Raw genomic sequence first — 119,928 nt, forward strand, 5'->3', positions numbered from 1 at the left:
GATGGAGTGAAAAGAAGGGCCATCTGTACCCCAATGTTTATAGCAGCAATGGCCACGGTTGCCAAACTGTGGAAAGAACCAAGATGCCCTTCAACAGATGAATGCATAAGGAAGATGTGGTCTGTATACACTATGGAGTATTATGCCTCCATCAGAAAGGATGAATACCCAACTTTTGTATCAACATGGACAGGACTGGAAGAGATTATGCTGAGTGAAATAAGTCAAGCAGAGAGAGTCAGTTATCATATGGTTTCACTTATTTGTGGAGCATAACAAATAACATGGAGGACATGGGGAGATGGAGAGGAGAAGGGAGTTGAGGGAAATTGGAAGGGGAGATGAACCATGAGAGACTATGGACTTATGAAAAACAATCTGAGGGTTTTGAAGGGGTGGGGGGTGGGAGGTGGGGGGAGCCAGGTGGTGGGTTTTATGGAGGGCACGTATTGCATGGACCACTGAGTGTGGTGCATAAACAATGAATTCTGTTACACTGAAAAGAAATTAAAAAAAAAAAAAAGAGTGTTCCTTCTTTTCTGAACTTGGCAATAGTGTAGGCAGGCTTGCTCAAAGCAATAACTATTATATAGAATAACCACAACTTCATTGTTCAGCTAAGAAATATTTATCCTAGGAATGCAAATTGAGTTAGAAAAGACTTAATAATAATAATAAATAGTGGCAGAAGAACAGCTCAGGTGAAGCGCTTTGCAAATATCATCTCATTTATGAGTTCTCACTTTGTGAGACAGACAGGACAATGTTATATTGTCCCCAAGGTAACGCTGCTTCCTGTCATCATTTGAGGCTCAGAAAGGGTAAGTGACTTCCTTAAACTGTGGGGCCCCACATGGGATGCCTGGGTGGCTCAGTCAGTTAAGCATCCAGCTTTGACTCACATCATGATCCCAGGGTCCTGGATCAAGTCCTGCATCGGGCTTCTTGCTTAGCAGGGAGACTGTTTCTCCCTCTGCCTTCTGCTCTCCCTGCTTGTACTCTCTCTCTCTCTCTTTCTGACAAATAGTCTTAAATAGAAAATACTTTATATATTAAAAAAACACACACACACAACAGACAAGGGGGGATCTGAGTTTTAACCTAATGAGTGAACTCTATACCAGGAGCTGCCCTAAGTCATCAGAAGGGCTGAGCTCAGGAGATAGCTTTGAGGTGTGAAATAAGGTCACTTCTGTGAAGACTCACAGATTAAGACCTCAGTATCAGCTTCTGGAAAAGACGTATTCATTCTTTCAGACTCTCAGCCTGGGAATCTTTATTAGCCAGGATAACCAGAAGAAAGTAGATACAACAAATGGGAGGATTGTCTAGGGGGACCTAGACTGAGGGACAGAGAGAGGTAGGTAGAGGCAGGAGGAAGAAAAGTAGGAAGTGAAAGTGATGTCCTCCTCTCACTGATGGTATGTACATATTTATTCATTTATTTATTTTTTAGAATGCAACTTTTTAAATTATTATTATGTTCAGTTAGCCACTGTATAATACATCATTAGTTTTTGATGTAGGGTTCAATGATTCATTGGTTGCATATAAAACCCAGTGCTCATCACAACATGCATATTGAAAAATAAGTAGTCTATAAATATTATGCAGTCATCAGAAAGGATGAATACCCAACTTTTGTATCAACATGGACAGAACTGGAGGAGATTGTGCTGAGTGAAATAAATCAAGCAGAGAAAGTCAATTATCATATGGTTTCACTTACTTGTGGACCATAAGGAATAACATGGAGGACATTAGAAGGAGAGGAAAAGTGAATTGGGGTAAATCAAAGGGGGAGATGAAGCATGAGAGACTGTGGACTCTGAGAAACAAACAGGGTTTTGGAGAGGATGGTGGTGGGGAGATGGGTGAGCCTGGTGGTGGGTATTAAGGACGGAAGGAGCACTGGGTGTGGTGCATAAACAATGAATCTTGGAATACTGAAAAAATAAAATAAATTTAAAAAAAAGAAAGAGCTGGGTTGACCCATTAAATAGTATTTCCAACGTATTTAAATAGTATTTCCAATGTATTTAAATGTAGAGTTCTGTTTTACAAAGGCTTTGTATTTAATTTGCATACAATGTTTAACTTGGGAGTCTTTTGTGTGACTGGTTAAAATATTTGATCAATTCCACTATTAAAAGTAATAATGAGGGGATGCCTTGGTGACTCAGTGGGTTAAAGCCTCTGCCTTCAGCTCAGTTCATGATTCCAGGGTCCTGGAATCAAGTCCCACATTGGGCTCTCTGCTCAGCAGGGAGCCTGCTTCCTCCTCTCTCTCTCTCTCTCTCTGCCTGCCTCTCTGCCTACTTGTGATCTCTATCAAATAAATAAATAAAATACTTTTTTAAAAAAGTAATAATGAGAAAAAATAAAAATAAATAGTCCATAAATGTCCTCTCCTTTCAAAGTATCTGATGTTTGTTGCTTGGAATATTGGGGAGCTGTGTCCTATTAGCACTTTATGTGCCTTTTCAATGTATCCGTAGGTTGTTTCCAAATCCTTTCTCAGAAATTCATGATTATCAAGACAATCTCATTCTTATGTTCTCTACCCTTTTCCATAGTAAACCCAGATCAGCCTCAGAGGTCTTGGGGTCTCTTCCAAAACCATGATATGTGAACACAAATGTTGATCAGTGAAAAGAAATATTTTCCCATTCAAAAAAGAGAGGGAAAAAAAGGGAAAGTGAAAAGATTTGGGAGACTTCCTCTGGTGAGTTGATTTCCCTCCATCTGTTGTGCTCTCTCTCTCTAGACATTTTTCATTTTTTCCATTTTTTTCAGACATCACAGAACAGAAAAGAAACTTATCTCATCTAGAACAAGGCACCCACCCACACACTGAAGACTGTAAGAGGGAGTGTGGTTAATCATTTCACAGAGAGAGAAACATTTCTCTGGAGAAAGCAAAGAGAGAAGAGGTTGAACTCTTTGCAGATTTACAAAATAAAATTAGAGAAATAGTATTCACCCATAAGTCCAAGCGAGAAAGAGAAGTATTGAAAGAACAGCTACACAGAGTATCCTACAAGTCTGGGTCTTTCATGATCCCATTGCCCTTCTCCATTTTTCTGGAAACCCAGATTTTGAGGGAACTTTTTAAGGAATGGTTATGGGGAAGAGAGGATCTAGAAAAAACTATTAGAATCAAGTAGGAGTTTTGCATTTCTGACCTTAAACCTGTGTGGACAACAAATAGAACTTTCCTTCTATAACTAGAATCGATTTTTCTTTGTGTCTATTTCACTGGTTGGCAAAAACTTATTTTCAGCCAAGCCAGGCCTCTAACCCCTCCCCACCTACAGGCCTCTGCTTTAGCGTGAAAGCCAAGCTTTCTTCTTATGGGCCTGTACAACTCTGGACCACACTCAGGTATACAGAAAAATCCCTCTTTTGGTGGCTGTTGGTGCCTTGGCTGGAACACCATGAGCAGCATACGGTCATCTTTCCCGACACACCGTTTTTATTTTGGCTTTATTGGTAATTCTCTTTCATCCTGTGGCCATCTCTCACTCCATATTGCCACTGTACTAGGAGTCATCTAGAGCTTCAGAGGAAAGTTATGCACAACATAAAAGGCAGTGAGAACTCTATGCCTGTGTTGCTATTTGATCCTACAAGGAGAAGAAAAGTTCTTAAGTTGCTGCCAGCCTATTGGATTATTTTTTTGATATTTTTTATAATGGTATGTTAGTCACCATACAGTACACTGTTAGATTTTTATGTAATGTTCCATGATTCATTGTTTGTGTATAATACGGTGTTCCATGCCCTCCTTAATATCCATCACTGGGCTGACCCAACCTCCACTCCCCTCCTCTCTAAAACCCTCAGCTTGTTTTCCAGTGTCCATAGTCTCTCATGGTTCACCTCCCCTTCTAATTCCCACCCCCTTCATTTTCCCTCCCTTCTCCTAATTGTCCTCCATGCTATTCCTTATGTTCCACACATAAGTAAAACCATATGATAATTGTCTTTCTCTACTTGACTTATTTCACTTAGCATAATCTCCTCCAGTCCCATCCATGTTGATGCCAAAGTTGGGTATTCAGCCTTTCTGATGGCTGAGTAATATTCCATTGTATATATGTACCACATCTTCTTTATCCATTTGTCTGTTGAAGGGCATCTCAGCCCTTTCCACAATTTGGTGATTGTGGCCATTGCTGCTATGAACATTGGGGTACAAATGGCCCTTATTTTCACTACATCTGTATCTTTGGGGTAAATACTCAGAACTGCAATTGCTCTAGGGTAGCTCTATTTAGGGTAGCTCTATTCTATCTAGGGCAGCTCATAGGGTAGCTCTATTTTCAACTTTTTGAGGAACCTCCACACTGTTTCCCAAAGTGGCTGTACCAACTTACATTCCCACCAACAGTGTAAGAGGATTCCCCTTTCTCCACAACCTCTCCAACATTTGCTGTTTCTTGACTTGTCAATTTTTGCCATTCTAACTGGTAGAATGTGGTATCTCAATGTGGTTTTGATTCCCATTTCCCTGATGGCTAATGATGTGGAACATTTTTTTCATGTGTCTGTTAGCCATTTGTATGTCTTCTTTGGAGAAGTGTCCGTTCATGTCTTCTGCCCATTTCTTCACTGGGTTATTTGTTTTTTAGACATTCAGTTTGAGAAAGTCTTTATAGGTCTTGAATACCAGCCCTTTATCAGAAATGCCATTTGCAAAGATCTTCTCCCATTCTGTGGGTTGTCTCTTAGTTTTGTCGACTGTTTTCTTTGTTGTGCAGAACATTTTGATATTGAGGAACTTCCAAAAGTTCATTTTCACTTTTGTTTTCCTTGCCACTGGAAATGTGTCTTGAAAGAAGTTGCTGTGGTTGATGTAAAAGAAATTAAGGAGTCAATCCCATTTACAATTGCACCCAAAACCATAAGATACCTAAGAATAAACCTAACCAAAGAGGCAAAGAATCTATACTCAGAAAACTGTAAAGTACTCATGAAGGAAATTGAGGAAGACACAAAGAAATGGGAAAATGTTCCATGCTCATGGATTAGAAGAACAAATATTGTGAAAATGTCTATGCTACCTAAAGCAATCTACACATTTAATGCAATCCCTATCAAGATCCCATCCTTTTTTTTTTTCCCAAAGAAATGGAACAAATAATCCTAAAATTCATATGGAACCAGAAAAGACCTCGAATATTGGAAAAGAAAACCAAAGTTGGTGGCATTACAATTCCAGACTTCAAGCTCTATTACAAAGCTGTCATCATCAAGACAGTATGGTATTAGCACAAAAACAGACACATAGATCAATGGAACAGAATAGAGAGCCCAGAAATAGACCCTCAACTCCAGGGTCAACTAATCTTTGACAAAGCAGGAAAGAATGTCCAATGGAAAAAAGTCTTTTCAATAAATGGTGTTGGGAAAATTGGACAGCCAGATGCAGAAAAATGAAACTGGACCATTTCCTTATACCACACACAAAAATAGACTCAAAATCGATGAAGGACCACAATATGAGAAAGGAATCCATCAAAATCCTTGAGGAGAACACAAGCAACAACCTCTTCGACCTCAGCCATAGCAACTTCTTTCTAGGAACATCGCCAAAGGCAAGAGAAGCAAGGGCAAAAATAACTATTGAGACTTCATCAAGATCAAAAGCTTTTGCACAGCAAAGGAAACAGTCAACAAAACCAAAGACAATTGACAGAATGGGAGAAGATATTTGCAAATGACATATCAGATAAAGGGCTAGTATCCAAAATCTATAAAGAACTTCTCAAACTCAACACCTGAAGAACAAATAATCCAATCAAGAAATGGGCAGAGGACATGAACAGACATTTCTGCAAAGAAGACATCCAGATGGCCAACAGACACATGAAAAAGTGCTCCACATCACTCAGCATCAGGGAAATACAAATCAAAACCACAATGAGATACCACCTCACACCAGTCAGAATGGCTAAAATTAACAAGTCAGGAAATGACAGATGCTGGCGAGGATGTGGAGAAAGGGGAACCCTCCTACACTGTTGGTGGGAATGCAAGCTGGGGCAACCACTCTGGAAAACAGTGTGGAGGTTCCTCAGAAAGTTGAAAAAAGAGCTACCCTATGACCCAGCAATTGCACTACTGGGTATTTACCCTAAAGATACAAATGTAGTGATCCAAAGGGGCATGTGCACCCAAATGTTTATAGCAGCAATGTCCACAACAGCCAAACTATGGAAAGAACCTGGATGTCCATCAACAGATGAGTGGATAAAGAAGATGTGAGATATATATATATATATTGCAGCCATCAAAAGAAATGAAATCTTGCCATTTGCAATGATGTGGATGGCACTAGAGGGTATTATTCTTAGCAAAATAAGTCAATCAGAGAAAGACAACTATCATATGCTCTCCCTGATATGAGGAAGTGGAGATGCAACGTGGGGGGCTTGGGGGGTAGGAAAAGAATAAATGAAACAAGATGGGATTGGGAGGGAGACAAACCATAAGAGACTCTTAATCTCAGAAAACAAACTGAGGGTTGCTGGGGGGAGGGGGGTAGGGAGAGGGTGGTGGGGTTATGGACATTGGGGAAGGTATGTGCTATGGTGAGTGCTGTGAAGTGTGTAAACCTGGTGATTCACAGACCTATACCCCTGGGGCTAATAATACATTATATGTTTATAAAAAATTTTTTTAAATTATTTTAAAAAACAGACAAAGACTCCACTAAAAAAGAGAACTACAGGCCAATATCCCTGATGAATATGGGTACAAAGATTCTTAATAAAATACTAACAGTATATTAAAAGAATCATTCACCAAGACCATGTGAGATTTATTCCTGGCTGCAAGGTGGTTCAAAATTCACAAATCAATTGACGTACTACGTTATATCAATAAACAAAAGGATAGGAATCATATGATCATTTCAAGAGATGCAGAAAAAGCATTTGACAAAGTATAATTTCCATTCATACTAAAAACCCTCAACAAAGTAGGGACAGAGGGAACACACCTCAACATAATAAAGGCCATATACAAAAATCTCACAGCTGATATCATTCTCAGTAGGGGAAAACTGACAGCTTCCTATATGGTCAGGAACAGACAGGGATGTCCACTCTTACCATTCTTATCATAGTACTGGAAGTCCTAGCCACAGCAATCAGACAACACAAAGAAATGAAAGACGTCCAAGGGAATGGGAAGAAGTCAAACTTCTTCCCAAGCAGGGAAGAAGTCAAACTTCCACTATTTGCAGATGACATGACACAACCCAGAAAATTCCACCAAGAAATTGCTGGAACTGGTGCAAGAATTCAGTAAAGTCACAGGATACAAAATCAACATACAGAAATCTGTTGTATTACTCTACAGCAACAATAATGAAGCAGCAGAAAGAGAAATCAAGGAATAGATCCCATTTATAATTGCACCCAAAAACCATAAAACCTAACCAAAGAGGTAAAAATCTTACTCTGAAAACTATAAGACACTGATGAAAGAAATTGAAGATGACACAAAGAAATGGAAAAATCTTCCATGCTCATGAAGTGCAAGAACAAACATTGTTAAAATGTTTATATTATCCAAAGCAATCTACACATTTGATGCAACCCCTACCAAAACACCCCCAGCATTTTTCACAGAGCTAGAACAAACATCCTAAAATTTGTTATGGAACTATAAAAGACTCTGAATAGCCAAAGCAATCTTGAGCTAAAAAAAAAAAAAAAAAAGGAAAGAAAAGCTGGAAGCATCACAATTCCAGATTTTGAGTTGCATTATAAACTTGTAATGATCAAGATAGTATGGTACTGGCACAAAAACAGACTCTTAGATCAATGGAACAGAAGAAAAATCCCCAGAAATCAACCCACATCTATATAGCCAATTAATCTTTGAAAAAGTAGGGGAAAATATCCGATGGATAAAAGATAGTCTGTTCCACCAATGGTGTTGGGAAAACTGGACAGCCGCATGCAGAAGAATGAAACTGGACCACTTTCTTACACCATACATAAAAATAAATTTAAAATGGATGAAAGACCTACATGTGAGATAGGAAACCATTAAAACTCTAGAGGAGAATACAGGTAGTAACCTCTTCAACATTGGCTATAACAACTTCTTACTAGATATGTCTCCTGAGGCAAGGGAAACAAAATAAAAAATGAACTATTGGGACTTCATAAAGACAAAACTGTTCTGCACGGTGAAGGAAACAAATGAAACAAAAAAGGCAACCAACTGAATTGGAGAATGTATTTGCAAATGACATGTCTGATAAAGGGTTAGAATCCAAAATATATAAAGGACTTATGAAAATCAATGCCCAAAAAACAAATAATCCAATTAAAAATGTGCAGAAGACATGAATAGACATCTTTCCAAAGAAGATATATAGTTAACAAACACATGAAAAGATGCTCAACATTACTCATCATCAGGGAAATACAAATCAAAACTACAATGAGCTATTACCTCACACCTGTCAAAATGGCTAAAACTAACAACACAGGAATTAACAAACTTTGGTGAGGATGTGGAGAAAGGAAAGCCCTCTTACACTGTTGGTGCTAATGCAACCTGGTGCAGCTACTCTGGAAATCAGTATAGAGGATCCTCAAAAAGTGAAAAGATTAAGTACCCTATGATCCAGCAGTTGCATTACTCAGTATTTACCCAAAGGATACAAAAATATTGATTTGAATTGATACATGTAGCCTGATGGAATACAGAATTATCAATAATAGCCAAATTACAGAAAAAGCCCAAATGTCCTTAAGTGATGAATGGATAAAGAAGATGTTGGTGTATACACTGTCTATATATACTGCATGCATATGTATGAATGGTAACTGAGTACATTTGCACACATATATGTATAGAAACATGTTATATACAAATACATATATGTTACACATATATTATATACATATATATTAAATAATGGTAACTCCACTAAGTTACTACTCACATATATATGTATCTGTGTGTGTGTACATATAAAGTATATATATGTGTGGTGTATATAGTGTATATACATATATAGTGTGTGTCTATATATATATACAGTGTATACATACACACACACACCGAGCCATGAAACAGAACTAAATCTTCAGATTTGCAACCAAGTGCATGGAGCTAGAGAGTATTATGCTAAGTGAAATAAGTCAGTCAGAGAAAGATAATACCATATGATTTCACTCATATGTGGGATTTAAGAAACAAAACAGATAAACATAAGTAGAAAAAAAAAGAGAAATCATAATAAAGACTCTTAACTATAGAGAAAAAATTGAAGGTTGGTGAAGGGGAGGTGGGTAGGAAGATGGGTTAAATGGGTGATGGCTATTGGTGAGGGCACTTGGGATGAGCACTGGATGTTGTATGTAAGTGGTGAATCACTAAATTCTACACCTGAAACTATAATTACACTCTATGTTAACTAATGGGGAATTTAAATAAAAACTTAAACAAGGAAAGTCTTTGTCTAATAAATCTCTCACTTGGTCTTTCTCAGTAATCATTTCTGTCAATTCATTTGTACCTCTGAATGAGTCAGACTTTCTTGGTTTTTACTTTTTTTTTTTTGTATGCCCTATAATTTTTGAAAACTGGACATTTGAATCTTATCATTGGGTTACTATGGAAATCAGAGCAGAAGAAAGAAAGGCAGACTAATTTCTTGAAATATTGAGTGCATTGGGGCACATGCCACACACTCTAATATTTTCATGTCACTTTTATTGCTGGAAGTTATTTATGAAATGGGATAAGACACTTACCTCATTTTTAAAATATGTAGTTGTATAATAGATTTTTGAAGTTCATGAGAATATTTTCTGAAACCTTTTCATTTCCCTAAACTTGCAAATATATTTGTATCATAGCAGTTGAATTTCTTTTGAGGCAATTTCATAAAGAACAAAACTTTGTATTTATGGTGATGAATACAGTATAATCAAACCCAAATTAAATTTGGATACTGATCATTGGGTAAATACATCGATCAACTAAGTGAGTTCATTCTATACATTATGAGATAGAAATGATTCAAATTTGCCTCAGCAAAATTACACATGCCATATGTCAAAAACCTTTAGTGTCCCTCATGTTGAATATTTAAATGTCGTGGTACTGCTTTAGACCATAAATGGTATTTGTATTGTTTATTTATTTTAGTTCTTTCTACTTCTCTCTCCTTCCCTTCATCTCTCCCTTCTTCTCTTCTCCTCCTCCTCCTTCTTTTTCCCCTTCTTCTTCTTCTTCCTCTTCTCCCCCTCCTCCCCCACCTCCTCCTCTTCCTCTACCTCCTCCTCCTCCTCTTCTTCCTCTTCCTCCTCCTCCTCCTTCTTCTTCTTCATCTTCTCTCTCTCTCTCTTTCTTAAAGCAAAATATCTAAACTTCTCACTTAGTTTTTGTCATTGTGTTTAATAAAAAAAGATATCACAGCCTTAATGAAAGATGATAGAAGTCCTATAAATTGTACCTAAGATTGTACATACATATCATGTCCTAAACATTGAGATATTTGCATGTCTCTTTATCCTGCCCATGCAGTATAATCACCCAGGGAGCTTTTCAAAACACAGATAACCAGATCCAAGCTCAGACCTGCTCAGCTGGTCACCGGTGGGGTCCTGTGTTTATAGCTACCTCATAAGCCACTTTTATACTATCACCTTATTCTCATCACAACACTAAGCCATAGTCTTCTCTGTGCTATACTTGAGGAGACTGGCTTACCTTAGTTACTTTCCAAGAGATACATGCCTTATTATTTAAACTCAAATCAATTTGATGCCATAGCCTATTTCATTTCCACTCTGCAGTAAATTAGCAATTTTTCCATTCCAAATTCCACAAAATTTAACCTTTGTAGGTTTTTTTTCTCTTTTTCACATGATTTCTTCCTGGTATCTTTTGATGCACTGTTTTGTTTAAATGGAAAAATATATCAAGAAATTCATTTTTGTGGCTGAATAATATTCTGGGGTGTGAGAGTGTGTGTGTGTGTGTGTGTGTGACACATCTTTATCCATTTATCTACTGATGTATACTTGGGCTGCTTCCATCACTTCATTATTGTAAATAATGCTGTTTTTAGATTTTTTTCAATTAGTGTTTTTACATTTTTTAGGTAAATATCCAGTAATGCAATTACTGGATCATACAGTAGTTATATTTTTAACTTTTTGAGGACTCTCCATACTGTTTTCCAGAGCGGCTGCACAGTTTGCATTCCCACCAACAGTGCAAGAAGATTCCTTTTCCTCCACATCCTCACCAACACTTGTTTCTTGTGATTTTGATTTTAGCCATTCTTACAGGTGTGAGGTAATGTCTTATTGTAGTTTTATTCAGCCATAAATAGAATGAAATCTTGCCATTTGCAATTATATGGGTGGAGCTAGAGAGTATAATGCTAAGTGAAATAAGTCAGTCAGAAAAAGATAAATACCATATGATTTCACTCATATGTGGAATTTTAGAAACAAAACAAATGACCAAAGAAAAAAAAGGGGTGGGGGACAAACCATGAAGTAAACTCTTATTTATAGAGAACAAACTGATGGTTACCAGAGGGGAGATTGAAGGGAGGGGGGGGAATGGTGAAATAGGTGACGGGGATTAAGGAGTGTACTTTTGGTGATGAGCACTGGATGATGTTTGGAATTGTTGAATCACTATTTTGTGCACCTAAATCTAACATAATACTGTATGCTAACTACACTGGAATTAAAATTAAATTTCATTTTTAAAAAAGAATTTCATCTTTGTAAACCTTCCTTATTTTTTTGTTTGCTCCACTTCCATTTCTGTAATACATTTTTTAGTTTTATTGAGATATGATTAACATACAAGATTGTATTAGTTTTAAGTGTACAAGATAATGAACTTATATATGTATACGTTGCAAAATGATCACCTTAAAAAGTTTAGTTAACATCTATCACCTCACATAGTTACAAATATTTTTTCTCGTGATGAAAATTTGTAGGATTTACTCTCCTGGCAACTTTAAAATATACAATACAGTATTGTTGAATATAGTCAACATGCTGTATATTATATCTTGAACTTATTTATCTCATAACTGGAAGTTTGTACCTTTGACCAACTTTATTTCCAGCAGCCCCACCAACTGCCTCTGGTACCCATCAATCTGTTTTCTGACTAAGTTCTATTTTTTGAGGGATTTTTTTAGATTCCACATATAAATGAAATCATACAGTAATTACATTTTTCTAACTTATTTCACTTAGCACTATGCCGTCAAGGTCTATCCAAATAACCACAAGTGGCAGGAGTTTTTTATAGCTAAATAGTAGTCTAGCACGTGTGTGTGTGTGTGTGTGTGTGTGTACATATGCATGTGTACACACATACATGTGTTCTTTATCATTCATGCATCAATGAACACCTAGGTTGTTTCTATGTCTTGGCTGTTTTTTTGTTTGTTTATTTGTTTGTTTATTTTTATTTTTTTTCTTTTCAGCGTAACAGAATTCATTGTTTTTGCACCACACCCAGTGCTCCATGCAATACGTGCCCTCCTTAATATCCACCACCTGGCTCACCCAACCTCCCACCCCCCACCCCTTCGAAACCCTCAGATTGTTTTTCAGAGTCCATAGTCTCTCATGGTTCACCTCCCCTTCCAATTTCCCTCAACTTCCTTCTCCTCTCCATCTCCCTATGTCCTCCATGTTATTTGTTATGCTCCACAAATAAGTGAAACCATATGATAATTGACTCTCTCTGCTTGACTTATTTCACTTTTGTAGCAACATGGACGGGACTGGAAGAGATTATGTTGAGTGAAATAAGTCAAGCAGAGAGAGTCAATGTCTTGGCTATTTTTTTAAAACTTTATTTTTTCAGTGTTCCAAGATTCATTGTTTATGTATCACACCCAGTACTCCATGCAATACGTGTATGTCTTGGCTATTTTAATACTACAATGAATATGGGGATGGAGCTATCTTTTTGAGACAGTGATTTCATTTTCTTCAGATAAATACCCTGAAATGGAATTGCTGAATTATATAATAGCTCTATTTTTAATGTTTTGATGAACCTCCATACTGTTTTCCACTGTCTGTAGCAATTTATATTCCCACCAATAGTGAACAAAGGTTCCTTTTCTTAACACCCTTTTCAGCATTTGTTATGTCTTGTCTTTTTTTTTAATGTCTTGTGTTTTTTTTTAAAGATTTTATTTATTTATTTGACAGAGATCACAAGTAGTCAGAGAGGCAGGCAGAAGTTTGCGGGGGGAGGGGGAGGGGGGGAGCAGGCTCCCTGCTGAGCAGAAAGCCCGATGTGGGGCTCGATTCCAGGACTCTGAGATCATGACCTGGGCCAAAGGCAGAGGCTTTAACCCACTGAGCCATCCAGGCGCCCCTATGTCTTGTCTTTTTGATGACACCCATGCTATCATGTATGAGATGATAGCTCATTGTGATTTTGATTTGCATTTCCCTCATGTTTAGTGATATTGAGCATCTTCTCATGTATCTGTTGGATATCTGTATGTCTTCTTTAAAAAATTGTCTGTTTTTTTATTCATTTTTTATTCAGATTTTTATGCTATTTAGTTTTAAGAGTTCAATACATGTTTTATAAGACTGACACGCTACCTACTGCACTAACAACTAACAAGGCACCTTATATTTTAGATATTAACTTCTTATCAGATATATGATTTACAAATGTTTTCTCCCATTCTGTAGTTGCCTTTTCATTCTGTTGATGGTTTCCTTTCCTATGCAGATGCTTTTTTAGTTTGACATACTCTTGTTTATTTTTGCTTTTGTTGCCTTTGCTTTTTGTGTAAAATTAAAAAATAATTATTATAAAAATGGATGTTAGGGATCTTATCCCCAATGTTTTCTTCTGGAAATTTTATGATTTTAGGTCTTATGTTCATTATTTAATACATTTTGAGTTTATTTTTGTAGATAGTGTAAGATAGGAATCTGGTGTAAGATAGGGATTTAAGATAGTTCTATTTCTGTGAAAAATGTCATAGAAATTTTGATAGAAATTGCATTATATCTATAGTTTGATGTGGGTAGTATAGACATTTTAAAAATATTAATTCTTCCAATTCACAAGCATAGTAAATCTTTCCATTTATTTGTGTCTTCTTCAATGTCTTTTACAAATGTCTTACAGTTTTCATATACAGGACTTTCACCTCTTTAGTGAAGTTTATTCATAGATGTTTTATTATTTTTGATGAAACTGTAAATAGAATTATTTTGTTAATTTCTATTTGTGATAGCTCACTGTTAGTATATAGAAATACAACTGGTTTTTGCATATTGATTTTGTATCCTGCAACTTTACTTAATTTATTCTAGATGTTTTTGGTGAAATTTGGATTTTCTATATGTAATATCATGTTATCTGCAAATAGATACCATTTTACTTCGTCCTTTCTAATTTAGATATATTTTCCTCCTTCCTATCTTCCTTCCTTTCTTCCTTCCTTTCTTTCTTTCTCTCTTTCTTCTTCTTTCCCTAATTGCGCTGGCTAGAACATCTAATACTATTTTGAGTAAGAGTGCAGAAACAGGCTTCCTTGTCTTGTTCCTGCCCTTAGAGGAAAACCTTTTAGCTTTTCTCCATAGAGTATGATGTTAACCATGACCTTGTTTATGGCTTTTATTATGTTGAGGGGTTATGCTTTTTAATTGTTGAAGGATGCCTTGTGCTGGGGATGAACCTACAGTGTAAACTTAAGGTCTTCTCAGGTCTTTTCTGAATCTGCTTCTTTCTCTGGGCATGTGGGGTAACTTTCTAAATTCTCCCCTATAAGCAGTTGCTTTTGAATATCTAATCCTTAAATGTCCGACAAGCCTTTCTCTGAAAGCTGCAAAACTTCAAATAGACTCCAGAGTTCCAAAATATTTTCGCCAGACAAGAATCTGCCAACAAAATTGTTGTCTAGGTAGATATATGACTTTCTGGAGCTTCCTACTCCATCATCTTTCCTGATGTCTCCCTATACTGAATTTGAGAAGAGCTCATAATCAAGAATGTTCTTTGAATTAGCACATTAACTTTAGTCCTTATTAAATGAGTTATATAAGATGGTAATATCAATTTAATTTAGTGATAATGCAATATTCCAATGTCATTTTGAAAAACTTCTGCTACTACATTGTGTTGGCCATTATTATCACATAATAAAATCATTACATAACCAACTAGTCAGAATTTTAATTTTTACACATCTTTCATCCATATTTACTTTGTAAATGTAACTGGAATCTCTTGCTTAAAGGCCCATCTCATAATTACCATTTCTAAGAACAGTCCCCAAACACAGACAGGCTTCCAGGGTTAGGACTTGTCTGCAGAAATGTCACTGACCTCAGAGCCATAGTGAATCAACCCAGGGGCAGGCATCTGACGTAACCTGAGCCAAACTGTTTCTTCTGGGGTTTAAAATCTGGAAGTAAGAATGCAGAGATGAGGAGTTTTTAGAGGAGAATCGCATTGCTATAGCATCCAGGGAGAGAAGCTTCACAAGTTCCTGATGATCAAATCCTTAGAGACATACTGGGTATTTCTCTTCTCTCAGTTGCTTTATTTTTCTTTTGATTCTGTAGATGGCCCATTGTTCACTGCCTACCCAAAAACCTCTTTTGTTCTTCTTTGCTTAAAAACCCCATATATTTCCCATGATGGTTTCATGAGGTGACTTTCCAGACAATATAATTTATCTGTGTCAGATACTATATTTTTCATCCTTTCTTGCAAAAGAAAAAAAAAATGTCCATACAACCCAATTCTAACCAAGATGCATAAGAGGAATTTGGAGGAGGGATTCTGAAATAGCTCTTCCTCTTCCTTCTGGCCTTCAATACAGACATAGTGCCTGGAACTGCAGCAGGAACAGCAGAAAGCTAACACATTAAAGATGGTAGAGAAGAAGTCTTCCTGTCAACACCTTGACTTCAGCCCAGTGAGACCCATGTCAGACCTCTAACTTACAGAACTGTAAACTAATAAATGTGTGTTGTTTTAAGCCACCAAGTTTGTGGTAATTTATTAAAGCAGGAATAGAAAACTGATACATATATAGTAACATCTTAGTAAATTCAGTTCATCTCTGCTAGAACTGAAAGAATCTTCAATAATTCAATAATACAGACTTGTAAAATTAAACCCACATATTCTCTGAATTAAAAATAAAATATGCTTTTCCCACATTCTCAGCTATGTGCCTGGATGTGCCCACTATTGTCTTTCCTTTGTTAGTCCTTACTCTAAAGAGACAAGGATACTTCTATATTGCTATGTGTTGTTCTTCAGAATTAGATCAAGAGTTATGTTTCCTCTTTATTGCTTCCTCCACCAACTTAGATGAACTCAGCCAAGCAAAGGCAAATATTTAGCAGATGTTGTCCTTTTAGCAGAATTAAAGTCACAGTAGATATCTAGAAATTTAAGTACATGAAATAAAAAAACAAAAAGTTCTAAGTCTGATTCTTTTAATCAGTTCAACATATAGGAACTTCATTAATATTACTAAACATTTAAAATAATTTTATTATTAAAATAGTTTTTAGTATTCCATGTGGGATTGTATGATTATCTATAATGAAATACAAAATAGCAAGTAAATATGCATAGTACAGAAAGAATTCACACTAGAGTAATGGCTGTTGTGTGAAGCCACTCTGCCTGGGTACAAATAACACTCCTTCCACTTACTCAGCACATGATGATGAGGATATACCTTCTCTTAACTTCTCTTAACTCTTAATTCCCAATTAAAACATAATTATAGTACCTGAATCATAGAACTGTAAGTATTAAACAAGTTAATATATTTAAGGCACTTAGAAGAGTTCTGGCCTACAGCAAATACTTGACAAATATTATTATTTATTACCATTCATTGAACATCTTATGAGGAAAATATTTTAAATAAATATTTCAAATATCTTTAATGAGCTTATCAAGACTCTTTCATTTTACATATGGACATCATTAAGAAATATTGTTGCCAAAACAGTTGCTTTCTTATTGGCTATGATGCTTTCAGCTGCAGCAACATAAAATTCAACTAAGTGTGCTTAAACTCTAAGGAAATTTATTGTTTATCCAATAATTCTAGATCCTTTAACTGTTCATATAAATTTTAGAACCAGCTTATTGGTTTCTATAAGGAATCAGGGAATATAAATGGGATTTATTATTGCACCTATAGAGCAAGTTGGGGGAGATTTTACATTTCAACAATATTGAGTTTTTAAATTCATGAACATGGTATACTTTCCCATTTAGATAGTCTTTAATTTCTCTCACTAGTATTTTGTTAATTTTAAACACATAGACCTTACACATATTAGATTTACATCCATGTATTTCATGTTTATTGATGTTATTATAAATGGCAGGTGGGTGAGGTTGGATTAAATTAGGTAATGGGGATTAAGTGTGCAGTAAGTGTGATGAATATTGGTTGTTGTATGTAAGTTTTGATCACTAATGGTGAGTATTGGCTGTTGTACATAAGTGTTCAATCACTAAATTATATGTTAACTAACTGGAATTTAAATAAATACAAAAAATATAAAAATAATATATGTTAAGAAAAAATGGCAATATTTGTTAAAATTTAAATATCCATTATTTCATTGCTGTTTTATTAAAAAAATGTTATTTTCATATTGATCTTGTAACCTGTGGATTTGTTAAATTCACTTACTAGTTCTAGTGATTTTTTTGTATATTAAGATTCTCTATATAAGTAATCATCTCATCTACAGAGATGGTTGTATTTCTTTCTTTTATTTCTTTATTTATAAATATTTTTAATATTTTATTTATTTATTTAACAGGCAGAGATCACAAGTAGGCAGGGAGAGGGGAGAAGCAGGCTCCCCGCTAAGCAGAGAGCCCAATGCGGGGCTCAATCCCAGGAGCCTGGGATCATGACCTGAGCGGAAGGCAGAGGCTGAAACACTGAGCCACCCAGATGCCCCTATTTCTATCTTTTCAATGTCTATTCCTTCTCCCCCTGCCATTCCTTGATACATTGACTAGAATCTCTAGTATGATTTTGAATAAGAGTGGTCAGAGTGGACATACTGGCCTTGTTCCTGATCTTAAAGAGATAGCATTTAGTTTTCACCATTAAGTATGAAATATAGCTATATACATACATACACACATATCTTTCGCAGGTTGAGAAAGTTCCCTTGTATTCCTAGTTTGCTGAGCATTTTATCAGCAATGGATGTTAGATTGTGTCAAATTTTTTTTCCTTGGATCTATCCAAATGGTAATTCTTTTTCTTTATTGTATTGATATAGTGAATTAGATTGTTTGACTTTCCAATATTGAACAACATTGCATTCAAGGAATAAATCTCACTTGGTCATAATCTATTGCATTTTTACATATCAGTAGATTTTATTTACTAACATTTTGTTCAGGATTTTCACAAATATATTCGTGATAAAATTGGTCTGTGGTTTTCTTTTCTCATATTGTCTTTGTCTGATTGTGATGCCAAGGCAATACTGGCTTCACAGGATGTGAATATCGATAAAAATTATATAAATATTTTGACTATTTTAGGTTATTGTGTGTTACCTCCCTTGACTAGAATTTAAATTCTTCAAGGATAACAGTTTTATTTTCTGGGTTTCAAGTCAAAGGTTTAGTTCCACAGGGCAGAAGGGTTTGGGTAGGACTCATGATTTTCCCAGTGGCATTGCTCCTCTCCTCTATGTCTGTACCACCACAAGAGGCTCTTTCCAATCTTCTGCCTGTCTTAGCTTCTAATCTCACCAGTGAGAATCTGGTGAAAGTCTGTGGGAAGAGCCTGTGAGTGGGTACAAATTTTCATATGATTTGGGTGGCACTCACACTAGTTTATACCTGGTTTCTAGCATCTGTCAAAAAATATTTACCTCTTACTTACTTCTATGGTATCTGACATCTTTTCCTGTCATATTCTACCATTGATTGGGCAAGTGCTTGTATCCAATTTATCCTGGAGAAGACCTGCCTTTCTTTGAATTTGGGGCTACTTAGTTAATCTAAGACCTCAAGTGTCTAAGAGGTTCAAGAAAAGTTACAAATATATAGTTTATCTAGCTCTTGCCTATTTGAGTGAGAACAATATTCCTTATTTTCTATATACCCAGAACTCTTCATCTTTGTACTTTCTTATATCTTTTTTTTAAATTTTTATTTATTTATTTATTTGACAGACAGAGATCACAAGTAGGCGGAGAGGCAAGCAGAGAGAGAGGAGGAAACAGGCTCCCTGCTGAGCAGAGAGCCCAGTGCAGGGCTTGATCCCAAGACCCTGGGATCATGACCTGAGCTGAAGGCAGAGGCTTAACCCACTGAGCCACCCAGGTACCCCTGTACTTTCTTATATCTTAATTGAAATCTCAATTAATACAAAATGAAATAGAATTTTAAATGTGTGTATTGAAGTCCTTTCTATTTGGCCTTACAAGTGCATAGGTTTTTCTACTGTAACAAAAAAAAGTGCATAGTACCTTATCTTTATTGTTATACAATCTACATTAGGAACATTATTTGAACAACAGTGTAACCACACAGTTTTCAGAAGGGATTTTTAGGAGGACTGAGAGCCATCTTTCAATGAGGTTTTCTCTCTTTTATATTACTGGAGGCTAAAAGTCCAAGACCAAGGTGGCAGCAGGGTTGGTCTTTTGTGAGGTCTCTCTACTTGGCTTATAGATGGCCACCTTCTCCCTGTGTCCTTACAAGGTCTTCTGTGTGTGTGTCCTAATCTTCTCTTCTTATAAGGACAGCACTCAGATTAGGGCCACCCACATGACCTTATTTTACCTTAATCACCTCTGTAAAGACCCAATTTCCAAATATAGTCACATTCTGAGGTACTGAGGGTTAGGGCATTAACATATGAAGTTTGGAGAGCACAATTCAGCTCATAACCCTCCTTAACTACAGCTCCAATCAGGTGGCCCACTGCCATGGCTCCAACTTCTAGTAGGCTCCAAGCAGTATAGTCTTCCTCTCCATGATCCAGACCTAGGGACAACAACAGCTTCCCACTATCTTAGTCTCCTGCTTCCTCAGCAGTTATCTTGGGTTCTGTTAACCTTGACACACCTTTCACTAAGAAATTCTTCACTTCAGTTACTTGAACAATTTGACTGTTCAATCTGATTGGATACTATTTCCTGCTGAGATAGTGCTCTAGCACCTTCTCTGTGGATACCCTTATCAACTTCTCTCTCCTGCTTCCAATGTGCCACACACTGTATGGCAACTCTCTGACTCCTTGTCCATGTACCCTATGGAACTGCAAATTCCTTTGAGGTAAAATCCAGGCCTTTTCATTTTTGTATGTTTAGGGCTTAGCCTGGTATCTGTTGTATAGTACATGCTAAAAATTTGTTGTACAATTAATTATTGACTAATGACTCACTTCCTCCCAATCCCGCCATCACTCTCTTTCCAGGATTATTTTATAGAACCCTAATACAACATCTCTAGGCTATGGAAACAGATTTCTAGTGGGTCTTACTGTTCCACCTTCAGTACTAATAACAGGTTAATCTTCCTAATAAAGGATTCTCAGAGGGAAGTAGCATTCAATACAACCACACTCAACCTTAACCTACCTTCAATTTCTTATTCTCCTACTATGCCAATAATCACCACCCACTTTCCAGCTGCCAGCCTTTGTGCTATTGCTCACATGTTTCCCTCCACATGATGCAGCTGTTACCTCCTTTGTTTTCAGCTGGAATCTTAACAAGCCTTTGAGGTATGGATGTTCACAATATCACTATATCATGGGTATTATAAAAATTATAAAAGCAGTTTGAATTAGGAGCAGGGTTTAAAGTCCTGAAGGATTTAAGTTGTGTCATGGATTTACCTAGTTTCCAGGTGGTGGGAAGGTAGGGAATCCCAGAAAATGGGCCTGGTTAATGAAAGGGAAACCTGAAACAGCAAATAATTTCTGCTATTGCTTATCTGTGTGGCCCTAGGAAAATCACTTAACGTTTTGGTGCCTTAGTAGCCAAATTCCTTAGACTAGAATATGATGCTATTCAAAGGTACTTTGAGTTCTATAATTTGATTTTCTTTAATATAAGCCAAATATGATTTGCTGATTAAGCTCACTACCAACCATCTATCTCTTGATGCCAGGTTTTCCTCAAGAAGTATAGAAGAACAGGTTTCACTTCACAAGGTTAAATATTTCATATATATATATATATATATATATATATACACATATATATAGGTATATATCTATATCTATATATCTTTTACATATTTGCAAATTCTCTGAAGTCCAGTCTTCCCTTGAAGATGATACCTGTGAGAATTTGAATCAGTTTTGACAACCAAGAATCAGTTTGACTTCTAAGCAAGAACATATTCTGGCACTGTCCTTATTATATCTAGACATAAGGCACATGCATCACTCCCTATATCACCACACTTTTAGAAATTACACTTTATGAACCAAGAGCTTCAGAATGTGGCATTAAGACAGGCAATCTTATATTCCTAGCTCTAAATAACCAAAATCATTGTGCTTGAAACACACGTGAGTGTATATGTTTATAAAGAACTTGCATTCTGTTGCACAATACACAAAGATAGACTCAAAATATATGAAATACCTCAATGTCACACAGTATTCCATCAAAATTCTAGAGGAGAACATAGGCGCTAACCACCTCTTCGACATCAGCCACAGCAACTTCTTTTAAGATACGTCTCCAAAGGCAAGGGAAATAATAGTGAAAATGAACTTCTGGGAGTTCATCAAGATAAAAAGCTCCTGTACTACAAAGGAAACAGTCAACAAAACTAAGAGACAACCCATGGAATAGGAGAAGATCTTTTCAAATGACATTTCTGATAAAGTGCTAGTATCCAAGACCTATAAAGACCTTCTCAAACTGAATGTCCAAAAAACAAATAATCCAGTCACAAAATGGGCAGAAAACATGAACAGACACCTCTCCAAAGAAAACATACAAATGGCTAACAGACACATGTAAAAATGTTCATCATCATTAGTCATCAGGGAAATTCAAATCAAAACCACCTTGAGATGTCACCTTACACAAGTTAGAATGGCAAAAACAGGCAAGGCAAGACGCTACAAATGTTGGAGAGGTTGTGGAGAAAGGGGAACCCTCTTACATTGTTGGTGGGAATGTAAGTTGGTATAGCCACTTTGGAAAACAGTGTGGAGGTTCCTCAAAAAAAGTTAAAAATAGAGCTACTCTATGACCCAGCAATTGCACTACTGGGTATTTACCCCAAAGATATAGATGTAGTGAAAAGAAGGGCCACATGCACCGCAATGTTCATAGCAGCAATGTCCACAATAGCCAAACTGTGGAAAGAGCAAAGATGCCCTTCAACAAATGGATAAAGAAGATGTGGTCCATATATATAATGAAATATTACTCAACCATCAGAAAGGATGAATACCCAACTTTTACATCAACATGTGTGGGACTGGAGATTACGGTGAGTGAAATAAGTCAAACAGAAGAAGATAATTATCATATGGTTTCACTTATTTGTGGAACATAAGGAATAGCATAGAGGACATTAGGAGAAGGAAGGGAAAAATTGAAGGGGAGGAGAGAATCAGAGGGGGAGATGAATCATGAGAGATTATGAACTCTGGGAAAGAAACTGAGGGTTTTAGAGGGGGTGGGTTTTGGGGGGATGGGTTAGCCCAGTGATGGCACATATTGCATAGAGCACTGGGTGTTATATGCAAACAATGAATCATGGAACACTACATCAAAAACTAATGATGTACTGTATGGTGACTAACATAACATAGTAAAAATTAAAAAAAAGAAGCAGAAGAAGTTGCATGCCAGAAATAAGGAAATAAGAGCCAATTAAGGCAGTTCCATGAGTACCTTTCTCTAAGTTCCCAAAACAAATTTTGCAAATTCAAAGTATACCACAGTACATGGAAATTATTTATGTATGAGACCTTTCCCAAAGACTTAATAAATAAATGTGAGTTTAGAATGGGCCAGTTTTTTTATATTTCTATATCCTTGGCTTCTGGCACAATGCCTAGAGTATAGGTTTTCAATAAATGTTGGCTGAATAAATAAATAAGATGCCTTGATGCTTGGAGATGGGGAACGTGTACAAGGACATCCAAGACCATGTCACCTGGAGATCAGTAACTGGACTAAGGGGTGATAGGCAATGAGGGGATTTAGGAAGTGGAAGAAGATGATTCATTTATGAGATAGTTTCTAGGAAAATATTCAAATAGAACCTAAGACAACTTTTGACTTGTTTTGGGAAAGATCAAAATGTATTTTTCTCTAGGGAGAAATACTGACATTGACTTTTCTTCAGTCAATATTTCCTTCTAGAAAGTATCAGTTGCCCATTACAATGCTTTAGGAGAGCCCAGTTCTTGCTTAGTGTGCAACTTTCAGAGCTGTGAACTGCCTGGCCCTGCCCAGTAATGGAAGGCAACTGTTCCTTTTTAACATTAAACACATAGATCTATTTTTAAATAAAGAAGAAGATGCTTAAATGAAAATTAAGTATTTGTTCTCATATCAAATGAATTCATATTTCCCCAAAATACAGCATAGCTGTAGGGTAACTAACTATCCTGGGTTGCTCAGGACTAAAGGGCTTCCTGGGACACAAGACTTTCAGTCATAAAACCAGGAAAATCCTGGGAAAACTGGGACAAGTTGGTCACCCCACATGATAGATGCTTATGCCTACTTAGAGAACCAAACTCTTCCCTCTTTAATGTGATAATTAAATATCTTAGAAACAAAGTTAAGAAGAACAGAAAGAGACTGATGCAAACAAAAACCATATATTTCTTTAGGAAATAGGTAAAGAGGGTTAAGAGATTGTTATCTTAACTCTGTGGAACTATTATACTTAATAACTGGAAGTGAACATGGTCTGTTTCAAAGTAGTTCTGCAACCACTTGATTAGATATTTCACCTCTGCAGTCCTAAAACAGACAGATATGTAAATCTGGCAATCAGATTCAACACTTATACTGATTATAAATCCCTAGATTTGCTATTACTCAAGAAAAGAAAAACCCACAAACCATACCTTTATACCAAAAAAAAAAAACAACAAACAAAAACTTCATACCATGGTTTGAATAAAATAATTACAATGCAGAGAGCTTCCTGCTCCATTTGTTTGGTTGTTGTGACTACAACAAAAATCGTGAGATTTTAAAAGCAAAGGTTCATGAGAGACTATGGACTCTGAAAAACAACCTGAGGGTTTTGAAGGGGCGAGGGGTGGGAGGTTGGGGGAACCAGGTGGTGGGTATTAGGGAGGGCACGGATTGCATGGAGCACTGGGTGTGGTGCAAAAACAATGAATACTGTTACGCTGAAAAGAAATAAAAAATTAAAAAAGAAAAAAAAAGAATAAATGGGTATATTGCTAGTTACTGGCAAAAAAAAAGGTTCATTTTAAATTGTACATATCTTAAAAAGCATTGCAGAGAGCATGCATTGAAAATAGCCACATATCACACTGCCTTATATATATCATTTATCTAATTATCTTGCTACCCATCTACTGTGCTTGCCCTCTGTTACTGCCCACAAAAACCTTGACAAGCAGGAAGAGGAACTGCCATTTAAAAATCACAAAGTTTTCTACCTGTAGAGATAGATTTTGTATCACTTTCAAGACAAACTATGCCTTTGATAGGGAAAAAGCACCTTCATGACCCTTTGATTACAAGAGAGATAGAGCACTCCCTTGTATTCTGGAGCAGAATAGAGGAGACACTGATGTCATTTTAAAGGCAAATATAAATGCTTTTAGATTGAGACACTGTTCTAGTCTGTTTGGTATGCAAGTTGTGTATCAGTGAAGTAGGGGAAGCTTTGCCTTAGACTATCTTGCCCTTTCTTAGGGCTTTGAAATTCCTTTGAACTGAATGTACCCCGTGCTGCAACGGCTTGAATTTCTCTACAGCTGTTATTCTTGCTTTAGTCATTTACACAGACCTGAAGTTGAAGCTCTGCATAGACAAGGCACACAGGTGTGAGCGAGATGGTGAAAAGTACAAGTCTACCAGTGCTTGAAGGGTGCTGGTCTTTGAATAACACGATGTGGCTGTAGCTGAGGTCTTGGCTGGGTTGGGGAGTGGGTGGAGTTTAGGGGGCAAAGGAGAAGGTAGTCTCCTGCAGAATAAGTTTTTATTGGGGAAATACAAGCACCTTGGTGTGGATAGGAAAGAAGATGCTGGTCTGTAGTCTAGCCCAAGCAGCTCTTTACGTATGATGGTTTTCTCATAATTCACAGGGTTTTAATGATGAGTGACTAATCAAAATAATGATAAATATTAACAAATGTAAAATCTAACAGAGTGTTAAATAATGACACCATTATGTCATATGAAGTGGACTTCCCCTCTCATGACAAGTGAAATTTCTCTTGGGACATTCCATTCTTTGAGGAAACCCCCTCCTCTCTCCAGCCCCCTACCCAGACTTTTTGAAGAATCTTCAGACCTAGTTCTATTTCTGTTTCACACAAAAAAAGGGTGAAACAAACAAACAAATAAAACTAACCAACACAAAGCTCTTTACTAGAGAAAAACCTTACAGTAACATTTAGCAGATAGATGTTATATTTGCTGAGGAGGGCTGCTCTTGACCAATCATTCTTCAGAGCTAGAGCTTCCCTTGACATCTTCCTTTCTATCTTCACTTCTGGGTGGCCCCAGGCCCTTGAAGGCATATGAAGAAGCAGAAGTGTGCCTTTAAGAGGGTGACTGGCCATGCAGGTGTCATAAATGCAGATAGATGTGATCCTCTGACCAGGGACACTTAGGGGCCATCCCATTTCCCACTAGATATAAGGCCATATGGTCACTTTGAATAGGGCTTTATGAAAATTTAGAGGCCAGCAATATAGTAACTGGTCAGGGCTCCCGGGTGTATCTCTTCATAACCAGTGAGTTAGGGTAAGAAAGCAAGGCCCAAGCCGTATCTTATATCAGTACTGTCAGGCAGATTAAAAAGACAATTATTGTAAGGCACCTGAGTGGCTCAGTCATTAAGTGTTTGCCTTCGGCTCAGGTCATGATCCCAGGGTCCCAGGATTGAGCCCCGCATCGGGCTCCCTGCTCGGCAGGAAGCCTGCTTCTCTCTCTCCCACTCCCCCTGCTTGTGTTCCTTCTCTCACTATGTCTCTCTCTGTCAAATAATAAATAAAATCTTTTTTAAAAAGACAATTATTCTACTGAATCTAAAAAGATATTAGTGGTTCAAATTTTAGTAGCTTTGGGCTGAGATCATCAACCTTGTAAAGTTGTGGGGTTTTTGTTATTGTTGTTGTTGTTGTTTGTTTTTTAAACAACGGAAAGTCTTTTTTTTTTTTAAAGATTTTATTTATTTATTTGACACAGAGAGAGAGAGAATAACAAGTAGGCAGAGAGGCAGGCAGAGAGAGAAGGGGAAGCAGGCTTCCCACCAAGCAGAGAGCCCAATGAGGGGCTCGATCCCAGTACCCTGAGATCACGACCCGAGCCGAAGGCAGAGGCTTAACCCACAGAGCCACCCAGGCCCCAACAGTGGAAAGTCTTTAAAGAACCTGTTTGTTGTCTCAGGTAGACCTTTCTTGACAGAGATAGGGAAGTACAGAGGTCAAGGAAAACCATTCCAGACAAGGAATGGTAACTAACCATAGCCAACCAGAAAAATGGATGTTCATAAACCAGGAATGGTTTCTTAACCAAAGCTCAAAGAACAACATGATATCAAGGGCAGAACTACAGACAGTACTGGGCTTTGCCAGCTACAGCTATGATAGCAACTCAAGTGGCAGAGTACAAGAGTACAGCAATGCATGAAAGCACTACGTGCAAGGACTCTCCCTGCCCACCACCATTACACCAGTGTGCACTACATCACTTTCAAAAACAAAGGACAATAGGACTTTGGTCATCGTTAGATTAAAGAGCCAATTCACATAGAAATTGCTCTACAAAAGGAAAAACAGGCAGGTGAGGTGATGATAGAGTAGTATATAAAAGAATGAATTATTAGTGAACCTCACATCTGGACAAATGCAACAACCTCCCAGCTATATTTTCTCTCTTTAATCAAAAAACATCAGAAAATTTCCCCATATACTGGGAACTATTGTAGGTGGTGGATATAAAGAGGGATAACAGCTGGTCTCTGTCCTCATGAAGCCTACAATTTTGGAAGCTAGGTATACTCAAAATAAACATGCATCCATGTTATAACCCATAGCCTGGCAACAGTGTCTCTTTCTACCTGATTTTTAGGAACAAGGGCTATTATTTCCCCTTTTGCCTAGGGGTCGCTCTGTAAACTTCTTGATAACCCCATTCCTCCAGCACTGGTCTTACCTCTGCCAACACTCCCAGAAGCTCTACATATAGCAGATTTTATTGACTCCTAACTACGTCTGCTAGTATCTCTCCATTTACCTACCCCCAGATTCTCTGACCCTCTTTCTCTGCCCTGCTTACCTACCTATGTAACCATTCCTCTTACTGCTCTTCTCTGACCTCACTAGATGGCTGTGCTCTGAGATCTGAGCTCTCCAAACCTCTTAAAGGGAAGGAGGACACCAAGGTCATAATCAGAAGACTGCTTGGAGGTCTGGAAACTGGTGGTTTTTGAAAGGCTGAGGTAATTGAGGAGCCCATTCTTATGATCAGGCTTATCTGCATGGCCTCAGTCAACCGGGTGACCTCTTTCTGGGCAGTTCTGAAAAAATAAAGAAAATGTTTTGTGCTTTTGTAGTTCTAGACTCCATCTTTCTTCTTCTTTCCATAATTCATTAGCTTCCTTTACTTTCAGTCATGCTTTAGTTATATTAACTCTTCATTTTAACTTCCTGTTCTTAGTTTGTTCTTATGACAGCATGGCCTAAAAATTCTGTGGAAGACTAACATTATCTATTAGTATAAATTTAACTTGTTATAAAGCAAGAGAAAGAAATAGGGAAAGAGTTACAGAAAGAAAGAGATTTCATGTCTGAAAGACGATATCTATGTGGCCCTATCATTCAGATGTTAATGGCAGGAAATGCGTTTTGCTCTCCAAAGACTGGAGATATTTCTGATTGTCATGACACTATAGGGATGCTAGTAACATATAGTAACAGAGACCAAGGATACTCCTAAATATCCTACAATGCACAGGACAGCCCCACAAGCAAAAAAGAAAAAAAAAAATCAGCCCCAAATATCAGCAATACTGAGGTTGAGAAACTCTGGATTACAGAATGTTCAAAAGGCCAAGGAAGATTATGTAGCTCCTTTTCATTCGGTCAGATGTTTATCTCAATTCTCTGAAATTATCAGTACTACCCCTCATAATATGGCTGACTTTAATTGTTGAGCTTCTGCTTGTGGGCTTTTGCACACTACTACCTTAAAGTTCAGTTATTGCTCACTAAATACAACATTAAGTGGTTATCCTTCACCACATGCCTATGAACTCAGCTTGTTAACAGAGTATTCTTCACCATGCACATGTGAAGGCTTTACTTATTTGGAGTCATTACCAAAATTCATGGTGTTAATTGTTTTGAGAGACACAAAAATGGAAGGAAAGAAAATGGAAGCAAAAATCTTATATGGCATGAGATTCCACTAGGCTTATGATGATTTAAAAAAATTTTATGAGCCAGAGAGAATGCAAAAGAATAGTTTCTACTTTAGATGTGAAACTTGCCAGCTTCTTCTAGGAGTGTCCTTCCTTTCCTTCTTTCTATAATCACGAGCTATCAGGAATAAAAGAAGTAAGACAGAAAGGCACTTGGAAATGGGCCGTTTGCCTGTTCAAGAGGAGAACTGAACCTAAAAATCTCAGAGGTGTTGCTGTGAAAATGAAAAGAAAGGAAACCAGGACTTGGTGCCCAAACTGGATCACACTTTTCCTTTTCTTTTTCTTTAGTCATAGACTTGCAAGATATGACAAACTGTTAACTGTTGTGTGATGATAGAGAGAGGTAGGATTAAGCTCTAGGATAGGATGAGGGGAGTGAAGGGAGACAGTCTCTTATGGAGAAACATCCACAGAATATATTTTTAAAATAACTCTTCTGACTTCTGATGTTAATGGTCTTCTCTTTTCTCATTTAACCAAAAATAAAAATTTGAGGATTTAAAATCAGTTCTGAGCATGTGGATCTTATAAGACCATACTGAATGAAGACCAGAGTACCCATTTTGACGGTTAAGAGATAACCATCACAAGTTATGAGCTTAGGAGAGGTTATAAGAAATGAGTAAGAGAACGGAAATGTTCCAAATGGATTACAGAAGAAAAAATTCATATGGGTCTGCCATTTATTGGAAAGTACCAACTTATGAACTGGTTATATTCTTGAAAGTTCATCTGACTACTGGAAACAACAATAGCAAAAGTGAAGTGAAGGGGGAAAAGTAGTTCATTGATTGCTGAATAGGATCTTCAAAAATTTGCAGTCCAATGCTCTCTAAAATGAGGAGGGAAAAAAAACAGGTTCAGAAAAGTTGATCATCTTGCCAAAGATCACTATGAGATTTAGGAACAAAGGTTGGTCTTGGGATTCCCCAGGCAGTCTACTAACCACCTTGTGTTATCTACAAGCAGGAAGGCAGTAAAAAAATAGTGATGCTGAGGAGCAGAGGGATAGGAGATATGCTGTCCAGGTGTCTGGAAGGTGAGGAAGAGAAGAGGAAGTGAAGGTGGTAGAGAAGAAACACTCCATAAGAAAGAGGGCAGGTCTGGATTCCAACCAACCTATGGGAGACAATTTGGGTGAACACTGAGTGGGGGCTTCCTACATGTGGGGTTCTGGTCCCTGCTACTGCCCAGAAAATATATGGAGTCCAAGGAGAGATATGACTCAGATGGAATCTGGAAGTTCTTTACAAAATGTCAGCATCCTTCAGAATCTAATTGATGGTATCAGTCCTCTAGAACTCATTAATTTATTCAACAAGTATATACTGAACCCCTATTTCATGCCAGGTACTATCCCAGACCATGTGGCTTTGGCAATGAATGAGATGGGTAAGGTTCTTTACATCAGAATGCTGCTTTTTAGTGAGACAGATAAAAATGTAAGCAAACATATATGACAATGTCCAATTAGGTTAAATACCATGAAGAAAAAATACAGGATAACTTAACTGTGACTTAAGAATCTGCTTTAGATTGGGTGGTAGGGAAAAGCCTCTTTGAGGAGGTGACATTTGGGCTGAGACCTCAAAGAAAGATCCAGCTTTGCAAAGGGCTAGGTCTGGATGGAGAGCACAGCCCATACAGAGTGCACGATCCTGCCTGGCAGGTTCAAGAGGCACAAAGAAAGTCAGTGTGGCTGTTAACTTGTTGAGCAAGAAGGAGCCGCTGAAATGAGGTCATCAGGGGTGAGCCCAGCCATATTAGATTGATAATATATGTTCATTTAACATTGGGCACCTATTTTGTGCAGAGCATTGCTAACGAAATAAAAATAAGACTGAGAAACCCCTACCTCAAGGATTCCGTCCCCAGGGAAGAAAGCTGCTTAGTAGAAGTGACAGAATTCTCAAAACAATTCTGCTATAGGTTGGAAAGTATTCTACTGTAGACACAATTATAATGCAGACATTATGCTGTTTAGCAAGGACAGGGGCTTTCCAGAAGCAACTCTATCAACACAGCTAAACCACCTACTACAGCAGTTTATAATCTGAAGATGGGCACATACTAGACGTCTCATGACACAGTATGAGGTCTGAGATCTGGCCATCTGCTCCCCGACAGTAGGGAGGTTAGGTCATCCCAGAGATGAGTCACTGAGTCCACCTTTCCCCACCGGGTGAGTCTTCTCGGTCTTCGTGGGTGGGGCAGGGCCATAGGAATCCCCCAACCCGGGCCTAAAACTGTCGCCCTCAGAAAACCCAAGAAGGGGAGCTGCTAAGACCAAGGCTCTGATTAGCACCTGATTCACCGAGGCAGTCAAGGAAGGGTGATGACTACTGGTAACAGGTCTCCCCAGTCGCCCCAGGGGAAAAGGTCTGCAGGAGTTTTGGTGACCCTAATCCCGGGGGAGGTTGCTGGGTGACGTGCTGAGGCCGGGTTGGGGAGGCGCCTGCGCGACCACCAGGCCCCGCCCCCGCTCGTAAGTCCTCCCCCACGGCTCTTGGCAGCGGCTCCGGGCGCTCGCGCTGCGCGTGCGCTTTGGGCTCCGGCTCCGGCAGCCGGGAAGCTGTGGGCTGCGCAGGGCGGGGCGAGCGGTAGCAGCGCCAGGGAGCCTGACTACAAGTCCCAGGGAGCCGGCCGGGGAGGGTTGATTGGGCGCTCACGCCGCGTGCGGTGGCAAAGCGAGACCATTTCCCGGCAAGAGCGCCCGGTCTCTGCTCTGCTCGGTCGGGAAGTCCGGGGCGGACGAGCGGAAAGCCCTTCCATCCAGGCCAGCTACCTGGAGCAAGCCGAGTGGCCTGGATGTCCCTGATTATTGTTGTTGTTGTTGTTTATACTGCGAGCACGAAATTACCCCCCAGGGCCTCCTCCCCCGCCCGCTCCACCTGCTCCTCCCTCCTGTTGTAACATGCCTTAGTGAGCCTGCGACCTCATTTCCAAGGGTGCTAGAGTTCGCATTCAGCCACCATGGGGAATGGGATGAACAAGGTAACGTGTCTTTCTTTCATTTGTGCTGGTTTTGCTTCCACTTTTCAGGCTTCCCCCCGGCTGGTGTTTGCAGGGCAAGGAGAGCCCTCAACGGGTGCCCCCTCTTCGCGAAGGAGGGGCGGCGCGCCTGCTTGTGATGTCTCTGTCTTTGGGGTGCCCCCCCCTCGCCGGCACGGGCGTCTTGAGGGCTTCCGGGTAAGCAGTCCCCCGCGCCTACCCTGCCAGCCGGTGTGCTATGCAACTGAGAACAAGCCGTGCCCTTTAAAAGCGTTGACACTTGTTCTGCGGAGACCTCAGCTGAGCTCAGAGGGATTGTGGTTTCTTTTTCTCTCCTCCCCTTAACTCCCAAGCTCGGCTTTTGAAGCGTCACCACCCACATTATTAGTAAACTGGAGTAGATAAGTGTCTTATATTATTTAATTTCCTCTTTCTCCCACATTTTTTTTTCTTCGTGTGGTCAGAGAAGTTGACAGAGACCTAAGTCCTGCGGTGTTACCTGGCAAGGGTGGGGGTTGTTGAGAAAACAGATTAAGAGCTGATTAATCCTGGACTATATGGCTTCTATAACAAGGGCAACCTGTTGGCTGGCTGCTTGTGCTGATTTTGCCTTACACAAAATCCATGTTACTGTCTTCTTTTTGTCTCTGTTCTGGCTCCCACCGTTGGCTCTTCAGTTTCTCTAGAACCCCCTTCCTAAGTTGTGAGATAGCCTGTGTCCTTCCTGACAGTGGAAGATACAAGAATTAGCTCTTGCAGTTTAGAGCTGCCTGGGATGTGCATTCATGTCCACCAGGGGTTAAGGATTTTGTGATATGGTACTGGGGGTTTAAATGAGATACAAAACTTAAAAAAGCCCTCAGCAAAGACAAGTACCTCTTCACAGGTCTTTAAGTGGTCCTGGATCAGAGCTTAGTTTCCGGCCTAGAGCTTGTCTGTCCCCATTCTAATTCGCTCACATACATCCATATAGAATCAGTTTTCATATTTGGTGGCTATAACCATGTGACTGGCTGGCTGGCAGGCTTGCTTTCTTCCTTCCTTTCCTCCCTGTTCTCTTTCTTTTCTTTTTTTTTTTTTTTTTCTTTTCTTTTCTCTTTCATCTCTGCACTAGGGTTGGCGGTGGTTTGGATCTTTCAGCTAGAGTGTGAAGTGCGATAGGGAGCGTTAGAAGTTAAAGCTGGGAAGAAAGTACCGTCCACAGGTAATCCTGGGTACCCAGTTAACTTTTTCACCTGCCCACATCATGTTTCTTGTGTTCTGCAGACCCAGTTTATGGAAGAACTGTGTGATTTGGGCCTGCATATCTGAGACTTTATGGTAACCAGAATTGTATTCCTTGTGTGGGGCTTTTTCTTAGGGAGGGGGGCAGTGACCAAGATTGGAAACACATTATTTCTCTTGGATAAATACTTGCATTCTGTCCCCATTAAAACTGAAATCCATCAGCACCATGAACCTTCTGCTTGTTAAATGAGAACAGAACAATAAAGGTGCTTCCACCAGTTTGTGGGCTTGTAGTCATACCTTGGTTTTCCTTTGTTTTTTTCTACGGTTTTTTTTTTTTTACTTGAGTTGTTCATTCTGCACCGCTTTTAGCATTTGATTTGTAGTATTTTTATATTATAATTCAAATAACATACTTAAGGATGTGAATGATTAAGGTTCAAAATTAAGGCTTTTCAGCAAAAGTCATATTCATATTCATATCATGATTTTTACCTTTCAAAGAAAGTAATGAATTTCTTGCTGCTATTATCATGATCATCTTATTTTGTAAATAAAGCCACTATATCTAATGCAGAGATGCAGAAACAGAATAGGTTTAGAGAGGTGATTAATTTAACAAATATTTATTGTGTCCCTACTATTAGCCAGCTGCTGTGCTAGTTGAAAGGGCCAAGGGTAAATGACAGAGTCTTGAGGTTGAACCAACTGAAGTATTTGCCTCCCACTGTCACAAGCTAGGTTTCCTTTGAAATCGAGGGACAGCTAGATTTTCACCAGGCAGGATGCCTTTTGGAGGACACAGAGCAGCAAGGAAAGAAGAAGCCATCAGCCTGGGCAGCTGAGTTCCAGATGAAGTGCACCAACCCTGGCAGTCAATGGGAGGTTAAGTTAATGGATCCAGAGGGTCCTCACATCCTGCCTAGAATGGTAATGCTTCCTTCAGCCCACAATTAGATCATTGATTCAGGTTGATCAAGATAAAAACATGCACATAGAGGGGGTGCCTGCGTGACTCAGTTGATTAAGCGTCAGCTCAGGCCCGGATCTCAGGATCCTGGGATAGAGTCCTGCATGGAGCTCCCAGCTTAGTGGGGAGTCTGCTTCTTCCTCTTAATCTCTCTCTCTCTCTCTGGCAAATAAATAAATAAAATCTTTTTAAAAATGCACATGGAGAAGGATTTGGGGCAGATTTCTCTAATAAAATGCTTGACTAGAGAGACTAGATTTTTGTTTCTCATGGGGTATTATAATTCTTAAGACTAATAAGATGACAATGAGGATAGGAGTTTCCGTGATAAGCCCTCACCCAAAAGAGTAGCAGGTTCAGACCCTTGAGAGAACTTTGAGTCAACTGGGAGTTTTCAAAGACTCCACAGTAACAGGACATTTGCATGCAACAGGCTGTTTAGTTTAAGTCTAATCCCACTAGAGACATTTACTAAGTTGATCTTTAGTAGCATAATGAGGCACTCTGCATTGTGTCTATGAGCCAGACCACCTGGCTTTGAGTCCAGGCTCTGCCACTTACCAGCTGGGTGACTTTGGGCAGGTCACTTAACCTCTGTGCGCCTCATCTGTAAAACGGGAATGAAAATAACAGCACCGACTTCATGGGGTTATGGTGAAGATCAGATGAGTTACTCTGTGTGGTGAAGTCTCAAAATAGGGCCTGACACACCATAAACTCATTAGTGATTACATTTTTGGCCAATTCAGAGGGTTTACTTGGGAATTGCACAAAAAATAATCAAAGATTATTTTAGTTGCCTGCCTTTCTCTCCTATCTGTGAATGTCAAACATGAAGGAAAAAAGAAGGTGGCTTTTTCTATTTTGCAATTAATTTAGAACTCTAGGAAGCTTTTTCGGGTTACTTTTCAAAGTCTTTAGAATTCATTTGGCATTCATTTGGCCATCCTAGCACAAAGGAAAGATTTCCACTTTCTTCACAATTCAATCACAATTTCAAACCTAGCATTAGGAATTCAGCCATGTTATTTAATTTCTCTGAGGGTCCATTTCCCAATCTGCACAAAGGGTAAGACACACTGACTTCCCATGGTTATAATGAGGCTTAGATTTTATAAGCTGTAGGCACATGGTATGAGGCTTAAAAAATAATAGATTACAACTGCTGTGTTCTCTTTTTCTACTTCCTCATCATCTTTGATAGTCTAGAACACAGAAGCCTCTCTTCTCTGGCCTTACGTTGCCTGTGTAACAAGCTGTGTCTGCCTCACTGAGGTAGACCTGACGTTTTGCCACACAGGAGACTGGAATGCATGGTGAGAACGTCCTCCATGAGGACGTGAAATGTACATAAAAACTGCTATACTTTAAACAGTCAGAAGAAAAATCTATGTTGTTTAGTTCCTAAGTTTTCTTTTGCTAAGGATGACCAGCTTCTGTGAGATGGGAAAGAAATCTTGTCCCAATAACCTTACGGCACAGATACTGCAGATCATGCTTTTGGTTCCAAGGGCATTGTATGTTTTTATTTGTAAATGGTCTTAGAAAAGCATTTCTATGGTTAGCATTGATTCTGTAAATCAACTTGCTTTTACAGATGGGGAAAATATGAAGCCTAGTTTAAGACATACATGAACAAATTCTAGGTAAGGCTTTTAATTTCTAGATTCTAGCAATGTACTTTGCCACTATTCCTGTAACTTTGAGCAGTTCCTTCTGATCTCAGCTTAAACATTTTTACTCCAGCAGATCCTTGACCTAGATTGAATGCCACCTAAAATCGCACTCATCATCTACTTACCCCACTCTCCTCAAGTTGTCCGTCTTAACTCACTGGAACCTCTGCACCTCCCCATGTCTCTTCCTTTTCTCTTTTCCCCCCACCCTCACACACACACACACACACACACACATACACACTTGCAACCTGTGTTATACAAAACAGTAGCCATTAGTCACAGGGCTATTGAGTACTAAAATGTGGCTAATGGCAAGTGAGATGTGATTTAAGTATAAAATACACACCAGACTTTGAAGAGTTAGTACAAAAACTTGTAAACCATTCTATGAATAATTTTGTATGTTGATTGCAGAAATATGTTTATATGTTGTATATCATAAATATTCTAAATATATTTCACTTAAATAAAATATATTAAAATTGACTTCATCTGTTTCTTTTTACTTTTTATGTGGCTACTAGAAAATTTTAAATTATATATATGGCTCACATTATATTTCCATTGTGCCACCACTGTTCCATGAGAAGTGCACTGTGGTGAAAGAAAGAGGGGCCAGGGTTATCACAAAGCCTGATTTGGGGTGTCTCTAACAGTCTGCTGCTTAATGCATGTGATCTTGAACAAGTCGCTTAATGTTCCTGTACTTCAATTTCTTTACTTCATTCAACTCATAGAAACGTTGGTTAGCTTATCTAGTGTCATTTGCTCAAAAATGAATATGATGATACTTCCCAAATTCTTGAGAGAAACAAATGAGAATTTTTTAGAAGACATTCTTGCAACCTGTGAAGCGCAAATGTGCACTACTATTAGTATGAGTTGATTTGTCTGTTAATGATTACAGTAATGATACTAGTTAAGGATAGCTCTGTTCTCCTTAGGAAGATAAGGCAGTAGAGTGGAGAAAGTTTAGTTCAAGAGGAAAAGATCAAAGATATAAATATGCCTCCCTAGGCATATGCCAGGGTTCCTCAACCTCTGCACTATTAACATTTTGGGCTGGGTCAGTCTTTTTTTTTAATTAACATATATTATTTATTTCAGGTGTATAGGTCTGTGATTCATCAGTCTTACACAATTCACACCACTCACCATAGTACATACCCTCCCAAATGTCCATCATCCAGCCACCCCATCCCTCCCACCCCCTGGGCTGGGTCAGTCTTTGTTGTGGGGGTTGTCTTTTGCATTGTAGGAGGTTTAGTAACATTCCAGGCCTCTCCCCACTAGGTACCAGTTGCACTCTTCCCCATTGTGACAACCAAAAATAGTATCTCCAGGAATTCGAAGATATAAGCTGGAGGGCAGAATTGTCCCCCATTGAGAGCCATTGGCCTAGGCTTCTCCCCTCAGAGGAGAAGGTCTGGGTAATCTAGAACTGGATCATTATCAAAAGGTGAATAGGATTATATGTTTATAAAAAAATAAAAATGAAAGAGGAAGGCAAAAAAAAAAGTTTAATAGGGCTTTAAAGATTGAGAAGCTCTGTTTTCATATGGTGAGGGGCTAGAAGGTTAGACATCTTTGTGCTGTTACCATGTGATAGCACCTGACTTGGCCACCTTCATAATTTATTCATCTGTCCATCCACCCAGTCATCAGATTATACTATTGAGCACCTGCTATTGTCAAGGCACTGTGCTAGAGCCTGTACTGGGAAATGAATGTGAAAGACAGGAAGACCCTGTCACCCAGCCCCAGGCAGTTTACAGAGGAGTCCTTCTGTGGGAGATAAGCACGCCATGTATGCAGCTGTGTAGACAGACTGCTGTATGCTGGTAATCTGTCTCCTGTCCCCTATACTACCTTCTGGATATTTTCTCTTTTCAACATTAGAGTTTTATTTTGTATTGAGGGAACAAATGCTTAAGGCTTTATACTAAGTGCATACAAAATTATTCTCAGATTCTTTTCTCTTTTATTTCTTTCTTTCTTTTTTTTTTTTTTAAGAGCACAAGCAGAAGGTAGGGGGTAGAGGGAAAGGGACAGAATCTTAAGCAAACTCTGTGCAGAGTGCAGAGACCAACATGGGCTCTATCTTAATGACCCTGAGATCATGACCTCAGGTGAAATAAAGAGTTGGATGCTCAACTGACTGAGCCACCCAGGTGCTCCAAGAGTATTCTCAGATTCATCCTTTTGCAAATGCAAACTGGTTAAGTCCATGGCCAAATGGCATTAAGAAAGTCTGTGACATTTAACCCTTCACAGAATCCACCAAAGTTCTCCCCCTCATTCCTGGCTTTGAAACCCAGAAAGGTCTTTCTGACCTAGGAAGAATTGAGATTACCCCACCCCCAACAGCCTTGTCCTGCTGCCTGATTTTATCTGAATTTTATCTCTTAAATCTGTTTGGGTGGTGATCTTAGATTGCATGGTATCCTGAAGCACTAAGAGAAATGTTTAAAAAATAAACTCAAAATATTTATTGCCCTTAGAAGCAGTATTGTTTTGTTCATAAGTGCTTTTTTGTGGTGAAGGATTTGATTTTATGCACTTCTGTATAGACAGTGTTAGTATAGTGTGGGTGTGAAGGATATTGATCAAGAGGAGCCATTAAACATGGAGAATCTTTAGCATGGTTTCAAAGTATTTCTGCAGGAGTCGGCCTTCATTTCCTGTCTCTACACAGTCTTTTATCAGAAAACAAGAATCTTTTTTTTGACTAGCAGAGTGCTAGAGAGCATCTTCCATTGCCTTTTATTATCTCTTTATGTGCTGGACTCTGTGGAAGGCTCTTTTTTTTTATTATTTTAATAAACATATAATGTATTTTTATCCCCAGGGGTACAGGTCTGTGAATCGCCAGGTTTACACATTTCACAGCACTCATCATAGCACATACCCTCCCCAATGTCCATTTCCCCACCACCCTCTCCCGTCCCTCCTCCCCCCAGCAACACTCAGTCTCTTTTTTGAGATTGAGTCTTTTATGGTTTGTCTCCCTCCCAATCCCATCTTTTCATTTTTTCTTTTCCTACCTCCCCCCAACCCCCCCGCCTTGCATCTCCACTTCCTCATATCAAAGAGATCATATGATAGTTGTCTTTCTCCGATTGACTTATTTCGCTAAGCATGATACCCTCTAGTTCCATCCACGTCGTCGCAAATGGCAAGATTTCATGTCTTTTGATGGCTGCATAGTATTCCATTGTGTATATATACACCACATCTTCTTTATCCATTCATCTGTTGATGGACATCTAGGCTCTTCCCACAGTTTGGCTATTATGGACATTGCTGCTATAAACATTCGGGTGCACGTGCCCCTTCGGAGCACCACATTTGTATCTTTAGGATATATACCCAGTAGTGCAATTGCTGGGTCATAGAGTAGCTCTATTTTCAGTTTTTTGAGGAACCTCCACACTGTTTTCCAGAGTGGTTGCACCAGCTTGCATTCCCACCAGCAGTGTAGGAGGGTTCCCTTCTCTCTGCATCCTTGCCAGCATCTGTCATTTCTTGACTTGTTAATTTTAGCCATTCTGACTGGTGTGAGGTGGTATCTCATTGTGGTTTTGATTTGTATTTCCCTGATGCCGAGTGATGTGGAGCATTTTTTCATGTGTCTGTTGGCCATCTGGATGTCTTTGCAGAAATGTCTGTTCATGTCCTCTGCCCATTTCTTGACTGGATTATTTGTTCTTTGGGTATTGAGTTTGCTAAGCTCTTTATAGATTTTGGATACTAGCCCTTTATCTGATATGTCGTTTGCAAATATCTTCTCCCATTCTGTCAGTTGTCTTTTGGTTTTGTTAACTGTTTCCTTTGCTGTGCAAAAGCTTTTGATCTTGATGAAATCCCAATAGTTCATTTTTGCCCTTGCTTCTGTTGCCTTTGGCGATGTTCCTAGGAAGAAGTTGCTGAGGTTGAGGTCAAAGAGGTTGCTGCCTGCATTCTCCTCAAGGATTTTGATAGATTCCTTTCTCACATTGAGGCCCTTCATCCATTTTGAGTCTATTTTCATGTGTGGTGTAAGGAAATAGTCCAATTTCATTTTTCTGCATGTGGCTGTCCAATTTTCCCACCACCATGTGTTAAAGAGGCTGTCTTTTTTCCATTGGATATTCTTTCCTGCTTTGTCGAAGATTAGTTGACCATAGAGTTGAGGGTCTATTTCTGGGCTCTCTATTCTGTTCCATTGGTCTATATGTCTGTTTTTGTGCCAGTACCATACTGTCTTGATGATGACAGCTTTATAATAGAGCTTGAAGTCTGGAATTGTGATGCCACTGACTTTGGCTTTCTTTTTCAATATTCCTTTGGCTATTCGAGGTCTTTTCTGGTTCCATATAAATTTTAGGATTATTTGTTCTATTTCTTTAAAAAAATGGATGGGATTTTGATAGGGATTGCATTAAATGTGTAGATTGCTTTAGGTAGCATAGACATTTTCACAATATTTGTTCTTCCAATCCATGAGCATGGAATATTTTTCCATTTCTTTGTGTCTTCCTCAATTTCTTTCATGAGTACTTTATAGTTTTCTGAGTATAGATTCTTTGCCTCTTTGATTAGGTTTATTCCGAGGTATCTTATGGTTTTGGGTGTGACTGTAAATGGGACTGACTCCTCAATTTCTGTTTCTTCTGTCTTGTTGTTAGTGTAAAGAAATGCGACTGATTTCTGTGCATTGATTTTATATCCTGACACTTTACTGAATTCCTGTACAAGTTCTAGCAGTTTTGGAGTGGAGCCTTTTGGGTTTTCCACATATAGTATTATATCATCTGCAGAGAGTGATAGTTTGACTTCTTCTTTGCCAATTTGGATGCCTTTAATTTCTTTTTGTTGTCTGATTGCTGAGGCTAGGGCTTCTAGTACTATGTTGAACGGCAGTGGTGATAACGGACATACCTGCCGCGTTCCTGACCTTAGCGGAAAAGCTTTTAGTTTTTCTCCATTGAGAATGATATTTGCAGTGGGTTTTTCATAGATGGCTTTGATAATATTGAGGTATGTGCCTTCTATCCCTACACTTTGAAGAGTTTTAATCAGGAAGGGATGCTGCACTTTGTCAAATGCTTTTTCAGCATCTATTGAGAGTATCATATGGTTCTTACTCTTTCTTTTATTAATGTATTGTATCACATTGATGGATTTGCGGATGTTGAGCCAACCTTGCAGCCCTGGAATAAATCCCACTTGGTCGTGGTGAATAATCCTTTTAATGTACTGTTGGATCCTATTGGCCAGTATTTTGGTGAGAATTTTGGCATCTGTGTTCATCAAGGATATTGGTCTGTAATTCTCTTTTTTGGTGGGATCCTTGTCTGGTTTTGGGATCAAGGTGATGCTGGCCTCATAGAATGAGTTCGGAAGTTTTCCTTCCATTTCTATTTTTTGGAACAGTTTCAGGAGAATAGGAATTAATTCTTCTTTAAATGTCTGGTAGAATTCCCCTGGGAAGCCGTCTGGTCCTGGGCTTTGTGTTTGTTTGGAGATTTTTGATGACTGTTTCAATCTCCTTACTGGTTATGGGTCTGTTCAGGTTATCTATTTCTTCCTGGTTCAGTTGTGGTAGTTTATATGTCTCTAGAAATGTATCCATTTCTTCCAGATTGTCAAATTTGTTGGCGTAGAGTTGCTTGTAGTGTGTTCTTATAATTGTTTGTATTTCTTTGGTGTTGGTTGTGATCTCTCCTCTTTCATTCATGATTTTATTTATTTGCATCCTTTCTCTTTTCTTCTTGATAAGTCTGGCCAGGGGTTTGTCAATCTTATTAATTCTTTCAAAGAACCAGCTCCTATTTTTGTTGATTTGTTCTATTGTTTTTTTAGTTTCTATTTCATTGATTTCTGCTCTGATCTTTATGATTTCTCTTCTCCTGCTGAGTTTAGGCTTTCTTTGTTGTTCTCTCTCCAGCTCCTTTAGGTGTAGAGTTAGGTTGTGTATTTGAGACCTTTCTTGTTTCTTGAGAAAGGCTTGCACCGCTATATATTTTCCTCTCAGGACTGCCTTTGTTGTGTCCCACAGATTTTTTTTTTTTTTTAAAGATTTTATTTATTTATTTGACAGACAGAGATCACAAGTAGGCGGAGAGGCAGGCAGAGAGAGAGGAGGAAGCAGGCTCCCTGCTGAGCAGAGAGCCCGACGTGGGGCTCAATCCCAGGACCCTGGGATCATGACCTGAGCCAAAGGCGGAGGCTTTAACCCACTGAGCCACCCCGGCGCCCCATGTCCCACAGATTTTGAACCGTTGTGTTTTCATTATCATTTGTTTCCATGAATTTTTTCAATTCTTCTTTAATTTCCTGGTTGACCCATTCATTTTTTGGAAGGATGCTGTTTAGTCTCCATGTATTTGCGTTCTTTCCAAATTTCCTCTTGTGATTGAGTTCTAGCTTCAGGGCATTGTGGTCTGAAAATATGCAGGGAATGATCTCAATCTTTTGGTACCGATTGAGACCTGATTTATGACCCAGGATGTGGTCTATTCTGGAGAATGTTCCATGTGCACTAGAGAAGAATGTATATTCTGTTGCTTTGGGATGGAATGTTCTGAAGATATCTGTGATGTCCATCTGGTCCAGTGTGTCATTTAAGGCCTTTATTTCCTTGTTGATCTTTTGCTTAGACGATCTGTCCATTTCAGTGAGGGGAGTGTTAAAGTCCCCTGCTATTATTGTATTACTGTCGATGTATTTCTTTGATTTTGTTATTAATTGGTTTATATAGTTGGCTGCTCCCATGTTAGGGGCATAGATATTTAAGATTGTTAGGTCTTCTTGTTGGACAGACCCTTTGAGTATGATATAGTGTCCTTCCTCATCTCTTATTATAGTCTTTGGCTTAAAATCTAATTGATCTGATAAAAGGATTGCCACCCCAGCTTTCTTCTGATGTCCATTAGCATGGTACATTGTTTTCCACCCCCTCACTTTAAATCTGGAGGTGTCTTCGGGTCTAAAATGAGTTTCTTGTAGGCAGCATATTGATGGGTTTTGTTTTTTTATCCATTCTGATATCCTGTATCTTTTGATTGGGGCATTTGGCCCATTAACATTCAGGGTAACTATTGAGAGATATGAATTTAGTGCCATTGTATTGCCTGTAAGGTGACTGTTACTGTATATTGTCTCTGTTTCTTTCTGATCTACTACTTTTAGGGTCTCTCTTTGCTTAGAGGACCCCTTTCAATATTTCCTGTAGAGCTGGTTTGGTGTTTGCAAATTCTTTCAGCTTTTGTTTGTCCTGGAAGCTCTTTATCTCTCCTTCTATTTTCAATGATAGCCTAGCCGGATATAGTATTCTTGGCTGCATGTTTTTCTCGTTTAGTGCTCTGAATATATCATGCCAGTTCTTTCTGGCCTGCCAGGTCTCTGTGGATAGGTCCGCTGCCAATCTAATGTTTTTACCCTTGTATGTTACAGACTTCTTTTCCCGGGCTGCTTTCAGGATTTTCTCTTTGTCACTAAGACTTGTAAATTTTACTATCAGGTGACGAGGTGTGGACCTATTTTTATTGATTTTGAGGGGCGTTCTTAGCATCTCCTGGATTTTGATATTTGTTCCCTTTGCCATATTAGGGAAATTCTCTCCAATAATTGTCTCCAATATACCTTCTGCTCCCCTCTCTCTTTCTTCTTCTTCAGGAATCCCAATTATTCTAATGTTGTGTCGTCTTATGGTGTTGCTTATCTCTCGAATTCTCTCCTCGTGGTCCAGTATTTGTTTGTCTCTCTTTTGCTCAGCTTCTTTATTCTCTGTCATTTGGTCTTCTATGTCACTAATTCTTTCTTCTGCCTCATTTATCCTGGCAGTGAGAGCTTCCATTTTTGATTGCACCTCATTAATAGCTTTTTTTATTTCAACTTGGTTAGATTTTAGTTCTTTTATTTCTCCAGAAAGGGCTTTTATCTCTCCGGAGAGGGTTTCTCTAATATCTTCTATGCCTTTTTCGAGCCCGGCTAGAACCTTGAGAATTGTCATTCTGAACTCTAGATCTGTCATGTTACCAATGTCCATATTGATTAGGTCTCCAGCCTTCGGTACGGCCTCTTGTTCTTTTTTTTGAGGTGAGTTTTTCCGCCTTGTCATTTTGTCCAGATAAGATTTGCTTTCTCCTGCTGTGGAATTCCGCTGTTCTTGGTGACTGAAGTTAGTTTTGGATGGGTTTCTTGTTGATCTTCTGGGGGAGGGGCCTGTTGTAGTGATTCTCAAGTGTCTTTGCCGCAGGCGGAATTGCACCGCCCTTGCCAGGGGCCGGGCTAAGTAATTCGCTCGGGTTTGTTCTCGGGAGCTTTTGTTCCCTGAGCGCTTTCCGTAGAGTTCCAGAGGATGGGAATGAAGATGGCGGCCTCCCAATCTCTTGGCCCGGAGGAGCCAAGAGCTTGGGGTTTCGCTCCTCAGTGCGCCCCCAGAGAAAAGCGCCCAACCGCCCCGCCTCCCTGGCCTGCGGTCGCGCCTTGAGGAAAGCAGTCAATTGCTGGAACCTGGAGAAAAGCGGCCGGTCGCTTCCTTCTCTGTGGCCTCCGCCCGCGCTCCGAGCCCACCCAGCCTGCGACCGGCACAAGGTAACCCCGGGCTGAGAGCTCAGTCTTCGGCTCTGTCGCTGTAGCCGGCTTCCCCGCTCCAATACCTGCGAGCTCCGCGGCCCTCAGAAACCCCCGGTCCTTCCGTGACCTGCGGGACCTGGGGTTATGCTGACCCCGCCTGTGTTTCCCCCCGTTTAGCCCCTGGATCAATGTCTCCCAGTGGAGCAGACTTTTTTCTGTGGCAGGCTCTTGAGACAGAGCAGGGAAGACAATAGACAAACCCCCTGCTTCAAGGTCAATCAAAAAAGTAAGCAAATATAAAATAATTTTAAGTACTGATAAATATGATGAAGAAAATAACAAGGGGTTGTGATGGAGGGTGTCAGGGAATTTAATGGTCATGAGAGACTTCCTTAAGAGCTGTCATCTTATGGGAGACCTAAAGGACAAGGCACCACCCAGGTGAACAGTGGGAACAGGGAAGACATCCTCTGCAGAGGGAATAAAAATTATTTCTGAGGCCCAAAGACAATTAGGACCAATCTGGTGGTGGTTATCTTAGAGTCATAGAACATTCTCAAACATATCCAAACTGCATATACAAACTTCTTTCTTTGATCTTTGCTTTTCTTTCCTCCCAGGTGGCATTGATTTCACTTTCCTTGTGTTCTTGCTTCTGGCTTAAGTTCAGACTTCATGAATTGACTGACTAGTCATCCACTTTGTCCCAGATGAACACTGCTCTTCCATGGTCTCTACAAGCTATCTTTCTGCTGGAAAATTATTTCATTTCATTTTCTCTTTCTCTGTACTTAAGGATTACCAGCAACAATCATGTCAGGGAAGTGGATGGGTCAAAATTTTTTTAGTGGGGCGGTCAAATTTTTTGTTTCAAGTTTGAATTATGTAGCTGACTAGAGTAGAAGTTTAAATATTCATGGGGTTTCTATTCTTCTTGAAAACAAAAAATGTAATTTCGCACTGTGCCAGTGGTTAGCCTTTCTTTCTCTTATTTTGTAATTCTGTATGGAAGAAACTACAGAAACTGGAATTGAGCCATTCACTTTCTGTTTCTGGCCCTTGAAATGCTAGTTTACTCTTGTGGTCTTGAAAATGGAGTTTAAAGTTTACTGACATAGCTCTGTCTTCTTTTTGCATATGTGGAATTTAAGAAATAAAACAGATGAATTTGGGGGAGGGGCAGAAAAGAGATAAACCAGAGAACAAACTGAAGGTTGCTGGAAGGGAGGTGGGTGGGGCTTGGGTTAGATGGTTGATGGAGAATAAGGATGAGCACCAAGTGTTGGATATAAGTGATAAATCACTGAATTCTATACCTAAAACTAATAGTACACTGTATGTTAACTAACTGGAGTTTAGATAAAGACTTGGAAAAGAAAAAAAGAAAAAAATTTTAGGGACATCTGGGTGGCTCAGTCGGTTAAGCCTCTGCCTCTGCCTCAGGACCCAAGGTCCTGGGATGGCTTGCTCAGTGGGGAGCCTGCTTCTCCCTCTGCCTGCTCTGCCTGTCACTCCCCCTGCTTACGCGCTCTCTCTCTCTCTGACAAAGGAATAAATAAATCAATCTTTTTTAAAAATAAATTTTAAATGCATACAAAATGTGCATCTTACCTGATTTTTAGTAAGTTGGCTCTTTGATTTTGGTAAGATTAAGCCTCTGTCTTTGCCAGCACTCTGACCTGGCCTCCTTTTGGGATGCTGCTCTCATCCAGCACTGGCCCCTGTGCTGCTGGTATGACCATCACTGACCCCTATGGAAACCTGCCAAGGACAGAAAAGGGGCAAGGTTTGATTTCTTAGGCTTTACTCATTGTTGTTTTTCATGTCTCTCCTTTCCTTGCTTTACTTCCTCCTACCTTATTCACATTCTCTTTTTGTTCATCTATTCATTGAAGAAACATTTACTTGAGTAGCTAGGAATCAAGGGAGAAACATCCAAGTTTAGAGAGAACATACTCACAATACATCATATCTGATGCAAGCAGCAGATAGAAGTCATAAACTTGATGTCCATGGGCTATAGTCAGCATGCAGATGTGTTTTGTCTATCAAAATATTTAAGGTTTTGTGATTTTTTTTTATGTAGTTGATAGCAGTTGAAAATTGGGTTGTTTCCCTTAAAACCTGGATGCTAGAATTGGGGGTCTCGCCCTGCATCTTTGAATGGTTACTTCAGCTCTGGGGAAGTTTAGGGAAAGAACTAGGCATGGGGCTGAGGGTGCAGACATAGCAACCTCAGTACCTGAAGGTCTCACTTGCTGAGGTACCAGATTTAGTTTCTATGGTGACAGCTACTTGGAACCCTAAGAAGGTTTTAATCTGAAGAGTTACATAGTCAGTTTTGCACTTGGAGTCTGGTTGAGGATTCCTTTGAAGGGATCGATCCAAAGGTAGATCTTTAGGAGGCTGTTACAAGTCAGAGGGGAGGCACTAAGAAGCTGAACAAAGGTACTGCACCGAAGTTTCAAGAGGAGCAGACAAATTGGAGAGCTCTTGAGGAGTGGTGAAGTGCTTAATGAGGTGTGACTAGAGTCCAGAGTGGGGGAGCAATCTCCTGTTGGAGTGATCCCTAACTCATTTTGGGAGTGCGGGTGGGGCTGCTGCTTACAAGGTGGATAGGACTTTGCTGGTCTGTGACTTGCCTGGAGGTCTGTACAACTCATTTGCATTTATGCATTTTTACTGGGTTGAAAGGCCTACACCAGGGTCAGTGTTTGTAAGCAACAAAATCCAAATGTGGCTGCTTTGGGTACAATAGGTAGGATGTTCGACACAGCAATCACACTACTGGATATTTACCCTAAAGATACAAATGTAGTGATTCGAAGGGGCACGTGCACCCGAATGTTTATAACAGCAATGTCCACAATAGCCAAACTATGGAAAGAACCTAGATGTCCATCCACAGATGAATCAATGAAGGAAATGTGGTATATATATGTATGTATATGTGTGTGTGTGTGTGTGTATATATATATATATGAATACTATGCAGCCATCAAAAGAAATGAAAGCTTGCCATTTGCAATGACATGGATGGAACTAGGGGGTATTATGCTGAGTGAAATAAGTCAGAGAAAGACAAAATTATATGATCTCTCTGATATGAGGAATTTGAGAGGCAGAGTGGGGGGCTTGTGGGGTAGGGAAGGAAAAAATGAAACAAGATGGGATCAGGAGGGAGACAAACCATAAGAGACTCTTAATCTCACAAAACAATCTGAGGGTTGCTGGGGAAAGGAGGGGTAGGGAGAGGATGGTTGGGTTATGAACATTGGGGAGGGTCTGTGCTATGGTGAGTGCTGTGAAATGTGTAAGCCTAACAATTCACAGACCTGTACCCCTGGGGCTAATAATACAATATATGTTAATAAAAATAATTATTAATTTAAAAATATTAGCCATAAAAAAACACAAAACAATAGGTAGGATGGCCAGGAAGTTGGGAGAACTAGATTAAGGCTAACTTGCCAGAAGCAGATCCTAGAACTGATCTGGTGAGAGCATTTCTGGGGCTGCTCCAAGATACTGCTGATGCTATTTTGGGTTCTAGATGTGCTACCAGCCCTGCTGCCCCCGTTGGGGGAGAGAATATTGTGGGTTATATCTGGATTCTGGTCTGAAGCAGCTGTTGCACATTTGTCACATTTCCATGTCACAGCAGCAAAGGCAAATGCAAGCAGTCATCTGGTATTGGCAGCTTCTGTAGTAAGAGCTGGGCTCTGCTTCCTACCAAGACTCTAAATTGTGGGGAAATTCCTCAGACATAGGAAAGGGCTTCAGAGGCTAGGAAACCAGTGAAATAATTGTCTATTATAGGGTTTATAATTTTTTAGTATAGCCAAGGGGGATGAGGGACCCCAAATAGTGGGGATCACTTTCTCTGTTTAAAGAGAGTATTGAGAGCAAAGAAATGTGATACTGCAAAGTAGGACTAGTAAAGGGTATTGGGAAACTTTAGGTTACTTGGTTTGGCTTCAAATTGGAGAGAAATGGGGGAAATCTTCAGGGGTAAGTTGGAGCCATCATGTGGAAGCCAAATTGAAATTTTCAGTTGAATTTCAGTTTTGGCTTTCATTTTCTTTGGAAAGGGTTTGCTACTAAACATTATTTAGAAAATGACCCAGTGAGAATATGACCTTACAAAATTAATTTGATGGGACAGAGAAGCTAGCTCAATGGAGACTGCTCTAGCCCATGTATGAGCTCATGCTCTGACTTGTGGGACAAGCAGCCAGGACTGTGCTAGGACTTTGTAACTCACTGGTCGGAGAGAAGCACAAGGGAGTGTGGAGGGGAGTGGCATGGTGGGAATGGGGTCCAGATTTTCATTATAGGGGACTGGGAGAAGGTGACATCATCAGGAGACTTGAGGAATTGATAATGGGAGTGGAAAGATAATGTTATGTTTTAGATAGCAGTGCAGGGAGTAGAAGCCTGACTGGAGTTGGCTTCTAAAGGATGGATTTAGGAATCATAAAACCATGGCTCTAGAGCAGTGGGGCACAGAGGTGATCTAATCTCATGTCCTTGCTTTCTTTTATTTAAAAAAATAATATGAAGTGTATTAGTTTATTTTGGTAGAGAAAACAGTAGAAGTACAAAAAAGAAAAGCAAAACTGGGCCATAATATTTTCCCTAATAACCCCTCTTGAATTAAAAAGGAAAAAAGTAAATTGAAGTAAAGCATGCACACAATTAGAACATCAAAACCATATAGAAGAGTGCAAAGATAAATACAGAAATGGCCCTTCTTGGACCCTCCCCACCAGCCCCCAGTGTTCCCCTTACAGAGGTAATATGATAATGAAGACATTGACCGCATACACAACTTTACCTTTCCTCTATTTTTATCATGACATTTCCAAGATATATTAAATAAAAGTATATGAAAATATCTTTCTTAATGGCCCCACACATCTTAATCATCTTAGTGGTACTTTATCTAGAGCCCTGAAAGCCTTCCATGGTTGCCTGTGTCTGCTGCATGCAGCCTGGTCCACAGCCTGGTTCTGTTCTTCTCTGCTGTGTCTCTGCCTCCCTCATGCTCTCTCCTGGTAGAGATTAGCCTTCTTTCTCTGCACTGGTGGTTTCCATTGCTCCCCTGCCTGTCCTTCCCTCTCTCCTGACCCACTGCTCTTGAACTGCAGGTCCCCTAACTGTTCCTTCCTGCTGAAAATCCTTGGGGATCCCAGAGTGGTCAGGTCACCTCCTCCTTCTCTAGGCAAGAAGTTCCACAAGGGAAGTAGTATGCTTCTGGCAGGGCCCTATCTCTCCCTATCACACCTGTATCCTGAGTGTCCAGCATGAAGTCCACATGTGACAGGAATCAGTAAACCATTCATCTACTGTTGTACATTCTGTGATTTTGGGCAAATATACATGTTCATGTTATGGTTCATTATAACTGTCAGTTTTATGAATCTGGAGCTATTTGTGGTCAATGTTATAAAAGAAAAATTATTCTTACTAAAAATGACGAGGAAGCCTTTATTTGAGGCTAGTGCAATAGGTAGAGATACTATTGCAAGTGAGAGAATTCGACTCTTAATATAATAGGAGCAAGTGGGGATTTATAGCCAACAGGCAAGGTGAGGGAAAGATGGAAAATTATTGAAAAGAATTTGATTAAATATCAAGGGTAGAGGAAGATGAGCTTGATTGGATATCAAGATTGGGAGGATTCTTGATAAACTGGCTTAGCAGGATTCTTTGCTAAAACTGGCAGGCCACAGGTGAGGCCTAGTCACGAAGAAGGCTCAAAGGAGCCTGATTAAAGTTTGGTTAAGGAGGAAGTTGCTGTTACTGTCAGCCAAGAGAGCCATGTGATGACTATGCCCTTTAGTATATAATGTCGCCTCCTAATAAAGACAGGAGAGACCCTGGAGAATGGGAGATTACACATGGAAAAGCATAGTCTATGCAGCCAAGAGCTGCCAGAGAGTATCAGTTTGATCCATCTCCAAGATGGACTTGTATTGTTTTTATATTTTAAAACAGGAACAATACAGTATTTATTCCACCCTTCCTCACAGGAGGATCCCAAAGACTGATTCTGTTTCAAGAAAGACCTGTCAGATGTTTTTGCTCCTTGGCAGTGGATGCTGGTGTTTTCCTCTGAGATACTGTTTCACATGTTCCTAGTTATAGAGCTAACCCAGCTTGCCTCAGTGCTATGACTTCAGTCATGGATATAACTGACTTCTCAGTCACATGGGGCACTCCAAACTAATTTTGCCTCCCTGAGTATTCCATGAGCCAGGGTGATCACACATCTCCATGACCTGGCTCACTTCTGGGCCTTGCCTGTTTTCTAGGAGGACAGTTGATCCTTGAACAACACAGGTTTGAACTACATGGCAGGTCCACTTACTCAAGGACTTTTTTACAATACCGTAAACATATTTCCTTTCCCTTGTTATTTTCTTAATAACATTTACTTTCCTTTAGCTTATTTTATTGTAAGAATATAGTATGTAATACATATAACGTGCAAAATATTCATTAATAGGCTGTTCATTGCTAAGACTCCCAGTCAGCAGTAGGTGATTAGTAGTTAAGTTTTTGGAAAGCCAGAAGTTATTCATGGATTCTCAGCTATGTGGGGAGTTGATGTCCCACCACTCATTGTTCAAGGGTCAACTGTAATTATTAACAGAGTCTCTTTTCCTTCTCACAAGTGTCCCCTTTTGGTCACTATATTCTGTTGTCCCTCGGCTTGGCAACCTTCCCAACCCAGTACAGAAGCTAGCCCTAGACCTAGTATTACTGAGCTCCATCAGACTGCCTGGACAGTGCTACAGTGCATTCCCCCTGTGGTGACTTGCACAGATGCACACGTGAAGAATGTTACGACATGCTGCTTTCAGCTTTCTTGGTGGAAGTGAATAAAAAATAGGTAGTGTGAAGCAGATGAAGCTGAGTGGGGGATGTGGGATGGTAGTGCTGACAGGAGGGTGTCGCCAGGGCACCAGGGGTCTGCAGTGGCAGTATGCTCTATGCACTTGGAAATCATGTCAGGTGATGTAACTTCCAAAGCAGTGTCTGTATTTGAATTTAAGACCTGTCATACAAATTAGTGGCAGGACAAGAATTAGCTTTGTATTTTGCAAAGTGGGGGGTTGCTTGTGAAAAACCCAGCCCCTTGTTCTTATCTCAGATCTACTAAATCATTCTATATGGGAGCTGGGGCTAGGGCTTGTTCAGAAATCTGTATTTTTTTTTAAAGATTTTATTTATTTATTTGACAGACAGAGATTACAAGTAGGCAGAGAGGCAGGCAGAGGGAGAGGAGGGGAAGTAGGCTCCCAACCGAGCAGAGAGCCCGATGTGGGGCTTGATTCCAGGACCTTGGAATCATGACCTGAGCTGAAGGCAGAGGCTTTAACCCACTGGGCCACCCAGGTGCCCCAGAAATCTGAATTTTTAACAGTTTCTGGTGATTCTGATGTATTGTCTGGAGAACCACTGCCTCAGGAAAAGTAGACATTTTGAAGCAAATCGTATGTTCTTATTAACTTGTGCATTTGGGCAGTTCATTCCTTCATTTAGTAATTTTTTATTGAATACTAATCATGAGCAAAGCCCTGGGTCAGGAGCTAGGTATACAGCAGCGAGCGACAGGATGTGTTTGCTGTCCAAACAGCTTTCCATTGTAGCAGAGAAGACAGACCTTCACCTAGCAATACCCCTGTGACATATCTCTTCAAGGGGAGTACTGAGGACTGTGGGTGCTGAAGCCAGGGTCTACCTCAGAGCCTGGGCTCAGGACAGGCCTCTTCAGGGTGTGAGTCAGATCTAGGACCTGAAGGTTGAGAGGAGAGTAGGAACATAGCTACTGGACATGGGAACAGCATGCATAAAGACCTCAGCAAAGGGAGCTTTGCTGGAGTTGTGGGTTAAGTGGTGGATGCTGACATGAGAAAAGGAGGAGTCAAGGGGAAGGGTAGTCAGGAGATGTGGAGGGCTGGAGGCCCTTGGGTTTGGGATTAGGCTTTCAGAATGCCAAGGAGCACTGAAGGGCTTACATGTAGATCTTTTGGGGAATTCTGGTCTTTAAAGCCCCATGAGCTCATGGGCACCAATGTGCAACCATTTACATGCTATTTGAGCAGGCTTCCTAGTGGCCATGGGTAGGCCAAAGCCCTGGAGACAAGGATGCTGGGTCCTGTTAGCTATCTGGGAAGGTGCTGAGAAGTGGGTGTGGCAGGCAGCAGGCCTGGGATGTCCTCCCACTGCTCTGGTGAGGGCCCAGCCTCTGTACAAAACACTGTCAGTTTCAGGTCTGTAACACTGACATCTGATCTGTGTCTCTTCTAGATCCTGCCTGGCCTATACATTGGCAACTTCAAAGGTGAGTTGTCTTTTCTTATCACTGTGGTAAAATATGCGTAATATAAAATGTGCCATTTATGCCATTTTTAAGTGTACACTTCAGGTAGCATTACGTACATTCACATTGCTGTGCAACCATCCATCTCCAGAACTCTTTTGTCATTCCAAAACTCTGTGCCCATTAAATACTATTCCCTTTTCCCCAGTCCCTAGAAACACCGTTCCATTTTCTGTTTCTGTGGATTTGACTGCTTAGGTACTTCACATGAGTGGTCTTGCATTTGGCTGATTTCACTGATCATAAAGTTGATTCATATGGTAGTATGTGTCAGAATGTATTTCCTCTTTAAGGATATATATATATATATATATATATATATAAAATTAATTTTTCCCTTCATCTGCTGATGGACATTTTGCACTACTTCCACCAAGGGTGGAATCAAGCATGATTTGAGTCAAGGTATCGACTCAGTTTATGCAAAGTCTGATCTGGACATAGCCACCACTTTTGTCCAGGCCTCTTGCTGGGCCCTTATACTTGTGCCTAACCTCTCAACTAATGGAGATGTGTATACTTAACAGGATGGGGTAGACTTAACAGGATGGGGTACACTTAGAAAACTTGCAAGGCTGCAAGGCTGGTGACAGCCAACCATCCTCATAAGCATCTGAAGTTCCTCCCTCCTAGAACAAGCAAGAACACACTCTGTCTATTTGCAGGTAGCTCCTTAAAATTGAGTTCAGGTTCAAACTGACTAAAAACAATCTCTTTTTTTTCCCAATATATTTTAAATTACTTTAATGTCATAGTAGATTAACCATTTAGATAATTACTAAAATATGCATAAAGGAGCATCTTTCATAGTCAGATGATGACTGTATCTACAAATCATTCAACTGTGAGATCCCACCACTGTATATCTATTTTCCTGTGGCTCTGTGTCAGGTTTTCTTCCTCTCCAAAATTCCGAACTGGTAAAAAAAAAAAAAAAAATTATAGCATGCTATGTTTACTTCTCAGAACCCTCAAAAAAGGGATACCTTTGTAAAGTAAATAGTGCTAAAATAGAATATGAGAAACTAATAAGACATACATAGGAACAGCCCAGAAAATTTTAGGTTCTATACCCACTGATTAACAAAAATGCCCCAGGATAATGTTTATTTCCTCCTCCTCTCTTCCCCCTAACTGCCTTTTGCTCCTAGTGCTGTTAATTGGCCTCAGAGAGAATTGAGCATAGGGAGCTGACAGCTGCTAATTGCTGCTAGAACATTTTAAAAATAGTACTCGAGTTCCTAAATTAGTAAGCTTTGTAGTTCTGAAAAAGCAACAAGTGCTTTGTGGTAAGTAGGCGGTAGCTCTGGACTGCATTAAGGAGCAACTATCTTTGGGGGTTTTGTAGGGAGTTATTAACTGCTTTAATGAAGACAGGAGAATGTCTTTGTGTTTGAGAGCAGAGTTTGGGATAAATTCCTAGAAATAGAATTGCTACATGAAAGTGTTTACAAATCAAAAATTGTAATGCATGCCAACCAAATTCAGTACTTCTACCAACAGTTTATGAGAATTTTATCCTTATTCATAGTAGGTTACTTTCTTCTAGAAAGTCATGTGTGCACAATTTTAAGGCACATTTTAAATCTCTCTGTACTAAAATCTATACCTATCCAAAAATAAAAAATAAAAATAAATAAAATCTATACCTATCTTCATTGGGGAGGGTATGTGCTTTGGTAAGAAAAAAATGAGTTTTAAAAATCTATAGCTGTTTTCAAAGTATTCAATGACATGGGAATCCACAGTTTCTGGATTCTTGTTGTGGGTTTTACCTGAAAGAGAAGGCTACACTATCCCATACCTCTTCTTGTTCAGATGCTTAATGATTTTTTTTTTTTGTCATCTTCAGTTATTCTGACTTATATGTGGCCGTGTTTATTCACTCATCAATCAATTCACCAAACATTTATTAACCACTAACTAGGTGAAAGGCTTATTTAAAGCAAATGAATAATAGTGTAGTGAATTGACAAAAAGCTGGAAAGAAGCATTGCTCTCCATAGAATTGCCTGTGAATTAACTCATTCCAGAAAGTTGTTGCAATGCGCTGGGAGTATGATGTGGATATACATTTTGGTTCTCTGTGGTTCAGAGTCAGGAAGAGCAGGAACAGAACAGGGGAGCAGGTCTTACTGTGAAGAGAAGCTATGAGGCAGTCTGCCTTGGAATCTGGTTATCCCCCACTGTCCATGAGCCATATGTTACCCTCAGACAGGGTAACAGCCTGGACATGAGAGGGGCTGTGGTGAAGATGAACCAGACAGTGTAGCCAGTGCACTCAGTTCAGTGTCTGGCACATGACTGGTCAACCAGTGTCTGGCTCTCCTCACCTTCTCGATCTGTGAACTAGAAACCACACTCTTACTTCAGGCTGTTGTGGAAGAGAGCTAGATACTCACAGTGCCCATGCCATACTGGGTATGCAGTAGGTGCTGATCATCATTAGCTAGCAAGTATGGAAGACTGAGGTGAAAGGATCATGACTGCTCCTGGAAAGTGAATCCAGCTGTCATATGTGCTTTAGCACGATGTCTCATTTAGTCATTTTCTTTTCCTTTTCAATTACAAACAATATATGTGCCTATTGTAACACAACAACCAATACAAAAATGTATAAAGAAAAATTAATGGATTTTTTTTTAACTTTTTGAGAGATCTTCATTTTTGTATGGTGTGGACTGGCACTCCTACCAACCAAGACCTTGGTTCTAGTGGCTATGGTCTCAATCCAATCATTGAGTAGTCTCCAGTCCTATCTCCTTCCTCCCCTCCCCCACCTCTCTCTCCTTCTCTTCTTTTGCCTCTCTTCTCTCCCTCCCTGCCTTCCTTCCTTCCAGTGGGGATCCTTTACATGTCACTATGCAACTTCCTTTTTTTTTTTTTTTTTTTTAACTTGCAATGAATCACAAAGCATTTTCCAACACCAGGTCCTGGTGATTCTTCCACCTAGAGAAACAACCAACTCTGGTTCTGGAGTCTAGTCTTTGATGAGTCTCTCAGTTGAGGTGCCTTAACTTGCAGCTGGCTCTGCCCGGAAGCCAGAAGGGAAGGTGGGAGTGGAAGCTTGAAGAGCAGCTCCATCCCAGACCAAGAGGGGTCAGTTATCTGCTGCCTCCTAACTTGGCAGATCCCAAAATGGATGTGAGCTGACAGAAGAAGCCCTCATTGAAGATGTCCACAAATTCTAGAAATGTGAGAAACAAATCTCACACCCTGTGTGTGTACTGGTTATGTAGAGACATGTTTGAGGTCTCAGAGCTTTTGTTCTGTCTGCCAGTGACAATGGTCATGGTTCCCAGTGGTGGTTCCCCAGTTGTTAAGATAAGGCTGACCTGGTGAACGACTGAACTCTGATCTCTGGTAGTCTGCTGTTAGCTTCGCCTAAGAGAACTGCATGGTGAATGGTGAGCATTAGGTGGTGGAACAAGAGCTAGAATTCAGATGTCTTTGTAGTAAGCACATATTTGGAAACATGCAGAGGTGATGGAGATTGAAGCCCATACTGCAGCCTTGAGACTTAATCTGGTCCCAATGATAATAATATTAATGATGACAATGATAACATTGATAACTACACGTGAGCCGAGCACTATTGTAAGCATTTTATTTCATTTAGTATTTCCAGCAGCCCTTTAAGATGGTACTCTTACCATTTTCCCACATTAAAGGTGAGAAGAGTGAGGCACAGAAAAACTTGTCCAAGGTTGGCACCAATAAATATCAGAGCCCACATTTGGTACAGAAGGAAACAGGTAGGAGCTGCCCATTTTGGCCCCTATCCCAGGTTGGAAATACACCCACCTAAAGGTTGAACACACTAACAGCTAATTTACAATTCTAGAAGTTATAGTTATGTACAATAATTAGTAACTCTAGGATTCATTAATTTCACAGTGGGATCAAGCATAATTGAAAAACAGATCAGAATCACTTACCTACCACTGAGCAGATTCTCAATTTGGGAAGCAAAAATTGTTTGAAAAAAGACTGAGAATATGGCTTGCGGCTCAGGGTCAGAACAGAGAGAATTAGGTCCTTTTGAAATAGAGACCTTCCTTCTCCTCTTTCCTCCCTTTCTCATCCTGCATGATCATGCTTTTGAGTCCACAAATCAGTGTAACAGGTACTGTGATATTGGAAAAGCATTACCAAAGAAGTTCGTTCCTTCCAAATATCTGTTTTTTCAGAGTGCTTATATTGATGGCACTATTTTCTAATGTTTCTTCAAATATACTCCTGTTAATTTTGTTTAGAGACAATTCTGCTAGACTTTGTTGGACTAGCGTATTTGCCATGGCCACTCTGGCATTTTGCACATCTTAGCCCTGGTTATCCCTGTACATCTTCTGTATCAGAATAAGATCTGGAGCACTAATTCCCCTTCCTAAGGAAGCATGTGGCTGCCACTTTGCCTTTTGAAGATAGTATCTTCCAGGAATCCACTTGCTCCCTTAGCAAGGTCCTACCAGTGATGAATGGGGTCTTTCACAGAGGGAACATGTCACAGCAAAGGAGAAAGTTCAGGTAGGTGTTTCTATTTCAGTGCTCCCACTGTGTAAAAATGACATTTGCTTCTTCTAAAGGGCACGTGAGGCCTTAGGAGAGTAGACAGAGGCAGGCAGCAAGAGTGGGCAGGAGTCCAGGGGCCAGAGGAGATGTTGGTGGAAAGAGAAAAGAGTACAGTTAGCTGTTTTACCAATGAAGGAGTTGAATATTTTACTTATTAGTGTAATTCAGTTGAGTTTTATAGTGTTTTTCTTTTTATTTTTCTTTTCCTGGTTATGAAGGGAATGTAGGCTCATCAGTTAAAATAAAATGAAAATTTTAAAAATCCAAATGTGATAGAAATACGTTAAATAGAGTGAAAACTTTCCCAAACTGACATCCCAATATAACCATGGCCAGTGTATATTCTAGATTTTTTCCATGTGAATTCTAATTTGTAATCTTCCTGTTGGTTTGTTAATAGTGTTGCATTAGTAATATTGCATTTGTAATTGCAAGAGGCTGTGAGTTGTTTTTTGACTTAGAAGTGGCATCAAAATGCCATGGTGGGGAAGGGCACCATTGGCACCCAGTCATAGTTCATGCCCTGAAGGCCCTGCAGAGCTCCATGTGTACAGTGCTCACAGTCTTCTGGGGTTCTTTTTTAAATGTGGGTTCTGATCATGTAGATATGTAGTGGGTCTGGGAGTCTGCATTTCCGGTAGGCTCCCAGGTAATGCCGTGATGCTGCTTGGCAGACCCTGGTTTGAGCAGCAAAGGACTAAGTTCCACCCCTTTGATTTTGTGCACGAGGAGAGCTGGTGTGAAACCTCCAGGCTTGTTCACATGCATGTGAGTAAGCTGATAATCCCATGTCTTACAGCTGCATTATGGCTTGTTACCTTAGTGCTGGTGGTTGTAGGCAGTCATCCAGAACTGTCAATAATTTGTCGTCCTAAAGAATAAGAAGTCCAATGGCATCATCCCAAAATGTTGATTAAGTGCTTTATATATGCTCAAGTAGTTAGATACCATGCTTATGGGATAGGGTAATCCCAGAGTGGCATATCAGTACACACAGCACTGTGATAAAATAGAAAGGAGCATAGAGCAAAAGGAACATTGTCCAAGAGTTGCTTCTGTTTTCTTTGGAACCCTACAGTCTGTTGTCTCATTTATGATCTCATTCCATATTCAAAAATGTATACTTTTATTACCAAACCACTTTTTTGTTTATTTTTAATCTGTGTTATAAAAGTATATTTATGAGGTGCTGAAAATGTTTTAAAGTTAGATTGCAGTGATGGTTAAACAACTCTGAATATACTAAAAAAAGTTGAATCATACACTTTAAAAGGCTGAATTTATGATATGTAAATTATCTCAAAGCTGTTTATAAAAAAGGAAAAAGCATATTTAAAACAGTTCTTTTTTTTTAAATTTTATTTATTTATTTGACAAAGAGAGAAAGATCACAGGTAGGCAGAGAGGCGGGGGTGGGGGGGGGGAAGCGGGCTCCCTGCTGAGCAGAGAGCCTGATGGGGGGCTCGATCCCAGGACTCCGGGATCACGACCCAAGCCGAAGGCAGAGGCTTAACCCACTGAGCCACCCAGGCGCCCCCCAGATCTTTTTTTTTTTTTTTTAAGATTTTATTCATTTATTTGTGAGAGAGGGAGCATAAGCAGGGGAAGTGGCAGAGCAGAGGGAGAAGTAGTCTCCCCGCTGAACAAGGAGTCCAATGCTGGACTCAATCTCAGGACCCCGGGATCATGACCTGAACAGAAGGCAGACACTTAACCGACTGAGACACCCAGGAGTCCCTATTTATTTATTTATTTATTTATAGATTTTATTTATTCAGTTGACAGAGATCACAAGTAGGCATAGAGGCAGGCGGAGAGAAAGAGGAGGAAGCAGGCTCCCTGCCAAATAGAGAGCCTGATGCGGGGCTTGATCCCAGGACTGTGGAATCATGACCTGAGCCAAAGGCAGAGGCTTCACCCACTGAGCCACCCAGCACCCCAGGAGTCCCTCTTTAAACAGATCTTTAAAATTCAAATCTTGGGCAGGGTCAGAATCCAGAAGATTCTGCCCTGGAGTGTCAGGAGACTGCTTTGGAGCCCTCCACCTGCTCCTCCTCCTTGAACCATTTGCTACTCTGCCTCATCTGTGCTCCACTGTAAACACTGAAAGCTCCAGTTTGATCTTGCTTCTCCACTTGGCTAAAACATACATACTGGTGGGAATTGGGAAAACTGCCTTTCGGTGAGAATGTGGAAGCTGGCTGCCAGTTGGATCCTAAATGATTCTTGTTCCTGTTCAATACAAACTTACTGATGCCAAAACTTGTGATAGTTGTGGGGCAGAGGGGGCTGGGCGGTGTTTGGAATTGAGTCCTATACATATTACGTCGATGGGTGCTAAGCACATCCCAATTTAAAGCTTGGGATGGTTGGAACTGTGAAGAAAGTCTTAAAACCAATATTTTAATATTACTATTAAAGACTTTTTTTCTGAATTTGAAGTGGTATATGTTTATTGCAGAACATTTAGGAAAGTTTTTCAGTCTCTGCATTATCATCAAAGCTTCTCAAAACTGTAGATTCCTCTTAGGGTCATGAGATCTAGCCCAGCATCATCTGACTCTGTGCTCAGCAGAGAGTCTGCTTATCTTCCTCACCCCCTTCCTAAGTAAATAAATAAACAAATAAACAAACAATATTAAAAAAAAACAAACCTGCAGATTCCTCAGTCTTGCCATAGACCTTGAACTAAGTTGGAGCTCCAACTTAGTTCATAGGCATGTTAAACTTTCAGAACCTCTTGTGTTACATATATATATATATATATATATATATATTTTAAAAATTTTAAAGCTCTTGTAATTCCATCTTTTTAAGATTATCACTATTGGAGCTAATTCCCTATAGCAGTTTTTCCCCTGTATGTGTGTTTGTCTTTATTATGTTTTTACAAATTGAGTTCATATTGTATTTATAGTTTGATTCATGCTTTTACACCCTGCTTAGCATTATATCCTAAGCATTTTCCCATGTCATTAATATTCTCTAGAAACATGATAAATAAATATTTTACTCAGTCCATTTTACCCTGTATCATTTAAAAAAGCTTGTCCCAGATTAGGACAAGGGCATGCAGGGAGCCTATTCTTGCTGGACTCCTGTTTTGTAGATTAACAGAAGGGTTTCAGTTGAGGATACTTATTCAGTCTTTCTCATGCAGCATTAGGTAGGAGCACTAGAAGGGAATGTAAAGTTTGGTGTCTCCTTAGTTTTATATGCAGATAATTAAATAGCTTATTCTGTTTGGGATTTCCAGAAAATGTTCCATTTTTATTTTTGCCCTGAAGTGAATCATAGATGTTATAAACCACAGTCTAATCTGCGTTTAAACCCATCCCTGCCTTTGACATGAGGGTGGATAGTAAGTGGGTCTTTTGTATGTGATTTTAACTTAAATTATTGATCATTAATAACAAATGGCAACTACAAAATGACCTCATAGGTTCACTTTCTTTAAAGAGCAACAATCATGATTATGATGTTTTTTAATCTAAATACATTTCAAGTTTTAAGTGACCACTTCATATCCAAAAAATCTGACAATCAGAAGTAAATTTAGTTATCTGCGTAATACATTAAAGCAATAGTCTGAAATTCCCTAGGTCTAGGTTTTTCTGGGTATGGTCAATTTTGAAGTTTCAAGAAAGAAATATGCAAGGCAAAAAAAAAAAAAATATATATATATATATATGCAAGGCATTTTGTATATTTTCCTAGCTAAACTTTGTGAATAATTCACTTGCAGTGAAGAATAAAATGATCATCTTCTTTCTTCTATGACAGACGCCAGAGATGCAGAGCAACTGAGCAAGAACAAGGTGACACATATTCTGTCTGTCCATGATAGTGCCAGGCCTCTGTTGGAGGTAAGGGAGAGCTATGTGCATGTGTCTTTGTATTCCCTAGGAGTGCGTAAAACATTAACAAAGGCAACCATGTTCTCTCTGACATCGGTGTGCCCCTATTAATGCTCTGTACCTGTGGCTATATTAATTTTGTTTCCAGGTCGTATTAATTTTGTTTCCAGGCCATAATTTTGTGTCTGTGCCCTGTCTGTGGCATGGTGGAAGAGTGTATTCTTTCTCTGATTATTCTCTTGCTACATTGCTAGTTTGGCTTTCTTGGCTAAATGCCAAAGAATAAGCTGATGCTGCATTTACTTCTGGATTTTAAGGATGTTTAAAACTTATTTGCATTCCCTTCAATATTATCCCTGGTTTTAGGGTTCCTCATTTCTTGATTTTTTTTTTCCATTGAAGCTCAATTATGTACCATTTACATTTAAAGACAAAAAACAATAGAAGATAAATTGTCATTGGAGAGTTCCAGGGCTTCTGATACAGAGGCTATCTGTGTAGAAGTTGTTGTTAAGGTTTAAGTTTTCAAGTAAACAGGGTGTGTCTGCCTGTACACTAATTCCAAAAACATTTTCGTATCTTCAATTTTACGTTAATGAACGGTTTGAGCGTTCTATTTCTGTTTATTAGCCTCGACAGAGCCCAAGTTACCTTTTTTAAGAAAATAATACGTGTGTGGTTGGGATGCATACGTGTTCTTCTGTTTTAGGGTGGGGTTTTAGGAGGGGAGGTGTGACTGGTTCTAGAAGAAATAATCCTAGTTCAAGCTGTTTTCATTTAAATTTGTATTATGCAAGAGCAGATAGTATACTTTTTATTTTAAATTTATCTATTTTCCTTAGCCATTAGAGTTGCCAGCTTTCAGTTATTGTAAAAGAAATTGGAACATGGATTAATAAGTGATTCTATTAAATGTTATAGTACCAGATAGCCATAGGTGGTAAAGAAACCTCCATTCACTTCTCCAGATCTGTGAACTCATACTTCCTTCTGTTGTTTCGGCTCTGTTTTTTGTTGTTGTTGTTTTTTAAGGTGCTATAATTTGTGTGACAGAATGATTTTGTTGGAAACAGTAATAACAGCACATCATTTCTTTCCAGATTAACAGTTCCTTTGAAAATGGCTACTCTGTTTCTTCATCTCCATCAACAATAGTTTATATTTAAAATATAGCCAAGCTATGGCCAAGATAATAAGTTAAATGCAAAATGGTCATGATTGACTTCCTCTTTAAATCACAAGATGAGGCTTGAGGTTTCCTTTATTTTAATAAATTACATAGATGTCCTTCCCACCCTCACCCTCCAGGCCTGCCTCACTACTTCATGTTTCATTTAATGGAACACATTGCCATGTGTGAACATGGGCCTTAAATCTGTTCACATTGTTTAGATGCAAGACTTTCAGGTTTTAGAAATTAAAGGAGTTCTAGTGTTTATTTGTCCAAATTCCTCCAGTTTACATGAGGGAAACAAAGGCCTAGAAAGTAAAATAGGTGGGACTGTAACCCCATAAAAAGAGACACTGTTTGTATAAAAACTTCAGAGCTGTGGGAAAACTGCATTTCCCTCCTCAGTATTCCTTTTTATTCTCTCATATTTCAGTCTATAAGGACAAATTCTGCTTTGGAAAAAAAAGAGAAACTGTGCCTTTCCTTCAGAGACAGCTTTTACTTAGCAACATCCTGTTGTAGTCTTTGAATGCTATTATTACCTCAGCTTAATTATAAGTACTTTCCTGTGATTTCATATTCATTAAGAGTTAGACCATTGTTTTATAGCATAACATAGGTTAATGTTGCTCCTCTCATTTTGTTCATTTTTAAGTTCACAAATAATTCATGAATACATTCTCATTAAAAAAAATTAAAATAGTACCTCTCAGATTACAGAAGTGGGGAAAACTCGGGTACTGAAAGTTATTTGAACTCATGTGCTCACATAAGGTACTGGGATAGAGGAGTTTTGCCAGGATCCCCGAAGTTTCAGAATGTTGTTTACTCCTCTGCCTATTCATAAAGGCACTCTTCTGTCTTAAATTTTTTTAAGATTTTATTTATTTATTTGAGATAGAGGGAGAGTGAGAGAGAGAGAAAAAAAAAAAGCACAAGCAGGGGGAGCAGCAGGCAGAGGGAGAAGCAGGCTCTCCACTGAGCAGGGAGCCCGACACAGGTCTCCCAGGACTGTGGGACCACGACCTGAGCTGAAGGCAGATGCCTGATGGACTGAGCCACCCAGGTGCCCCCAGTCTTAAATTTAAATTCAGTTCCAGAAGTCATGATCTCACCCAGCCTTAGATGAGTCAGGGAAAATGTTTGGAGTTGGTAGTGAATTGAGGGATGGATTTTATTCTTCAGCAGCTCTGGGAGGAAGTAAAGCAGGGATGATGGTGAGAGGACAGATTGTGTGCAGAGCCAGGCAACTGCAATAAGCTGAACCCCAACCTGATAAGGGGCCCTAATAAAAGGTGGAAGGATAAGGGATGCTAGGACCTCCTTCATGTTCCAAGATCTTCAAAGCTCCATGCATGTTTATTGAATGTTCCCTAGCTTACTCTGGGCAGCACTAGCCTGGGGCCAGGTGGGAATGGCAAGTTTGTTATTGTTTAAAATTGAAGGGTTCCAGTGTTACTAATTCCATGTAGGAGTTCTCCAAGCCCTGCTGTCAGGTAGCTGTATATTGGTCACTACACTGTAGGTACTTCTTTGGTTCATTTCCAGCAAATATCTGAATGGGTTTAAAAGCACTGGGTGCTTAGTATCAAGTATCGAAGGCTTTTGGAATCATTAGGTATGCTCTTATTCTGATGGAGGCTAAATGAGAGACGGCAGTCATATTGTGCAATGTGGTTTCTAGAGCAGAGGTCATAGGTCAAGGGCTTCGTGAAGATTCTAAAAGGATAGGTAGTTGAACAGTATGCCTGGGATGTGATGATTTTCAAAAATATAAAGAAGTTTAGGGAATTTAGCACACCATAGGCTCCTCCGGAGGATTCACAGATTTATTGACAGAATAAAATCTTCCAAGTTCTGCATTGAAGACACACATTTGTCACTCTAAATAGGGAACCAGTTTGTGTGTGTGCCTGCTTATGTAACACACTACCTATTAACATCCTATGGGACTACGTTCTGCTGAATACAGTCATAAACATTCAGATTAAGAAGAACTCAGGAAAGGGATCTGCTATCCCTTAGAGTCCGGGGTGAGACTCTAGGATGAGCACTTTTTAAGAGGGATGCTTATATAACTAGTAAACTAAGGCAACTGTGGTCAAGGAAAAGGTGCCAAACCTGATCTTATTACCAAATGAGGCTGTATAGATTAGCATAGTATGGATTGTTGTGAGAGCCTAGTATTTGTAGAATGGAAGATTGCACAGTTGTTGCGCCTATTACATCCTCTGTGGCTGTAATGATTTGTAACCTGTTGAAACACTGACCAATGATGATACTATAAAGTGCATTTGCCGTGAAAAGCTTCATGAATATGGCTCAGTTCATCTTTAGTATGCATTTATTGATTTTACTTTGGGAGGGACTTTAAAAGAACTCGTGATTGATTTCACTTAGATTAGATGTGATTCTCTATTACTTGGGTACTTTTTAGACAGGTTTCCCAACATAGTGTTAGCAGGGTTTTGTATCCCTTCTAGCAGCCCTATAGGTGGAAAGCAATGAAAGAATAAAAGGTGCTGTTCTCAGGCCTTTGCAGTGGCAGGGCCTCACCTCACCTCTGGTCATCTAGTGAAGCCAGGTGATCTTTGGTGCTTCCCAGTGGATGAGACAAGATTGTTTATCCTTTGAACCATGGGACAAGGTGGTCAGCCAAGAGAAGGAGGTCCAAAGCCCCAATTCCTCTTTCTGCAAAAGAGTATCTGAGGAGTAGATCTTCAAAAATGAAGATTTTTAGAAACAGTAGAAACTTAGGGGACTTTATATTCATTTGAGTCAGCCCTTAACTAAAATCTAAGATTCTGAAGAGCTCTGACTCCCTTTCCATGCCTACTGCTCTATGTTCGACTTAGACATCCCAGCTGAATAGATTCATAGGAATCACTTACCTTGATTCTATCTCTGTGTAGACAAAGAAGCTGAAGTTCAGAGACATGAAGGGACTTGCCTATAATTCCATAGTTGGTCTGGGTGGCTTGGTAGGAACCTGAGTCTTCTTTCCCAGGCCAGAGATTCCCCCAGAGTGCCTTACTGTCTTGGTCCTCTCCTTGCATGACCGATGCTTGTGAATCTGCAAATAGTATTAGTAGATACTGCCACATTGGCTTTGGAAAGGGTTATACCATTTGTGCCCTTATTGGCAGCGTATGAAAGTTACTGTTTTCCCATACTCGCACCAGCACAGAATTTTATTCTTCATTATTATTAATTAATAAAATTTTTGTTTCGTTTTATTTGCTGTGAATGCCATCCTCATACTATCAAGCCTCTTGTCCAGACAGTTCTTCCCTTTGAAGACAGGGAGTGATTGATTAACTGAGCGGTTGAGTTCTTGCTACATGCCAGGCCCTGGAACAGATGCTGGAGATAACAAAAGTGAATCAATGCCAATATTTACCCCAGTGAAGCCCTTAGAGTATAAGCAAGATATATATTATGGATATTTTATAAATACTGCTAATAATTAAGTCCAGTGAAGGAAGAGCTCTGGCTCAGGATAGGCCCTCAGTGCTAGGGGTCAAGTAGGAACAGAGACTATGGAAGCTCAGAGAACAAGGTCCCTCCTCTGGCACATGAATTTGGAGACTTTTGACTGGGTTTTTGGAAATGACTGGGAATTTGAAAAATCTGGTCAGTGGCATTCCAACCAGGAGAAAGCTGGTCGTGCCAAGATATGACTTCTGGTAGAGCTCTGAATCCAAGACAGTCACACCAATCTCTTTCAATCCTCTAAGAACTCTGAGAGCCCAGCAAGGCAGATGGCATTGTCCTAGTTCCTTCATAGCATAATCAGAACTGGTGACTTGCTCATATCACCTCCAACAAGTGGCAGGCCCAGGTGGAAAAATTAATTGCCACATTTATTAATTTCACATTGGAATTAAATCTAGAACTGTAATTAAAATATTTAAGAGGAAAAAAACCTCTGTCTCTTTCTATGTTTAAGACTTGGTTGGGGGGTTGCTTGCTTTTGCTGGGGTATTTCCTTATTTGTGAGTGTGTCTTCAGTGCCTACTGATTGCTCCAGATTTGTAGGGTGGTAAAAATTGCTGTCACAACGATGGTGCTTTTTCATATCAGGAACCCCATATTGTTTATAGGTGCTGAGGAAGTAATATTGAGCAATGAAAGATTTCTCCCTTCCCCTGAAAAAAGAAACAGAACTCTATCTTTCTAATGTAAAAATTTCAGAGTTTGTTTCATTTTTCATTCTGTGTATTTAACCAGAGCACCTGCAGGAAACAAAACTATTTTTTGCTATCAACAAAAATGCTTTAAAAAGTATTCTTATTCCTTTGCTGGACTAATTCTCCAAAAAATTTAAATTTTTCAATGTTGTGTATTTTAGGATTAAATAGAAAAAACAGTAGTTTATATGCATCTATTCAAACCAGGGTATTGTATGTTTACCAGGTAGGTTTTGAACTTGAGTTCAGCTTGGCTATATATTTTTTCCATTTTAAGTTTTGACTTTTATACTTTGAACCACCAAAGTTTTTTTTTTTTTCCAAAGAAAAAGATGTTGCCATAGAAGGCACATATTCTTGATTGTTCTATTTTGTATTTCCGTTAACACTAAAGACATTTTTTTTGAGGTGCCTTAGCTCACAATTTAATTTTGTTAGTTTTCTTTATAGTTGGTCATGTCTTCTGGTTCTAATACTTCTTGTTATTTACATGTCTACACTGCCGTCTTCATTAGCCACTTATTTATGAGAAAATTCTCACCACAGTGATATGTTCATTCTACTTGGACAGCAGCGCTGGGGGACTGAGAGCCTCCTTGACAGACCTTGGTCATCTGCTGTATGTCTGTCTGGTGACCCACCCCATTTCACTACCTCAAAAGTTTAGCTGGTTTCCCAAGTGTAAAGCAAACAAGAACCAAGGTGCTAAATGGTATTTAAAGTTTAAGAAACTGTGCTTCTGTGTGTTCTTCTTTCTTCTACCCTCTTGCCTCCCTAAGCCCTACCCTTCTTCACAGCTCAGCCCCAGCTTTCCTTCTTCTGAGAAGGACACTCCCAGTGCCCTCCAACCTCAGGACTTCTTCCCTTTTCTCTATAATATTTTATACAGAAGCTATAGTTTGTACTCTTAACTGGATTATGAATTGTATACACTCTGACAGCTTCTGTAGTGTATTGAATGGCTGTTTAACCACTGTTTGATGAACTAGCTCTTCACTGCCTGTGTCCAAGGTCCTCAGCTGACCTCGGGCTCACTGCAGGCAGGTGCCACATTGGGATTTCTTTGGTCTTCCCCAGCACTCAACCTGGGCCTGGCACACAGGGGCCCCTCTGCAGATGCTTACTGATGAACTGAGAGCCACATGCATTTTCAGCTCCATACCAAAGTGAGAAATCATATCTTTGGTCATTTGTGGCTCATTAAGGAGTGTGAAAAAAGAGCTGTACCAAGAATGATTTATTAACCATGAGTAATAAGTGAAGCCAGAGGATCTGGTTAATGCAATGCAACCTCATTTATGTGGGTTGTTTGTTCCATTCCTCCCATGTCAGTGAATGTTAGCAAATATAGATGTACTGTTTTATGGAGCTTTTGTGGACTCTAGTTCAGAATTAAACTCTTGCTAAGTTAGAAACAAGAATCCCCTGTGACACGTCTGTGACTTTCTGATTGATTTTTTTTTTTAAGATTTTATTTATTTGACAGACAGAAATCACAAGTAGGCAGAGAGGCAGATGGCGGGGGGCGGGGGGGAAGCAGGCTCCCCGCTGAGCAGAGAGCCCAATGTGGGGCTCGATCCCAGGACCCTGAGATCATGACCTGAGCCAAAGGCAGAGGCTTAACCCACTGAGCCACCCAGGTGCCCCTCTGATTGATTTCTTAAGGATCGTTCAGCTACCTTTGATTTGCATTAGAAGCTTGGTCCTACGAGGAGGAAAGTACAGCTAAGACACAGTGAATGAAAAGTTAAAAGGTTTGTCACAGCCAAGGCAGCAGGCTTGAAGTGGAGGCAGAGTTGGTTGAGGCATTGTTTCAGATTTTAAGGAGTTTATAGCCAGGTCATGAAAAGCTGGGAGAACATTCAAGGTACATGGGCTTGTGTTCTGGCTCAGGAGGAAGATCCTCATTGCCTGTGGTCCTCCTTTGGCAGCCACACAGGACACTTGCATGGTGTCACCCCCAGCTCTGTGGCCCATGTCAGTCCTCAGCTCTTGGGACCCAGGGGCCCACCCTGCTCATGACCTTCAAATCACAGGAGCCACATTTCCCATAGCATATTTCCCCTAAGAGAAGAGATAACTGATGAAAGCCACATGTTTCATCCTGTACCCACAGAGGTATGGGCAATGATGTTCACTGCAACTGTGTTTGCAATGGCAAAAAATTGGAGCCAACCCACACATTCAGCAGAAGAGTAATGCTCAATTATGATACATCCATATTAAGAAATACTCTGCAGCAATTCAAAAAGAAGAGTAAGGTTTATATGTATGCACAGGGAAAAGGTAATTGTTAAGCAAAAGAAGCAAGTTGTAGAATAATATTCATAATATGATCCCATTTATGTAAAACTAAATATTAGTTATATATTTCTGTGGGTACATATATATGCATGTAAATGAACAGCTAAGGGTCTAGAAGGACCATACTAGATTGCTCAGAATGGTAAAGTGGAATAGGATAGGAGAAGAGGGTAGGAAGGGTAAGTTTCACTTTTGTCTTTATTTTTATTTATTTTTCACAATAGAAGTATCTTCATAATTTCTCTTTGAATGAAGGGAGGTAGGGAAGGAAGGTAGGCAGGTGGGTGGCCATACTCTTGGTGTCTGTAGTAGTGACTAGTAGATTGCATTTGGTTGTTCAGGTTTGGCTAGAATGGATTCTGTGGTAACAGTTTTCTCTGTGTATTCATATGTGCGTGTTTGACATTACGCATCCTTGTCGCCCATGATCAGGGGGTATAAACCATTCATTTCAATCATCTTAATCTTAAAAGGGAGAAGATAGCCCAGGAAAAGCCTTTCAACTGTATAGATTTTATTTTTGGTATCAGTTATCTTCTACTTGATTGTTTCACTTAAATGAGTTTATGTCCTTTCTTAAAGATTCACAGATTCCCTAGTGATGCAACTTGAAGCATTGGGCAAGGTTTCCTGTTGGGATTGGCCATTGTATCCAGTGTGGATGATTTTTGTTATTTTACTGGCATTGCAAAAAACATCACACTATCGAGGTCCAGGGCCTTTGAAAACAAATCATTGTTTGACCATGGTTTTCAGATTGACAACTATTTCCAGTGAACCCCGGTTGTTTTCACCTCTCTAAGAAAGTCTCTTTGATGCCACCCAAGTATCAGTGGTACCTACCATACCAAAGGCTTGAAGCAGCTTTCATGTGTTGAGGTAAATTTGTTTGAAGCCAACCCCAGACTTAAATAGAAATGACTCAAATAGAAATGATTATGGTAGGTATCGAAAACTGTCTAGTAATCACTCTTTCTTGAATCAAGCTGTATCTGAGTTCCGTGTGTGTGGGCAGTCAAGTGCATAATACAGCTCCATCTGGCTGCTGACCCTTCTGTGACAAGCTCACTTGCAAATGGAGTTCTAAAACCAGAATTCCAGCATGAATGGACTAAATGGGACTGGAAATACTCTAGTACTTCATTGATTCTAGAGAGGAAACAGTGCTTTTTTTGTCTCTAATTGAAAGAGATCTATGTAAAAATTCTCTGGCTTTCTAGAGTACCATGCATTTCAGGTGTGGACCTTCTCTTTAGTACTCAAACTTACTGACCAGCCTCTCCACAAAACTGAACTTTTATAAAACACTCCTGCTAAACTTTTCTCTAACTTAAGTCCCAGTTTTGTTTTTTAACATTTCCTGCAGAGTGCCCTGTCTTGTCCATCTTGTCCTGACTCCCCGTGCAATCAAGTCCTGAGCACATTGTGTGCTGAGGGCTGTGTTTCTGAAGTGGGCTTGCCTTGTTTGCATCCCTCCTTTTCCTCAATGGGAAATATACCAGTGGCAAGATTTCCTGGTATCTCCAAACCAGGACCTCAGAAAAAGCATGTAGCACATGGTCTCCCCTCTGTGCTTTAGCTGGAGTGATAGTAGGCATTGACACAACTCATAAATTGCCCATAAATGCTAAAGCACAGGGTAAAAGCTCTGTCCATTTATACAAGATCTTTAGGTTAATAGACTGGGGGGTATTTGGGGAAGACTTTGTAAAGAGAGGTGTTTAGGCAGCCTTTGTAGGACTAGTATGGTTTGGTTCAGTGGAGAGATATGTCTTGACTAGGAGCAGCCCTTCCGGGCTGGCCAGGAAGGGGGAAATAAGCCCTGGAGCTATAGAAGATGTGTGGAAGTTGGCTGATTATAGAGTGGAGAAGGTGGTCAGCGTGGTGGGGTAAGGGTGGGGCCATATTCAGTTCTCTTTTTGGCTAAATTAGGAGTTATTCCTTCAGATTCAGCAGACATTTACTTACCTTGTAGTAAGGATTGGGAATAAAATACAAAGAGAAGTAATATGGGGCTCAGTGTTCAGAAGAGACAGGCACAGAAATCCCTTTAGGGGCACCCCAGGGCACAGAAGGGCTGGAGAGAAGGAGCTCTGGTGCAGATACAATGCAGTTTGGCCATTCGTTGGCCATCGACCCTTAACATGGCACCTTTTCAGTGCCATGAGCACTGGAAGGGGGAGAGTGACATAGCAGCAAAATCTGGAAAGCTTTAATAGGGGCCTAGTTTTGCTAAGGAGTTTAAAAGTGAAGAGCAGCTTAGTTTGGAAGAAACAACCAAAGTCAGTATCCCAAGGGAAATATGTTTCTGGTTGCAGGTTAGCACAGCACAGCATGTGGCTGGCAGACCGTGGGCAACCTGAGCATCATGATGGTAGTGGCAGAGGACATGTAGTCCAAGAGGACTGAACAGGTTTCAGGCTTCTTAGGTGAAGGACCTTTGAGTCTGCAGTCAGAGTTGTAATGAGAAGTTATATGTGGTTGGTTGGTTGGTTAAGACCTAAAGCAGGGTACAATGGCTCTGTAGGTGCTGTTGTTTTTAGCCATTAAGAAAAAGAATGATTTAAATGTAGCTTGGTTTACTGAAGACTGGTTTAAGCAAATTTGCCATTTTTGGGTGCTCCTAATAACTCATTGCTGGTAGGCATTGCAGGTGGACCTTGTGCCTGCCACAGCTGCAAGGGAAGTGATCCAAACTGACTTTAAAAGCCCGAGACTAAAGCAGTGGCACCTAGCTAGTGTCATCATCTCAGCGCAGGCTAAGTGGACACGTTGTGCCTGTACTGCTCTTTGAAGTGTTTCCCCCTCTCTGTGGTCTGACTCCTGACATGTTTTGCAGACCTTTGTGTGTGTCCTGGGGCAGAGGATGCTGTCAAGCCCTGGGTTTGAATTGAGAAATTATTTCTCCTTTCAGTTATCACCACAATTAGTACAGATGTTGAGTTTCAACATTCAGTACTGAGCAGTGGCATCTTCAACTAGCTCTTATCTGCTTTTCTAATGGGAAAACAAACGAAATGCATGGCCAAAGTTTGAGCTAGTCGAGCCATACCTGCATACAGCACTAGTGAGGGAAAAGAAGTAGATGCACCTAAAATCTGAATTAGAGCCTCCTTCTCTTGAGGACCAATATGGACATGCTTACTTGCTTCTCAGATTTTCCCCCAATTAAATGGAGATAATTCATAAGATTCCCTTGGTGAAAAGCACAGCCAGCTGCCAAAGAAGGAAGAGAACATGTGGGAAAGCTGCCTTTGGATTGTCCTTTTATCCTTTAAATGGTTGCAAAGAGATCGTTTTTCTGATATTGTGTGGTCATGGGGAAGGCATCTCAGACAAACAGAGCTGAGCCCAGACCTTGAAGTGAGCCTTCTGGTCATGAAAACTATTCCTAAGCACAATAGTACAGAGATCGTTTCAGAGTGTACTGGTTTTTAAAGCAGTTGGGGCTTAACAATGGTGGAACTGGTCCAAAATGACTTTACCTTACATTAAATTAATGAAATACCTTGTCAAGGAGACCAGCCCCACAGCACCCAAGCAGACAGCAATTCCAAATCTACTGTAAATGATTAATTTAAACTGCATTATAGAATGCTCTAATACTATGCCCTAAAGAACAATAATGATCTCATAGCTAACAAAGTCAAAATAACATTTCCAAGTATTTGGGTTTTTTTTTAAGTGTTCCTTTAAACTGAGGCTAGCCACCTTTTCTCATGGAAACCTCTCTTGCTGCTGCTCCTGCATGTGTGGTGGTGTTGTGGTTGAATAGCCTCAACCAGTCATCTTGAGGTCCTAATGACCCCAGTGAGGGAAGGATCTCTGGCCTCCTTAGTAGCCAATGCTCACTCACTCCTTGTGAGTCCTACTCAGGCTCTAACGAAGGTGGCCTGGGACTTCCTTCTATGCCCAGTGCAAGAGGATGCAGCTGTCAAAATAAAAATAGACCATCAGATTGCTTTGAATGGCAGTGGTGGGGGAGGGAAGATTTGGTGAAGTGCTGCCCTTTCAAAGGAATGAAAGCAGTGGAATGAAAGCAAAGGAATAAAAGCCCACAAAGGAAGTCTGTGGAATGTTGACCACCCAATCCTTAAAACAGAGCAAGGAAGATGCCCCCCCCATTATGTTTGGGAAATAGACACCCCTTCTGTACATGAATGTACCATGAAAGATAGAAATTTAATGTCATCTCTAATAATCCACATTTATTTGCATGTGTTCAGGAGATATGGGAGAGTTACTGTCTCTGCTCCACTCTTCTCTACCCTCCCAGCCCATGGCTCATTCTCACTGCTCTGAGCAACATGGCCCTTCTTGTGTGGCTCATGTACTGGCCTTTGCATGTCATAAGCATTAGCCCTACCTATGTACAACTGGCCAGTTCTCCAGGGCAGGACCCTGCTCTGGGTCAGTGTTTGTTTCATTCTTGAAACAAACCATTTTTAGGTCTGATCCCACAAAAAGGAGGTGATATTAGGCCTGAGAGATTATGAATGCTCTTTAGGAAAAGCTTCTTTTTCAAAGCTGCAGATTACATCTAAGAAGAAAGGGGGCAGTCTACAAAGTTGATAACTCACCCTTCAGTGAATTTATCATTTTATCATAAGTGAGAGAGACTGAGAGCTCATTTGCTTAGTAATCTGCAAAAGAGGACACAAATGACATTTGAAACAATACTGTGTTCCTCCCTGAGTAGGGAGATGCATTTAAGAAGGGAAATAGTCACCTTCTTGCTGAAAAGGTGAGGATAACTCAGGCAGGTGTGCTCATCCAGGTCTGGTAGACAAACTGGAAGTGTGAGTATGGCTCTCACCATTGGTTCTTGTGAGCTGTCTGCTGTCAGCATTCTGCAGCCTGGTATGTATGATGCCATCTTGCTCCTAACCCAGGGCTGCCATCAAAGTAGAGATGACTGACAACAAATTGCCTTTTCCATTTATTGAGCGCCTTCCAGCTGCACCTAGTGTGTTTCACATATCCCATCTAATTTCATTGTTAAAAATGTCCTACATTTGAGGAAAATTCCTCTATCCCTTTCTTTTTACAGAGTAAGGAAGAGTTCTGAGCACAACTAATGATTTAGAATACTGCAATTCTAAGATGATGGTGTGTTGTATCAGATATCATTTAAAAGTAGAAGAAACATGTGATATGCAAAACAAACCTGAAGCCACCAAAATGATTTTGTGAAATGTCACTGTCTAGACCAGGCTCAGCACACTTTTTTAAAAAAATTTTTATTTTATTTTTTTTTAAGATTTTATTTATTTAATTGACAGACAGAGATCACAAGTAGGCGGAGAGGCAGGCAGAGAGAGAGGGGGAAGCAGGCTCCCCGTTGAGCAGAGAGCCCGATGTGGGGCTCAATCCCAGGACCCTGGGATCATGACCTGAGCTGAAGGCAGAGGCTTTAACCCACTGAGCCACCCAGGCGCCCTTTTTTTGAATCAAGGGACAGATAGTAAATATTTTGAGCTTGATGGTCCTAAGTTTCCTGTGACAGTACACTGCTCTCTCCTGTACATGAAAGGAGTGTTAGACAATACGTAGATGAACAGGTGTGACTGTGTCCCAGTAAACATGGGCCTTTTTGCCAACCGTGCTTGCATCTTCCAGGAGTCTATGTGCCAGCCATGTGGGGTGGTATCAGGGCATTTAGAACAGGAGCCTGAGGTGGAGGGAGATGATGTCAGGGAAAGCTCTGTGGGTAGGGCTGGTGGGTTACAGCAGGTGTGTACCTCTGGGAGGAGTCCTGAAAGAGAAGGATATTCCAGAGGAAACAAACATTGGGGAGAAGAAGGGACCCTGGGGAGGAGTGGGCAGGAAAGTACAGAACATTTGGAGAGATTCTCAGGCAGCCAGGTACCTGGAGTTTGGTGAGCTGGTGGAGGTAAGCTTGGGAGGTGAGTTGTAGACAAGTGCTGAAGGATTTTGAAGAGGATCTTTACTTTGCAGACAGGATGGATCCACTGATATGTTTTAGCAGCTGAGGCAAAATTACCTTTGTATCTTTAACAAGTGGTAGCTTGTGATCCTAAAGTATCTACTGCTGATTTCTCCTGATTTCCAAGCATCAGTTTTCAATCATGGTAATTTTTTTGGTATGGTCATTTATCATTAACATTCATTAAGTAATATTGTAGAACTACTTGGTTTGGAGAGATTGCTGAAACTGGCCCTGTTTTCATGAGTCACACTGAATACATCAGCGGTGCCAGACACAACTGAAATCACAGAAGAGGGCTTTCAGTGGTAGGTTGGAGCTGGCATGAATCTCCCTCACCACCTTCCCATAACCCACCCATGCTGGCTCAAGGAAATTCAGTGTGCTGACCAAGTTATTTCATTGAAATAACTTGAGCAAAAATAAGCATTTGGGTCCTCATCTGTTGATCTGACAAGTCAAATGTATGTCGTTTTTTGACTAACCTGAAAGAAGCCAACAGGTGTTGGAGGTTTCTCATTTGCATTTTTTCTCACAAAATCAAACCAAAGGCTAAATCTTGTCTCTCCACTCTGACCTTCCCACCCCTCCCCACCCCATCAAGTACCACAGAGTTCTTGGAAGTTGTTATTTGTAGTAGTGTTTCCTAAATTTAGCTGGTGCAGGAAGAATCAGTGGCAAATGGGTGCCTGAAGAAAATGCATCTTCAGTTTAGAGCCTAGACTCAGAACATGTGTTATGTAGCACAACTCAAGGACTGTATTTATCTTCTGTGGTGATTTTCTCCAGTAATTCCTATGAGATTTCTGCTATGGTACAAACAAAAAAGGAGATTATCAAGAATCTTACCCCCTAGACCTTACCTGGTTTTGTTTTGTTTTGTTTAGATCTTATTTATTTGAGAGAGAGAGAGAGAGTTTGAGAGAATGGGTGGGATGAGGGACAGAAGAAGAAGCAGATTTCCCTTGGAGAGGGAGCCTGACTCAGGACTCAACCCCAGGACCTCAGGATCATGACCTCAGCTGAAGGCAGATGCTTAACAACTGAGCCACCCAGGCACCCTGTTTTTGTTTTTTGTTTTTTGCTTTTATGCTTGCTTCCAGTTCTTAGTCCACAGACGTACATAAGCTTTTCCAGAGGTAATCTTTCTACAGATATAATTTTGTATTCTGCTTTTTCCCTTTAAAAAATGTTACTGGCTATGTGAAAGTTCTTAAATTGAGGAGAAATAATGATCAAACTCCATGGGCCAGGTACTGGCTTTGGCATCCATGTACATGGCATCCATATACATAGCCTAGGTGGAGATCTTTCTGTGCTTTCTCTGGAGTAAGATACTCCATGAAATGTAAGGCTGTCAAACCTTGCAGGTACATCTGAGCAATTTCAAGTCAGCAGTTGCCATCTCTTGGTCTATGACCTTCAGGAATGTGGCTAGACTAATTTTTTCAGATTACCTGCCTTTGGGTTTATATAAAAATGCAGAAGTGGGGTGCCTGGGTGGCTCAGTGGGTTAAAGCCTCTGCCTTCGGCTCAGGTCATGATCCCAGGGTCCTGGGATCAAACCCTGCATTGGGCTCTCTGCTCAGCAGGGAGCCTGCTCCCCCCCCCCTCTGCCTGCCTCTCTGCCTACTTGTGATCTCTGTCTGTCAAAAAAAAAGTGTAGAAGTCGTCAAATTCATAGAGATAGAAAGTAGAATTGGGGGTTACAGGGGATGGGGAGAAGGGTTAATGGGAGTTAGTGTTTAATGGGTTCAGAGTTTCCATCTGGGAAGATAAAAAAGTTCTAGAGATGAGTGGTGGTGATAAGGATGTGAATATACATGATGCCACTGAGCTGTGTATTTAATAATGGTTAAAATGGTAAATTTTATGTGATGTATATTTTACTACAATAAAAAATGCAGAGTGATTGTCTCAAGTGGGAGAGACTTTTGTTTTTTATAGTGGTGTATAAACTCGGGTCTTGCTTCTGATCAAACTTAATTCTTTTTTAATTTTGTTTCTTTTTTGGAGTCAGATTTTTGGATAATTTGGGAATTAGGTCTAAATGGGGTGCCCACCTTACTTTGCTTAATTCATTCATGGGCATTAAATTATCAATGTTAATAGATTTCCATGTGTAGGAATTGCAGAGCCCACTTCAGCGTGCCACTCTGTTACCTCATAAATGTGACTGTCAAAGAAAAAATATCATCTCTTTTGGAAGACTCCTCCTTTGTACACCCATATTGCTATTGGTATTTGGATGGGATAAGATGAGAAACCAAGATCCAAGATCAAGTCACTTTTATTAGCAGCTAAAATAACTTTTCCATCACCTGGATTTCCTGATTCTGGCCTCTTAGCAACTCTATCTCCTACTCATGTTTCCTCTTAGGTTGTGAATAAGTCCTTGCAGAAACTGATTTTATTAGTTTTCCTGAGAGAGAGAAAACAGATTGTGAAGGCCTTGATCTTTCTTTTCTTTAGAAAAGTAGAATGTCAGCTAGGTTCTCCAGAAGCCCCTTACTTATGTTTCAGAAAGAAAAGAACAGTGAATTTTAGAAATTGTACTTGAAACAAGCGAGAGTTTGATCTTTTTACTAGTCCTGAAATCAGAATCTTGCCCCTGCTTTTCAAGTACTTGACTATGTATGGTTTTAAGTGTAATCTTTAGTTTCAGCCCCAAGGAAAGGCAAAAACCTTACTTTTGGTGGTTACTATGCTTATTGAAACAGAAAACAGAAAAATATTAGAACTCTTGAGAATAAGGACTTAGAAAGCCTTAAACTTTGTGCAAGAAGAATCTCTGAAATACTTTCTAACTTTCTTTCCAATCAATTGATATTTGTTGTCTCTTTCAAAACCTAACCTAAAAACTTCACCCCCAAAAATTTCTTTGGATAATCCCATTGAAATCTAACTTCTTTCTGGTATTTTCCTAATGTCTTTCCACACTATGTAATACTAACTGATGTGTTGCCTGTTCTTATGAGTATTCAGTGTATATGTGGTCAGTGTAAATATGAGGCTTTTTCTTAATTCTTTGCCTTTTCTTCCTTCTGGTCCTCACCTTAGCGGTATTAATAGCATTCTCAGGATGTTCTAGGCCATTCAAAATGCCATGTAGTCCGAAGAAATTATCTGCTCATTCTTTGTCGCTCCTAGAAATCAAGACAGTCTTAAAGCATAGACTGAGCCTTTTCCCTTAGCTAAACTGGTTTTTGTATTCTTCGGCTAGCTGCCTAAATTGAAAATCTGTAACTTGACACTTACTAGCTCCATGAAGTTTAATATTAATTGGCTTTCCACCAATCACTGTTTTGGAACATCATGAAAAGTATTAAATTTTTATCTAATAATTTTCTTTCAAAGAAGATAATTTTAGTTTTATGTTGGTTTTTGTTTTTGTTTTGTTTTTTTGTTTTTTAATTTTATTTATTTATTTATTTGACAGAGCTTGAGACCACAAGTAGGCAGACAGGCAGGCAGAGAGAGAGGGGGAAGCAGGCTCCCCGCTGAGCAGAGAGCCCGATGTGGGGTTAGATCCCAGGACCCTGAGATCATGACCTGAGCTGAAGGCAGAGGCTTAAACCACTGAGCCACCCAGGCACCCCTTGTTTTTGTTTTTTAGTTTAAGAGGTAATATGTAGGAGCAAATATCACATAGCAAATCCTGTAGGAATGGAAACATTGCTGTCATTTTTTTTTTTAAATTTCAGTATAGTTAACATACAGTGTTATATTAGTTTCAGCTGTACAATATAGTGATTCAAGGATTCTCTACATTACTCAGTGCTTATCATGATAAATGTGCTCTTAATCCCCTTCACCTGTTTCACTCATCCCCACATCCACCTCCCCTCTGTTATTTTTATTACTTATGAATTTTTCAGATTGTTCTAGAATTTTGTTCAAGAATAAGATCTGTTACTTTTTTGCTTCATTTGTCATGTTTTCCATAATTTAGCTAAACACATCCTGCCCCATATCTCTGTCTCTACAAACCTCAATATGAGAGAATGATTTTGGGGGGGGGGATTCCATTAATACTAGGATAATTTTAAGTCTCTCCAGCTTGTAGCATTGAAGTCCTTAATGCTGTCAGCACTCTTGCCGCTTTCTGAATTAGTAATTAACTGCCATGAATTGTACACATGTGCAGGCATCTGAAGACTTTTTTCAGGTACTGTATGTTCTGCAGTCTGTGGCCTGCAAGAAAGATACTTTTCGTGCTTTGTTAATGACTAAGCCAAGATAAATAGATGTTCTTGGGCGGTGAGCAGCTGAACCTTTTTGACAGTTTTGACTCCTTTCTTTACTGTATTTGCATAGTTTGTTCCCTTCTTATTGTAGATCACGGTGAGCTGATTCTTAACCAAGTTCTGGTGGTATGGACAGGCAGGAGCCTGGTGTCTGGAGCATGTGCCTGCAGTGTGCCCTTCCTATGTCATGGCTGAAAGTTCAGCTCTCTTATTTTTATGGTCCCCAGGTGTGGGCACTTTATGATAGTTTTCTTCCCTTGTACTATTCCTGTAGTGTGATCTTCATGTTAATTGGTTTTCACCTTGTTCAACAGATATTTAGTGTTTACTATGTGGCAAGGAAGGTTATTGTTGTTGTTCTACTTTTGAGAGAACATGATCTTATGTTTTCTGTTTTCTCTGTCCTTCCTTAACAGTAGGGGATCCCCAAACTTGTGGCTGAGAGCTACTTTGTTCCTCCTTAGAAGCTTCACAGATGGGAAGCTGTAGCTGCCACATGCCCACCCCAGGTAGTGAGGGTGAGGGGCCCAGCATGGCTGAAAGTTGCCTTCTCATCAATCTGTGGGCATGAAGGGAGGGATACCCTTTGCCATCTTCCTGCATTTTTCTCCTGCCTTATGGAGCCAGCGGCCTTTTTTTTTCTCATCAGGCACCAAAAAGGGGAATGGGACCCCACTCAGGGAACACCTGAAGGAAGTGAGGTGCTTTCCAATCACACTGCCATTGGAATTTATGGTGAATGCTCTTAATAAGCTAAGAGCTATTTAGCCTCCTCTTCTGGCCCATTCTCTTCCTTTCTTTCATTTTTTTTTTCTTTCCTCCCATCATATGGCCTGGGGTGATTTTAGATTCTGTTAGGATTAAGTGGCTGTCCATCAGCATGTGTGACAGGCAAGCATTTTTATCCTATGTTAGAGGGGATCCACCTCAGCATTCTTGATTGATTGAAGTTACCCAGGTGTGACAGTCACAGTGGTAGGGAGGGTGGAAACCTGAGAATCCTTCCCATCCCTCTGGAAGTTCTGGTCTGAAAGAGGTTGGAGGAAGTGTGTGGGAGGAAAGAATTTCATAAGCTTCTGGACCTGATCCATGGCCAACTCTCACTTAAAATAAAAGAAAAAAAGTAAATGAGTCATTCCAGTGACGGATTTATGAAAGATCAGTATGTGTATCTATACCAATAAGCTTGCTTGGCCCTGATGGAGGGAAGTAGTGAAATTACTTTTTTTTTTTTTTTTTTACAGTATCATTTCCTTTTCCATTTTCTTTCCTTTTAAATCACTGCTTTAATACCTCTCTGGGTTTGGAGGTGCTTTAGAACTTCAGACAACTGCCTCGTTATTTCCAACAGAGCCCAGTGCCCAGAGTCCAGGAAGAAATGAGGACAGACAGAAGGAGGCAATTAGGGATGACAAAGTGAAGGTTGAATGCGGGAGGAACATAGTCCGGCAGCTTATCCTTAAACTTTACCCTTGACATGTTCAAACCTGTTAGGTCTCATGTAAAGTATTCTCACATGGAGAAGCAGTAGTAAAACTCATCTTCAAGAGTTTGTTGGAAGATGTAATGATTGACTCAGAGCTGAAAAAAAATGTATGTGTATATGAATTAAGCAGGAAAAATGTTTTTTTCTGACCTCTCCTAATACTATGAGACAGGGAAGGGAATTTTATCTTTTAGGTCTTAGTGACAGACAGCTGATTGCACTCTGAACTGGTTTAAGCAGGAAGGTGTTTGTTAAGAGATACTTGAGAGCTTATGGTCTCAGAAGAGCTGGAGAAACAGACTTTCAGCTGAAGTTAAAGGAACAACACTCAGACCACATCACACAACTGGTGAGATCTGCTGCCACGTCTGCCCCCAGAACCACCTGCTTCTACTGCCACCTGCACCTGCCAAGCAGGTGCTCTTTACCCATCTGACTTGTCCCATGTCCTGTTTCCAAATCCACCTCAAGTAGGTGTGTCATATGATGAAACCAGGTCCTCTGAGTCTACACCCTAATAGCAAAGGAGATTGAGAAATGTAGTTTACATGGATTCTGTATTGGAAAAGTAGAATTCACAGTGTCGTGAAGTATCAAAGTGTGGAGGTCTAGAAGAGTTTGGGACAGCCACAAATTTGGATGTTCCTTACAAGACTACATTAGTAAATACACCACAGAAATGCCTCATATGAATTAGCAATAAAATTTTAATGATCAACTGCAAAAAATTCAAATAATTCTAAAAGACAAGTTATTTTATGACTTTATTTGCTGAGGTACTTGTGGTAGTCCATATATTTCTATATGTTTCTCCTTCATTAACTCTCTTAGGTTGGTTACTTTTTTAGTGTTTGATGTGTTTCTTCCCCTACTTATTTTTCATGACATGGTGGCAAGATCCTATGAGATTAGGCTATCAAAGGAGGAAAGGTTTAAAAATGGTTCCTCTAAGTCCTCATAGAACCATATTGTTTTGCAAAGATTGCTGAGATTTCTAGATTTTGTTTTTTACATGACATTGAAGACCTTTGGAACTATACTTTAAATCCCTCTGAAGAAGAAACAACCAGGTTTTTAAAAAATATTTAATTAATTATCTAATTAATTAATTAATGTATTTATTTGAGATAGAGCATGAGCAGGGGGAGGGGCAGAGAGACAGCTAGACTCCTCCCTGCAGAGCAGGGAGCCCAATGTGGGGCTCAATCCAAGGACCCTAAGACCATGACCTGAGAAGTCAGACACTTAACTGACTGAGCCACTCAGGTGCCCCAAACAACCAGGTTTTTAATAAAACTTAAATTTAGCATGGCTTTTTATAGGATAAATTTACACAGACATTTTTTAATAGATTTTTATGGAGACCAATATGAAGTTCATTTTTTTTTTTTCAAATTGGGCCATTCTTTTAAAAAAAAGTGACAGTTTGGTACACAAACTTTTAGTCTTTTGAAAAACAAGCAAAATCAAAATAGAGATGCCTGGGTGGCTCAATCATTAAGCATATGGCATCAGCTCAGGTCATGATCCCAAGGTCCTGGGATCAAGTCCCACATTGCGTTCCTTGCTCGGCAAGGAGCCTGCTTCTTCCTCTGCCTGCTCTGCCTGCCACTCCCCCTGCTGTGCTTTGTCTCTCTCTTTCTCTCTCCCTCTATAACAAATAAATAAATAAAATCTTTAAAAAAATAAATCAAGATATTTTGAATGTGTAAATTCCCAATAATGCACCAGGGAAATTACAATTTTCCAATTACTAAAATTTGATATAGAATACTCTGTAATATAACACTGTGATTTAGTCATCATGTTAAGGATTTTACTTACAGTGCTTCCTTTTTGGCCACTTAGGATCTTAAATGAAATAGATTTTTTTTTAATGTTGAATATGTAAACAAGCATCTGAAATGATAGTTTTGAAACTTGTTGACACTTACTGGAAAGCACTCAATTATTTCACTTTTTTGGTAAACTCTATCTAAGCCTACAAACTGTTTGCAAGCCAGAGCATGAATTTTGTATGCACGGTCAAGGAAATAACCAGGAACCTTAATTAAAAAGTTTCCCCTGGTTCCTTGGTAACAAAGGATGAGGGAAAAACTTCTCCTTTTTACTTTTTATTTTTTGATCTGAGTAAACAGTTCCTTTAACTAGTATTCTCCACTGAGTATCATCTTTTTATTTTATTTTTCTTATTCTACAGGGGGTTAAATACCTGTGCATTCCAGCAGCGGATTCACCGTCTCAGAACCTGTAAGTGTTTTTTTTCCTAAATTTTTGGAGATATTAAAAATGAATAAAGACCAGTAAAGTCAAATAAGTTAAGTGTCGTGGCGTCATCAGAGCCGTGGGACTCTTAATGCCAAGCATAGAGGTCTGTGCTGCGAAGTTAGAGCCGTAGTGGGAGGCACACTGTTTGTTTGCCAGTCCTTCAACTATACAACACTGACTGATGGGATGTCTACAAGAATAGCCTCATTTTTAGAAACGATGCCTCAAACCAAACTTTTAGCATGTTTATCCTCTCTCTAGAAGCAAAGGCTTAAAGAAGCTAATGGGTTTTGTCTAAGACAGCACTGTCCAGTAGAAATAGACTATGAACCACAAATGTAAGCCATGCAGGTAATTTTAAAATTTCTAGGAGCCAAATTAAAGAGTAAAAAAGGAAAGGTGACAATAATTAGGTTGGGGTTAGGCTTCAGCAGAATGGGGGACAGGTCTTTGTAGACCCACAGCAGTCACAGCTTTAAACATTCACACTGTTTGGTGTCTAAAAGTGACCTAGAAAGACCACGATATGGAGTTAAGTTTTACTGAAGCATGGATTTGAACCTTGCAGGCTGAGGGACTGGAGCAGAATTGAAGTACTGAGCCATTCAGTGTATCCAATAGACACCAGCCTCTGCTTCTCAGGCTGGCCTTATGCTTACATTGCATGTCACATACAACAACCCTGCTAGAATTATACATTACTGCATTTTATTAGGAAAGTTGTAAGCTAAGGTGGTGTTTGTAAATTTGGGAGTTTGCAGACCTATCAGGATTCATCCTTCATGATTCTTAAAGCTCTATTGCCTACAAATCCTGCACATTGGAATTACATACCACATAATCTTCAGTTTAGTATCCCAATTGTCTGGCATCTCTAAAAGCTATTGAACACTAAAACATCAGCCAATCTTGATTTTTATTGCTGGAGAGCAGATTTTTCACAGATTATACAATAATTTTGAGAGATCTACCTGTTTGGGGGGGAAAAAAACAAAAAAAACAAAAAACGTTGCCAGAGTCAGATCGATTGCTGTGGGGAAAGATGTGGGAAAGCGGGTGGGTAGGACAGGGGACAGGTGGTATAGAGTTAGACCAGGAAAGGTAGATTGGAAAGCAGGGACAGATAACGTTCTATGCAAGACTTGTTTTCACACTAACTCTGTATTTCACAGAAAAAGTCAATCTTTAAAATCGAGGATGGTGGAGGAAAGATTTTACTAGGATCACTAGGAAAACTGTAGCAGCCTACGTCCAGGAGAAGAAGCACCAGAGAACTTCCTTGGTTACTAGTCGTGTCAAGAAACAGAAGTGGTTGGAAGGGCATGGCGTGTACGGAAGGAAGTGAGCCACTGCCTTTCTCTGGAGACCACAGCAATCTTCTGCCCATGTTTTGGTGGCTATTTTTAGAACAGTTGCTTTGCTCTTATCTCAAACTGAGATTCTAACGTACTGTGAACTTGTCAATACCTGATTGGCAATGACTCTTTGGAGGAATCAGATTGTAACACATTCTGGGCATTTGTTGTCAGAGAAGGTAGCCACCTGTACTCAATTGCCTCTAGGACTTTTCAGCTTTGCTAGGAGCCAAGCACTGTGCTTGATGTCCAGGACAATGACTGATGTATGAAATGAAGATTGAGCATTGAGCAGCCCTACACTATATAAACAAGTAAGCAGTAGACCTTGATGTTAGATATCTTAACTTTAAAACTAGTTGCATCTACCTTGACAAGTCATTTAAACCCATCTGAGCTTCAGTTCCCTCATTTGAAAAATTCCTGTCTTCAGGATTTTTGAAGACAGATCACATATCTATGAAGTCTAAGCACTTCTGAAAATCAGAGTATACTTTTACTGTCTTCAGGGTGTGTAAATATATCTTGAGAGTTACAAAAGAAGATAGTTGAAATGACAAGTTTTGGTGCTCAGGAGGCCCACTTCAGTGGAATATTTGGAAGATTTCTTTACATGGAAAGGCCAGAGTGACAGAAAATATTTCTCTGAGTTGCAGTGTCTCATGGGTCAGTTTAGATCTGGCAAAACCAGCCCAAACACAGTCACCTTGGGTCCAGAGGACTAGCCCGTAAGATTTGAATTTGTTCTCTCCCATCCCAAATATGTGCAGAGGTCTTGTTAAGATGAGTGATTTCCCTTTTTAGCCCTTTCCTCACATCTTGGTGAAAGTGTAGTTTAGGATTCCAATAGGTGGTTATTATAGCACCCAAGGGTGAAGCTAATGACAGAGAGAACTTGAGGAGAATGTACCACTGCTGCTATTTTGAGTGAAGTCCTATAGCAGTACAACCTCTGTTTCAGTTGGAAAATAAAGTCAAGGCCATAACTCATCGAAAGGCAGAAAAGCTGGCACTCTCTTGTTGGGAGTTATGTTCATAGGCACTCATGTGATTCTTTGGGGAAACTTTTAGTTTTAATCCATTAGTAATAGAAAATCTTATGCATTAAGTAAGGATTTGGGCACATCAATGTCCATGATTCTATAAATACTTCTTGCTCTACTGAAGTTACATGGAAATTGTGGAGTTAAGTTTGGAATATGAGTATACTTTGTATGTTAAGAGACAGCCTATGAAATAGCTTGAGTTTCTCTTTACTTGTTACAAATATTTTATTGGAAGCATAATGTGCCTTTTAACAATGAGCATGCTTTCATGATATGGCCAGTGGAACACTTGATTCTGTTTATATGACCCACCTCACTGCAGGTAGCCTGAAGTAATTACTCAGCAAATATTAGGAACATATAGGCTAATGTGAACCTTTATTTTCTGTACCATTAACCAATGTAGGTCAGGAGATAAATAAATAATATTAATGCTCTGGTTAACAAAAACAGGAGAAATCATGTCTGTCATTTGGAAAATATGCCCTGGGTAACTCAGATGAGTAGAACTAGTAGTTCTTTGGTCTAGCCATTTTCAATTACTGATGCCTAAGAATTCTTATATTTAATGACAAAATAAATTCTAGAAAACTGTATCCCTGTTTTAAACTTACAAACTTTTAAAATTATTTCCCACTTGGGATATAATTTAATATATATAATATATATTTAATATCCTAAGTCTCTCCCCACAGATAGTTATACCAACAGGAATTCTTCTTGCCAATTATGCTTAGTAAGAGGTTTGTGACCTTTTGAAACTAACTGCTTCACTTGGCATTCAGTAGCTGTAAACTGCCCAGAAAGGTCATTTTTCTGTCGTGGCTTTAATCCTCATAAACTCCCCCTCTGATCTTCCAGGAACTTAAAACGCAGAAACCTGGTGGAGATAACATTAGCACATTAAAATTTTAGCTCAGTTCCCCCAACCACCTTGCCTTTCAAAGTCAGGAAATGTGAAAGTTCAAGTTCTCATAGTCATTGTAACCCCACAGACCCAGGTTGGTGTGTTTTGCATGATTTGTCACAATTAGAGGCATCCTCAAGTTTATATCAAATGCACAGGCCACATGTTCTCTGGCCGATGTGGCTAGGATTTCTCAGACTTTGAGAAATAGTTGCTTTTGCTTTCTCTCTGTAGTTTCTTATGCAGGTCGTTTTAACCTCATTTCTCTCATCTGTAGAATACCTATCTAACACAATTTTTGTAGTATTAGGTAAATAAGTGAAAGTGTTTTTTATGAACTCTAAGCATTTCTGAAAATAAGATTATATTTGCTGTCTATCCAAGAAAGAAGTATTAATGTATTTTGAGAGTGAATTACTGAACTATTAATGTATTTTGAGAGTGAACTACTTGAGAGGGAATTACTGTAATTCACTCTCAAAATACATTAATACTTCTTTAATTAATGAATAAATAATTTATCAATGAATAAAGAACTACTCATTCTTATATTAATATTTATTAAATTGGTATTTTGTATTTAGACATTGTTAAGGGAATAATCACTTTTTTAAAATCTTTTTCTGTCAAGTCCAGGAAAGTTTGATCTGTGCTGTGGAGTTGGTAGCATTGCATCATTACAATAGAGCCTTTGTGACATTCAGTGGTTTGAGTATTGAGCAGGTCTCTAAATTTTTTGAGGTTTTTGTGGGGAGAAGAGGTATTAGCAATACAGTAAGCTTATATTTAAAGTATCAGTAAAACTTCCTTGCCTTATTCTGCCTCCTTATCTTTTTGTGTATGTTTTGTTTAGTTTAGCTGATGTCTTCTGTACTCTCTTTCACTCATTTACAGTTGTTTTTGTTTTAATTATTAAAAAGCAACTTTGCAAGATCAAAGTGATGTGGGCCCTTGGAGTGCTGTGGTGGTCCTATTTCCAGACAGATGCATGCTTACCTGAGCATTCATGTGCACACACACACAGGCTCACCCGTGACCCCTGAGGACTTTGCAGCCCATAGAAATGAGAAATACTCAGAAAAGGTATATTGAGTTTTCCATAAGGGTTGACTTATTGAATTTAACTATTTTTTAGTCTTAAAACTACATCCTTGTTTTTCTAGTGTTCAACTATTCTTTGTGAAATGACATTATAGTAGGTGGTAAAGAGGGTTTTGTTTTGTTTTCAAAATGACCTTATGTGGCAAAATGAAAAGCATGATACATACCACATGTGTGTTTTAATTCCCCCCAATTAAAAACAGTGTTTAAGTGCAGGAAATATGAAATTTGGGAAATCATTGATATAAATATGAGTAGTTTGTGTGTGTTCAAAGCTGCGTGCCGATAGAGCAGCTCTGCCATGTACTACTGTAGAATGTTCCTTCCTGCTTGCTTCTGGGTGGGGTGAGAGCTTTACTGTGTTCCAGCTGGGCCCACACAGAGTCTGGGGGCCTGTGCTGATCCTGTCCCAGGAGAAACAGCTTTCTGATCTGAGCCCACCTTCCAGAGCACAGGCTCACTCACTCAGAACATTCCACCCACTTGCTGTTTGCTTTTTCGCTTTTTTTTTTTTTTTCAGCATTCTTTTTTCAGGAGGAAAAAAGATAAAGAATGCTTATCTTTCTTGTTTTCTCCTCCTTTTCTTTCATATACAACATACATGCACATATATGCTTGTGTGTACACATAGATACACACATGCATATGTATGTGGGAAGGAGAAGTGTCCTAAATCTCATGGGTTTTGCTGTCAGTACAGCTTGCTCTGATACTGCTGGCTTTGGAGTAAGCCCAGCTACCATTCAGGGTACATGACCAGATCCCTTGGGCTACTGCTCAGCTAAGCAGAGTCCTCAGCAGGAGAAAGCTGTCTCTGATCCCACAGTCTGCCTGTGGGCTGTCACAGGCTGTCTGTGATCTCACAGCCTCCATATCTTGCAGTCTTGGAATAAGAACTAGTTGTCATCCTCAAAAAATGAGCATCATGGGGTGTAGTTTTGCTAGATCCCATCCACCATCCATATTGTGCATCTTCAAAGGTCAGGGAAACTTGGCTGGTCCTGTCTCTTGGCCTCCAGACAGAGAGAGGGGGGAGGCTCTTCAAGGGGAGGACGGCCAGCACAAACTGAGAAAGGGGGACAGTGGCAACTGCAGGGCTAAGTTTGCTGAGCCCCCACAGAGGATGGTTCTCCTCTGAAGTGCCCTCTGCCCTACCCAAGGTGTTCTTTTCAGATTGCTGGCAGCAGCAAGCACTATGAGGTAAGTTTGTGACACATATAGGTGGATGAGCCCCACTGGCTTTCCTCCAACAGAACTTATTCCACATGTCTTTGTACGGAAGTGAGGGTACAAAATGAAGAGAAACAAAATGAAGAGCAAGAATAGGGAACCTGTGTTCATTGTAACAGCCTGTGGTGGGATGGTGCTTAAGATGTGTGCTTCTGCTTCACATTGGAGAATTGGGCAACAAGAGCCAGAGTCGCGGGTATTTCCTGTGTGGAGGAGGGAGTTCAGTGACCAGCGCTAGAGTTTATGTCATCAGCTTCCCTGGAAATAACCCCCGCTCCCTGCAACACACCAAAGCAGTAGTAAATGTGCCTGCCTCCTGGCTTTACTTGGAAAAAGCACTTCTAGGAATGTCTGCTTGGTGTGGCCTCGTGCCCAACTGTGTTTATGAGTCAAGTTTTGTGGTGGGGCTTTGAGCCATCCCTTCAGTGGCATCATTTACACTCCTGGGCTGGGCTGTGAGCCGTCCTCTCACAGATGTCTGCCCTGGGGTTCCACAGCCCTTGCCCCAACGTGGTGGGCAGGAGCCATCTGTAGGTTTGTCCTAGACTTTAGGTTGGTGCAGTTAGAACTGAAAGAGGAAAGGGCTGGCAATGAGCAAAGTGGGGGCACCTCCTCATGACTTCCTTGGCCCTTCAGCTCTTTCACACACACTCTCTAGGCTCTGGCAGGTTTGCATATTGCCCTACTGACCCCACTCCCACCCCACTGTCTTATTCTGAGAAAGGACAAGACTGACTTTTGAACCCAGATATACCCGACAGTATTTAAGACCTGGGTTTCATCGTGCGTGTGGTTTGGTACATACAGGAATAAAAGCCAGATAGAAGGGTGCCTGGGTGGCTCAGTGGGTTAAAGCCTCTGGCTTCAGCTCAGGTCATGATCCCAGGGTCCTGGGATCGAGTCCCACATCGGGCTCTCTGCTCAGCCGCGAGCCTGCTTCCCTTCCTCTCTCTCTGCCTGCCTCTCTGCCTACCTGTGATCTCTGTCTGTCAAATTAAATAAAATCTTTAAAAAAAAAAAAAGCCAGATAGAAGTAGTTGTTCCCAGTGTCAGGTTTCAGTAAAGGTATTCGTTGATTACCACTTTGCAAGATCTTGGTGAGCTCCACAGCACTGACCATGTTCCCCTAAAACATGAAATCCTACTCACTTCAAGGGCACTGGTAACTTTCACGTCACTCGGGCCTTTGCACTGTGTTCTGGAGCAGTCTGTGGTTTGCTCACTACTCAGGCAGTTGTCATTCATTTCGAGATTTGTTTTTCCTCTTCTGGTTGCTGTGTTCTTCCCTACCCGTCTTGTCTCAGATGCAGCTCTGCTCAACTAGAAAGAGACCTGTAAAGGACAGGCATGAGTATGGGCAGGCATGGAGAAGAATCTCAGAACCTTTGGCTCCCCCAGCATGGCTGACCTAGTGGACAAATGTGTACCCTGTAGGCCACTGCTAGACTGAAGTCAGGGATGAGCTCTGAGTTCTGGGCAGCCTGTCCTGGTACTGGGATCTACAGTCAGACCCACCCTATCCTCTGGCATGTCTGCTATGTACAGTGGCCAACAGAGGAGGACAGGCTGTGCTGTGTAAACCATGAAGCAGATGGCAGATGGGCAGCCTGTAGCCACTCCTAGGCCAGATGAGTTGGCTCAATGTTTTTACTTTCTTTTATTTTTTATTTTTATTTTGTTAGTAGGCTCCACACTGAGGTGTGAAGCCCAATGTGGGGATTGAACTCACAACCCTGAGATCAACACCTGAGCTAAGATCAAGAGTCGGAAGCTTAACCAACTGGGCCACTCAGCTGCCACCTAGCTCAGTGTTTTTAAAACTGTTGAATTGGTTGCTGCTATCAGGTAGATTGTATTTGACTAAAGTAGCAGGGTATCTGATTGATGATGTTTTAAGTTACAGAGAAATGTACTTTAAGCCTTGACTAAGAAACCTGGTGGTGGGTGCTCCCAGGCCTGGGCATCAGGACCCTGAGGTCTCCCTTTGCATCCTGCTGCCTCTCCACTCCAGGGGTTTATCACCTGTGGTTACAGGGCAGCTGATGTAGCTATAAGCATGACGCTTACTTCCAGTTTCCTAGCAGGAAAACTGGAGCAGAGATAGATAACTTTCCTTTCATTAGGAAGAGAAAACTTTTCCAGAAGTCCCCACCCCCCAACCTTTTCTTTACTTCTCCATGGCTGGAATCAGAGGGAAGGGGGACTATCCTGACAAACTTTGCTGCCCCAAACGAAATCAGCACAACTCAAGATGTCTACCACAGTTTCAATACTTAAAAATCGGAAGACTTCACTGCAGACTATTTTTGCTTGAGAGACAAGCTCTAACAGCACCGAGGCTTCTTTCCTGCCTCCGGTGGGCCAGGCTTCTGCCAGTCACATCACAGTGTCCCTATCCCTTCACCCCTCTGTTCATTCAGCTTCACTGCCTGGCTTCCAGCCTTCTGCCTTACAATCCTTTCTGAGATCTCTTTCAGTACTGACATTTCAGTTTTCAGGAATTACAGCAGGAATCTTTTCTTGCCTGCTTTAGACCAAGCCAATGTTTGTGAGTATAGTTGCAGTGCCCGGAGTCATTTTATAACTGTATGTCTGGGAGCATTTGTGCCTGGGAAAGTTAGCGGAAGTGTTTCTTGCAATGTTCTTATAGTTAAAGATTTTAGGTAAGAGTCTAGAGTCCTTGGGTTTGATTCCCTAGGACTTTTGATCATGCCTTATGGCTGGTTATGGAATATGTATATGTATGCATACACATTTATAGTTTCCTGTTTTGTCTCCCCATCTTAATCTAGCTGGACACCTCTACTTAAGTTGCTAAATTTCTTCTGTATTTAATACCTGGCTGAGTTTGTTATGCCATACCTGAATTTCTCATTATTACATTCATTTGTCCTGTTATCCTTCACGAAACAATAGACCTAGCTTGTGTGGTTGGAAACTAATTTTCAGTCTTCCGTGAACCTCCTGCAGCTTTGCAGTGTTCCAGTAAATAGTACTCAGTTGGTGTTTGAAAGAGGATGAATTTATTCCATGGGCAACTTTAAGTGTTTTGCTGCTCTGTAAATCAATCAAAGGTAGAAGACCTCCAAAAGCATATACTCTGTAGGTGCCTTTGGAGTGTTTATAATTAACCCACCAATCAGTCCAGAACATGCTCTAAATGATGCTGGTACATGCATGCAGGAGAAAGGGTGTTAAAAAAGCTAAGGGTCAGAAGTAAGGATCATGGTTTTCTTGTCATAAAGGACTTCAGAGTTTGCAAAGCATATTGGCATATATCACCTTGTTCAACCCTGTAAGACACTATTTCCACTTTATACGTGAAGTTAAGGGAAATTAAGTGACTTTCCCAAGGTCACACAGCCAGTAAGTGGCTGAGCAGGGATTAGTGCTCTATTTTCCCTTTTCCTACAGCCCTCTGACAACATGCTGACAGGATGTACCAAAGTCAAGGGAGACCAATGTGGGAGAGTATTATTAGGTTTTTCAGATCATTAAAAGTAAACTACCTCTTAGCACTGGGGAGCCTGCATGATACAGGCACCTTCTTCACCTGGATAGTATTGAATGTGCACAGCTGGTGTGTAGATCATCAGTGTGGGGTCACTAGTATGCTCCTGAACATTCAGTGGCTCCAACCGACCCTTTGGACTAGGCAGAAACCATCCCCCACACATACCAGTCAGTGACAACTCTGTATTTCAGGGATTCCTTGCAGAGAAATTCTGAAAATCCCAGAAGATGGGCAGCCCTCCCCAGGCCCCAGCATTGTGTGTGACAGATTCTAAAGCTGAGGCAGCTCCAGCCCCAGACAGTGTGACCACGGTTTTGAAGCTGTGGGACTCTGAGACCTTTTCAAGAAACCTCAGGCGGATTTTTCTTTTCATCATATGTTGAGTAAAGTAGAGAGATGTCACTTCTCTCTTTTTTCTCCCCTAACAGGACAAGACATTTCAAAGAAAGTATTAAATTCATTCACGAGTGCCGCCTCAGGGGTGAGGGCTGTCTTGTACACTGGTATGTATGCCTCTGCCTAAGCTTGGTATTTCTGCTCAGCCTAATTTCTCTCAAGGGTTTTTCTGTGTGTTTAGATTAATTATTTCATCTCCTAACAGTTCTGTCTCCTCTCGGAATCTTGAATACACACTCCATTTGACCCCTGCCATTTGCTGGTCATCATTTGTTTTTGATGAAAGAGAATGCTATAATTTTTTTTTTTCGTTTTCACTTAGGATTTTCATTTTCACAGTTAGGATTTCTGTAGGGTCTCTCAAAGCTACTGGACAGGAACCTCTTTTCTAGCCCATGTCCATTATTCCCTTGGAATAGCCTTCTATGGAGGGTACAGATTTTATGGGATCATCCCTGAAACCTCAGTGCTCTTTTGAAACACTGTTTCTTTCTGGAGAGTTTTGATCACATATGTGGGTGTTTAGTACTGCATGAGTGTAATACCAGAATGACCATTTCTTCTCCATTTACAGATGGGGGCTCTTATATGTGTTTAGCTTAGTACTTTGCTTTGAAAAGATCTGAATAGACTCTTAGAATCAAACAGTTTATATATAGCTCTCCACCTGCATTCAGCTATACTTTGTATGGATACGAATACATATAAATGAGTACATACACACTGCAAAGAAAATGTTATAATACATGCAACCCAAGGACAATGTACATAAAGTTCTTAGCACTGTGCCTGGCACGTGGTAATGGCACATGGTAAGCTCTCAGTGACTGTTAGCTCTCATATTTTACTTTTTTAAAAAATTTTTATTTGTTTTATTTTTATTTTTTTTAAAGATTTCATTTATCTATTTGAGAGAGAGAGATCACAAGTAAGCAGAGAGGCAGGCAGAGAGAAAGGGGGAAGCAGGCTTTCCGCTGAGCAGAGAACCTGATGCGGGGTTCGATCCCGGGACCCTGAGATCATGACCTGAGCTGAAGGCAGTGGCTTAACCCATTGAGCCACCCAGGTGCCCCTATTTGTTTTACTTTTAAGTGAAATATAGTTGGCATTAGTTTCAGGTGTACAATATAGTGAATTGACAATATGCATAATGAAATATTCATTACAGCTAGTACTCATACTCATCACATAACTGTTATGTCAAAGGAAACAGCAGCCAACATTCTGGAGCCAGAACTCTGCTGTTTATCAAAGTGCAGGCTGAGCATGTTTCCTCTCTATATTGAGTCAGACTCCATATTGAATATTACTCAGCCATTAAAAAAAAGAGAGAGAGATCTTGCCATTTACAGCAACACAGCAACATGACTAGATTGAGAGGTATTATGCTAAGTGAAATACATCAGAGAAAGCAAATACCATATGATTTCACTTATATGTGGAATCTAAAAAACAAAACACATAAAAAAAAATCAAAAGGCAGAACCAGACCTATAAGTACCAAGAACAAACTGATAGTTGCCAGGGGGGAAGGGGGAAGAGGATGGGCAAAATGGGTGAAGAGTAGTGGGAGATGTAGGCTTCCAGTTATGGAATGAACAAGTCATAGGAATAAAGGCGTAGGGAATACAGTCAGTGGTCTAACAGGGTTGGATGGTGACAGATGGCAGCTACAATTATGGTGAGCATGGCATAATGTAAACTTATAGAATCACTATGTTGTACACCTGAAAGTATGTAAATATGTCAATTATACTCAGATTTTTTAAAAGACAATATTATGTTGTGAAATGGATTTAAAAAAAAAAAAAAAGCTTAACAGTCTTTTGAGTTTCCCAGAGAAGTTGCTATTTTAGTGAAAGCTCTTTGGAAATGTAAAGTGATGTCTCCTGGGCTGGGTTGCTGCTGAAGTTGGTGACAGTTCTGTTATGACAGAAGAGATCCAGTGCATGATATCCAGAGGAGCCATTCATGAAAACTAATCTGTTCTAAGGGCCTGTAATCTATATTAGGAAAGCAGGGATAGTAGTTTGATTGCTTTAGAAAAAAATAATGTTTGCTGGTTTTATGCAGTTCTTAAGATTGTGTGATTTACTTTTTTTTTTTTACTTTAAAAAAGAGCAGGACATGTAACAAATTGTAGATTTTATAATGTTCATCTACATTTGCTTTAAGGAATTTGAGGGGATGCAGTTGGAGCCATATAAGGGGAGGTCTATAATCCTGTCCCTGGGCTTCTGTGGCTCCTGGTGAAATAGAATCGCCAGGTTTGCAGCCAAAGAGGATGTATTTTTTAAAAGCTCTCTCAGTAATTCTGATATAAAAGCCTAAGGAAGAGCCACTATGTAAGAATGGTTATATTATTATTATTATTATTATTATCATTTGAATATGTGTAGCCCTGATATTCTAGGAATTTGTATTTCATATGGTAATATAAATCTGAAGATAGGCCTTTCTAAAAATGAGAAATTTGCTAAACTTCCCCATCTTAAACCGTTGCTAGAACACTCTAAATCTGACGCAGCACAGCCTTCTGTGACCACCTTAATTTGCATATGCATTTAAAATTGGTCCCCTTACTCAGCCGGCTAGATATAATTAACCGTTATTGACCCCCACATCCCAGAGCACGTGGAATGTGCCCACTCTTGTGCTCTGCTCAGTTATTTCAAGAAGAATACAAACTGTTTCATAAGAGCTTCTGTATTTAATGGGCTTTCAGTTATAGATCTAGCCTTCATTTATCTAAGAAAACCAGACCTAAAAAAAAAAATGAAACCTTCTAAACTGCTGCAGGTTGTAAATAGATTTATTGCATAGATCCCAGACTCTTCAAGTTCCCTCAACATGCTTTAGTTAGTTATTTTTTCTGTCCAAGGAAATGGGGAAGAAGGGCTCAGGAGCATAGAGAATCATAAAACTGGTGCCAGAAGTGATAGACAATAGAAAAATCTGTTAAAAAAAAAAAAAAAGAGGCTAACACAGACACTGATGCCTATATTTCTGAGTAATTTCATACTGGCTTACTGTCCACTCATAATCCAAGGCAGGAAGACTTTCTAAAATGAGATCCACAGAATCCCCTGATCTCGATGAATCAGGAGATAGACTCATGGACTAAAACCCCTTGCCCCTATGGGTTCTTTTGGCCCTTGCAGCCTGGCCGGCGTCTCCAGGAGTGTGACTCTGGTGATCGCATACATCATGACCGTCACCGACTTTGGCTGGGAGGATGCCCTGCACACTGTGCGTGCAGGGAGATCCTGTGCCAACCCCAACCTGGGCTTCCAGAGACAGCTCCAGGAGTTCGAGAAGCATGAAGTCCACCAGGTAACCATGCTCAGGGGACTTCGGTGATATGAGCAGCATCCTCTGGGAAGATGCCTCAGTCTTTCTGTACACACCTAGAATCATGGAGGTTGGAGTTTGAAAGGCCCAGAGAGGACAAGAATGCCCCACCTGCATCCCAATTAAAGTCATCACTGGCCCCATGTTCACCAGCTGCAGCTGTGGGACGTTGTCTTTTACCTTCTTCAGACCCCATATTTACGTCTGTTTATTTCCCTTTGGGCCAAGTGCCATTTTCTTGGTTTGGCTTGCTTTCATGTCCTCAGGCTAAAACCTAGAAGAAGCAGCTATTTCTCTGGCTTGACACTAGCTGGCCAACCACAGACCTATGATTGCTCAATACCCATTTATTCCTTGTTTACATGTGACAAAATCTGTACCATTAAGTAACAGGTATAATCTGTGTAGATGCAGGTGTGTTTGTGTGTGTGACATTTTGGTTATGTTTTCAACTTCTCCAGTACCGGCAGTGGCTGAAGGAAGAATATGGAGAGAGCCCTTTGCGGGATGCAGAAGAAGCCAAAAACATTCTGGGTAAATATAAAGAGCAAGGGCGTGTGGAGTCCCAGCCTGGTACAAGGCGGTGGAGCAGCTTTCAGACCCTGCCTCCTTTGGCCTACAGCAACTATACGACGGAGACCTAATAACTGAGTGATCTGGTGCCTACCTTTCCATCCCTTGTCTTCAGTGCATTTCTGCTGGGTGCCCTGGTGTGCTGGCTGCCCCCATGGAGGACAGGAAAGGGAGGGTGGCAAAGGTGGATCCAGGTTCCCTCTCCATGAATCCACCAGCCCTGCCCCAGGCCCCTTCATCCTACCCACTCCTGCCCTGCCTGAGTTTGGAGAGTCTGCTTGACTGCCGCGCACCATCTCATGCATGCGCCTGTGTGCAGGCAAGTGAGCGTGTGTGCCCATGTGGGTGGACGTGTGAACTCCAAATGTTCATATTGCTGGAACAGTCACAGAATCCATGCTGCCAGGCTTGGTGTCACCACTTTTCCTTTTGTCCAAGACTCCACATGGAAATCATTTGAAGTTAGCATCTTAAAAGCTGTTCAGCCTAAACCAGCCTGTGGCTAGGAGCAGACCGAACCCAGAGTGGTCACGGTGAGGGCAGCAGGAGGCCAGACTTCCTCCTGAGGGTAGTTCCAGGGGCCCTGAAAGGTGTGTGGGGCTGTGCTCTGAACATTGCCTCAATCTTAATGAAAGTGCTCTAGGCTGTGATTCCTACCACTTCAAGACCCTCATCTCAGCCCATAATGTCCCTGAGTTCTTCTTGGTATATGTTCTCAGTTACCACATCAGCCCAAGCTATATGCCCAGAGCTCTCTTCCATTCTCCTCTTGTCCAGCTTCACTTACTCTCAACCTCTTGTTTTCTTGCTATTGTAATTCTGCAAGGGCGTCTTGGCAACATCTGCATGCATCTTCAGGAATTGGAAAGAAAGAGCATTTATTAGGCACTGTAGCAAGTTTGCATTTAAAAATACATTTTAAAATGCCTGCGTACTTATTAAGCACCGTCGTATATGCTGTGGATTTGATATTTGATCTCAGCTACCTCATTAAATTTTTTTTGAAAAAGTATTTTTGTTATTATAATCAGCTCATGGTTGGAAATGTTTTGTCATGATTGCTTTTGAATCCAAAGGGCAAAAGCATCAGTATCATTGAGCTATTTAAAATTTCTACTTGAGCTCCAGTAATGCTTTTCTGGTGGGTAAAATTCCACATTCAGGCCAAGCCCAACAGGGCCGGAGAGCGTCTGCAGTTTGCGCCATGGAGCAACAGGATCCTGGAATTCTGTGAGCAATTTTGTGGTCCAGTCTTTTATACCAGCTCAAATTGTTTAAGCATACAAAATCACAAGAATGAAAAAGTTTACTTGCCTTCTCCCTAAAAAGATGTTGCAGTCCAGTTTCTCCAAATCCCACCAACAACAGAGCCTCTGACTAAGAAGAGCAGCTTTCCCATGCATATAAAGCATATGTCACAGGTGAGCTGCTTTAGGGACCAGGGGAAATTCTACTCACCCACAAAGGCCCCAGATATACACCAGGGAAGGGAAGCATGGCCATGGAATTTTCTACCTACAGCTGAAACAACTTGTCTATTAAGTACGTTTTTGGTTGTGTGTTTTTTTTTTTCTTGAACCAAAAAGAAATGTAAATATGGTCACAGAAAAAGTATTTAGGATATCAGCTGAAATGCTTAAATATGTGTGTACATTTATGAACATCTAAATATATTCCTGTAGGTCTTGAAATGTTGTTTTAATTTTGTTGCCAGTAATGTTCTTTCTCCACAGCCTCTGCAGGAATTCTGAAGTACTGGGCCTTTCTCAGAAGACTGTAATGTACCTGAAGTTTCTGAAATAGTGCAAAGTCACAGAGTTTAGGCTGGTGCTGCCAAAAAGAAAAGCAACCTAGAGTTTATTTTCAAGTATCCAGAAGTGATGTGTAACTTGTTTTTCATTTTAAACAGAATATATGTGTAATGATATATGTTGAGAACTAAAGATACTCTTCAGCAAGAGAAAATATTTTTACCTTAATGCCACTGCTACAGCAATTTCTTCAACCTTGACTTTGGGGTTTATAAAGCAATCTCAAGAGCCCTGCTGCACTGTTTTGGTAACTGTTTAGTAATCATGATTGCTTCTCATGAGAATTGTGCTGTGTAAACTCTGCTCATGTGCTCTTAAATTCCCCAGCTTGGCAAATATCTCTTGGTGTGTGTGTGCTCTACCCACGGTTTGTGTTCTCCATGGTAGACTTTACCAAAAGCTACACGTTTTTGTTAACAAAGGGCAACCAAGCATTTAACTTCATGTGCAGTGCACTCTTCCTTGGCTGAGGTGTGGATGTCATACATGTTTCTGCCTGTGAGGGTTGTGAAGCAGGATTGGAATCTGCTCCTGTAGCAGTAATGCTGGTTTAATGGCAGAGGCCACAGTTTCCTCCAGAAGGTAATACAGAGAGCACTTAGGAGAAGTGAATTAATTTCACCATGAGAGAAAAATTGATCCTCAATGGGAACAGAAAGAAATCCAGAAATTGGACTCGTATTTCTCTTGCCCACACGTGAGCACTGAATATGTGGCACTAATGGAATTACTGCATTTACCACAAGGCTGTGTAGCCCAGGTGCTCCATGAACACTGGCTACACATTGTGGAATGAAGTTTACTCTGATTCCATATTTAGCCTTTAATTTGAAGAAACACACACTGGCTTGAAGAACGATTTAAGTCCATTTCCTAAATTGTCCTTGTCTAAATCCAGGGGAAGAAGAAGGAGATTTAACTTTTGACTCCAAGGATAATTTGGGCCTGAACTAAGGGCAGGTGGATACAGGAGCTAATATACGTGGACCCTTTAACTGTAGGTGGCAGGCTTCACCTGTGTTCTGAGTGTCTACTTTGAATCCCTGGAAGCTCCTGACAAGGGCACAGGAAAGGGGCTGGAATGGAGATGACCCTCTGTACTGGCAGCAGCCCCTGCCGGTGTGGGATGATATTCACTGATCAGTGTCAGTCATTGAAATGCTTATTCTGACTCAACAGGCCTGCCTAGATGTAGCCCAGCTTATCCAGTTGTAGGAACCTCTGAGTATTCTCATGTGCCAGCCTTAAAAAGCCCTGAGATGACTCCACTTCCCACTTTTAAGGGTGTGCCAGAGCCTTGTCTCTGTGGAAAAGCACAGAGCCTCAGGAAGACCTCTGTGCTTTGTTGTAGGACACGAGGCAGCAGAATTAGGAAAATAGGTGTTTTGGTGATGGCCTCAATCCAGTAGGGTCACCCACCCCTCACAGCCTGACATCCTTTCCTGTCCCCCTCTTCTTGCCATAGGACCAGATCTGGCACCAACAATAATCCTCTAGTAATTTTCTGGTGTTCTGTGGGTTACAGACTATCACTGCAAAGCTTTATAAACTCACAGAGGGTATTATTTTATTCGCGTCTCAAAGAGGCCAAAAAATACACCCAAAACTGAAAATGTTAGTTCTACTTTGCTTGAATTTTGATCTTTTGATTCCAAATCAGTGGGTTAAGTGAGAGGGAGGAGCTGAGCTGCCCCTGCACTTTGAACGTAGAAGTTTATAAGGCTCTAATGAGGGCCAAGGGAGAACCAGCACCCCTGCAGCAAAGCAGTATGGCTGCTGAAGCCAGAACTTCTCTTTGGTTGCTTCCACCCCCCCACACCCCTTTCTCCCTGGGGAGTTTGTTTGGGGCCCCATCAGTGGAGTTGGCAGTTAGGAAAATTGACAATTACAGAGTAGGTCATAAGGACTAGTATAGGTGCTCCTGGTGCTATGTGGCAGGGAAAAACCATTCCAGTTTCAGGGTGAGGAAGGTAGTGTTCAGGGAAGGCATCTTGGAAAAAGTAATACTTAATTTGAGACTTTAAGCTTAAGTGCTAAAATTAGTTGGGCATAGTGGGAGGAAGGGGAGTCCAGGCAGAGGCCCAGCATGTGTGTTAACATGGTGGCATGAGGGAGCACAGTGCACTGGGATGACCCTAAGACACTCTGTGTGACTAAAGCAAGAACCAAGGGGTGGGCAGTGATAGTAAGTGGTACAGACAAAACTGCACACACAAGCAAGGGCCCAGCGAGCCAGATTGATACCATTGCTTAGTATCTGTATATATTAGTATTCAGTAACTAGTTTACTTCTTATACTAGCCCTTGGAGCTAATCAAGCTCAGAGGTCATGCCCTGCCAGCTTCCCACAGGGCTGATTTCTGAGCTTGGAGCCTCACAAGAAGCATGCCTGCCATTATGCAGATGTAATGAGTAGGGGTGGGGGCTGGCTAAACTTGCTAGAGCAAGCAGGTACCATGGTTGGTTGTTGTGTAGGTGGAGAATGGAGGGTCCATATTGGAGGCCAGTCAGGGGCAGCTGTTATAGTCATCCAGGTGATGGAAGATGATGCCCTGAACAGGGTCATGGTGATGGAGATGAAGAGGCACCAAGAAGGCAAATAGATTTGGGCTTGAGGGAGTTTGGGAAGGGTGAAGCAAATGCTCTCAGTACTGGATTGAATGTGGGGGACTATGGGTTTGGTGGCCTTTACACTCTGGAATCTTGCTTCCAACACAATGGTCCTTTGTGTCAACATCCTCCTTTCCTTTATGTCGGTGTGTGGGCTCTGAAATGTCAAGGTTAGATTTAAGGGGACTGCCAGACCTGGGGCCTCCAGGGACAATCATCCCAGCTTTGCAGATTAGGTCAAGTTTATCCATGTACCCAGGACAGACTCCCAGGAACTAGATTCATAAAAATGTGGAACTCAAATGTCCAATTTTGTAATTTATTATGAAAAATTTTTAAAAAGTAGCTTTATGAAAACCAATTTTATTCACTAGGCTATCTCTCTTTCATTGTCAGGATTTTGGAGGAAGCCAAATTAGTCGTTAGGCATTGTCCTTTGAGATGGACATGGAGCTAAGAGCCTTGGCAGGAGGCGGGGGACAATCCTGATCTGGTATGCCCCATAATCAGATTGATATTCCCATAACATACTTAAGTGGTATTTCTACCAGGCTCCTGTTTTGCTCCCTGAAGTACCTTTCCAGGGTCTAGTGGACCATCAAGTTTATGTACTCTCTCTGCCCAAGGTGATCTTGGACTTAAATCACGTTTTTTAGAGCACCTTCATTTTTTAAAAAATTTTATTTTGTTTTTTTCAACGTTCCAAGATTCATTGTTCATGCACCACACCCAGTGCTCCATGCAATATGTACAGCACCTTCATTAACCTTGGGTATCCTTATGGGTCTTCAATAGCATTTATGCTTTTCTGTGGGGATAGGTTCCCACTAGTGGCTTTTTTTCTTATTTATCGGGTGCCTATTCTTTCTAGTTTCTGTCTCAGCAGGGAACCTCACTTCCAACTTCTGGGTCTATTTTGTGTTCCTTTTGCATAGAGACAGCTTATAAAATCTGGTGATTTGTGTGCGTGTGTATGTGTGTATGTGTGTGTGTGCACATACACCTGTGTCTTATTTTTTTTTTAGTTTTAGAGAAATCCTTAGCTTTCAGGGGAGTCATGTGTGCAACATCAAGGGTACCTTGAGCTCGGGTACCTTAAATGGCAGGTACTTGGGGTGCCCAGGGAAATGTCAGAGCCCATATTGCACAACTAGAGCTAGTCACGAAGGGCTGCTCTGCACACCAGTATCTAGTCATAAAAATAGGGAACACACTAAAAATCAAAACCCTGTGATCCCACACTAGGTGACTCCTCCCATCCTGACCCTAAGTTATTAATAATTTTATTAAGAATGTGCTTTCAACATGCTTACATTTATATATGTACTTAACAAGAAATCACCAAGACTTCAGAGGGAAGTTCTTCTTCCCTTTCCTTTTTGTTGCCCAGAGAAAGAGAGAAACTGCGAAGAAGTGGGGGGGGCTGGAGCTGCATTTGACTTGTCACTGGAGGCTTGAGCATATCAGTCGTTCACTTCTTAGAATTTAGTAGGGTCTCCTGAGGCCTTGGGCTCATTGAGACTGTCATGGACTTGGATGCATGTAATGCACTGGCCACATTTCATCATGCAGACAGATCTTGACACTTTGCTCTTGTTTTCCTATCCCACTCTAGATCTTGAGACCTGTCACTGCAGTAACAGGACATAATTAGTTCAGCCAGTACCAAAATTAGTAATCAAAATTAGTATCTGTTTTGCAGCTAAGGCTTAACCACCTAATAAGCATCCGACTAAAGGTTGCAAGTGCTGTGCCTGTGTCTCTTTCCATCAGGGGAAAGAATTGCCAGTCCGTATTTGAACATCTGCAAGTTTAGGTTTATTTTGGCTCTGTATATCTATGCAAACTGTTGATCAAGAGTTAGTATATTGCAGTTAATTTTCCTGAAGTTTCCAGTTCACTTATTAGAGTCTGGTGTCAAAAGAGCTATTTTAGCAGGTGACAGAAATTACTAGGCAGTTCAACATTCTGAGTGTGATGTTGACTAGTTAGAAGTGGGGTTAGGAGATATATTGAATGGGATTGTACCTGAGCACATCCTTTATTCAAAGACCTACTTAAGAAAACTAGATAGGAGCCAGAGGTTAAAAAAAAAAAATAAAACTTTTACAACTATCATATGATCTCCCTGATATGAGGAAGTGGAGATACAATGTGGGGGGGCGGGTTGGGGGGGTAGGAAAAGAAAAAATGAAAGAAGATGGGATTGGGAGGGAGACAAACCATAAAAGACTCAATCTCAAAAAACAGACTGAGGGTTGGTGGGGGGAGGGGGGACGGGAGAGGGTGGTGGGAATATGGACATTGGGGAGGGTATGTGCTATGATGAGTGCTGTGAAATGTGTAAACCTGGCGATTCACAGACCTGTACCCCTGGGGATAAAAATACATTATATGTTTATTAAAATTAATTAATTAATTTTAAAAAAATAAAACTTTGATTTTTGTGGGGTTAACAATTTCTTCTAGAAATAATGTAGTTTATGCTGATCACACCATTTGTCCATTTTCCCAACTTGACCCAAGGAGGCCGCATTACAGTGGCCTTTCCATTTAGCTTCTCAGTCTTCCAGGACACGTATCAGCGACAAGCAAATATGTCATGAATGGAACGTTGCCATCAACATGGTGTTGGTCCCTCTCTCCCCTTCAAGTCTGTTGATCACCAAGTGCTTTGCCCTCAGCCTCTTGTGCCCTTCACCAGAAGTGGCCAAACAAGCACAAACAGGAACCATACTTTCTGGTGAGCAGGTTTGCCTTTTGTTTGTTGGCTATGGGTTTCCCCAAGGTACTGATATGGAGCCTTTTTGGAAAATAAAAATCAAAAGCCCTCCACATGTGCACTAAAGAAATGTCACCTTCTGCTTTGCAAAGGGTGTGCCCTTCAAGGCAAGAGACCCAAGTAGCACTGAGCTTCCTCAGAATGGGAGTCCCTAGAGAAGCTTGTCACATGCCAGGAGTCAGATGTTTGGATTCTCCTTGGTTTGTGTTAAGCCACACTGATGTGGTGGCAGAAAGAAAGGCAAGAAGGTATGAAAGGAGAGGACCATTTCTCAACTGTTTGCAGAAGCCTTCATGAATGTCCCCAAATCAGGTGCATCCCAGAGGTGTACTGAAGATGTGGGCTAAAGCCCATTTCATGCCTTGATATTCACTATCCTACAGCAGACAGGCCTATTTTCTGCTTTGCCAGAACCCCTTCCCGTCATCTTCCACCTTCCAAGAGCAGAAAGGCACAGGTCCTGTTAGAGTAGGTTGGAGGAGATGAGAGGCCAAGGTCTCTCTGGTGACCAGGCAGCCAAGATAGTCACAGGCCAGACAGGCCTGACTAAGGTCCATTTTAATCCCCATTCTCTGGAATACCTTGGGGAAGTCCCAGAGGAGGCAACCCACTCATGTGGGGAACTTCTTCTAAGACTGGAGTAAAGAAGCTCCGTAGAAGAGATGAGCAGAGCTAGAGGACACCATGTGTCATGGCACAGTGATGTGCCCAGAGACAGCCTCACAGCCTTCCTGGGTAGCATTTTATGTGTCTAGAAAGGCCTTTCTAATTGTGAAGAGCTCCCATGTAGGTTACAAGACAATCAGCCTCTTGATGGTCAACAGTTATTCAGCACTGAATGTGGGAGAGAAGCTGGCGTTGAGACTTTTTCTTGAAATCTCTTCTGACAACAATCTTATGGGATAGATTTTACTATGGGAGAAACTAAGTTCTAGAGAACTTGAGCATTGCCTAGTCTCAGGACCAGAAAGTGACCAAGTGAGGATTGTAATCCAAGGAATCTGGCTCAGGTGTGCCTGAATGTCACTACTTCTTTCAAAATGCCACTACCCCTGGGAGGCTAAGCTAATAAAATGCTAACAGTCATGTGTACTCATGTTCAAGTTTTTTTCTGAAGGTGGGTTTATGTTAGATTAGAGGCCTAGAGGGAAGATTAAGGTGGAAAATAGGTAAATATAGTTAAATAGGCACATGAGAAAGGCATTTCTTTTTTCTTTCCATCAAAGCCTGGCCATGATGTGTACACTATGCTGCCACGCATACCTCTGACTGGGTATTTCTGATTTAGCCTAGAGTAGCAGGCAGAGTACTGAGATATCCTAGGGCCCCAGGAGGCCCTTTGCAAGAATGTAGAATGGCCCATGTGTGTACAGGAAGAGGAAAGAGAGTGCCTGGTACTTTAAGCAGATGGTATTCTGTCCTTGATGTGCCATCATTACACAAATAGAGGAACCTCAGTGAAGTTTTTTCAAGAAGCTCAGGGATTTGCAGCCACCCAAGTCAAATAACTCAAATGGAAACATTCATCAAGGACAGAGACATGGAAAGCAACAGTAGATATCAAAGCAACCAGAGACACAGGACCTCCTTCCAACCCCTGGGACTGAGGGCCAGGGCTGAGAGATGGAGTTACTAGAGCCAAGTAAAAAGTGAGCCATGCAGAGATGCCTGAGCAGGGCAGGTCTTTAAGAAGTAAGGGAGGCTGGGAGGAAGCAGAGTAGAAGTCTCCCATCTATTATCCTCTTGTCCTATCTCCCTGTACCTAATGGGAAGCTGGCCAGCAGAGGATTTTGCGTGCCATGGCCATGGGGGACAGAACAGTGTGATTACCGTACAATAGGCAGCCCTGGTGCTCAGCCTTGGGTAGGGCGGAGACACAGTGATAGGATGGAGGAAGTGCCACAAGCTTCCAAGAAGTATCTAAGTGTCAACAAGCTGATACTAAAAGTGGGTCTGAGTAGGGAGCCTGGGTTCTCCTACACACTTTGTCCTGAAGTATGCTATCTGGAGCTTGGCCTGTGACTCACTGCTTTCATCTTTAGAAAGCTTTTAGAAGCATCCATGTCTGCCAGTGTGCCCCTGCTGATCTGTGCTTTCCTGTGGTCTCTCTGGAGAAATGACACCCCCTGACATTAAGGCCATCAGCCATGACATCTGAGCCTCTGCTACAAATTGTGCCCATGTGAGGGACCCCTACCCCCTGTACTGAAGCCCATGAAGAGGAGAGAGGATAGTTTGCAGTGCCTCAATCATGCCATATTACCCGCGGCTCACTGGGAAAACTATGTCATGAGATGCTTACAGAGTTAGCACTATGTGCCATGAGGGAAAGGACAAATTAGGCAGGGCAGACTTGTCTTCAGATTTTGAGCTGGGGAGAGCCTTGTGTATATTCACAAATATTCTGTGAACAAATGCAGAACACAGAATCATGAATGCATGCCATGGAGAATGTCCTGCTGGGGATGGAAAACTTGGAAGACGAGTGAAGGACATCCTGGGCAGAGGGTGACATGCAAGTAAAGGCACAAATAAGAGTGAACAGAGTGTACTTGGAGTCCAGGACCTGTCTTAGAGAAGATGACTATGAGGGAGGTGAGGGTTGGAAAGTAGAATGGCTAATCTTGTCCTGAACTGTAAACTGTGGGCAGATGTGGGAGGGCCTTGGATTGATTTGGGCCCATCAGAATGGGCTGGAAGCAGGAAGGTAGAGCAGTTAGGAGGGAAACAGGCTCATAGCTTGGACCAGATGCCCCATGGGACCTCTCCAAAGATGAATCTACCAAGTGAGGCAACATAGATAATGACCATCTTGAAGTAGTGACAGGCAGTGCTGGTTTGCTTTCTCCAGAAGCAGAAACAGAGTTAGGGGTACAAAAGACTATTGGTGGCAGGAGGGCAAGAGGCTTATGGGCCAGTGGGGCTGTCAGGCTGTAAGATAGTCCCACCTTCTCTCCACCAGAGGAGCCTAAGGGCAGGCATGACTGATTGCCCCAGAAGAATGGCCTGAGCTGCCAAGCAAAGCAGCCCTGAGAGGCCAGAGCTCAGCGACACTTATGATGCTTGCAGGGAAGGACAGCCTGACACTCTCCAGGGACACCTGGTGCTAAAGTGCAGCCTTGCAGAGATACTTCTCCCCAGTGTCTCACACAGCAAGGCTGCCCAGAATAGACCCAAACTCCAGTGTTGGCGCCTCTAATGTAGCTTGGTCATTTGGGTGTCTCTGGCAACTAGAAGCCCTCTACCCTTTTTTCCTCCCCTCGCCTCCTCTCCCTTTCTCCCCTGTCCTCCTCTCTGTCTTCCTGTCCCATTCTCACTCCTCTCTCACTCCTCTCTCCCCAGTTCTCAGATTAGAGCTGGGTGTCAAGGAAGCATGAAAGCAACACCAGGAGTTAGGGGATTCCAAATGTCCCTCCTCACAATGATTGCAGCCTCAGCAGCCACCAGAGATTTATTGAAAAAACAAATTTTTTTAAAGGTTTTATTTGTTTATTTGACAGAGATCACAAGTAGGCAGAGAGCCAGGCAAAGAGAGAGGGGGAAGCCCTGTGCAGGGCTCAATCCCAGGACCCTGAGATCATGACCTGAGCTGAAGGCAGAGGCTTGAACCCACTGAGCCACCCAGGCACCCCTGAAAAAAACAAATTTTAGTAACAAGTAACTAAAAGATAATCTTCTTTTTATTACCAGCCAGAGCCAGCAGTCTTAAAACCATTCCAGTGATAAAATATATCTCCCCCCCAAAAAAATTATTTTATTGGTCTAAGTTCTTTTTTTAAAAGATCTTATTTATTTATTTTAGAAAGAGAGAGAATGGGGGGAGGAGCAGAGGGAAAGGGACAAGCAGACTCCCCACTGACCACAGAGCCTGACTTGGGGCTTGATCCCATGACCCCCGAGATCATGACCTGAGCCAAAACTGAGAGTCCAAGCCTTAATTGACTGAGCCACCCAGGCACCCTGTTGATCTAAGTTTCAAGTCTAAACAATGTATGCATAAGCTTAAAATGTCCATGTTTTTATTATATCCTTTATTAACAGCGTGTTTTGTGTGGAAGTGAATGTGGAGAACTCACAGTTAATAGGTGGGACTGGGACATAGGGAATCAGCTTGTCTATTGTTTTGGGGGTTTTTTTGTTTGTTTTTTCTTTTCTAGTAAATTCAGAAAGATCTGGAATCCAAACTCTGTGATAATTACATTTCTGCACTTGCAGAGTAGATTTGAAATACCCAAGGATCTTACACGCAGTCCCTTCAGTCTGGCATTCTGAGTGGCCACTTGGATTTTTGCTTGTCCTTACAATTTTTTGATTGCAGACATATTAGAAAACCACCAGAATTGGCCCCAAAGAAATACTGACATGCTATTTATGGAATTTGATGTGAAATGTCTTTTTTTTTTTTTTGCATCTCTCCCAGTCTTATCCTTTTGTTTAACACCTTTCTTAACTACTTGTATGTATGTTGCTCCACTGAAAGAAATTTTTCAAAATTAAAGTAAAGCAAGTGTTCTATGATCAATGAAGAGTGAAGATCAATTGACAAATCTAACATAAGGAGAAGTTCTGTTTTGACAAAGTCATCAATAAATTTGCAGAAGGCTCAAAAACAAATTGTAATTACTCATTAATGTCACAGACCAACATCTAGGTATATGTTTCCCCAATTTTTCAACATACACATTATTGTAATTAAAAAGTATTCATACATGGCTTTTTCACTTTACTGTGATATTTCTGTTTTTATTTATTGACATGATAACCAATATAAAATTCAATAAAAGAACATTTTTATAGCATGCATAAAATGTCCCTTATTATTCTTTTTTCATTCCATCATCACTACTTATAACAGAGTATCGGGTGTCAAATGCACAAGTATGCTTCTAAGTTCACAAGGTCCTTCTTAAAAAACAATACACATTTTTATGTGCTTCACTTTTCTTCATTCTGTATCAGTCCTTTCTCCTTAAGCAATAATGGAGGCCCTGAAAACCTGTATGATTTCACTAGAGCCTGTGTCAGTGGGTGCCCTGTTCCCTATTCTAATTTACTTTTATCACATTTCCTACCACCTTAGATTTGGCTAACTGTTTCCATTTTATTTTCCTTGTAGAGACAGCAGTGAAAAGATAATGAAAATTTTCCAGCTTTTCACATGTTTCTTTCATTTTTTCTGTGTTCTTTCTTCAAAGATAATTAAAGATTACTTTGGTTATTTTTGAGGACACTGGATGAGAAAGCTGTCTTATTTTCCCCGTGCTATTCTCCTGTGGGTATTCCTTCCATTAAGGGTCTCATTGTAAGAAATTCTACATTTCACAAGAGGTCAATGGAGGCTAAAAGAGGCTTTAGCCTCTTTCTCTTTGTCAAAGAATGCCCATTTGTGTGTCTTTAAATTGCCATCTCCCTTAATATGTTTCATAGAGTCAGATATAAAATAATCCCATGTACATATAATTTATTAAGATTACTTCTTCTATTGCAAAAATCACAGTACACATCTTTTAAAAAAGATTTATTTGAGAGACAGTGAGCACAAACTGGGGGAGGGACGAGGCAGTGGGAGAAGCTGGCGCCCCGCCAAGCAGGGAGCCTGAGATGGGGCTCTATCCCAGGACCCTGAGGTCATGACCTGAGCTAAAGGCAGACACTTAACCGGCGGAGCCACCAAGGCACCCCATCCCCTCCAGTACACCTCTGTTTGCTGGTGGGACCTAATTTAAATATTTGTAAAGTTTTGATGACCCCAAGTCATAAAATTTGTCCTTCCCTTGTGCTGAAAATCATTAAGTCCATTTCTCTAACATAAAGTATAAGCCTCTGCCAATGGACCGTCGGCATCTTGAAGGCAGGGCCTGGTGCATAGTAGGTGCTCACATTCTGTTCTACCATGAACTCTTGTCAAATCACTGGTCCTGTAGTTTTCTCTGCTCCTCCCAGCCTTGCCTGTTGTCAGAGCCTCTTGTGGCCTTGCTTTATTTAGGTGGTTGCTACACTCCTTGGGCCAAGCAAGCATGGCTTCAGTCCCCGATCCCCTGACCCTGCTGCAGCCAAGAGTCCCCTGACTCCCCTCTCTGCCCTCCAGCCCCAGAACTCCAGGGCACCAAAATCTGTGCTTTTACTCCTGCAACTTTTCTCCTATTTCCTTGCCAGTGTGCTTCCTTGGAGCCACATGTTTGCCATCTCTTATGTTCTGGACCAGCAATCTGTGAATAAAAAGCCCCTCTGTTCACTGAGTCCTTCCTGCCCACCAACCCAATTTTTAAGAAATGTACTTGGGACCTTCTTTGCCTCTTTGGGAATTGCAGAAATACGAGCACTCTGTGGAATGGATAGGACCTGGTTTAGCACCTGGAGCTTCAAAATCTTCCCTACATGTTGACATCATTTGTTTCTGAGCCTTTCTTTAAAGAAATAACAATAAAATCAAATCTTTGAGAATTCAATCTTAGTCTCTTAAAATTTCTTATTATCAAGGCCTTCGCACTCGTCTCCTAATCTATTGCTATTTTGCATTTTAAACAAATAAGAGGCTAGCATATTCATTTCCTTTTTTGTGTGTTTAAGTCAATCAATCCAAATTTTTGAGAGCCCCACCATGCCTGCAGCAATGGGTCAGACCCCTGCCCAGCTGAGCCTACATGTCTACTCAAGAGGGTTGAAGACTGCCTTTGGGTGCAGATGAAAGGGTCTCCTTGTGTGAATTGCTTCTGCAGCCTCAACCAGAGCCCATCCATACTTTGCTGGCTTCACATATATATCTTCTTGTGGCTTTTATTTTTAAATTATTATATATTTCTTAGACTATCATTGACCTTGTCACCTTTCACTCAAATCCAGGCAGTTACTATCTGATAGTCTTACTCTGTTTCCTGGATTTCTTCATTCACTGCCTTTCTCACAATTTACACTCATTTCTCAGAAGAGTTTGATGCTGATTGTTTGCTGTGAAACTAGCTCTGAACAAAGTTCACAGTACCAGTTGAAACGGCTGTTTAAAGCAACTTTTTAGAGATACACAGTGTCTATTACTGGAATCCCACCTCTCTAGAAAAGATGTGAGCTAACATTGAACAACATGATTGATGAGCCCTAAGCCAACACACTGATGATTAGGGTCCCCAGGGAGACTTCAGATTCAGATCTGAAGTGTCTTTCGTACAGTGCTATGCATGAACAGTATCCAGGTATATATATCTATTTTAGTTTACAACATCTTTTCTTCAGGTTTCTTGAGCAAAAGTTTAGACGCTCAATTTTCTGTCCAATAGCTTCTTTCTGAGATTATGAAAATTTGCCCCTCCACCCAAATAAAAGAAAAATTACTTTTATTCAGTCAATCTTATAATGCTTTATATTTTCCATCTAGGAAGTACTTCACATATATTCATTCATTTTCCCAACAAACCTATGGGATTACTAGCATCCATATTTAGGGGCTAACTAGCAGATCCAGATCTAGATGGAACTCAGTTCTGACTCTTAGTCCAGTGCTCTTTGCACTACACTATGTTGGAACCAATAGACAACGGGCTCTTCATCTGAGCAAAACACAAAGATAACCTGCCAAAATAATTTAGAAACAAAGATTGAGGCAATTTTATCATATGACATAGTTGGTTCTCAGTGGATTGATTTATGAATTAATGAAGCAGAAACGAATAGTAAAAGAGGCCACACAGTGAACTAGACTATGAGGGAATGGTGTCTCTACATGATACATTTATGCAAGAAAATACCTTTTCTCAAGGACTTTAATCTGATCTTGTCTTTGAGGTGTATGGATTTGAACTGGTTTTGTAGGATCCACTGAAGAAGTCTGGACAAGCCAGTGGGTGACATCTAGATTAGGAGGGGCCGCAGATAGAGACGGGGTCTATCTGGAAGCACTGCTGGAAAAGCAAAGAAAAACCAAGCTAGAAGAACTGAGAAAGACAAAAGTGTGGGAAAGAAGCAAGGAGCAAGGCAGAAACTGTACAGGAGTGGGAGTGAGGGAGTGTGGCCCAAGAACTGAGCAAACAACAGGGAATTTGATCCAGGTCAGGAGCAGGTGCTCACACAGAAGGAGTACCCATGTGCTCCTGGGACTCTGTGAGGGGGAGTGAAGGGTTGGTCACCATCTATAGTTAGACATCAAATGTGTAGTTACACTTTTTAAGAAATATAATTCTGGACCACTGACAGCTATTCAGTTTAATACCAAATCATCAGCTATAAGTTAATATACCATTAAGACCATAGAGTTGGGGCATCTGGGTGGCTCAGTCGGTTAAGCATCTGACTTTTGGTTTCAGCACAAGTCACAATATCTGGGTCCAGGGATCCAGCCCCACATTAGGAATCCATACTCAGCAGAGAGTCTGCTTGAGGATTCTCTCCTCCTCCCGCTGCCCCTCCCCAAACTCATGCAATCTTTCTCTCTCTCTCCTTCTCAAATAAATAAATTAAAAAAAAAAAAAAAGACCATAGAGTCAATGTCCTCTTGTCCAGAGGTAAAAATTGTCTCGCCCTTAAACTTTTCCAAAACAAAAACAAAAACAAAACACCCCCCAAAACTTCTGAGTTCCACAGAAAAGAATCAACTTTTTCCAAAGAAAAGTTTGAGTAGGAAAAGAAGCAATGGGGTAACTGAAAAGTGGTTATGGCAACCATTTTGAGAGACAATGAGTAAATATTTTAAACAACAACAATTAAGTATAATGGTGAATATATCTCTGACTTTCTTAGCTAGAGTAAACATAGTCAAGATGTTGAAATAATACCCCCACACTTCGGTTTCTATAAGTTTAAAACTCTAAGGTTGAAAAGCAGAATACTATTATGTTCTTTGGAAGTAAAAGACAACTTAGTATTTCAGAAAATAACCTAACTTATACCACTTAGGTAACTAAGATTTTATTTTGTCCAAACAATATGTTTTTTTTTTTTTACCTGATTATGGAGCATGGCAACTGTCAATACAAGGAAAGAAAATTTTTCAAAATTACTTCTGATGCTTATATTTATTTATTAACAAAAAAAGTAACATTTCAGATGAAAAAAAATATTTGGCTCTTCTCTAGCAATGTCACTTTTTCCTTAGTTCCATATTTTAGGAGATGCTTAATTTTAAAATGTGTTTGTTGCCTGAATCCTGCTTAGCAAAATTGTCTGTACATTTCATAGACTATGCATGGGGCAAGTACTGTTCTCCTGATAATCTTTCAGTGCCTATTATCATAGCTGATCAGCAAAAATCAAAGAGAATGTTCTACATGACATTTTCTAGGAAATTAGTGGGATTTAATCAGGTAGATCAGCATCCTTCCTGCTCTCAGACTCCAGTTTGTAAATTGGGCCTAATTAGAATTATTTATTGTTTCAAATACTTTTCTTGAAATGTTGGCAGGCATCATGGTTGGACATATGGCCTTCCTGGCTGCCTTCTTGCTCAGGTTGAATATGATGTCTCTGGTTTACTAGCCCTGAATTATAGGGGCAGAATTTATTACTAGCCCTGAATCATAGGGGCAGAATTTCTCAGAATTGTAATGTTCTGTAACATAGCATACATAGAGTTGTTAAAAGAAGAAAGTATCTTTTGTGGTGTGGCCTTTGGGGGAAATTTAAATTATTGAAATTATCTCTTTCCTTTCATGATCCCATAGTTTCTAGCTGAGTGGGGGGGATGGGTGGGGAGGATGAATTTATTGTCAATACCTTCCTTTATGCAAAAAATTTGCCAGATTAAAGTCTTGGGATAACCATCCAAAAGGCCCAATTTCTAACCCATTTCTCTCTTTTCTTAGCTCCATCAGAGCTGAAGATTCTAGACATTTCAAGTGCTGCCTCTCTTAAAGTTGTATATTTGGCCAAGTTAATATTTTTAACTTGACAGGGAAGGTTCCCCCACCCCCTTTGCTAACACCCCAGACAAGTCATGAACCCCTTAAAATGACTAGACCTCTAAACAAAGAGTGCATATTTAATATGCACCAAATTAATTAAACTAATTAAATTAATTAATTAACTAATTAAATTAATAATTTAAACAGCAACTGGACATTCTCCAAGAAGACATGTGCTGTCCTTTTACAATAAGAGGGTCACCAGAATTTCTTTGAAAAGCAACAACAGCTGTCATTTAATGCACACCAAAGAAGAGGGTTTGTTTGTTTGTTTGTTTGTTTTACTGTGGCAGAGATTTGAATGGGCAACAGGGAGATTCTGGGTGGTTTCAAACCTTTTTCCACTTCATATATCATGTCACACTAACCATGTTTCATCATGAATGTGAATTATTTTATATGCTAACAGAAAACATAGAATGTCTTGTAAGACAAACCCCTAATAATCACCCTGTCTTCTTCCTTGCCATGTTGAACATGGGTGACCATGCATACACTTTATTTTCCATAGAAAGATACACACCAGAACTAATTAAACAGCCCATTGAGTTGCATCAGGTGCTAACAGACGTTGCAGCTGTCTGGCCAGCAAAATATTGTGGCTTGCTCTAACGGTCATTTAGGTTTATAGAATGTAGGGAATCTGATCTCTCTGTTTTTAGGTGACTACTTCCCATAGTTAAAGGAAATTTATGGAATTGGGTTTTCCTCACGTTTTCTCTTCTTCTGCAATATATTTTATCCTCCTATTTTTCCATTTAAAAAAAATAACAGCTTTATTGAGATCAAGTTTACAAGCCATAAATTCATCCATCTGAAGTATGCAATTCAGTGATTTTTAGTACACCTACCAAGTTGTGCAGCCATAATCCAGATTCAGAACATTTTTGTTATCCCAGGAAGATCCTTTATGACCATTTGCAGTTAACTCAGTCTCACCCACAACAATGACAGCTTCTAAGCTACATTCTGTCTCTGTAGATTTGCCTTTGCAATATATTTCACATAAATGGGATCATACAGTGTATAGTCTTTTATGTCTGGCTTCCTTCACCTAGCGCACAGTTTTGGCGTAGCAAGTATTGGTGTTTCTTTCATGTTTATTGAATAGCCTGGTTTGTCCTTTATTGGAGTTGAGGGCTGATCATTGGTAGATTGGACCAGTGGTTTGACACTGGGCTAATTGGGGGTTATGCGGAGGCATTTCTGATTGTCACCCATTGAGATGGGGGCTGATACTGGCACCTGATAGAAAGAGGTCAGTGATGCTGCTAAGCAGCCTGCAGTGCATAGGGCAGCCCCCATGACACAGAATTACCACAGTGTCAGTGGTGCTGAGATTGAGAATCCTAGAGTTAAACATCACTGAATTTTCACTTATCATCGGGCTACATGTTTACAACCAAATGTTGCATGATAGAAACCCTCCCTTTGATGTACACTACATGTCTTTGTATTAGGGTTCTGTTTGTCTAGTTTTTATGTATGCTTAAAATATGAACTCATTTGTGAAACAAATTATTATTATTATTATTATTTTACCATTTAGGAAAACTCTAGAACCTTCTAAAATCTTATTTGGTAGGTTGCACTGAACAAGAAAAGAAGAGTACACAATTCTTGTTTCCTGGTTGAGATCTCAATACAATCTGTTTGTGATAATTTAGCAACAGAAAATAAGCAAGCGGTGATGATTTATACGACATAAATTCCCAGGAAGCTGCAGGAACTATTGGAAGTTTTGTCTACTTAACAACAAACTGCACCATCATTTTTGTGACATGACCACCAATGTTACACTCTCTAGTTATATTTTGTCAGTTCAGCTCCAGAATTTTGAATCTACTGTGTTATTCTTAACCTTGATTCATAGGGGCAGAGATGAAAAGAAAACAGATCTGAAAAAACAAAAATAAAGGGTGCTTATCATGAGCATTTGGTGCATAAAACCCCTCTTGGGAATAAGAATAAATTAGCCAGAATTAAAATATTTTGTTTCATCTGAGACCAGGGACTCACTGACTGCTTGATTTTTTTTTTCTCTAGGGTAGTTGAGATGCCAAGAGGAGGAATTCTATCTCTTAGGTCTTTTGAGTTTTGTATGATGATGAATTAGAAACAAAGTACTCTGTTTGGAGCTTGATAACATAAAAGAGACTGATGTGACATGAGTCAGTAAACCATACTTGGCAGAGAGTGCCTTTGGGAATTTGACAAATAAACAGTGGAGTCTTAGCTTCCCTGGGCAACTTCTCCTCACTCTGACCCCTCTTTTGTTCCAGTGAGCAGTTCCACCTCAGTCCTGCCAGATGCAGGCAGGGACAGAGAAGGGCAAGGAGGTGGATGACCGGGAGTAGGTGTACTGGCTGAGAGGAGAGAAGAAGTAGAATGGAGTCTTCTGGCAGCTCCTCTACATTTTAATGCCCTTTAATATCTGAGTCTCATTAGCACCTTCTGTTTACACTAATAGTAAATCACATCAGAAATATGTGGTGGAAGTAAACTGAGGCAATATACATCCATATACAAACACATGTACATACATAAAACATGCACATGTAATACATGCACACACATGTATACACACAGCTGCACACACAACCTGCCTGTAGAGACATGCACAAATGTATGCATATATGTGTTAATATATAAAACATACAATACATACATACACACATGTGTGCACACATACACATATTCCTCAGAATTACCATAAGCACTCTGTACACATTTATTCATCACCGCCAGATAGATTTTATGTCTGTGTTATATTATAGTAAAGGACACTTACATTGTGAGAGGTTTAGTAATTTGCTTAGAGCCACACAGCTGGTAGTAGAGCCAGGATTGAAAGCAAGTTTTCTCTAAATCCAAATTCCAAAGAGAGAAGCAATACTAGTCAAAAACTAATGATGTACTGTATGGTGACTAACATAACATAATAAAACATTTTTATTAATTTTTTAAATTTTAATTAAAAATTTAATTAAAGATTTTAATTAATAAAATCCTATTAACAATAAAGAAAAATTTGACTTTAAAAAGATGTAACTCCAACAATAAAAAGATCAGTAGATGCAGGGGTGGGGGAAATAAATAGGCAGAGCACAGAAGCAGTGAAGATACTCTGTGATATTATAATGAAGGATATGCCATTATACATTTGTCCAAACCCATAGAATGTGCAACACCAAAAGTGAACTTTACTGTGAACTATAGAATTTGGGTGATCATGATGTGCCAATCGATTGTAACATGTACCACTCTGGTAGGGAATGTTGATGGTGGCATAGGGAAGAGGCATATGGGAAATGTCTATACCTTCCTCTTAATTTTGCTGTGGATTTAAAATTGACCTAAAAAAGTACAATCTGTTAAAAAAAAAAAAAGATATAACTTCACATGGAAGTGTTCCAGCTCAGTCATTCCAAGACAGATGATTCAACTGAGTGATCAAATGACCTACCTGGATTTGAAGTTCAAGAATATGATAAACCTTAGTCTGTGTGTGTGCGCACATGAATGTGTGTTTCTTAAAACTAGAGGTTTGCTAAGTGAAATAAGAAAATTATTATTTGATCTCAATGATAATGTGGAATTTGAGAAACAAGGCAGAGGATCATAGGGGAAGAAAGGAAAAAATGAAACAAGTAGAGTTTTTTCCTAAAGATAAAAATGGCATATGCTAATTACTGAAATAGTATATATGTATATGAAATAAAAGAAAAAAGTAAAATATTTTCTCCATTTCTTCACCTAGAGATAAGCGATCTTAACATCTCTTGAACATTTCTCTTTCTCTTTCTCTAGGTAGATAGAGAGACAGGTACACAGATATGTGCATGCATAGATAGATAAATAGATGGTAGAGTTTTATATAAGTGATACAGTAGAGATATTTTTTTACAGCAGACCTTTTTACCCCCAAAAGTATAGGGTGACAATTCTTGTTAATATGTCTAATTCTATATCATCATTACAAAACAATTAGTTATTATTGATAACTATAATCTACTTGATTTATATTCTCTCCTTTTTTAAGTCCTATTGTGAAGTTGGAACAAGACAGAAAGATCTCAAGTGGCCAACAATGGGGCAAAGGATGCTTTGAGAAAGGAATCAAGCCAGAACCATCTGCATGAAACAAACCTTTACCGAGTCAAAACCTATTGATTTCTTATTACTCAAAATTGTAGAGCTTCCTTCAGCCTAAACTCTTTAAGCCTGGGTAAACCTGCTAACAACTAGATTTGCACTAATGCAAACGTTTAACACCAAAACTAATACAGTGAATACTTACAAACTTAAGAGCCCATGCTATCCCATGAGTATGTTTTCCATTCTACAGAGAAGCTCAGAAAGACTCTTGCCTCAGCTGGAGACTCAGTCATTTCTCTGAGCTGCTCTCCTTCATTCTAGAAAGGATTCCAAGATCTTATGCTTGACCTCCTTGCTTGCATCAGTGTGTTTCTACTCTGTGCTAAATCCTGGGAAGACAGATTCTCTTTTTTTTGGTCATTGAGATTGCAGCCAATTTTTTCAGTGTTATTCATTTTACTCAACAAGTATTAACTGAACACCTACTATATACCATGCAGTCTTCTAGGTCAAGGATACCTCAGCAAACAAGACAAACATGGTTGCTAGTGAGAGGTGAAAGAAGGTCAATTTCCGGGGCCTAGGTGGTGGAGTCGGTTAAGAGTCCAGCTCTTGGTTTTGGTTCAGGTCTAATCTCAGGGTCATGAGTTTAAGCTCTGAGTTGGGCTCCACGCTCAGTGCAGAGTCTCCTTGAGATTCTCTCTCTCTCAAATAAATAAAATAAAATCTTTAAAAAAGAAAGTCAATCTCCGCAAAAGGAAGTTAGGGAGTGTAAGGGGCTGGTATGTACAGCACTCCCCTGCACACCCTCACACAATAGTTTTACAAGTCTAGTGATTTTCTCCTTAAGATTATTTTTCAGAAGTGCTATCTGGGGTCATGGATCTGCGTATTTAAATATTCTTCAGAAATACCAGATCAAATTGTATTTCACACAGTAGAGTAGAATACTAGATTGTGGCTTTCCCTTTAACTTCTCTCTCTCTCTTTCCCCTCTCTCTCTCTCTCTCTCTCTCTCTCTGTCTTAAGGATAGGAAATGTAACTGAAGTCCTCCTCCCCCAATTTGACTAAAAAAAAAACAAAACAAAACAAAAACTATTCCAGAGGTAAGTATTTTGATTTCCAATGATGGGAGAAGGGAAGTGTTCTTAGAATTATTTGTGTTCATCTCTCTCCAGAACCGATTAATGGACGCAGCTCTCAGAATCTCAGAGAGGAGCAGTTGTTTGTTGTTCTTACTATTCCCCTTAAGAATGTGACTGCTCTTCCATTGGGGGCTACTCTGTGCCCCTGGGAAAACTAAAAAAATCTCTAGGAGCCAGAAACTCTCAGTTCAGCAGGAAACTGTTGCTTTTTAGGAAAGCTTTACCCCTAAACATCTTCCCTGGCTCTATCTTGACAGTAGTTCCCCTTTCCCCATTACCTCCCTCCTCTTTTTAAGCCTGACTTCTGCGATCTCTTTCTCATTCTTAGGTCCTCTTTGGAGATACTCATTTTTTAAATAAGAGAATTTCAATTACTATTATTTTATTTTTTTAATTTTTAAGATTTATTTATTTATTTATTTATTTGACACACAGAGTGAGAGAGAGAGGAAGCACAAGCAGGGGGAGCTGGAGAGGGAGAAGTGGGCTCCCAGCTCAGCAGGGAGCTGATGCAGGGCTGGATCCCAGGACCCTGGGATCATGACCCGAACTGAAGGCAGACACTTAACCAACTGAGCCACCCAGGCACCCTATCAATTACTATTATTTTTTAAATGGTGTTCCAGAAATGTTTATCCCAACTTTGGAGACATACCAGGACCTGAAGTGCAACCAGGAGGGAAAAGTGACGTCAATTGTAGATGGTGCAATATTGTCAAGTCATCCAATGCTTGGCAGACTGGCTTCCTGCACCTCAAAATGAGAGAACATGCTCTTTTGTATTTATATACTGTCTCCTCCACTGAAAAAGCACAAACATTTTGACAAGATTTTTTTTTAACCCATACAATACTATCATTAGGAAGAAGAAGTACTTTTATTGGTCCTGAAGGGAAAGTAGGTCTATTTCATTTTTCACTCCATCACAGAGAGCAGGATGATGGCTAGAGGAAGAAGGTATCACCAACTTGTCAAGGGTTTTATAAGCCTCATGTCATTCAGGGTCATATTAGCACTGATATTTCCATTCTCAGTCTGTTGGGAAATTTGGTCAGGCTCACATAATCAGAAATTGTGTAGCCAGGACTCAAACTGAATGTGGCAGCCCCATTGGCATGTTTTTGCCACATAGTGCATAGGAGCCAAGGTGCTATAGGGTGTGAGGCAAAAATGCCCCCATGATTTCATGCCTTATCCTGGAGCCAGGATGAGGCCAACAGGAATCCAAAGAGCAATGATCCTGAGTGTACAGGTCCGCATGGCCCCCTGTGATATGGGCTCTGTGAGCAGGACCATACTGACAACTTCAGAGGGAGCACTTGCCCCACCCTTGGTAAGCTCACATGTAAATGTCTCAGAGGAGTTGCTAAGAAAGTCTGGATTCTAAACTTTTAATGGAATGGAGCTAAGGAGCAGCGCTGTCACTTGAGGTCCCCGAGCTTTACTGGAAAATCCCAAGCCATCTAATAAGATGATCTACAAGAACTACAAAATAAATAAAAATATAAAAATATTTTTAAAATATAAAATATACAAAGTACAATCTGGCAAATAGCC

General features: G+C 40.3%; 1 protein-coding gene across 3 annotated transcripts; it reads left to right on the forward strand.

Moving 5' to 3' along the window:
- The first annotated feature begins 31,420 nt into the window (after positions 1–31,420).
- On the forward strand, positions 31,421–98,288 carry DUSP22 (dual specificity phosphatase 22). 3 transcript variants are annotated; one of them, XM_080806511.1, is made up of 10 exons: positions 31,615–31,692; positions 52,447–52,480; positions 60,875–60,957; positions 82,494–82,543; positions 92,143–92,217; positions 95,272–95,443; positions 95,923–95,995; positions 97,198–97,264; positions 97,364–97,455; positions 97,768–98,178. In XM_080806511.1, exons 1-9 carry the CDS (start codon positions 31,672–31,674, stop codon positions 97,413–97,415), a joined length of 627 nt encoding a protein of 208 aa, XP_080662637.1. In that variant the 5' UTR covers positions 31,615–31,671; the 3' UTR covers positions 97,416–97,455; positions 97,768–98,178. The 3 variants fall into 3 exon arrangements, with proteins under 3 accessions (XP_080662638.1, XP_080662639.1, XP_080662637.1); XM_080806513.1 differs by lacking the exons at positions 97,198–97,264; positions 97,364–97,455 and having other exon boundaries at positions 31,422–31,692; positions 97,768–98,288; XM_080806512.1 differs by lacking the exons at positions 97,198–97,264; positions 97,364–97,455; positions 97,768–98,178 and having other exon boundaries at positions 31,421–31,692; positions 95,923–97,038.
- Positions 98,289–119,928: the final 21,640 nt, after the last annotated feature.

This window comes from Martes martes, assembly GCF_963455335.1.
Source record: "Martes martes genome assembly, chromosome: 6".
Classification (NCBI taxonomy): Eukaryota; Metazoa; Chordata; class Mammalia; order Carnivora; family Mustelidae; genus Martes; species Martes martes.

Excerpts from the sequence above, each read along its gene's own strand:
- DUSP22 (XM_080806511.1), top strand. The coding sequence starts at position 31,672 with ATGGGGAATGGGATGAACAAG. Across the intron at positions 60,958-82,493 it reads GTGCCAGGCCTCTGTTGGAG|GGGGTTAAATACCTGTGCAT; the intron begins GTAAGGGAGAGC and ends CTTATTCTACAG. Across the intron at positions 95,444-95,922 it reads AGAAGCATGAAGTCCACCAG|TACCGGCAGTGGCTGAAGGA; the intron begins GTAACCATGCTC and ends CAACTTCTCCAG.